Source organism: Ovis canadensis, chromosome 8 (assembly GCF_042477335.2).
Source record: "Ovis canadensis isolate MfBH-ARS-UI-01 breed Bighorn chromosome 8, ARS-UI_OviCan_v2, whole genome shotgun sequence".
NCBI lineage: Eukaryota > Metazoa > Chordata > Mammalia > Artiodactyla > Bovidae > Ovis > Ovis canadensis.
The window spans coordinates 48,837,524-48,981,702 of NC_091252.1; the positions used below are offsets into that span (position 1 = coordinate 48,837,524).

Sequence of the window (144,179 nt, forward strand, 5' to 3'; positions counted from 1 at the left end):
ATGGGGTCGCAAGAGTTGGACGCAACTTGGTGACTAAACAACCATCACCATTACATTTGTAATACAACCATCACCATTACATTTGTAATCAGAAAAAAACACTCTGCATAGTATGTATGCTTTTAATCTCACTGCCGTAGCACCAATCCTCAATGATCTGACCATGTGCAGCACAAAGGCAGGTCCTGGAATGCCTCTGAGCAATATATGCACAGCACAGTAAGGATCAGAGATTTGCTGAACTTCCCAGGGAGCCCGTAAAAGGTAATACAAAGACAAAGCTTTCATGGGATTTCAAGAAACAGCTACTTCTCCAGGAGAGCCTTATTATAAATGGGATTTTCGAAGACTATGAAAGCCAAATAAGAATAACTAATGCTAGAGGGGCACTTTTAACTTTTCCAAAGCACACTCACGTTTATTAATTCATTTGATCTTCATAACAACTATGCAGGCAGGGCAGCTATTAGTATTCCTTTTTTAACAATGAAGACAGAAAGGTAGAGAGCAATTAAGAGGCAAACCCAGATCACATAATCAGCAGAGCAGAGCTGCACATTGGACCCAAGTCTCTGGTTCTGGGTCCAGAGTTCCTTCTGCCGGTACCCTCTCGCTCACAGGACTCTTTCCATGGTAGAGCCTCATGGTAAATCTAGGATCTTTTCAGTTCCTATTAAAACAAAATCCCTCAGGTTTCTTGTGGAAAGAATGATGCCAAGTAGGGCTCTAAAAACTAATACAATTCAAAAGGCAAAATACAGCTTCCTTTCACCCAGACTGGAGGCTTTGCACCTATAATGTGTTAAATATATGATAGTTTCTGGGTTTTAGAAGGTGTCATCTTTTTCCACTAAGTATATGGTGTTGCTCATTTGCTTTAAGACCTGGATAGGTAACAACTCTTTAGGAGTGAAGTGCAGTGAATGTTCCCCTGGTAAAGTGCTTAGGGACAATGCTCATTTAATTCTAGGTTGAATAACTAAATGTGCAATGTAAGATTACACAGTCCTAACCTCTATCTTAATTAAGGAAGGGTTTCCTATCTAAGGACATTGTTTTGTACACTAGGTGACTTCACAGTTCTACCCAACTGCAGTATAAAAATATGAATTAATCATTTTTGCTTTAAATGCTCAAATATGGCAGTTTGGGAGATAGTTTAAAACTCTATTTTTAATGAACTGATTTAACTATAGATATTATAACTGCAAATAAAGCACATTTACAAAAAGCTGTTGTCTTTAGAATTGTAAATCTGGCAAGGTTTTTAGCAGTAGAGTCTTAGATAAATAAAAAGTTGCATCTTTTTAAACTGCGGGTGTTAATTGGGCTTTTCTTATCATCAAAAGGAGTTAAAAGCAGATGTTGATTTGAAATAACCACTCATTGTGGTCCGAAGAGATGGCATTTTTTTGATGCTTTTATTTGTTCTGATTTATTATCAACCAGATTTACCTCCTGGTCACATACTTATTCTGACTTGGAAATATCAACCAACAATAAGTAATTCAGGAGATAACTATTCGTAGAGAGGAAGGGGCCAACAAGAATGTCACCAACGTGTTTTGTCAGTGGACTCTAGTCGTGTCAAGGTGAGATAAACTAATCGTTTCACCTTGATGTGCTAAATTAAGTAGTGTGAAGAAATCAGAAGACAATGGTGAATAAAATGAGCTGAGTGAATAACTTGCTATTTCCTTGCATAAATACATTTTTTGTGATGATTAAAGCTTAGTGAATAAGTTCAGGGGTGGGGGCGGAGGAGGCAATTATTCCGCACACAACAGGAGAAAGCATCTGTAATTATTTCATGATAACTATTTAGAGTCAAACAGGGAAACTTATCAGAGGTTTGTGGCTGAATCCAGTAAGCCAGGAAAGGCAGAATTTGTCATTCTGGCTCAGAAAACTTGAGTTCAAATCCATCACTTTCAGAATGACCAAAAAACAGAAACATGGTCATTGAATAGAAGCTCACGTATAAAAAGAATAAATGGAAACACTGACGGTGGTAGGGTTTGAGGCAAGCTGCTGAGGAATAAGTAAGAAAGCTTGCTCTCTGCTTCCTCTTGTGCTTCACTCTTTCCCCTTAGTTCTTTCCACTTTGAGAACAACATTTATTGGACATTAGACTAAGTTCAGGTACTGTGCCCATGGGCCTCGAGGCTGCTAATGGAGAATTCCTGCTCTCAGGGAATTTCAGGGAAGAAGATAATCTCATTAGGTGAATTCCTCTTTTAAAAAATTAATTAATTAGTTTTTGGCTGCACTGGGTCTTTGTTGCTGCCTGCAGGCTTTCTCTAATTACTGTGAGCAAGGGCTACTCTCTAGTTGCAGTACTCAGCCTTCTTACTGCGATGATTACGTGAAACAGTGGGAGATTTTGTTTTCTTGGGCTCCAAAATCACTGCAGATGGTGACTACAGGCACAAACTTAAAAGATGCTTGCTTCTTGGAAGGAAAGTTATGACAAACCTAGATAGCATATGAAAAAGCAGAGACATCACTTTGCCAACAAATGTCCATTTGGTAAAAGCTATGGTTTTTCCAGTAGTCATGTAGGGATATGAGAGTTGGACCATAAAGAAGGCTGTGTGTGTAGAGCTGATGCTTTTGAATTGTAGTGCTGGAGAAGACTCGAGAGTTCCTTGGACAGCAAGGAGATCAACCAATCAATCCTGAAGAAAGTCAGTCCTGAATATTCATTGAAAGGACTAATCCTGAAGCTACAGCTCTAATACTTTGGCCACTGATGCAAAGAGCCAACTTGTTGGAAAAGACCCTGATGCTAGGAAAGATTGAGTGCAGGAGAAGAGGGTGACAGAAGATGAGATGATTGGATGGCATCACTACCTCAATAGACATGATTTAGAGCAAGCTCTGGGAGACAGTGAAAGACAGGGAGGCCTGGTGTGCTGCAGTCTATGGGGGTAGCAAAGAGTCAAACATGACTTAGTGACTGAACAAGAACAACAAGGTGAATTCTTGCTTTAGTTAAGTGTTGCCCAATCAGAAGAGTTTCCACAACAGACTGGATATTAAAAGCCATACTCAGAGGAAAAAAATACACATTGTTAATTAAAGTGCTACTGAGTGACAGCTCTCTTCTGGGATCGTCTGATTTGTTGTTGTTCAGTCACTCAGTGGTGTCCAGTCCTTTGCAACTCCATGGACTGCAGCATGCCAGGCTCCCTTGTCCTTCACTATCTCCGGAAGTTTGCTCAAACTCATGTCCATTGAGTTGGTGATACCATCCAACAATCTCATCCTCTGTCACCCCCTTCTCCTCCTGCCTTCAATCTTTCCCAGCATCAGGGTCTTTGCCAATGAGTCAGCTTTTTGCATCAGGTAACCAAAGTATTGTAACTGTAGGTTCAGCATCTGTCCTTCCAATGAATATTCAGGATTTATTTCCTTTACAATTGACTGCTTTGATCTCCTTGCTGTCCAAGGGACTCTCAAGAGTCTCCTCCAACACTACAGTTTTAAAGCACTTTGGCACTTGCCTTCTTTATGGTCCGACACTCACATCCATACATGACTACTGGAAAAACCATAGCTCTGACCAAACAGACTTTGTTGGCAAAGTGATTTCTCTTCTTTTTAATATGCTGTCTAACTTTGTCATAGCTTTCCTTCCAAGGATGAAGCGTCTTTTAATTCCATGGCAGCAGTCACTGTCTACAGTGATTTTGGAGCCTAAGAAAATAAAATCTGTCACTGCTTCCACTTTTTCCCCTTCTATTTGCCATGAAGTGATGGGACCAGATGTCATGATCTTAGTTTTTGAATGCTGAGTTTTAACCCAAACGTTTTCTGTCTCCTCTTTTACCCCCATCAAGAGGATCTTTAATCCCTCTTCACTTTCTGCTATTACAGTGGTATCATTTGCATATCTGAGGCTGTTGATATTTCTCCCAGAAATTTTTATTCCAGGTTGTGATTCATCCAGCCAGACATTTAGCATGATGAACTCTGCATAGATGGGGAAACAGTGGAAACATTGTCAGAATTTATTTTTTTGGGCTCCAAAATCACTGCAGATGGTGATTGCAGCCATGAAATTAAAAGATACTTACTCCTTGGAAAGAAAGTTATGACCATCCTAGATAGCATATTCAAAAGCAGAGACATTACTTTGCCAACAAAGGTCCATCTATGGTTTTTCCAGTGGTCATGTATGGATGTGAGCATTGGACTGTGAAGAAGGCTGAGTGCTGAAGAATTGATGCTTTTGAAGTGTGGTGTTGGAGAAGACTCTTGAGAGTCCCTTGAGATCCAACCAGTCCATTCTAAAGGAGATCAGTCCTGGGTGTTCTTTGGAAGGAATGATGCTAAAGTTGAAACTCCAGTACTTTGGCCACCTCATGCGAAGAGTTGACTCATTGGAAAAGACTCTGATGCTGGGAGGGATTGGGGGCAGGAGGAGAAGGGGACGACCGAGGATGAGATGGCTGGATCGCATCACTGACTTGATGGACGTGAGTTTGAGTGCACTCCGGGATTTGGTGATGGACAGGGAGGCCTGCTGTGCTGCAATTCATGTGGTCGCAAAGAGTCAGACATGACTGAGCAACTGAACTGAACTGAGCTCTGCATATGGGCTTCCCTGATAGCTAAATTGGTAAAGAATCTGTCTGCAATGCGGGAGACCCTGGTTTGATTTCTGGGTCAGGAAGATCCACTGGAGAATGGATAGGCTACCCACTCCAGTGTTCTTGGGCTTCCCTTGTGGCTCAGCTGGTAATGAATTCTCCTGCAAGGTCAGAGACCTGGGTTTGATCCCTTGGTTGGGAAAATCCCCTGGAGAAGAGAAAGGCTACCCAGTCCATTATTCTGGCCTGGGGAATTCCATGGACAGTCCATGGGGTCACAAAGAGCTGGACATGACTGAGCGACTTTCACTTCACTTCACTCTGCATATAGGGCTTCCCCAGTGGCTCAGTGGTTAAGAATCTGGCTGCTATGCAAGAGTCACAGGAGACACAAATATGATCTGTGGGTTGGGAAGATTCCCTGGAGGAGGGCATGGCAACTCCCGCCAGTGTTCTGGCCTGGAGAATCCCATGGACAGAGGAGACTGGCAGGCTACAGTCCTTAGGGTTGCAAAGAGTTGGACATGACTCAAGCGACTTAGACATGTGCACACTCTGCATATAAGTTAAATGAGCAGGGTGATGATATACAGCCTTGTCATACTCCTTTCCCAATTTTGGACTGGTCAGTTCCGTGCCTGGTTCTCACTGTTGCTTCTGGAGTCTCCTGAATGGCAGGCAGATTCTTTATCGTCTGAGCCAGCAGGGAAGCCCTGTCTAGTCTGTCTCTCCCTCAAATGCACATGTATGTGCATCTCCATGCACATGGGGACCCAGATGTGCAAGTATGAGCATGTGTGTGTGCACGCATGTCCATCTGTACATACATTTAGCACATCATGGAATATTGCAAGTCCCAGGGCCTATGTCCAGGACCTTAGCAATCCTGCCTTTGCACCACTCTTCTGTTTCTCAAGTTGGTGACTTTCCACTTGTAACGGAATGCATTTTCCCATTAAAATTGGGCAACGTAGATTTCAGTGTCAAACTGGTTAGCCCTTGGCTGTTGGCTGCAAGAGTTTGAACTCTGGTTTTCCCTTAGTGCCATCTGATGTGTCATGACTTCTGCAGCTGCTGCTGCTGCTAAGTCGTTTCAGTCGTGTCCGACTCTGTGCGACCCTATAGACGGCAGCCCACCAGGCTCCCTCGTCCCTGGGATTCTCCAGGCAAGAACACTGGAGTGGGTTGCCATTTCCTTCTCCAATGCATGAAAGTGAAAAGTGAAAATGAAGTCGCTCAGTCGTGTTTGACTCTTCGCGACCCCATGGACTGCAGCCCACCAGGCTCCTCCACCCATGGGATTTTCCAGGCAGGAGTACTGGAGTGGGGTGCCATTGCCTTCTCCAGTCATGACACTCTACTGAACCCAAAAGAGGGGTGTGGACCAGGGCTGCACAGAAGAAAGTCTTCCTAGAGAAGGTGTTGTCTAAGTCAAGAACTGAAGGATGAGTAGGAGTTTGGCTGGAAAAGACAGAGGGGAGGGAGTACTTTTCAGACAGAGGCCTTGGCAAGGGCTATTTTAGAGGTTAAAGAAAGGTATACATTTAAGGAACTTGTGTTAGTTGGCTAAGGCTGCCATAACAAAATACTGCAGACTGGGCGGATTCAACAATAGAAATTTATTTCCTCACAGTTCTGGAGGCTGGAAGTCCAAGATCAAAGGGCTGGGAAGGTTGACTTCCTCCGAGGCCTCTCTGACTTGCAGTTGGCAGCCCTCTTGATGCCTCTTCAAGTGGTCTTTTCTCTGTGTGGTAGCATCCCCGGTGTCTTTTTTTGTGTCTAAATTTTCCCTTCTTATAAGGACAATAGTCAGATTAGATTAGGACTATGCTGACTGTCTCATTTTAAGATAATCACATTTTTAAAGACCCTGTCTCCAAACACAATCACATCTGAGAAATGGGGAGTTATGGCTTCAACCTATGAATCTGAGGAGGGGAGACACAGTCCAACCTATAACAGAGCTTAAAGCAAAATTTAATATCATTTGACCATTTATGAAAAAGGAAGTACTTGCCTGAATTCTACAAGCAAACCACAATGTCAAACGCATCAGCAATTTGGGGAAACTCAAGAGAATGCATTGGTTCAAACGACCCTTTGAGGCTTTCTCTTCTTTTCCCTCCAAATGGAACTGAAGACAATAGTTTGCTCACATGACTTGAACAGCTGGGCTTAAAAAATCTCAGCAACTCAATAGAAGAAGTCTCAGGATTATTTTGTTAAACAAACAAGTGGAAATCCTTGCTATTTATTCATTTACCTTTTTGTATTTGTCTTAAAATGTTTTTATTGGAGTATAATTGCTTTCCAATGTTTTGTTAGATTCTGCTATACAAGAAAGTGAATCAGCTGTGTGTATACATATATCTCCTCCCTCTTGAACCTTCCAGCCACCTCTTTAGATCATCACAGCACACCAAGCTGAGCTTCCTGTGTTGTACAGCAGCTTCCCACTCTCTGTGAGATCAATACCAGACAATTCTTCCTGTCACTCAGGGTGAACTGACAACACTATGGTGAATGATTCTTGTCCCAGAATCTGGAGTGACATCAACACAAAAAGACCTGTTGAGCTAGGATGGCACTGTGTAGAATCACTGTTATTAACATGAAAGGAGGTTCATGCATGTTTAGGGCATGTGTCTGTGTAAATTTGTCATGAGAAAGGTTCTCACAGGTGAGGTTCAAGGCTTAGCAACAAATGATTATGGTTTAGCTCCAAGAGAATGACCTCTGCCTATGCTGTCAACAGCCTTGGATTCAAGAACAAGTTTTCCTGCTTTCTGTGATGCTTTCCAGGTGGCACTAGTGGTAAAAAAGCTGCCTGCCAATGCAGGAGACCCTGGAGAGGTAGGTTCCATCCTTGGGTCAGGAAGATCCCCTGGAGGAGAGGACATGACAATTCGCTCCAGTATCCTTGCCTGGAAAATCCCATGGACAGAGGAGCCTGCAGGCTATGAGGCATAGGGTCACAAAGAGTTGGACACAACTAACGTGACTCAGCATGCGCTTGATGCTGGTGTCATTCCTGATGCAGGCATTCTATGGTTCTATACCCCTCCTCCATCAAGTCATGTCTGAAAGGAATCACAGCTAAAGAGGTAAGGCTGCAATTACTCCTTGTCCACGTCGCCAATCATAAATGATGAGCCAGTGTCAGAAAGCCATCTTCCTGTGCCCTCAGCCCTGTGATCGTGAGGATGGAACTCTTAATGCGAGGACGCCTGCTTTTGTTTTCTGGGCCTCTAGGCACTAGGCAGTGAAACCGTGCAAAACTTGGAAAGCTCTCGTCTGCATGATTTATGGCTGGAGCCTGTTCTTTATTCCCTCACTTTTATAAGCACCAAATTCCGTTAGAAAACTGGGGGAAAATCTGCCAATCCTGGGCTATTTTGGGGTTTCTTCATCATCTCTTGACCTTTGATTTGACAAGCCAAATAACAAAATGAAAAATGGGCTCTGTAGTGTTGACCATGATTGCAACCAGAGCAGGCGGGGGAAACAAAAAGTCACACCATTTGGTGTAAAGGATTCCCAGCTAGTGGCAAAGGAGAAACTTGAGGATTTGTGCACAAAGTCCCAGTAAAGTAAATTATTTTAGGTATGACAAAGTATGCTTCTAATTTGCACCTATCTTTGTGGGATAGAAATGGAAGCTTAAGGAATTGTATGCCATTTTAAGTGGCCGTCTATATCAAGCACATCTCAAAGGGTAATTTTGATGTCCTTGGCTTCTATGAGAGCATGGCTATAATATAGCTGGTGTTACTAATATCCTTAAGCTAGTCCACAAAGCTAACATTTAAAAATTTTGCTTACCAATGATCCAGATGTTCTTTATTGAGTTGTAATTATGTATGAACATCAAGGTATTTCAGTATTGTTGACGGTTTTCCATTCTTGCTATATATAAAATGTCTAAATTTGAAAGGGAAAGCAAAGTAATGAGGAAATTTGCAAAGCACAGAAATACATTCCCCTCGTTCCCTTCCTGAATTTTTCTTGCAGGTAAAGAAGAAGGTGCAATGTGCAAGTTAATCTATTTAAATGAAACTGTAGCTTTTTAAGCTTTGAGGAAAACTATTTTTCAGACATTTACATGCATAAACAATTGCCCTATGAAAGCTAAACTTAGTCATACAATCTACCTAGATCTTGAGAACATGCGCATACATTAAACCAGCTCAAAATTAATAAAACTCTCTAAATTATGCATGGCGCAGAGGGTGAAAAAGTTGATAACAGGAACTGCTGTCTGCCTGGTGCTATGAACTTGGTAATGCACAGAGAGCAAGCCTATGGCTATGCACTAGAGAAGATCATAATAAGGTATAATTGTTGCTTGCTCATTTGTTTGAACTCCAAAACTATATCAAATAACACTTAATTATACACATAGAATACCATTACAGCAAAGAACTCGCACTTGAATTGCTCAGCATAAGTGAGGACATTTAATATTATTTGGCTCCAATAGGTGCAAAAAAAGATACAAAGTAACAGCTGCTAATTAATCTGGAGTTCTAGGTTTGCAACCTCAAAAGAAAATCTAAAGAATATTTCCTGGAGTTTGAATATGCAAAGTTTTAACAGCTCCATCTGGTGCCGTGCCCTCTGATTACCCAGAATGTTGGCTGGCAGTTTGAGGGACGCATTTGATAGCCAGCCAAGTTTAAAGGTCTATTGGAGGTAAAACAATGCCCACCCTTTAACAAGAGCGCCATTGTTCCTTAACCATGAAGCTCTCTGGCTTATTTGAATGTCAACAATTCAGAAAAGTTGATGTTTGGAGCCATCAAATAAAATGTTTTTGTGAAACAGTTTATTATTTCAGTGGTAATTATTTGAATCATTCATGGTAAAGGATGTTTGCTAATGAGAGCTTGGCACTGGAAATTCCAGAGAGACTGAATGCTCTTTGTGCTGACAAAAAGACCCAAATCACTGGAGAGCGACTGACTGGACAAATCATTCATCTATGCAAATGCCAGCCGAAATGGTCAGATGCATTTATTACCCTCCTCATTATAGTAAACAAGGCAGGAATCGTGACTGGCAGTTATCAACTTGCCCTGAAGTGTGATTTGTTCTCCTACCACTATTTAAATGAGAGGAAAAAAGGCATGCCACCAGGGGCTTCATTGGTTTATAAAAGAGTAAATGTCACATAGCCCAGTGCTTAAAGACTTTTGATTGACAAATGTTTTATTTGACATATCAAACAATGATGGTTTTCATATCAAATAGTCCATATTTGTTAGCAAAAATCTTAACCCCTTGAAGTTTGGCCAATGCTTTTAGCTCACTTCTGCCAAAGCTTAGAAACTAGAACACAGATGGCAAGTTACATTAAAGGCAATACCAAATATCTCTACACATAATGTGCAAAGACCTAAAAATACTCTGCATTGGGTGACAGAAATGACACAGTGTTTTATCACAACACATATAGTGTAAAATGTTCTTCTGAACTGATAATGCAAATTAAAGTGATGTTGACCTACTTGCACTTACTAAGTATTCTTCTGCTGTTTAGTGCAAGATAAGCTAAACATTAAAGAATTTATACAGCATATGTCACAGTGAAATCTAAATTGTCTGGTGTAACTCTTCTTAAATGTCACAACAATGTCACAACACACTCAAGGTTTCAGGGCTTATAGTTAAAGCCACAGTACCCTCATATAACCTCTAGTTCTCGTGTGCTCAAAACTTTTCCCTTCTTGTTTCCTGGGACTTAAGTCTTGTGTGCATTTCCACTCAGCGAATATTTACAAGTATACCTCAAAACACCTGAAACCTGCCAGGCGGATATGTGAGCTTATGGAATCTGTAAATCCAGGATGTGATTTGACAAACGCCACAGGACAGCCTGCTTTCGGGACTTTTAGGATGGTGTATTTTTCCATGTGCTTTCCTTCCTTTGTTGTTTTATTTTCAGCTGTCACCGCGGCTGGTAGTGAGTGTCTCCTCTTTCTTAGAACCAAGATGGAACTGTTCATCTTGAAAAGCTAGGAAATAACTGCAATCATGAGAAGAGGTTCTAAACACACCCCAAACTGTGGTATGCTTTCCTTGCACAGAAGACAACACTAAATTATCGTTTGAGGATCAACTACTGGTTAGCGGTTTTCATTCCATTGTTTTTCAGTTGGGTAAACTGACACATTTTTTGAGCTGTATATTATTACCTTAAACATAAAAATAAATTTAAGTCATTTTCATTGATATAATTTGAGCATCCTAATGAGCGTTTTATTTAAAGAAATAGTAATGTTCTTCCCTTTAAATATATGGTTGTAAAAACAGAGGTTCTCGAGTAAAATCATTCATGTCATCTTGGATCTAAACTTTCTCTACAGAAGAATTTCCACTTTTGTAAGATGCAATCGCAAAAAGTAAACATGATTATTAGGGGAGAACACTTTGTCCCCAAAGCTGCTCTTTCCTCCTATGTGGCGTGTGTGCTTGGTCATGTCCAACTCTTTGCTAACCCATGGACTGTAGCCCGCCAGACTTCTCTGTCCATGGAATTCCCCAGGCAAGAATACTGAAGTGGGTTGCCATCCCCTTCTCCAGGGGATCTTCCTGACTCAGGGATGGAACCCACATCTCCTGTGTCTCCTGCATTGCAGTCAGATCCTTTACCGCTGAGCCATTTGGGAAACTCTTGGCCTCTATCATCCGCATCACTCAGGGGCCTCTCTGGGTGATGCGCTTGGGAAAACACTGAGTTTCTGTCTCTGCCTATTGCTTTGGGGGTGAATCTCCTGGGGTGCATCTTCCTGGGCTGCCTGGAGAATGCGTGAGCTCTGATGTGCCTCTAGAGTGGGTGGGTTGGATCTCCAACCCCTCCTGAGATTGAGTAAATCTGCCTCATAATTCAGGCTGTAGCATGAGGAAGCCCACTGTTGAGTTCATACATGAATGTTGTCACCTTCAGTAGTTTTATCAGAAATGTTATCACCTTCCCCTGACTTCTTTTTTTCTTAATCAGTTTGGAACTGGAGTGAGGAGGGGAAATATGTTAATATTAAAGTGCAATAAGGGCCATTACATTAATACGATTGGGGGAACATATTTCTTCTCAATGCAAGTGTCCAAATGCGTTAGGAGAGCCTAGAATTCAGCTGACTCTATTCAGAGAGGTTGGGGTTGAACAAAGAAAGGACAGAACACAATAGGCCCACAGGAAGCTTTACTGAGGGGTGCTTGGGCAGGATGGCGAGACAGGGGAAGCCCCTCCCAGCAGGAAACTTTCCCAAGATAGCAGCACAGAGAGTCTACCACCTAAAGGGGACAAGGGCCAAAGGGGAAATCGGAGGGGTGCTTGGTGTCTAGTGATGTCCCTCAGCTTCTAGGCGGCAAGTTTCTGAGTCTGAGCTATGAAGGGCAACAGTGGTGTGACGTCTTTTCTAGTTACAGGTTTTGTCTTATTCATGGTTCACAGATCCTGTCTGCAGTTTTGTGGGGTGCGTAAAGTAGGTAGGCTCCAAATGGCTAAAAATACGGTTCTGTGGACTCTATTTAAAGCAACTGGATGTGTGAGAGTTTGAGTTTGGCGCCGGCTGGCTGATGGTCTGAGTCTGCAGTGAAGTCATAACTTTGGGGCCATTTTAGGTGAATGAGTAGGGGCTATATCTTGCTCATTGACATAACCCTGACTCCATCAGGTTTTGTTTCCTTTGGAGGTAAAAAAAATACCTCTTTAGGGCTAATGCACTAGCCTTTGCTCTCTAATCCCCAGGAATGTCTCTGGGGGTGGGAGTTTGGGGCTCAGGTGGGAGTGCCTATAAAAGACCCAGAGTGAAGGCACTTTTCTCTTCAAATGAAGACGACTCCTAAAATCACACTAAGTACATGGCTGTAATTTCCCTTTTCTTCTTTCTGACTGGGAAGCTTCCTGAGGACAGGGACAGTTAAACAGATAACCCTTTTCAAGCTATGATTTTTGCTTGGCTTCAGTTAATGACTGCAGTTCTTTGACACAGAGATTTACATGTGTGAATCTGTCTAATCAAACTTGAGTTAGTCAAACCCTGCCTTTTGGGTTGGAGCTATCATAGCAATTTCTTGTTTGCAAGAAATAATTATAATCTTTGCCAAAGGGCTTTCACCAAAGAAATGGTTTCATTTTGTCTGACAATCACTGCTGATTGCTTGATGCTATGTATTATATGATGTTGCTGTTCTGGTTTGCTCCCTAAATACAACCCTCATTTTCCAACTACAAGTTTGTCTTCATCCAGCTGACTCTGCCTTTTGAAATTCTGCCTTCTGAAATGTTAGCATGGTCATCTCTACAGGATAAGGTTATGGGCAGCCTCGTTTATGTTGTCTTTATGCTTCGCCATGTTTGTTTTATAATTAGGAAAAGACTGTATATGAACACATAGAAAATATGCAGATTCAAATGATCTCATCAGTTGCTTTCTGGTTTCCCTCTTTTTACTACTGAACTAGTAAAGAGAGAGAGGGAGGTATAATTTCTATACAATGTTGTGTTATTTTCTGTTGTACAATGAAGTGAATCAGCTATGTGTATACACATACCCCTTCCCTCTCAGACTCCCTCACCAGCATTCTACCTATCTTAAGTCATCACAGGACACTGAGCTGAGCTCCCTGTGCTATGCAGCAGGTTCCCACTAGCTGTCTATTTTATACATGGTCGTGGATTTCTAGAGAAGGCAATGGCAACCCACTCCGGTACTCTTGCCTGGAAAATCCCATGGGCGGAGGAGCCTGGTGGGCTGCAGTCCGTGGAGTCGCTAAGAGTCGGGCACGACTGAGCAACTTCACTTTCACTTTTTACTTTCATGCATTGGAGAAGGAAACGGCAACCCACTCCAGTGTTCTTGCCTGGAGAATCCCAGGGATGGGGGAGCCTGGTGGGCTGCCTTCGATGGAGTCGCACAGAGTCAGACACAACTGAAGCGACTTAGCAGCAGCAGTGGATTTCTGTGAAACCTAATCTCCCAATTCATCTTACCCTCTCCTTACCCCACTGTGTCCACATGTTCATTCTTTACATTTGCCTCTCTACTACTGCCCTGGAACTAAGTTCATCTATACCATATATGTTATCTCTGTTGATTTTACTTTCAAACTTGTGACTCTTCTTGTCAGTGCAAGATGGTTGCCAAATGCCCTTGGCTGCAAGATTTCTGGCTCATGCCTACTCAGGAAAGTGTGGGAGTATTTGTTCCAACACTCTCCTTTAAACTCCTGACATTTATTTTGATTAGACCAGTTTATATTATGAGCTTGCCTTTGAACCAATCACAGTGATTATGAAATTTGCCATTTTGATTGGATTATACCTGGGTCTACCCCTTAGGAGCCTTCTCTAACCTGTGACTGTGAGAGCTAAGTGTGGAGAAGAGGTGCATCACTAATCAAAAATTATCCAGGCAGGGTAACAACAAATGTCCACTCTGTCTTTCTGGCCATCTTCATGGGAAGTGACCAAAAGAAGAGTTACTAAAGTCATAATGTTGATAGTAGTCTTAGGACTCTCTCAGTGAATATCTGAAACACCTTTGTTGTATTGGCTACATAGGTTTTCATCATGGAGAATTTTGAAAATGAACTTCATATTGTTTAACATAGAGCACCCTTGAGTTCACGACAGTTTATTTCCTTTTAGCCTTTGAAGTATATGAATACATATGTGATCAGCCTAACTTACCTTTGGAGGGCTAATTAACAATGATAACAATGGTAATTATCAATGGCAGTAAACTCTTCAGACTCCAGCAATGATTTTTCCATCCTACTTATGTTTTTGTTGGAGTGTGGTTGCTTTACAGTGTTGTGTTGGTTTATACAGTGAAGTGAATCAGTCAAATGTATACCTATACCTCCTCTTCCTTGTACTTCCTTCTCATTTAGACCACCACAGAGCATTGCGTAGAGCTCCCCATGCCATACACTTCCCACCTTGCTTATATTGTCCAGTAAATTATGATAGAAATTTTATGTCACATTTGGAATATTTAGCTAAGATTTTTGACAAGAGAAGGAAATACTTAAATTATTAATATATTACATTTAATGAGATTAATGCTTAGAAAATGTGGTGTATGTAATCTAGATGGCTCTGGGACTAAATTAAAAAGTAATAATTTATTAAAACACATATAAAGTTCTATAAATCATAGACACCTGCTAAATCAAGTATTGATAGACCTATAGTAAGAGAGAGACTGACTATCCAAAAAGATAATGGCCAGGTTATAAATACCAATAAAACTCAGACCCCAAAATCTGCAGCAACCAGAGCAGGAAACCAATACATTATCTGCGATAACTAATCTATTAAACCAACATGCTGTAAGTTAGCCTTGTACTCAGACCACTACCTCCAGTAACCAACCCAGAAAGCCAAACGCTAACCTCTGTAACAAAACAGCTAGGGCATGACTAATAACTGACTTCCCCAATAGCTTCCCCAATTGTTGTCCCTACTGTCAAATGAAGATCGACCAGAGAAATATATACTCTTAACCAATCTCAAGGGTTTTAAAGCCCCACTGAGGTTTCCCATGCCAACAGTCTTCAGTCAAGGCATACCTGAAAGTTCTTTCTTTTTCTGTTATAAAGTTTTCCCACTCCTCTGCCTGCCTTTGCCTCTCTGCCAGAATGTAAATAATGGTGGCTGACTCTCTTGGTATATAACAAGTTTTTGCATAATTATCCTCTGTTCTCATTTGAATGGTCTTAGTTTTTTCCCACAACAGTTATCTGAGATGTCACACAATTAACTAATGCATGTATCCTATAGTGTTTGTTAAGCATGCAAGGAAAACTGTAATGCTGCCCACTTAATATTTATTAGTTGCATAGTATCAGTTATTTAAAAAATATTTATTACTTCTATCAGGGTCTTCATCTTGGTATCTCTATTTTATAAACGGAACAACCTAAAACTGCTATACTGAGTAACCTATAATAACTAAAAGGCAGACTTAGAATTCGAACTTGACATTTTCGTTTCACAACTTATCTTTAAACAAACATATAATAGGGATTGTAAGATAAAAATATAGCTAGAACTAGATTTCATTTTTTTTTAAAATCAAAATCCGAGGAGAGACAAGATTGAAGTTTATAAAATAAAGAGAAGTATGTTTACCAGGGGCATCCTTTGATATTTGAAAGACAACATAAGGCAAATGAAAGAAATCGTTATTTTATTTGGCTGGTATGAAGTGTATTTCTTAGTTGCTGTGTTCTTTGCACTGGGAAAGGATAAAGGTAAGTAGAAGAATTGTGTACTTAAATGAAAACCAAAGGCCCAGTTCCTGTCCCAGGACTGATCTTATCTACCTGAGTAACCATGGTCAAGAAACTTCACCTCTCTGGACCTCAATTTCCTCATCTTCTAAAATGAAGTTTCTAACCTCCATCTGCCAGTCTATCGTGAGGATTAAATGAGATAACATGTGGCATCTGACCCATATTGTTTTCTTTTTTCCTCTCTGCTCATAGTGCTGTCACTCTCAGAATCATAGCTGTACATTGATTGTATAGAATCATCTTTATTTACTTGCCAGTCATCCTTTCCAGATTGTACTCCTCTAAGATAAGCATGGAGTCTTACTCGTCATCTCTGTACAACCAGTGCCTGATGTGATACAAACACTCTGCTAGTCAAGGGCTAGTCAGATACAGATGAATGTGTGATGTGTGATCTGGGACTTCAGGAAGCATATACTATATAGTATATAGCATGTACAATCCCTACTATATAGTATAGCTTCCTGAAACCCCATATCTTTATATATATATATATATATATAGAGAGAGAGAGAGAGAGAGAGAGAGAGTAGCATGCATGATCGAATGACTAGAAGAATCACACAAGATAACAAATACTTAAGGGATAAAATGTGTGGCACTGAGTAGATTAAAAAAAAAAAGATAAGTGAAGTTAGGGAACACATAATTGAGGATGAATGAACCATGAGGTAGATCTTGGCAAAGAAGAGGAATTGTGGGGCCAGTTTCTTAAAAAATTGAAGTACAATTGTACAATGTTACAGGGGTACAATATAGTGATTCACTGTTTTAAAGGTTACACTCCATTTATAGTTTTATAAAATATTGGCTATATTCCCTATGTTGTATAATATGTCCTTGTAGCTTATTTTATACCTAGTACTTTGTACCTCTCAGTCCTCCACTCTTATCTGGCCCCTCCTTGCTTCTTTCTCCCCACTGATAGCTAGTAGTTTATTCTCTGTATCTGCTTATGTTTTGTTATAGTCACTAGTTTGTTGTATTTTTTATATTCCACATATAAGTGATATCATATAGCGGTTGTCTCTCTCTGAGGGCATAATGTCCTCCAAGTTCATCCATGTTGGTGTGCAAAGAAGAGGATTTTACTACTAAAAGGAAGGTGCAAAATGTAATGCAAGAGCAAATGCCCATGCATAGAGGTAAAAAAAGACAAAATGTCTTGGAGGAATGGTGAAATGTGATATTAACAAGCAGAATAGCCATTAGGGACTGCAAAAAAAGATTGCATGGTTATAGCCAGATCACATGGGGCCTTCAGTTTGTCAACAGGTATATTTCTGAGTACCTATCCATGCCTATGGTAGCAACAGCCTACATACTCTGCTAAACCCCCTACACCCCAATCCTTGCTGTTTCTTGAACATTATAAGCACCATCCTGTCTTAAGGCCTTTGCTTTTGTTGTTTCCTCTGCCTGAAATATTCTTTCCCTAGATATCTTTTTGCCTCTTTCCCTCACATCCTTCAGGTTTATGCTATGTCACCTCCTCCATGAGGCCCACCTTGATCTCCATATTTAATATAGCAACTCCTCCACCCTGCTCCTTTTCCTAAATCCTCCAGAGCCTCCTCTGCACTTCCTTATTCTCAAAGCTCTAATGACCTCCTCACATATCATAGATTGATTTATTTATTATGCTTGTTGTTTTATATCCTTTCTCAAGTGTAAACTTTATGAGTAAAAGGTCTTTGTTTTGTTCACAGACGTAGGCCAAGTGTCTGGCACACAGTATCCCCTCAATAAGGACTCACTGAATGAATAAATGAAGAAGTGGACAATATCCAATTTTACTACAATGAAAACAAGATTGCGGATTCAAATTGAAGTAAATCCTTTGCCAACCAATGTTAGGAATATTGATGTTTTAGCTTCCCAGTTTAGTATTCTGACCACTTTGGTAATACATTCTCAAACCTAAACAGAATTTACGTATTTACTCTACTGAAAGTCACTTGAACTCTATAGAGGTAAGGGTAAAAAGAGAAGGTAATGGTGGCTCAGTGGTAAAGGATCTGCCTGCCACTGCAGGAGACGAGGGTTCAATCCCTGGGTTGGGAAGATCCCCTGGAGAAGGAAACAGGTACCCAATGCAATATTCTCACCTGGGAAATCCCATGGACAGATGAGCTTGGTGGGCTACAATTCATGGGGTTGCAAAGAGTCGGACATGACTTAGTGACTAAACAATAATGGGTGTGAAGATCCCAAGACTTCACACTGACATTAGTTGATGCCAAGGAGACAAAGGCAGAACAGAAAACTTTGCATCAATGAACTTTGTTTCAAGTATGTTTTAAGAAAGCCTGAAGTCTTAATTCCGTTCCTCAGAAACATAGAAAGGTCAGGAAACTGTGACAGAATTTTTTGATCTCCCAGCTGAAGTTTCCAAATGTTTTTCAGATATTTAAATGTGGATAAAAGGTCAAACTTCTTGAACAATAAGTTACAATCGGGTTTTAAAACTTGGTGCATCGAACAGTTATACAAACTAAATCACCATTCATCAGGGAGCAAGAGTAATGAAGAAACAAAAACTATGGCACTTAAACCTTGTTGGCACAAATGGCAATTTGGCAGTCAGCTCAATTCTGGACAAGAAAACTTATTTTCCCAATGATAATGGTTGTTGCAAGTATAATGAGACTTTTGTGCCAAATGGAAAAATAATTTAGTCATACAATAAAAATTCAAATTGAAGTTTCTTATTAAAATTAATAATACTATTTATCCATGGTATTCCTGTCATATGACACTGGTACTTTAGCTGGAATTAAAGTTGGAAGACAGGAGTCATCTTAGCTATTTCCCACCTCCCCCCATCATACATTGTATTCTATTAACCAATCAACAGAGTTCATAAGTTTTTCTTTTATTTTAGATTCCACATATAAGTGAGATAACACAGTATTTCTTTTCTGTCTGACTTATTTCATTTAGCATGATGCCCTCAAAGTCCACTCAGTTCAGTTCAGTTCAGTCACTCAGTCGTGTCCGACTCTTTGCCACCCCATAAATCGCAGCACGCCAGACCTCCCTGTCCATCACCATCTCCCAGAGTTCACTCAGACTCACGTCCATCAAGTCCGTGATGCCATCCAGCCATCTCATCTTGGGTCGTCCCCTTCTCCTCCTGCCCCCAATTCCTCCCAGCATCAGAGTTTTTCCAATGAGTCACCTCTTCTCATGAGGTGGCCAAAGTACTGGAGCTTCAGCTTTAGCATCATTCCTTCCAAAGAAATCCCAGGGTTGATCTCCTTCAGAATGGACTGGTTGGATCTCCTTGCAGTCCAAGGGACTCTCAAGAGTCTTCTCCAACACCACAGTTCAAAAGCATCAATTCTTCGGTGCTCAGCCTTCTTCACAGTCCAACACTCACATCCATACATGACCACAGGAAAAACCATAGCCTTGGCTAGATGGACCTTTGTTGGCAAAGTAATGTCTCTGCTTTTGAATGTACTATCTAGGTTGGTCATAATTTTTCTTCCAAGGAGTAAACGTCTTTCAATTTCATGGCTGTAGTCACCATCTGCAGTGATTTTGGAGCCCCCCAAAATAAAGTCTGACACTGTTTCCACTGTTTCCCCATCTATTTGCCATGAAGTGATGGGACCGGATGCCATGATCTTCATTTTCTGAATGTTGAGCTTTAAGCCAACTTTTTCGCTCTCCTCTTTCACTTTCATCAAGAGGCTTTGTAGTTCCTCTTCACTTTCTGCCATAAGGGTGGTGTCATCTGCATATCTGAGGTTACTGATATTTCTCCCGGCAATCTTGATTCCAGCTTGTGTTTCTTCCAGTCCAGCATTTCTCATGATGTACCTTGCATAGAAGTTAAATAAGCAGGGTGACAATATATAGCCTTGACGCACTCTTTTTCCTATTTGGAACCAGTCTGTTGTTCCATGTCCAGTTCTAACTGTTGCTTCCTGACCTGCATACAGATTTCCCAAGAGGCAGGTTAGGTGGTCTGGTATTCCCATCGCTTTCAGAACCTTCCACAGTTTATTGTTATCCACGCAGTCAAAGGCTTTGGCATAGTCAATAAAGCAGAAATAGATGTTTTTCTGGAACTCTCTTGCTTTTTCCATGATTCAGCGGATGTTGCCAATTTGATCTCTGGTTCCTCTGCCTTTTCTGAAACCAGCTTGAACATCAGGGAGTTCACGGTTCACATATTGCTGAAGCCTGGCTTGGAGAATTTTGAGCATTACTTTATTAGCATGTGAGACGAGTGCAACTGTGTGGTAGTTTGTGCATTCTTTTGCATTTTCTTTCTTTGGGATTGGAGTGAGAACGGATCTTTTCCCGTCCTGTGGCCACTGTTGAGTTTTCCAAATTTGCTGGCATATTGAGTGCAGCACTTTCACAGCATCATCTTTCAGGATTTGAAACAGCTCTACTGGAATTCCATCACCTCCACTAGCTTTGTTCGTAGTGATGCTTTCTAAGGCCCACTTGACTTCACTTTCCAAGATGTCTGGCTCTAGATTAGTGATCACATCATCATGATTATCTGGGTCGTGAAGATCTTTTTTGTACAGTTCCTCTGTGTATTCTTGCCACCTCTTCTTAGTATCTTCTGCTTCTGTTAGGTCCATACCATTTCTGTCCTTTATCGAGCCCATTCTTGCATGAAATGTTCCCTTGGTATCTCTAATTTTCTTGAAGAGATCTCTAGTCTTTCCCATTCTGTTTTTGTTGTTGCAAATGGCAAGATTTCATCCTTTTTTACTGCTGAATTTTGATGGTGACTGCAGCCATGAAATTAAAAGATGGTTGCTCCTTGGAAGGAAAGCTATGACAAACCTAGACAGAGTATTAAAAAGCAAAGACATCACTTTACCAAGAAAGGTCTGTATAGTCAAAGCTATGGTTTTTCTGGTAGTCATGTATGGATGTGAGAGTTAGACTGTAAAGAAGGCTGAATGCCAAAGAATTGATGCTGTCAAAATATGGTGCTAGAGAAGACTCTTGAGAGGCTCTTAGACTGCAAGGAGATAAAATCAGTCAATCCTAAAAGAAATCACCCTGAATATTCATTGGAAGGACTGTTGCTAAAGCTGAAGCTCCAATACTTTGGCCACCTGATGTGAAGAACCAATTCATTGGAAAATTCCCTTATGCTGGAAAAGACTGAAAGCAAAAGGAGAAGGGGGCGACAGAGTATAGGATGGTTAGATAACATCATGGACTCAATGGACATGAATTTGAGCAAATCCTGAGAGATAGTGGAGGGCAGAGGTGCCTGGTGCGCTACAGTCCATGGGGTCACAAAGAGTCGGACATGACTTAGTGACTAAGCAACAGTAACAACAATATATGTATATGTAAGTATACATTATATTATCAACCATATATGTATGTATACATTATATTATATACTATAATGATTATGTGTGTGTGTGTGTGTGTGTGTGTGTTTGTGTGTATGTGTATAAACTTTCCTGGTGGCTCAGTGGTAAAGGGTCTGCCTGCCAATGCAGGAGATACAAGAGATGTGGGTTTGATCCTTGGGTTGGAAAGATCCCCTTGGGAAGGACATGGCAACCCATTCCAGTATTCTTGCCTGGAGAATCCCATGGACAGTGGTCACAAAGAGACATGACTGAGCACATTCACTATATGTATGTGTGTGTGTGTGTGTGTGTGTGTGTATATATATATATATATATATATATAAAATATGTATATATATGTATGTATATATATTATATGTATATATATATATGTATGTATACATACATATATATATATAATCACATTTTCTCTATCCATTCATTCATAGATAATGAACACTTAGGTTACTTCCATGCCTTGGCTATTGTAAATAATGTTGCAATAAACATGAGGATGCACGTATTTTTTCAAGTTAGTGTTTTCTTTACTTCAGACAGATACCCAGAAGTGGAGTTGCTAGATGACATGGTAGTTCTATTTTAAATTTTTGAGGAATCTCCATACTGTTTTCCATAGTGGCTGCACCAATTTACACTTCCATCTACAGTGCACCAGAGTTCTCTTTTCTCCATATTCTCCCCAACATTTGTTCTTTGTTGAATTTTTGATAATATTCAAAGAGAAGGGGGTGACAGAGGATGAGGTTGTTAGATAACAGCATGGACTCAATGGACACGAATTTGAGCAAACCCTGGGAGATAGTGGAGGACAGAGGAGACAATTGCATAGGCAATATCTCATTGTTCTTTTGATTTGCATTTCCTGATGCCTCGTGATGTTGGGCAGGGTTTCACAGGTGGCTCAGTGGTAAGGAATCTGCCTGCCAAGCAGTAGACATAGGTTCGATCCCTGGGTTGGGAAGATCCCCTGGAGAAGGGAATGGCTACCCACCTCAGTATTCTTGCCTGGAGAATTGCATGGACATAGGAGCCTGGCAGGCTATGGTCCATGGGGTTGTAGTGAGTCAGACATGACTGAGTGACTATACAACAGGAGCGGCAGGAATGTTTGAAAACAGCCCATGTTTTCTTCTAGGAGTTGTTCTGGTTTCAAGTTAGTGATTTTTCTTTCCTTTCCTTTTATCACTGCTACACCTTAATTGGGGTCTCTAGCTTTTGTTTCTTGTTTAACTGGGGCCTGTGACTTGTGGCTTTCAGAATAATCTTAAAATTCCTATTCCAACATTCAACTTAATAAAGATGTATTAGCCCCTCCTAAGTGTAGTCCACCATGCTAGGTGTTACTCTTTTGTATTTCCTACTAGCAGATTTCAGACTAACAGATTCTCTCTCCTTCTCTCATCCAGCATGGAATATGGGCATCTTATCAGCTTCTTTCTAGCACATGTCAGTTTTGTCTGAATATCTCTTACCCCAAAGCCTCTCCATTCCCACTGATACTATCTTAATCCATCCAGTTTTGCCTTAATTAATGCACTAATCTCCTAAATTGGCATGCATTTTTGTTTCCCTCAGTCCTCATTGTGTGCAGAGCAATATTTTAAAAATATAAATATTAGTCTGCCATGGCCCTTGTAAATTCCTTCAATAGCTTTCCATTACCTCTAGGATAAATCCAGCCTTCTTAACATGCTTGGATTATTTTTCTTGCACTGGCCTTGTCTAACTTTATACGTTGGGAGTGGATGCTTAGGTGTTTTTATGAGGGGCATCATTCTCATCTCCTCCCTGTGTCCCAGACTCAAACATTCTGGCTAAGAGAGAGATGGAGCATTGCTAGCCCAGAGCACATGCTTCTTTCTATAGCATCACATCCTGGCCTTGCAAAGAATTGTCACTTTTCTAAAGCAGTCTGGTTAAAGATTAATATTTTACTGAATTCTAGAGTAGGAACTGAGAGCAGGTTCTTTTCCTCTAACCAAATGGATTCTCTAAGAACTGCAACTCACTAACGCCAGAGCAAACTCAGGCAAGCTTCAGTGCTTCTTTCCAGCCTCCCTCAGACCCCATGGGTAGGGAAAGGCTGCATTTCCAGCCCAGAGAACAGTAGAGGGTTTTATTTCTCATGTCTCCAAGCAAGATGCAGTACTAGCTAGATGTGATGGTAAGAAAAGAGATTGAAGTAGCATCAACCCAGGAAAGATGAAAATGCCCCTTCTGAGCAGAGAAGAATCAGCATTTCAGCCAGTGGGCATTGCCTGTTACTTAAAGATGTCTGGATGAAAATCATAGTGTTTACACTCTTCTCATGCTAATTGGGTATAGAACATGTTCTTTTTTTTTTTTTTTTTTAAGTCAATCTGTATGATTGGTATCCGTTATAAACCCTAAACACCAAGATTCAGTAGACATGCCTTTTTGGGAAACATTTTGTGTGTGTTGTCAAATATCATTGCTGGGAAAGTTAAGTGTGTCCTTGTGCAATTCCACTGGAATGAGGCATTTAGAAAATTGTGCCTGGTGTTTCCTGGACTTCACCCTATGCACCTTTACCTTTTTCCTGTCTTCTTCTTTATATTTTCTGTGTAATAAATCATAAGCATGAGTGCAATGCTTTCTTGAGTCTTTCAGCAGGACATTCACCCTGGTAGTAGTCTTGGAACTTGTGACATGGCTGCCTAGGCATAGAAACCACCAAAGGGTATTTTAAAAAAGTAATCACATGTATATTGTTACCCTGCTTATTTAACTTATGTGCAGAGTACATCATGAGAAATGCTGGACTGGATGAAGCATAAGCTGGAGTTAAGATTTCCGGGAGAAATATCAATAACCTCAGATATGCAGATGACACCACCCTTATGGCAGAAAGCGAAGAACTAAAGAGCCTCTTAATGAAAGTGAAAGAGGAGAGTGAAAAAACTGGCTTAAAACTCAACATTCAGAAAACTTAAATCATGGCATTGGGTCCTATCACCTCATGAAAAATAGATGGGGGAACAATGGAAACAGACTTTATTTTGGGGGGCTCCAAAATCACTGCAGATGGTGACTGCAGCCATGAAATTAAAAATTGCTTGCTCCTTGGAAGAAAAATTATGACCAACCTAGACAGCATATTAAAAAGCAAAGACAGACACCTTTGCTAACAAAGGTCCATCTAGTCAAAGCTTTCGTTTTTCCAGTAGTCATGTATGGATGTGAGAGTTGAAGTATAAAGAAAGCTGAGTGCCAAAGAATTGATGCTTTTGAACTGTGTTGGAGAAGACTCCTGAGAGTCCCTTGGACTGCAAGGAGATCCAACCAGTCTATCCTAAAGGAAATCAGTCTTGAATATTCACTGGAAGGACTGATGCTGAAGCTGAAACTCCAATAGTTTGGCCACCTGATGCAAAGAACTGACTCATTTGAAAAGACCCTGATGCTGAGAAAGATTGAAGACTGGAGGAGAAGGGGACGACAGAGGATGAGATGGTTGGGTGGTATCACCTACTCAATGGACATGAATTTGAGTAAGCTCCAGGAGTTGGTAATGGACAGGGAAGCCTGGTGTCCTGCAGGGAAGCCCTGCAGTCCATGGGGTAGCAAAGAGTCAGACATGACTGAGTGACTGAACTGAACTGAATCATAAGTTTAGTTCAAGCATCAGCTTTTCATTGAAATTTATTACATATGTAACCAATTTTCATCACCTCTTATAGTTTAATGCCTGGTTCATGGGTCTACCTCTAAGGCTGTCTGCTTCACATAGTCTTTTCCCCAATTAGCGGTGGCCACAGTGAAAGGTTGTTTTCACGTGAAGTTGAAGCACATCTCATCCCAGCTTTTAAAGGGAGAAAAACACAAAGCAAGACAAAGCAGTTCAGGAGACATTTTTTTAGAAGCGGGCAAAGTACACCGCAGACCCTGCAGTCTTTATGGGCTTGTGAAGCATGATCAGTACCTCCCTCTTCCTTCATCCTATGAATTGTATGATGAACTCAGCTATAAATAAATATCCCAGACTAGAGCACATCCTCAGTGTGGTTCCAGGTATGAGGAAGGTAACATATTTCTGTCCTGCCCCAGTTTGGATGCTCTTTTTATATTGAGCTGGATCACTGAATTTTTTTTCCTCTGTCCCCCACTGATCAGGTCTTCAGTCATCTATGTTCAATGAGCACTTCTCTACACCAGATCTGTGATGCCAGTTCCAGAGAATGAATGGACTGCATTAGCAGTTGCTTGATCAACTGTATTTTTTCCTGACGTCATGCCTTGAAATGCCTGCTGTGGCTGCCTGCTTTCCCAGGAGTGGGGCTCTCATACCTGAGCAGTGCTCTTGCTCCCTGCCTTGCCTCCCTGTGGTCTGTCTATACCTACTCTGGTCCAGGGCAGTTACATGGGAAGCGCTTTACATCTCACGCTACATTTCTGGGGGGAGGGAGTAGACAGAATTGACTGAAAAAGGCTCTGCACAAAATGTATGGCATTTATGATACCTTGTGGCATCTCAGGGATTTATTGTTTAACCATTTCACTAAATATGGATTGTCTGCATTTTCCTAGTTTAAGTGTATCAAAATAAATGCTCTTTTTTCATTACAGGACTGTAATATGATTTTCCTCTTTTGATCTATTAATGCATTTTCTACTATCGAACTATCCTTGCATTTTTAAAATTAACTTTGCTAGGTCATTCTGTAACATTTAAAAATATTCAAAGTAAACGGGCTTATCTTTTGCTTAAGAGTTTTGTGTCAGTTCTTTTAAGGGCATTTGGTTTGAAGTTTGTATTCTCCTTGTTAGAATGGATGCTAACTTCATATGAGGGAGAGAAACAGTTTCTTTCTTTATCTATGTTCTGGACCAGTTTATATAACATGGAAAAAATTTGTTCCTGGAAAGTTTGAAATAATTCATCTGTAAAACCATCTGCGTCCTGCACATTTTTGAGGAGTAGTTCTGTGACAACTTTATTTTTTCCATGAAAATTGATTTATTTAGATTTTCTACCTCGTCAAGGGCCAATTTTGGTAATTTATATTTTCTTAGACTACTGTTCATTTCTTTCTGATTTTATTATTATAGAGATGTGCAAAGCATTTTCTTGGAGTTCTTTTAATATCCTTTCTGTTCTCTTTTTCATTTCTATCTTTGTGTAGGGGCATTTCTGGCAGCATAATTGCTTCTTGTATGATTGTTACGAGTCAAGTCATTTTTAGATAAATTCTTTAGATAAAGTCCTATAGAGAACAGTGTTAAGAATTAGAGCTCTGGCCCTAATTGTACTATCAAAACACAATGTTAATCATAAAAGTATATGCAAGGAAATTACAAAATATAGGTAATTAGAAGCAAATATTTATAACTCCATAAAACAAATATTTAGAATAAAACATATATTGCAAATACTCCTTTTTTGAGTTTTTTCTCTGTGGAATTACACTAGGTAAGTGTTCTTAAAATGAATTCAGAAAGTTTGGATTGAGATTGCTTTTCTCTGTTTCTTGAAAGTTTTCTTGAAGCAAAATACAGGTGCTTTTTGTTGATCAGGGTAAGATCTTCTGCCTTGAGAATTCCATTGTGCAGAGTTTTTTGAATAGGAAATTCTGGACATTAGAGTTATTTTCATGATAATTCTATATGACTGATCATAGGGTACAAAGGGTAGAGATGAATCTGGAGAGAGAGGCAGAGAGCTTATTATGATGTGTCCTGTATGTTATGTACCATCTACAAAAATTTGGGGCTAGATGCTTATAGACAATGGAGAGCCATTGAAAAGTTTTAACCATTAGTGTAAATGATCATATTGCATTTTATAAATGTAAGTCAATGTGAGGCGTGGATTAGAAGGAAGAAAACATGAAGGCAGAGGTACCAGTTACAAAGTCAGTTAGAAGGCAGAAGGGATAGATTCAAATAATATTTAAAAGATGAAATGGCAAGTCTTAAAGACCAACTGAATGTGAAGAGTAGAGTAAAGGGAGATATTTTTATATTGGTTTCCAGATCACCCATAGCATGAATGATTGGGTAAATGATGGCATCATTTGTTAAGGTAATTTGGAAAAGGAACAGATGTTAGTGGGAAGATAATAAATCACTTTGCACATATTGAACGTTCAGTGAATGTTCTATGGAACCTTCAAGAAGAGCTATGTGTGGGAGCCAGCTGTATAAACTAGTCTAAAATTCAGCAGAGAGGTTTGAGTTGGATCGTGAATTTTGGCACAACCATAATACACTAACCAAAGGTATGAGATGAGTTTGCCTAAGGAGTGTTTTGTGGAAGAATGAAGAGGACCCAGAACCAAACCTTGGGAAATACCAAATTTAAAAACAGTTATATTCAAATATAATGTTTCTCCACTCCCTTCCCACGTTAGGTCCTCTCTTCTGATGAATATATTTTCAAATGCTGGGGCTCAAAACTTCGAGTCATATTCCCCCCTCTCCTCTTGAGTCCCCTCTCATTAAGTGTCTCCTCTCTGTCCCTTACTGTCCATTCTCTCTGCCCCTTCCCTAGGGCCCTAGCATCAGCCACCTGGCAAGAGCCCTCCAGATACCAAAAGCTCTTTTACCTGAAATCGTTTGGGTCAATGGCTTGTCAACGTTGTTTTTAAGTCTGTTTAAGCAAGGAATTATAAAAATACAAACATTCATATACCTTCAGTTCAGTTCAGTTGCTAAGTCGTGTCTGACTCTTTGCGACCCCATGAATCACAGTATGCCAGGCCTCCCTGTCCATTACCACTCCCAGAGTTCACTCAAACTCATGTCCATCGAGTCTGTGATGTCATCCAGCCATCTCATCCTCTGTTGTCCCCTTTTCCTCCTGCCCCCAATCCCTCCCAGCATCAGGGTCTTTTCCAATGAGTCAGCTCTTCGCATCAGGTGGCCAAAGTATTGGGGTTTCAGCTTCAGCATCAGCCCTTCCAATGAACACCCAGGACTGATCTCCTTTAGGATGGACTGGTTGGATCTCCTTGCAGTCCAAGGGACTCTCAAGAGTCTTCTCCAACACCACAGTTCAAAAGCATCAATTCTTTGGCACTCAGCTTTCTTTATAGTCCAACTCTCACATCCATACATGACCACTGGAAAAACTATAACCTTGACTAGACGGACCTTTGTTGGCAAAGTAATATCTCTGCTTTTGAATATGCTGTCTAGGTTGGTCATAACTTTCCTTCCAAGGAGTAAGCGTCTTTTAATTTCATGGCTGCAGCCACCATCTGCAGTGATTTTGGAGCCCCAAAAAATAAAGTCTGACACTGTTTCCACCATTTCCCCATCTATCTGCCATGAAGTGATGGGACCAGATGCCATGATCTTTGTTTTCTGAATGTTGAGCTTTAAGCCAGCTTTTTCACTCTCCTCTTTCACTTTCATAAGAGGCTTTTTAGTTCCTCTTCACTTTCTGCCATAAGGGTGGTGTCATCTGCATATCTGAGGTGATTGATATTTCTCCCGGCAATCTTGATTCCAGCTTGTGCTTCTTCCAGTCCAGCGTTTCTCATGATGTACTCTGCATAGAAGTTAAATAAGCAGGGTGACAATATATAGCCTTGACGTACTCCTTTTCCTATTTGGAACCAGTCTGTTGTTCCATGTCCAGTTCTAACTGTTGCTTTCTGACTTGCATATAGGTTTCTCAAGAGGCAGGTCAGGTGGTCTGGTATTCCCATCTCTTTCAGAATTTTCCACATATAGCTTAAGAACCTATATATTTACACTCATTCATCTTTTGATGTAGCCATGATATTTTCCTGACTCTTGATCCATTTATTGCTGTTCTTTATTATCCTCTTGAAGCCATATCCATAATGAATACTAATAACAGTAATAATAAGTCTTTTTGTAATACTTTCAATGTAGCCGAATCTTTTGTATATCCTTTTAACTCAATCCTTACTGCAGTCTATGAGGTAGGTACTATTATAACCCTATTTACAGATAAGGAAATTGAGGCACATAAAGCTTATGTAAATTACCCAAAGTCATAGATAACAAATGGTAGAATTGGAATTGGATTGATTAAGTTTAGCTCTGTAGATGCTTGATTATTGTGCTGTACTCTGAAAGTGGAAAACTCTTACAAAGTAACTTGACTATAGAATCTTTCTTGTTGTTCATTTCCACGTCCCTGCCCAATCTTTTGCCTGTCTCAGCCACCCTTAATCCTACAGTGTTTATTACACTCTTAGTCTTTCCCAAAGCAGGTAGTTTGGTTTTCAAAGAAACAACCACTCTCTTTCATTTTACACTCAGTTAACTTTGTCTTAAAGCATTTAATTAAATAATGCGATAGCAATTAAAGTTCACACACATTTGGTAGCAAACATCCTGACTCTTGGTCAGCAGGCAACTTATCTGGAAGGAGGAGGAGGAATACAAGGGCATGTTAGAATATGTCTTCCTGGCCTCAGCATCCAGAGATTTGAGAAGCAGCATTGACAGCAGGGCCTAATGAGGTATTTCAGTTAACAGGGGTCAGTTAAGAGAACTTCTACTTTCTCTCAGTTTCCAGTCTCTTGCCATTCTGATCCATTTTGCTCAGGGCTTTCAGACTGAGTCGTTTTTCTGAATGGTTATGTTGCTTGCTCGATCAGAAACATGCAGCCATTTCTCCAACGCCATGGAACAAAGTCCTGAGTCCATTAGAAAATCTAAATTCTTAGCATGGCATTTAAAATCTTCAATGATTTATCCCAAACCATCTCTCTAAATACATTTGCCTTTTCCATGCTCCAGAAATACTAACCTTTATTGAGCTTTGGTTTTGGAAACTCATGATCAACTTTATTAATAATTCCCCTAAGCAGAGTCAAGGCTTCCCCAGTGGCTCGGTGGTAAAGAATCAACCTGCAATGCAGGAGATGCAGATTTGATCCCTGGATTGGAAAGATCTCTTGGAGGAGGGCATGGCAACCCATTCCCGTATTCTTGCCTGGAGAATCCCATGGACAGAGGAGCCTGGAGGGCTATGGCCCATTGAGTTGCGAAGAATCGAACACCACTGTAGCGACTGAGCATACACCCACGCAAGCAGACTCCAGATTTCTGTTAAGTCCTCTGCCCCTCTGTAAATTCTAGAAACTGCATAAGGGGTATAAGAAAGGGTCAGAGAAAGGCAGAAACAAAGCATGCAGGATCTGTTGGTTCTGTGATCTCTCCAAGGCTTAGGGGCAGATCTTCCTGATATGACTAACGTAAAAATTTCTGGTTCAAAGATGCCCTTCAGAACTTTGCCATTCTTCCCTCCAAGAGGTAGGATCTCTGTTTTCTGGTCATAATTTTGAGCAGGAGCTTGTTAACTACTTCGGCAAATAGTATATGATAGAACTGATGTTATATAACTTCCAAAACCAGGGAATAGAAAGGATATAGTCTCCATTTGACTCTCTCCCTTAGGATGGTTGCCCTTTGAACTCTACCACCATATTTTAATGAACTCAAACTAGCTTTTTTTGGCTAAGAGACCACATGGAGAAGCCCAAGTGGAGAGGAATTCCAGCCCCAGTTGACAGTCAGTATTAACTGCATGACATGTGAGCAAATGAGCCTCCAGAAAATTTCAGACCTCAGCTTTGAAGTCTTTCAGCTGAGACCCAGAAAGTATAGGATACAGGCAATCTGACTCCACTATACTCTGTCCAAAAGCCCAACCCACAGAATCTGTGAGCATGATTAATTGTTGTTTTTCTCCATCAAATTTTGGAGTAATCTGTTGTGCAGTCACAGTAACTGAAATAGGCCTTTTGTACAAATAAAGTAAATAGTATGTTTAGGGATCCTTGTCCCAGAATTTTAACTTAGGAACGGTTGAAGAAGTCCCTTCATTTGAGGACTACTTGCTCAATGCTCTTATCCCCAGCTCCTACTCTCATTTACTACTGGGTTGCACTGGACTATGAAGTGGTACCTGGGGCCAGGACTGGCAGTCTCAGTTGACAGCCCGTCACCCCAGGGCCCTCCTGTGACCCCCTTGCCATCTTCCCTTTGCTCTAAGCTTGTCAGCTTGCTGCCAGGTCAGTATTGCCAGATACTTCTTCTTCCCTCTTGGGCACTCCTTAGGCTCCCAGTCAACAATGACAATGTCAGTTACTACCAACCTCGGTCATCTTGGGCCATTTGAAGCTCTGAAATTATTGTGTATGTGCTTCCTAGAAAACGACTCCTGCTTTAGAATTTCTTCACATACTAATCTGCATTCAAAAACAATATTTTCACCTCATGGATAAAAAGGAGGTAAAATGATCACAATATGCTGTAAACAAAAAGGTAAAAAAAGGATTGGAGATATTTTGCTTCTCTTGGCAGCTCTCTCCCATCACCAGTGCCAAAATTCTTCCTGCCTCTTTTTGCCTCTGCAGGCTTTTCTTCATGTCCTTGCCTTTGCCTGGAAATCCCCAGAATTGTGAGTGAGTGAGTGAGTGAGTCGCTCAGTCGTGTCTGACTCTTTGCGACCCCGTAGACTATACAGTCCATGGAATTCTCCAGGCCAGAATACTGGAGTGGGTAGCCTTTTCCTTCTCCAGGGGATCTTCCCAACCCAGGGATCGAACCCAGGTCTCCCGCATTGCAGGCGGGTTCTTTACCAGCTGAGCTATCAGGGAAGCTCCAGAATTGTACCTATCTTTTTAGCTCAGTTAAAAACTTGTTGTTGTTTATTCACTAAGTCATGTCCAACTCTTTTGTGACCTCATGGACTTCACAAGACTCCTCTGTGCATGGAATTCTCCAGGCAAGAATACTGGAATGGGGAGCTATTTCCTTCTCCAGGGGATTCTCCTGACCCCAGGGACTGAACCCACAGCTCCTGCTTTGCAGAGCATTTCTTTACTGCTGAGCCACCTGGGAAGCTGACCAGCTCCTTTAAGTAGTCATGCTTGGTTTCATCTTATCCAACTTTATGCTCCCTCAGAATTTTGTTTATAATACTTTAAAATCCTCTTCTTGTGGTTAAGATATCTGCACACAGGGATTATGTCCTTGACTAGATAGTGAGTCTCTGTTAGTGTTTATTTCCTTAGCATTTAGCAGAATGCCTTTCACATAAGAGATCCTCAATACAAGCTCATTGAGTTAAATTTATAAATGACAAGGAACAGTGAAATAATATGATAAGGTTATCATATTGTAATAAAGTTTATATGATATGTATGTATTTCTTATATATTATAATAAGCTTCAGAAATTTAAAACTTATCAGATCCTTGACTTGAGTTTGGTGTATATGTGTACTGAAGTATAAATATATATATATATTTACATATATAAATCAGTATCTCATTTCCTTCACATTTCTGTAAATTATTGTTCTTACTATGGGGGCTTAACTTTGCATTTAATTTCAGAAATGACTTCAAGGAACTTACCTGGGAGAAACAAGGAATTTTAGTGATGGCAAATTATCACACACACCTAGTGTTTAATTTGGATAGCTGGTAGAAGTGTACCCTCATTATTTGGTTCTGATCAAGAATTAATAAACCCTTACAGCAGCTAAATGTGAAATCATCAAAAAAAAAAAAGAAAGTGATAGAAAATATGACAAGAAGAAGCAAGAAAAAATTTTCTATGTTTTAACATAATTTTACTTAAAGTTAAAAAGTGTTATTAGCATATTTCTATTTCAAAATATTTGCTAGATATATTGAATAGCTTCTATTTTGGGAGTGAGATAAACTACACAAAATAATTGCTTAGAACAAGTACACATGAATGAATTGTTCCTTACTAACAATATGATATACATCTTCCATTCAAAGATATTAATATCAATCCTTTCATTATGCAAAATTTTTTCCAGCCACAGCATTTCAATTAACATACCCATCTATTTCCATATGAACATGGATCTGTGCTAATTTTACACTAATTCCTAAGATGAATAATTGAGATATTGGATGCAATGTCTCAAAAAACTGAATCTTGTTTGGTGCTTGAAGTAACAAGTCCTGAGCCATGAGTTAATCAAGAAAACTATACATAGGTCTTCATTAACATATCAAGAATCAGCCCACCAATAACAAAATCACTGAACATGCACATTTAATGGTGCAAAATTCAATCACACTTAACTCAGCCTGAAAATATCAGTATCTTAATAATTCCTTGTGTTTATATAGACTAGAAACTTCCTGTGGAGAGAGTGAAGTTCTTTTGCATATCTTTGATTAACCACATTTAAGAGCAGATGCCATTATCCACACTTGACAAAATATTAAAAAGGTGAAGTAACTTAGCCAAGGTCATAGTGCCAGAAAGAGATCTAAATCAGCTCTAGACGTCTTGGCTGCAATTAACACTCTTCTGAAATCAGAAGTAAACAGGACAAAATATATTTCTACATGTGGATGTTTCCAGGATATTATAAGGTCTCAAATGGTGCTGTCACCAACCTCTGCCTCCCTCCCAGTACTATAGGCAATGAATGAGGACGTGTGAAAAGGGAAGGGGGCACGCAACAGCAGTTTTGAAGCCTTAATTCTGGAAAAGGATATAAATGGAAACCAGAGAAGTTTCTATGTATCCAACTACTGTGAACTGTGGCTTGGTCATAAACATTCCATAGTATGATTCAAGGACTGCTGTAACATGAACATCTGTGATCATGGAATCAGGCACAAAGCACCCAGTTATAACACAGACCCCTTTAAAAATGCTAGAGGATGAAGGTTGCGATGTATGTGGTTCTGGGGAGCCCCAGATGCTGGTCAGTCATTGGGATAAAGGGTAGAGAAAGTGTGAAGGGGAGATGAAATTGGCAGAGTTGTCCTAGGCTCTTGGTAAGCCCACAGTCTTTCCTCAGATGTAACTTTGAGGCCTGGTTAATATTTGTACCTGGAAAGAGAAATAAAAAAAGAGAGAGAGAGAGAGAAAGAAGGAAAAAGAAAGATTCAAGTTAGGGTCATGCTGTTGTATGGCAGAAACCAATACAACATTGTAGAGCAATTAGCCTCCAATTAAAAATAAATTTTAAAAAAGTTAGGGTTGATACCAGATCTGGATTGGAAAATGAAAGGCATATCTGCCCTCACTCCTCTGTCCTGTGACACTGGAAGTGAAACTTGTTTGTCACCCTGGATTAGATGCTCTTTATAAATCCTTCTAGTTCTATCATAATTGTATCTTGCTTAAGTAAAGAGGTGGGAGGGGGGTTTAGGATTGGGAACACGTGTATACCCGTAGCGGATTCATGTTGATGTATGGCAAAACCAATACAATATTGTAAAGTAAAATAAAATAAAATCTGAAAAAAATAGTTTTTGACAATTATAGAACAATAAAATTTATTCCCCAATGCTCTAGTCTGTTAAATGCCCTCCCTGAATATGTGAAAGTATGGTTGTTCTCTTAAAGGGATAGCTTAAGGCACATAAAGTGCTACAAGGTCATCTCAACAGCAACACGTAAAAGAGCAAGATGTGCTCTGTTTAGATATGTCAACAGCAAAGCTCACAGAGAACGTGAACTGACTTCATTCAACCCATTTCCAGAAGACGAAGGTATATTAGAATCCTGAAGGGAATAAGGCAGAGAAAACTTTGCCCATAAATCAGCAATTACTGGTAGTTGGTCAATATCAAGGTTTGATGAAATGCCAGAGCCCACTAATGATATGAGACCATTAAGTCTTTGGTCCCAAAGTCACTTGCTCAGATTTACCCTGAAGCTTTCTGGGCTTCGAGCTGTTGCTGTGAATAACAAATCTTTTTCTTCTGCTCTCATTTCTGTGCTGCACTTGGGCTTGGTGAAAACAAAAGCAGGCCAGAGAACAGCCCCTAGAGACTGACATTACTGGTTGAGAACTTTGACACATAGAAAGCTAAACTCATCCAGTTCATGCAGTCTTGGCCCATGCCAGAATTATAGCTACAATACTCTGCTAATACTGACTGCTGGCTTCCTCAGTTACCTTGCAAGATGAATCAGAGACAGTGTTCTGAGACTGTAGGGATGCCCACTTGTGGCATCACTTATAGATTTTTCTCTTGCACTGGCTCTTTCAGTAAAATGAAAATAGAATCTGGACTTGGCTGTTATTGTTTAGTTGTTAAGTCATGTCTCGAATCTTTTGTGACCCCATGGACTATAGTCCACCAGGCTCCCCTGTCCATGGGATTCTCCAGGCAAGAATACTGGAGTGGATTGACATCTCCTTCTTCAGGGGGTCTTCCAGACCTAATGATCGAACCTGCAGCTCCTGCATTGCAGGCAGATTCTTTAACACTGAGCTGCCACTACTTGGCCTATTCCTAAAGAAATTTAAAACCATCTAAAGGTTTCACACACATGTTTAACAAGATTCTATCCATTCAATACCTTGTTTAAGACTTCAGTCAAAGTTGAAATACTGTTCTGTAATATTGGTACTTGGTCTTGCCAAATCCTCATCATTCAGATACAATATTCACAAGTGAAATGGCCTAAAGCGTTCTCTTCAAAGTGTAGGTCAAGGCTCAGTAGCATCCACATTGCCTGGAAGCTTGTTACAAGTTCAGAACTCAGGATCCACCCAAAATCAGAATCTATACTTTAATATGATTTCCAGGAGATTCAAATGCTCATTAAAGTTTGGGAAGTACTGGCATATATGACTTTTACTATTTTTACTACAAATGGTATTTGTCAAGCATTCCCTGAAAAGAATGCCTACTTAGATTCCTACTTACAGTAAGAGGCACAGACAGAACTGAAATAGAATAAACCACCAAACACAATTTGTATGTGAGGTCCAACTCTCAGTCTAAATGAACATAAATGCTTATTAGTGAGAGAATAAAAATACTGATATTGTCCTCCCCCCCAAATGGCCCCTCCCATCCTCAAAATATGACCTTCACAAAAAGTAGCTCAAAACCCCACTCTTTTGAATTTCAAATACTTGTGTTGTTTCCCTAAAGAAGTACTTTTGAGTGATTGCATTAAGTTTGTTTTCTTGCTGCACTAAAGACTATGAAAAAATATTCATTATTAGGGAAAGAGAACATCCAAATATGAAATTAGCTCAAGACCTCTCATCCTACAAAATAGTCCAACACTATATGAATAGCAGTCTACTTAGGAAACAGTAAATAAAGTGCTTGGTTCCATAACAGATCGATCCCACTGACCATTGTTAAATCTTGCTTGGCCCATCTCCAAGATGTTTGTGCTGTCCTGGCAGCCGCAGGCATTCTCAGGGGGCAGGAGGCCAAGAGGCAGGCGGAAGGGGGACTGCTGCCAGCAAACCATCCTGGCTTTTCACCTCTTCTTTTAATGACTTGCTTTGTCAGTTATTTGATTTGGAGGAAAGACCCCCTACTCTAAAGCAATCAGATCTGTCACCATTAAAGGGTGAAATGATAAACAAAACAAAAAAAATAGCAAAAGGATAGTGTATAATAGGGAACTTTATCCTTGGTAACATTTTGAGAAACCCTTATAAGAGGAAAGTCAATTTCTCCTCAAAACTTGGAAAACTTCTACAATTTATAATCAGAAGAAAGAGAAAGAAGGGAAGCTATTTTTTAAATTTGTTCTCCTATATTTCTTTGACATGGAGGATTTTTTCCCCGTAAGGTACTGAGGATTCTAGTCAAAAAATCCCAAACATTTATAGCATTATAAAGAGTGATACTTAAAAATGCACTTTTAGGGAGCTTCTTGTCAGACGACGTTTGTCCCTTTACACACTATCCAAAAAAGAAACATAATCTGTTGCCTCTATTTGATTACATCATAGCAAATGGGCTTCCTAGGCGGCTCAGATGGTAACGAATCCACCTGCAATGCAGGAGACCTGGGTTCAATCCCTGGGTTGGGACGATCCCCTGGAGGAGGGCAAGGCAACGTACTCCAGTATTCTTGCCTGGAGAATCCCCATGGGCAGAGGAGCCTGGGGTCTACAGTCCATAGCGTCGCAAAGAGTTGGACATGACTGAGCAGCTAAGCAGAGCAGAGAGGTGAGAAATACTGCTGGATGAAGGAAATGCATCATCAAAGGGTACTGAGTTTGGGAGAAGCTTTGTAATAAAGATTCATCAATTATTGTAAAGATTTCCTTTTAAATTATGCAGAATAAATTATTCTTGGGGCATGTATACTCACTATATAGACGATATTATTTAACTTATTTAACTTGATGGGGAAAATATGTAAGAATCATTGGTAAAAATAAGATACACTTCTTTATGTTCCAATGGATATAACCTAGGAAAAAATACTTCCGTATTTTTCTTTTAAATAAATACACACTTTATGTTACAGGGGGGCCAGGATATCCACACTTGTGCCAGGGCACAAATAAAGGAATGGATACTGAGTGTTTATCTGGATAGTTCAGTCCCCCCAAGTCTTCTACTGAGGACAAAACAATTGTGAAGGATTAAAAACGTTGAATTATATGGAACATTACTACTGAAACTCTCAGAAAGTCACATGTTACTTTTGCTCTATCTGTATGGCAGAGAAACTGATTTTTTTCTATTGATTACTATGTCACCCTGTGAATAGACCACAGGGATCTGCCTAATGCAGACACAAAAGAACTCTTTCAAAAGCATCTCCACTTAAAACAGGAATAAGTTGAAAGGAGAGAGATTGTAGCTTCATTTGGGCTTCGTGGAGGTCCTGACCACAATCTTCATTTTCAAGCTGTGTGTTCCATCTATCACAGAACCATAGGTGTGAAGTTACCTCAGGAAGAGATCTATTCTGTCCACTGCTTCCAGGTGGAGTTTCTCTTTTATCCTCCACCACTGACAATCTTCTATTAATGCTAAAAATTTTAAGTCAATGATCCAAGCTACAGAAGAAAGAACAGTACATGTGAAAACATTAAAAAAAATTTTTTTTGGCTGCACTGAGTCTTTGCTGTGACTTTCTTTAGCTGTGGTGTGCAGGCTTAGATGCCACGTTGCATGTCACTAGACCTTAGGGAAGTCCCCTAAAATATATTTTTTAAGTATTTCAACATATCCCTTCTAGGCCTATGTAAATTGTCTAAAGGTTTATCTGGTTATTTTAAACCATGTTACTGGTTTGTAATTAGTATTCACTTATTATTGGGCTTCCCTTCTTGCTCAGATGGTAAAGAATCTGCCTGTGATGTGGGAGACCTGGATTCAGTCCCTGGGTTGGGAAGATCCCCTGGAGAAGGGAACAGCTACCCACTCCAGTATTCTTGTCTGGAGAATTTCATGGACAGAGGGTCCTGGCAGGCTACAGTCCATGAGGTCACAAAGAGTTGGACACAACTGAGCAGTTTTCACTCCACTATCAAAGACATCAGCAGTTGTAAGTTAGGAGACTTATATTCAAGTATTGGCTTTGCCAGAAATTTACCATAAGCCTTTGATTAATTATTCACTTTTTCTAGGCTTTTCTCTCTTCTGATGACAATGGGAAGGGTTAGACTAATGTGAATTTGAAGGTTCTATTCTGACATTTTGTGCTGAAAAGACTCAATTTCTGATCTTCAACACATTTTAATAAATATTAATAATATTCATATATTTGCATACTACTTTATAGCTCACAAAGTGCTTTCACATGTATGAGTTCTTTTAAACCTCCCCACTGCCTGTGAGTTAGGCATATTTCATAGACCCGAGGACAAGCTCAGATAAGTTGTAGCTTACCCAAGATCACAGAGTTACTTACATAGAGGAGCAGGATAGACAGGTCTTCCTACTCCCAAGTTCAATTTTCTTTCTATTGTATTCAGCTCCTTCAAGGTTATGACAGAAAGACAGAAGCATAGTAAAGGTTTTGTTAAATCATAAAATAATAACATGGTATCATTAAAAAAAAAAAAAGACTGGATTTAAAGTCGCAGAAGTAGGTTTCATGGACAGTTCTGACACTTTGATTTGGGGAAGTCACCCAACCTCTCTGAGTCCCAGTTTCCTTATCTGTAAAAAGGGGATTTGGACATGACTTTGGGGCTTCTTGCTTAAAATTAGTATTTTCTTTTTAATATCTGTGACTATATCTAGGGAGAAGACTATATCTAGACTAATTTTGTGACACATTAATGTTAAATTGAAGCTTTTTACTAGATTGTAAGAAGTTAAAGAATAGTACACGGAGAGACCACTTCTACTGCTGATTATTCATGCTTTTTCACCAGCTGCATATTAAAAATCTTGGACTAATATTAGAGTGAAAGTCATTTTCCAACAAACTAGTTAACTTAAAATTTCACAGAGGGGTAAATTATTTTGGCTGAGTTATGTAAGAAATGTATAGGATTGCATTTTCTGAGAGGTCTTGACAGAAGAGCTTGTTTAGGAACCAGTAACAGAAAACCTAAGGGTTTTCTCTTCACCTGCCTGTGAAGACATTTTGGGTCCCCTGGGAAGAATGATGAATGAGATTTCTGCCCCTCTGGTATATTATCTCATTGCCATGCTTACTCCTTGCCATGAAAGCTTATTACAACTGGTAGACATTTCTTTCTAAGAGGAAGAAAAATCACTTGAAAATAGAGGTTATGATGGTGAGTGCTTCAAGAGTTAGAGACAAAGAAGAGTTTTGAACCTGCTGCTTCTTTGCCCGCCTCCCCATCTGAGTAGAACATTGTAACTTTTGAAGCTAACATAGAATAGATCATAACCAGCTTGCTGAGCTGGTGACTTTAAGCACAATTAAGCTTTGTTGGGACTTTCTTTATTTGTAATAGCACAGTTACGGCGTGGGATGCTATTCAGTTGCAAACAACAGTCCATTTAATAACCAGGCATTAGTTCATCTATCAAATCAGCGCCATCATGAACTGATAAGTATCACCCTTTTCCTTGGCCTCACTTGGCTCTTCTGCCCAGCAAACAAAGCATACAATGGCAAGGCCCATGAGATGAGAAGGTTGGAGGGAGAACAGATTGAACAATGATGATCAAAATTCCATTTACTCACAGAAATGGAACTTTGCCCTAGTCTTTTCCTTTCTTTAAATATAACCTTGTATACATTCCAAGTAGGACTTCAAATGCCTTTAGAAACAAAACTAAACCAAAATACTACATGAAACAACAGCACCAACTACTACATTTCTTACACACCGAAAGAAGAGAAATGTATGGGAGGGCAAACAGAAGAAAGGCACTGAAAGATATGAGGAAGAATTCCATGGCATCATCCCTTCTAATAATCAAAGCTAAAAACAACTCACTGTTGATCACGAGTAGAATAGGTAAATAAATTATGGCATATTTGGGCAACAGAAACTCAATAAACTCCTACACTTAACAACATAAATAACTCTCCCAAATCTAATGTTGAGAGAAAGAAGCCAGATTCAGAAGAGTGTATCATGTATGAACCCAACTATATAAAGGCAAAAGTTAGCAAAATGCCTCTCTGGTGTTAGAAGTCAGGATAATAGTTACCTTTGAGGAAGTATAAACAGTACAGATAGGGTTCTGAGTGCTAGTAATTAATTTTTTTATCTGAGTGGTGAATATATGAGTATGCTCACTTTTTATTAAACTCGACTTATATTTTGTGCCTTTTCTGAATATATTTTAATACTTCAATGGAAAGTTTATTTAGAAATTAAATGAGAACCTGTTTTAGGAAGACTGAGTCTGAGTATTTTATGGACATCAGCTCAAGTCTCGCTGGCAACCATGAAAGGGTCAGTTTCATTTACTTGTAATTAATTTATTATTTGCAAGCCACTCTTTATTTTAGAATAGATCTAGATTTACAGAAAAGCTCCAGTGATGGTACAGAGAGTTCCCTTATATCACTCATCCATTTTCCCTTTATTGTTAACATTGTTTGTTAAATAGTATGTTTGTTACATCTAAGAAACTAACACTGGTACATCACTATTAACTAAATTTCATTCATTACTCTACTACAATTAGTTTTCCCACTAATGTTCTTTCCATGTTCCAGGATCACATTAAAAAATACCATGTTACATGTAGTGGCCCCGTTTCCTAAGGGAGAGAGCTCTGGTCTGTGAAAATTTCTCAGTTTTTTTTTTCCCACGAAAAAAATTTGGCATTGTGTTCAGGTTTTTTATTAGGATACCTGGACTTTTTGATGCTTTCTCAAGGTTAGACAGGGTTTATGGGTTTTGAGGAAGACTATCACATAGATGAAGTATCCTTTTCATCACACCATGTCAAGGTACATGCTACCAACTTGGCTTATTGCTAACAGTGTTAACTTCCATCTGACCAAGATAGTGTTTCCCAGATTTCTCCACAGTATAGCTACTTTTCTCTCCTTTTTATATTCTTTGGAAGCAAGTCACCAGATGCTGGCTACACTCAAGGAGAGTTGAGGGTACAATGGGGATTAAACTTCAATTTATTTAAAAATTTTCCAGTTTTGTATACAATTTATACTGTACATCATATATTAGTTCCGTTCAGGTATATAATTTAAGAATAAATATACTTACTATTTTGCCTCTTTAGGAGTAATTTCTAATAGCAAGTAATGTGTAGTTTTACTTCTAATAGCAAGTAATGTGTAGTTTTACCTTTTTTCATTATTAAATGTTTTCCATCTTAATGGAAACCGTGCAATATGCAAGGTAAATATGCAAACTAAAAAAAGGGTAGTATTGTATCTATTGAAAATACATTAAAATGATTAAGGGAGACCATGAGAGCATTTTCTTCAACAGAGGTAATAATCACAGGCTTTGGAATGTTGGGAGGGAGATGAGCCTGCAAAAAGGATTTGTATCTGGGACAGAAGAGTTTTGCAAACTTGGTGAAGTATGCCTTTAGAGCACCTATTATTTTTGTTCCCCTTTTCTTCTGAGAACATTAACACCCATAATCCTTGTGCATCCTCTCACCCAACAACTCTAGACTGAAGAAGCCCTAGCTCTACTACACTACTGATGGCAGGCCGATTAGAGGAAGAGATTATTTCCACAGCACATGTGCAACCACTGCCCCTTGAGGAGTAACTGGCAATTCGTAGGGTACCACTCAGGCCAGGACTGCACTAGGAAGCTCCTCCCCTCAGCCTGGGAGGGGGCGGTCCAGACGCCGACGTGGCCCCGCCCCGTCCCTGGCTCCGCCCCTCAGCGCGGCCCGAGCGTCTTCCTTCCGGGTCGCCCTGGGCCGGGCTCGCCGCGGTCTCGCCGCAGCGCGGGAGCCTGGGAGCCGCCCCCGCGCCCCGGCCTTCCCGCGCCGTCTGGTCGCTGGTGAAGCCCACGGCGCGCGCCTCTCCCGGACCCTACAGGGTACGGCCCTTCCTTTACTTCTCCCTCCTGGGGGTCTCCGTCTTCTTTCGGCGCTGGGGCTGGGCCGGGCCCGGGCGGAGCCGCTCTTTGGGGAGCCGGGGCGCCCGGCAGAGGTCCCTGCTCCGGCTTTCCGCTCCCCCGCCGCCAGCTTGCGTTTGCTGGGCTTGCTGGGGACCCTGCAAGCATCTAACTTGCCTCCGGCGCCGCTTCTCTGCACGACTGTCTGCTAGGCGTGAGGCGTCGCCCAGTGCGGACGGCGCAGGGTTGTTTACACTGCGGGGTTGGCAGGTAGCGCTGACCCTGCAACCCTGAGTTGGCCACCCTCCCGCCTGGGTACTTGTTGCTCCTGCGCGTGCTACTTTGATTTCTCTTTGGCACCCGATGGTTTTCGCCTAGTCAGGCCCGTGTCTTAATTCAGAACTGCCACGAGATGCCCGGCAGCAGCCCTGTTTCTGTGTTTAGAGCTATCATTAGAATGCAGTGAGATGATGAGCATTCACTTGGCCTCATTGTCAGCCTGTTTGCAGTGGGAGCGGTTTTGGATTTCCTTGATGGTTTCCCAAATACGTTCGTTGCCACAAAGCCTCTCATGTAGTCACTAGTTAAAATATACAAGTAATTAGAAAGTCAAGATGCTATAAACCTGTGATCAGGTAGTTGAGGGGGCGTCTGGCTTTATGCCCTGGAGGACTCCCTAAGTGCGGGGATCTTGCTTGCTTTGATGTGTTAGAGGACACAGGCTGCCTTTACTGCTTCTTGGCATGCAGTCTTTGGTGTCTTAAGTTCAGAATATAAGTACATTTCCCCCCCTTAAAGCTCACTTCATGCTTGTGTTGTCCTGTATTACATATCGTACCTGTTGGCTGAATAGAGGGAGATTTTCCTGAGACACCAAGGCTTCTCTAGTCCTTTATTAGATACTAAGCTCTTGGGGGAAAGGGACAGTTATATTTAATCTTTCTAGTGGTACTGTGCATCACCCCATAGTAGACACTCTACTTGTTCATTGAATTGGATCCTTCTTTCCGCACTTCCTTTCAGAGTACCATTTTTTTTCTTCCCTTGCTCCCTTTTTACTACTCCCCCAAAATTTGCTTTTTCTGGGCCCTGCATTTTCATACTCTTCCTTTTTATTATGGACATAAAAATCAAAGAGGTCAAATCAGTATAAGATAATTATATCCATTTTACCAGCACCCATGATCTAATCCTGTGTATGAGGCATCTTAAAATGTTGCTATTTATCTTTTACTTCTAACCATGGCCAGTAAAGGGAAAACTCCCTCTTATTTCTTTACTGTGTTAGTTTCATTGCCACATCCTCTTTAACTTTTGCTGTGAGGAATGTAATCAGTTTTAACTTCATGGGTCTAACTCTGGTATCCTCTTAAGAATGGTGTTTTGCCACATGAATTGTGTATAAATATACTCCTTTATTTTCTTCTAGTACTTTTAATAGTCTTATTCTTCATATTTGGGCTTCCCAGGTGGCTCAGTGGTAAAGTATCTGTCTGCCAATGCAGGAGATGCCGGAGTTACAGGTTTGATCCCTGGGACGGGAGGATCCCCTGGAGAGGGAAATGGCAACCCATTCCAGTATTCTTGCCTGGAAAATCCCATGGAAAGAGAAGCCTGGTGGGCTAATCCATGGGGTTGCAAAGAGTTGGACATGACTTGGCAACCGAGCATTCTTCATACTTAAGTCTTTACCTCAGTTATATTTAATATAAGCAAGGAAATAAAGCACCCCTTTTTCTCTCATAGTTGTTAGCCATTGTCCCCACCAGCAATTGTAGAATTCCATTTTCCCCTACTGATAGCAAATACTGTTTTATCTGAGGCCCTAATTCTAGTATATTCTTGAAACTTTTACTGAATTAATGTTTTAGCAATCTCTGGCTTCCTGTGCTGATACCATGCTGCTCTTATTACTTTAGTTTTATAATGTGTTTTAATGTCTAGTGCTTCAAACAGTGCCTGGCATATTGTAGACATCTCTAAACATTTTTGAAATGAACTCATTTAGAGAGGGTAACTTGACTCCCTTTTTACCCCTTCCTCTCTACCCTACCTCTTCCTTAAAGTGTCTTGCCTCTTGAAATTATTTAGTTCCTTAGTGTGAATGCTTATACACGGTATTGCTGGGTCAAAAGTTATATACCTTTTTTAAAAAATAAAAAGTTACATATGTTTTAAATTATGATAGATCGTTCCATATTTCTCTTCAAAAGGTTGTTGTCAGAGTCAGTTTACACAGTTTCTGAAAATGTTGCCTGCTGTTGCTGTATCATTGCCAGGAATTGTCAAGATTGAATTTTACCCTATTTGTAAGCTCACAGTTTCATGGATGCTGGTAGAAGACAGGAGCCAGCAATAACAGTAGCCAGAGATTATTTAAACTAATAATTATTTAAATTAGATAAGTTTAGATAATTTTATCTAAGTATCTAAACTTTAGAAAGTTTAGATAATTATTTTAACTTACTTTATATTGGAGTATAGCAGATTAACAATTTTGTTGTAGTTTCAGGTGGACAGCAAAGGAACTCAGCCATACATATACATGTATCCACTCTCCCCTAAACTCCCCTTCCATCCAGGCTGCCACATAACATTGAGAGAATTTCCTGTGCTATACAGTTCTTATTGTTTTTTAGTTGCTAAAGTCTTTGTTGGTTATCCATTTTAGATATAGCAGTATGTACATGTCAGTCCCAAACTCCCTAACTATCCCTTTCCCCAGCAACCATAAATTCATTCTCTAAGTCTGTGAATCTGTATCTGTTTTGTAAATAAGTTCATTTGTGTATTTTTTGAGGCTTCCCTAGTGGCTCAGTGGTAAAGAATCTGCCTGCAATGTAGGAGATGTGGGTTTGATCCCTGGGTACAGAAGATCCCCTGGAGAAGCAAGTGGCAGCCCACTCCAGTATTCTTGCCTGGGAAATCCCGTGGACAGAGGAGCCTGGAGGGCTACGGTCCATGGGGTCCCAGTCCATAGGATTTCAAAAGAGTCAGACACAACTCAGTGACTAAATGACAACAAATAATTCTTTTAATATTTTGCATATAAAAAATGTCCTATGATATTTCTCCTTCTCTGAGTTTACAATCTCTAGGTCCATCCATGATGCCGCAAATGGCGTCATTTCTTTATTTTTAATGGCTGAGTAATATTCCACTGTATATATTTACCACGTCTTCTGTATCCATTCCTCTGTCGATGGACATTTAGGTTCCTTCCATGTCTTGGCTATCGTACACAGTACTGCAGTGAACGTTGAGGTGCGTGTATCCTTTCAGACCATGTTTTCCTCTGGATATATAATTTCCCTGGTGGCTCAGGTGGTAAAGAGTCTGCCTGCAGTGTGGGAGACGTGGGTGCTATGCCTGGGTTGGGAAGATCCCTTGGAGAAGGGAATGGCAACCCATTCTAGTATTCTTGCCTGGAGAATCCCATGGACAGAGGCATCTGGTGGGGTTCAGTCCATGGGGTCACAAAGACTTGGACATGACTGAAGCGACCAGCACTTCCACTTCACTTTCATATGCCCAGGAGTGGGATTCTGGGGTGATATACTAGCTTTATTTTTAGATTTTTGAGGAACTTCCATACTGGTCTCCATAGTGGCAGTACCAATTTACATTCCCACCAACAGTGTAGGAGGGTCCCCTTTTCTCCACACCCTCTCTAGCATTTATTGTTTGTGGATTTTTTGATGATGACCATTTTGACTCGTGTGAGGTGATAACTCAATGCAGTTTTGATTTGCATTTCTCTAATAATTAGTAATGCTGAATATTTTTTCATGTGCCTTTAGGCCACTTGTGTGTCTACTTTGGAGAAATGTCTGTTTAGATCTTTCACCTATTTTTTTGTTGGGTTGTCTGTTTTGATGATACTAAGCCTCATGAGGCTGTCTAAAAGGGTTGTGCAAGCTTCCTGATGAGAAGGACTGGCAGTGAGAAGAACTGGTTCTTGCTCTGGGGGTTAGGGCCTTGCTCACTCAGTTCAGTTCAGTCGCTGAGTCATGGCCGACTCTTTGCGACCCCATGAATCGTAGCACGCCAGGCCTCCCTGTCCGTCACCAACTCCCGGAGTTCACTCAGACTCACGTCCATCGAGTCAGTGATGCCATCCAGCCATCTCATCCTCTGTCATCCCCTTCTCCTCCTGCCCCCAGTCCCTCCAGCATCAGGGTCTTTTCCAGTGAGTCAACTCTTTGCATGAGGTGGCCAAAGTACTGGAGTTTCAGCTTCAGCATCATTCCTTCCAAAGAAATCCCAGGACTGATCTCCTTCAGAATCTGATCTCCTTGCAGTCCAAGGGACTCTCAAGAGTCTTCTCCAACACTACAGTTCAAAAGCATCAATTCTTCAGCACTCAGCTTTCTTCACAGTCCAACTCTCACATCCATACGTGACCACTGGAAAAACCATAGCCTTGACTAGATGGACCTTTGTTGGCATAGTAATGTCTCTGCTTTTCAACATGCTATCTAGGTTGGTCTTAACTTTTCTTCCAAGGAGTAAGCGTTTTTTAATTTCATGGCTGTAGTCACCATCTGCAGTGATTTTGGAGCCCCCCAAAATAAAGTCTGCCATTGTTTCCACAGTTTCCCCATCTATTTCCCATGGAGTGATGGGACCAGATGCCATGATCTTCGTTTTCTGAATGTTGAGCTTTAAGCCAACTTTTTCACTCTCCACTTTTACTTTCATCTGGCTTTTTAGTTCCTCTTCACTGTCTGCCATAAGGGTGGTGTCATCTGCATATCGGAGGTTATTGATATTTCTCCCGGCAATCTTGATTCCAGCTTGTACTTCTTCCAGCCCAGCGTTTCTCATGATGTACTCTGCATATAAGTTAAATAAGCAGGGTGACAATATATAGCCTTGACGTACTCCTTTTCCTATTTGGAACCAGTCTGTTGTTCCATGTCCAGTTCTAACTGTTGCCTCCTGACCTGCATACAGGTTTCTCAAGAGGCAGGTCAGGTGGTCTGGTATTCCCATCTCTTTCAGAATTTTCCAGTTTATTGTGATCCACACAGTCAAAGGCTTTGGCATAGTCAATAAAGCAGAAATCGATGTTTTTCTAGAACTCTCTTGTTTTTTCCATGATCCAGTGGATGTTGGCAATTTGATCTCTGGTTCGTCTGCCTTTTCTAAAACCAGCTTGGACATCAGGAAGTTCACGGTTCATGTATTACTGAAGCTTGGCTTGGAGAATTTTGAGCATTACTTTACTAGCGTGTGAGATGAGTGCAATTGTACAGTAGTTTGAGCATTCTTTGGCATTGCCTTTCTTTGGGATTGGAATGAAAACTGACCTTTTCCAGTCCTGTGGCCACTGCTGAGTTTTCCAAATTTGCTGGCATATTGAGTGCAGCACTTTCACAGCATCATCTTCCAGGATTTGAAATAGCTTCACTGGAATTCCATCACCTCCACTAGCTTTGTTTGTAGTGATGCTTTCTAAGGCCCACTTGACTTCACATTCCAGGATGTCTGGCTCTAGATGAGTGATCACACCATTGTGATTATCCGGGTCATGAAGATCCTTTTTGTACGGTTCTTTTGTGTATTCTTGGCACCTCTTCTTAGTATCTTCTGCTTCTGTTAGGTCCATGCCATTTCTGTCCTTTATCGAGCCCATCTTTGCATGAAATGTTCCCTTGGTATCTCTAATTTTCTTGAAGAGATCTCTAGTCTTTCCCATTCTGTTGTTTTCCTCTATTTCTTTGCATTGATCGCTGAAGAAGGCTTTCTTATCTCTTCTTGCTATTCTTTGGAACTCTGCATTCAGATGCTTATATCTTTCCTTTTCTCCTTTGCTTTTTGCTTCCCTTTTCACAGCTATTTGTAAGGCCTCCCCAGACAGCCATTTTGCTTTTTTGCATTTCTTTTCCATAGGGATGGTCTTGATCCCTATCTCCTGTACAATGTCACCAACCTCAGTGCATAGTTCATCAGGCCCTCTATCTATCAGATCTAGTCCCTTAAATCTATTTCTCACTTCCGCTGTATAATCATAAGGGATTTGATTTAGGTCCTACCTGAATGGTCTAGTGGCTTTCCCTGCTTTCTTCGATTTAAGTCTGAGTTTGGCAATAAGGAGTTCATGATCTGAGCCACAGTCAGCTCCTGGTCTTGTTTTTGTTGACCGTATAGAGCTTCTCCATCTTTGGCTGCAAAGTATATAATCAGTCTGATTTCCGTGTTTACTATCTGGTGATGTCTATGTGTAGAGTCTTCTCTTGTGTTGTTGGAAGAGGGTGTTTGCTATGACCAGTGCATTTTCTTGGCAGAGCTCTATTGGTCTTTGCCCTGCTTCATTCCGTATTCCAAGGCCAAATTTGCCTGTTACTCCAGGTGTTTCTTGACTTCCTACTTTTGCATTCCAGTCCCCTAGAATGAAAAGGACATCTTTTTTGGGTGTTAGTTCTAAAAGGTCTTGTAGGTCTTCATAGACCTGTTCAACTTCAGCTTCTTCAGCATTACTGATTGGGGCATAGACTTGGATTACTGTGATGTTGAATGGTTTGCCTTGGAAACAGAGATCATTCTGTCGTTTTTGAGATTGCATCCACGTACTGTATTTCTGGCTCTTTTGTTGACCATGATGGCTACTCCATTTCTTCTGAGGGATTCCTGCCCGCAGTAGTAGATATAATGGTCATCTGAGTTAAATTCACCCATTCCAGTCCATTTTAGTTCACTGATTCCTAGAATGTCGACATTCACTCTTGCTATCTCCTGTTTGACCACTTCCAATTTGCCTTGATTCATGGACCTGACATTCCAGGTTCCTATGCAATATTGCTCTTTACAGCATTGGACCTTGCTTCTATCACCAGTCACATCCACAACTGGGTATTGTTTTTGCTTTGGCTCCATCCCTTCATTCTTTCTGGAGTTATTTCTCCACTGATCTCCAGTAGCATATTGGGCACCTACTGACCTGGGGAGTTCCTCTTTCAGTATCCTATCATTTTGCCTTTTCATACTGTTCATGGGGTTCTCAAGGCAAGAATACTGAAGTGGTTTGCCATTCCCTTCTGCAGTGGACCACATTCTGTCAGACCTCTCCACCATGACCCACCCCTCTTGGGTGGCCCCACGGGCATGGCTTAGTTTCATTGAGTTAGACAAGGCTGTGGTCCTAGTGTGATTAGATTGACTAGTTTTCTGTGAGTATGGTTTCAGTGTGACTGCCCTCTGATGCCCTCTTGAAACACCTGCCGTCTTACTTGGGTTTCTCTTACCTTGGATGTGGGGTATCTCTTCACGACTGCTCCAGCAAAGTGCAGCTGCTGCTCCTTACCTTGGACGAGAAGTATCTCCTCACCGCACCCCTCCTGACCTTGAACATGGAATAGCTCCTCTAGGCCCTCCTGCGCCCACGCAGCCCAGCCACCGCTCCTTGGACTGGGGTGGCTCCTCCCGGCCGCCACCCCTGACCTCGGACACGGGGTAGCTCCTCTCGGCCGTTTTTGCGCCGTCGCAGCCTGGCACTCTCGGCCGCTGCCCCTGACCTCGAATGTGGGATAACTCCTCTTGGCCACTGCCCCTCGGGCATGGGGTCCTCCCGGCTTCTGCCCCTGACCTCGGACTTGGAGTAGCTCCTCTCAGTAAAACTTTAATCTGCTTGTCTGCTGCTGGGTGGGGCTGTGATCCCTCTCTATTAGTGGTTTGGCCTAAGGACCCAGCCCTGGAGTCTACAGACTCTATGGTCCGGCCTGTGGTGGCCTTCATGAGAGCTCACACCAGTTGGTACTCCTAGAACTGCTGCTGCCAGTCCCCTTGTCCTTGAGGTGAACCACTGCCACCCCACACCTCTGCAGACACCCTCCAACACTATAGGTAGGCTTGGTTCAGTCTCGTGTGGGGTCACAGCTCCTTCCCACTGCGTCCTGCTGTGCACAAGGTTTTGTGTGTACCCTCCAAGAGTGGAGTCTCTGTTTCCCCCAGTTCCATGGAAGTCCTGCAGTCGAATCCCACTGGCCTTCAAAGTCAGATTCCTTGGGGATTCCTAGTCCCTTTGCTGGACCTGCAGGCTGGGAATCCTGATGTGGGGCTCAGAACCTTCAATTCACAATAGTGGGAGAGCTTCTGTGGTTTAATTGTTCTCCAGTTTGTGGGCCACCCACCTGGCAGGTGTGGGATTTGATTTTATCCTAATTGCACCCCTTCTGCGGTCTCATTGACTCTTCTTTGTCTTTTAATGTGGGGTATCTTTTTTGTCAGTTTCAGCATCTGTGTGTTGCTGGTTGTTCAGCAGTTAGTTGTGGTTCAGTGCTTTCCCAGGAGGAGGTGAGCACAGTCCTTCTGCCATTCTTTTCTTCTGTCACTTCCTTTATCCCTGATTTCCGCAGGGTGATGTGATGAGGGCCAGGGAGTTCAAGCATATGCAGTAGATTAGATTATAGGAGTGAAACCCTGAGTTTAGGGAACCTGACTGTTCATAATAGGCTGCAAGCAAGTCTGCCTAACCTTTACCCTAGAGAGAGACATTATCTTTATTATGCTGGATAATAAAAAAAAAAATCTGTCCTGTACTCCAGAGGGAGACTTCTCTGTATCTGCCAAGAATGTTCACTGTATAAAGAACCTTTGAAAGGATAGTCTGGAACAGAGATTATCAGTGTCCCTGCTTATGAGATGTGCAGAAATGTGAGAGACCTGTGAAGAATTGTTCTGAAACAGTCACTGCTAAAATGATACCATTTTTTTACATTTTATGATTTTATGGATGAAAGGTACTTTTACTGTTTTAATTTTGCCTTTGTTTGCTTATTGATGGAGTTGAATATCCACTTGCCTGTTCATATTCTTTGCTTAATTTTGTGTCGATGTTCCTCTTTTTCATGTTAATTGGTAATAGCTCTTTATGTGTCATCTATCAGTGACTTGGTACACCATTGCTAGTATTTTTTCATAGTTTATTCTTTAAATGCTTTTTCTGGGAGCTTTTGCCATATTGTTTTTGTTGTCCAGTCACTAAGTGGTGCCTGACTCTGTGACCACATGGACTGCAGCACACCACGCTCCTCTGTCCTTCTCTGCCTCCCAGAGTTTGCTCAAACTCATGTCTGTTGAGTTGGTGATGCTATCTAATCATCCAGAAAGTTTTAATATGTATGTTGTCAGTTCTGTATTCTCTTCCTTTATGGCATCCTGAGTTTCTACCCCAAGGTTATTAAAATGCTCTTTGTACATATTCTCTGACTGGGTATTTTGTGTTACTTATTTAAATTTTAAAAAACTAGTTGCTTGAATAATACAGTTGACCCTTGAATAACATGGGTTTGACTTGCAGGAATCCATGTACGTGTGGATATTTTTCAGTAGTAAATGCTCAGTACTAAACAAGTCACTGTTGGATGAACCTAGGGATACAAAATTGTGGATAAGAAGGAACTGTGTATATACATGGCCAGTTGTAAGTTATACATGGGTTTTCAGCTGCACAGAAGGCTGGTACTCCTAACCCCTGCATTGTTCAAGGATCAACTGTGTTTTAAATTTACTTTTCTAAGTGTTTAGACATTTTCCCAAAATATTTTTGATAAGCTGTCATTTCCCTGTTTTTTGGCTTGACACATTCCTTGTACCATATCACTATTTACTGTTTTCTCAAAACTGATAAATCAGTAAGCAGAATATATTAGTCTCTTACTGTGACTATGAATTTGATTGGATTCATCTTTGTAGGTGTTTGTTCTTAGTGGATTTCAATCTTACAAAATATAAAATATTTTTTGCTCTGTTTGATGATTTCTGATATTACTATTGCCATCTCTGTCAGTTTTGTGTGTATTGGATAGATTTTTATTGCTCATATGTTTCTTTCAGTTACTTACATTGTTTTGTTTTACTCTCTCATAAATATCAAGCACCATTTAGTCAGACTTTTATTTTTCCTTCCAACCTTCGCCCTCCCAACCTGAGAGTTTGTGTTTATTATTTATTTTGTATTGTTAAAAAACTTTTTATAAAAGCTAATTATAGGTTCACATGCAATTGAAAGAAAGAATAAAGGAATATCTTATGTATACTTCATCCAGTTTCTTCCTGTGGCAACATCTTGCGTGACTATAACACTATAGGACACCTGCGAAATTGACATTGACCCAGTCTACACACTTTACTCAGATTTCCTCAGTTTTACATACCTTTGTGTGTGTGTTCTCTGACATTTTATGTAGATCTTGCCACCACTACCATAGTCAAAATATAGAATCACTCCATTACAAGGATCCCTTGTGCAAAAGGACTTACTTTTTCACAGGAAAATTTAACCTATTCGTATTTACTTTTTTTTTTTCTGCCATGAAAGTTTGGAAATTCTAAAATGATGTAGAACTGATTTTCTTTTGCCTTTATTCCTCCATTTAATGAGGCAAGACCTTGACCCTTTGCCTTCCCCACATTCTTGGTTCTATTATTTCCTTTTATATCACTTGTGTTTTTCCCTAACCATCCTTTTCAACTTTACTACTACTGCATCTAATGATTTAAATTTAACTATAAGGTCACTGGTCACTTGAATATTGTGTCTTCCTCTTTTAAAATTTCTTTAATTCATTTGTTTTTTGACTGGAATACTTTCTTGAGTAATGTTTTTAAGATGAGTTATGGGAGGAATACTTGCATGTCCAGAAATAGTTTCTGGCTTGTTGTTTGTTTTTCTATGTGAATAAAACTTTGAGTCAGTTCTTTTTCCTTTGTAATTTCTAAAATGTTCCATTATCTTTTAGCATTTTTTTGAACTTTCATCAATTTCAATCTCTTCTTGAATTCACTTTATATAGATGCTGGGTTTCTTGCATCTGTGTTCCTATTTTTTCATTTAAATCTTCAATTTATTTTGACTACAATGATTTTAATTTCTAAAAATTAAAAAAAGAATTAAATTAGCTTATACTTATTTTATGGAGCCTATGCCATGTGAATCCACACTAAAGATAATAGTTATTATTTAAAAACGCTTCTCCTATTTTTTGCATTAACTGTTGTTGGAGACCAGTTGCTCTAATTGGCCAAGTTGCTTTTTGGTCTTTAGGGTGGATGTCTACGGCCAGGTGAGTTGGCTGGGGCTCTGAGATCAGGCTTTGCCCTGAGCAAATGCATGGGCAGAACATGTCAACTCTTAGGTATTTTTCAGGGTGTGCTGGTCAAAAACTGACTAATAAGTTAGGATGCCCATAAACAGCCCAGTTCTGGGATACCAGACCTCTAACCTGTCTTGGTCCACAGCGAAGGAAAATAAAAGCATACAGAACAGTTTCATTGCCATAAGAATTCCTTTGTGTGGCCCCTTTGTAGTCATCAGACTCAATCCTGTCTTCTTCCCTAACTCCCCAGTAAACACTGATCTGCTTTCCTTCCCTATAATTTTACCTTTTCCAGAGTATCGTATACATGAAATTAAACAATTGTGTAGCCTTTGTGTGTGTCTTCTTGCACTTACAAAATGCATTTTAAGTCATCTTTGCTGTTACCTGAGTCAGTAACTCATTCTTTGTTATTACTGAATAGTATTTCACTGAATAGGTGTACCACTGTTTATCCATTTGCCTGTTGAAGGACATCTTGGACATCTCCAGATTAGAATGAGAATGAATAAATCTGCTCTAACATTTGTATACAGGTTTTTGTTTGAATAACGGAACTGATAGGTTTTAATACATTTGAGTAGATATCCTAGGAGTGGAATGCTAGATGGTTTGGTAAGGGTATATAACTTTATAAACTTTCAGACTTAACCAAAGTGGCTGTACCATTTTGTATTCCCACCAGAAGTGTTTGTAGCATCCAGTTTGATATCATCTTAGAATTGATTAATCTGTAACTGTTCTCAGATTTAAGATATTAAACACTATCTGTCTTAGGGTTGATTCTTTTGAAACTGCTCCCGAGTAAAACATTTGCCAGAACACACAAAAGTATGTCATAAAAGAAAAACAAATGATAAATTGGACTTAAAAATTGAAAACTTTTCTAAAGAGAAGCTATTTTCTAAAGATAAATCTATTATCAAGTAGATGAAAAAGCAAGCACAAATAGGGAGAGACTGGAAGAAGCTATTTGCGAAACATATTTAGAAAAGATTGTATCTAGAATGTATAAAGAACTCTTATAACTCAATAAATAATAAGAAAACAAAAAAATGAGTAATAAGACAATTAAAAAATGGGGAAAATACCCATTTCACTAAAGAAGATACATGTGGCAAATAAGGACATGAAAATAAGGACACATCATTACTAGTCAATTGAGAAATGCAAACTAAAACCATAAGGTATCATGACCCACCCACTGGATGGCTAAGGACTGACAATAATAACTGTTGGTGAAGATATGGAGCAACTAGAACTTTCATACATTGTTGGTGGGAATGTAAAATGTTACACTCATTTTGTAAACAGTTTGGTTCTAGAAACAACCCAAATGTCTATCAGCAGGTGAATGAATATGTCTGCTTATAGAGATGATTCAGCAATAAAGGAACTAATGACTGATAAACATAAGAGGGATAAATCTCAGTTATGCTGAGCCAAATAAATTAGACACAAAAGTACAGACATATTTCACTTTATGTAACTAGAATAAAAGGTAGTCTAATTTATAGTGACAACAAGCAGTATGTTTTTTTTTTCCTGGCACAGGGAGTAGATGGGTGATTCAGTTCGGTTCAGTTGCTCAGTCATGTCTGACTCTGCGACCCCATGAACCACAGCATGCCAGGCCTCCCTGCCCATCACCAACTCCCAGAGTCCACCCAAACCCATGTCCATTAAGTCAGTGATGCCATCCAACCATCTCATCCTCTGTCGTCCCCTTCTCCTCCTGCCCTCAGTCTTTCCCAGCATCAGGGTCTTTTCCAATGAGTCAGCTCTTCACATCAGGTGGCCAAAGTATCGGAGTTTCAGCTTCAACATCAGTCCTTCCAATGAACACCCAGGACTGATCTCCTTTAGGATGGACTGGTTGGCTCTCCTTGCAGTCCAAGGGACTCTCAAGAGTCTTCTCCAACACCACAGTTCAAAAGCATCAATTCTTCTGCGCTCAGCTTTCTTTATAGTCCAACTCTCATGTCCATACATGACCACTGGAAAAGCCATAGCCTTGACTAGACGGACCTTCGTTGGCAAAGTCATGTCTCTGCTCTTTAATATGCTGTCTAGGTTGGTCATGACTTTCCTTCTAAGGAGTAAGTGTCTTTTAATTTCATGGCTGCAGTCACCATCTGCAGTGATTATGGAGCCCAGAAAAATAAAGTCTGACACTGTTTCCACTGTTTTCCCATCTTATTTGCCATGAAGTGATGGGACCGGATGCCACGATCTTGTTTTCTGAATGTTGAGCTTTAAGCCAACTTTTTCACTCTCCTCTTTCACTTTCATCAAGAGGCTCTTTAGTTCTTTTTCACTTTCTGCCATAAGCATGTTGTCATTTGCATATGTGAGATTATTGATATTTCTCCTGGCAATGTTGATTCCAGCTTGTGCTTCCTCCAGCCCAGATGAGTGATTGGGAGAAGAGAAATTTTTTATTGGGTTGGTCAAAAAATTTGGGTTTTTCTGTAACATCTTATGGGAAGACCCAAACTAGCTTTTTGGCCAACCAATGTATCTTGGTCCTGGTGGTGGTTTGCATTGTTAAATGTCTTTGTCAAACCTATTGAACTGTACACTTAAAATGGAGTACATGTTTTAGAATGTAAATTATACTCCAAAATTAATTTAACAGTATTATGCCATTTAAATTAATTGTTCTTTTAGCCTGAATGGCTAGCAGTGACATACCTGTGGTTTTGTACTTGGATTTTTGTTAGGAAGGCTAACTAAATTCAGTTATTTTTTTATTAGGTAAAATACTTTTTATTTTAATGTACAAATATATCACTAGTATTTGGCTAAAATAAATTTACATTTACCTTACGGTTTTAAGAGCTAGAAAGGTTTTTTTTTTTCCGTTTTTCAGTGCATGCATTAAAATTATGTGCAACCAGATATTCTTAAATTTTAATACTCTAGGTTTTAGTTACATATATATCATGTGTTTGTTAAAGGTTTCGGGTTATTCTAATTTATAGTTCTTCCAACTCAGATGATTTATTCTTACTCATCATAAATAATTAAGAAAAATGTGAAACAGAGATAGCATTAGTGGCATTTGTAACTAAGGTACTTTATAGTATCATGCCTGTGTGACTAGAAACTTCCTTATTTGTCGCTTGTGAAATAGTATCTTTGGTAGGAAGATGGTTTCCATGTCTATTGTGTCAGAAAATTACAATTCACTTATCCTACCGCTATGTGGCTTTTTTTTTTTTTTAAACATTGACTCCTAAATTCCTTTTTCTTGCTACTAAAAGATTGCTTGTGAAATATTTCATAAATTTAGATTTGCTTGTTAAAGTCTAGGAAAGAAAGAAAAGAAATAAAGCATTGTACAGAACTAACCATTGTCAGTTGCTAGTTTAAGGTGGTTCTGAACCTCATCCTTTGTTTTCTGACAAGTTTATTCCTAGTTTCGCTTGTTAGGCATTTCCTGCTTCATCCTCACCATTTGCGCGTTAACTGAGCAGAAATTCTGAAGAGCCCATTGTGTTTCATACTTTTTGTATTTTCAAGGCCTACCTTGATTTCTGGGAGATTTTTGTTTATCTCTTTGGTTTTCAAGTATTTTCCCTGGCCTTCAGGTATTTCTTCCTGGTTGCTTCTCCTTTTGCTTTATTTGCCTGGGTTTTCAAATAGCCATAAAGCTGGATAGAAGGCTCTCTTTGTTCATCCACATGGTTCAGTTGAACTCTACTTGTTTATTCTGTGTTGGGACCTTGTTGATTAAAACCTATAGTCATAATAAAAATGTTTCAACTGGAGAAGAATTTACATAGAGGAAGAGAGAGGCACTTAATGTCATAATACTCCACCCGCAATAGTCTCCTTACTGACACTGCTGTATGTTTTCAATGTAGTTCATTGTGAATAATGATGGAGGAAGAGGGATGCTTTTGTAAGACTTGACCTTTGCCCCTCCCTAGTGTATCTAATAGCAGAAAAATATTAACCTGTCTTTTTTACCCTTACTGTTATATTACTGCCCTTTTTGGCTTATCTCTTCTCTTTCACTCTGAAGTTATCTCTCGCTTTTTAAAGAACTTTTTCATCCACAGTGTTTTCCAGTTCTCCGTAATCACCATATGGTCTTAACATAGATTTGGAGTGTTAAAAAAAATCATCATATTTGAGAAAATAGCTTCTTTTACCTCTCCAATCATGTCTTTCATGAATCTTTCCTTAATTTCAATCAGAGTTTCTTTGTGGCCAAGGTCAGGTCTCTTTTATGTATTCAAGGCTGCTTTTGTATTAACAGAAGTTACCACTTTTTTACATTCTCTTTGAATAGTAAAATTTCAATATATATATACTATTCCTTACTGGATGGCTTCAAGGAAGGTTATATATGTGATTCTTACCTATTGTGTTTCTGTTTTTATTATCCATTTTTCCCTTTTTCTCTGATTCAAGATATGGAACATTGTTTTTTGCTTCTTTTTTGGTGGAGGGGGGGTCCTGCTGCTGCTGCTGCTGCGTCACTTCAGTGGTGTCCGACTCTGTGCGACCCCATAGACGGCAGCCCACCAGGCTCCTCCACCCCTGGGATTCTCCAGGCAAGAACACTGGAGTGGGTTGCCATTTCCTTCTCCAATGCATGAAAGTGAAAAGTGAAAGGGAAGTCACTCAGTTGTGTCCAACCCTTAGCATGGACTGCAGCCTACCAGGCTTCTCCATCCATGGGATTTTCCAGGCAAGAGTACTGGAGTGGGGTGCCATTGCCTTCTCTACATGTGCCTTATCTTGAAGGGTCACTGGTTTATTTTTGTGTCTATTTGAAACTTATTTAATTCTCTTCTACCATCTACTCTGCTGGTCTCAAAAAAATGAATAAATGTTTACTGAGCATATATTGGCATGTGCTAAGCCATAAGGATATAGTTCTCATTAAGAAACATTCTTTTAACTTGAGGACTTTGTAGTCTATTATAGTAGAAAAAAAATATCTCAGCACGTAAGAAATGGTGGGCTTCCCAGGTGGCACAGTGGTAAAGAATCCGTTTGTCAGTGCAAGAAATGCAACAGATACGGGCTTGATCCCTAGGGGTTAGGAAGACCCTCTCCACCCCGCCCCCCCTCCTCCCCCCGCCCCGGGAATAGGAGGTGGCAACCAACTCCTGTATTTTTGTGTGGAAAATTCCATGGACAGAGGAGCCTGGTGGGCTACATACAATCCAGGGGGCCATAAAGAGTTGGACGTGACTGAGCATACACACGTAAGAAATGCACACAAAAAATAAGAGCAAGGAAAAAGTGAGTAGTGGATAAGGTCTGAACTTTATAGGTGAGTAAGAGGGTGTCAAACAGAGGAAGAGTAAGGGAATTTCAGAACCACATAGCCTCAGTGGGAGACCTGGAGATGCTGAGGTATGAAAGTACAGGTGCAGCTGAGCCGTGATAGGTGTTCTGGTAGGTCTGTAGGAAGGGTGGGTGTATGAAGTGGAAGACACAGGGAGAAGACTAGGCCAAGCTAAGTGGGAAGTTATTAAAAAGACAGCCTTCCTTTAATGGAACCTTTAAATATTTTAAAAGAATGAGGAGAGACGATCCTGAGGGAGGACACAGAAGTTACCAGAAAGGCAGGAGGAGATAGGAGAGCATGTGATGGCGTGGAAGCCTACAGAGGGCAGGCCAGGGGAAGAGGGTTGGTTGGGAGTGTCAGCTGCTATACCAAGTTCAAATATAACCCCTTTCTTTTCTTGACTGATATTTTCCTCCATTCCGCTATGTCTGGATTTCTAGACTCAACCTGAAAAGTCCTTTCCTCAAAGGAGTGTCTCTTGATCAGTTTCAGCAGGATTCAGAAATGACAGCATTTAAAGTTCAGCTTTTTTTCTGGATTTGTTACCACATTCCACCCTCTATGACATTTTGTAACATCCTGCAAGGCTGCCGAAACTCTCAGTTTTTTTTCTGTCACTTCGCTGATATGTCTCTGTGGGCTATTTTGCAAGTACTTATTGTTATGACTTGCCTTCAGTGTAGGACTGTGCCTTTTTGCCTAGCCTTTTTATCTTTTCCCATATCTTTTCACTTTAAAATAAGTTGAGAATCCTCTGCGGGGTTTTAAACTTGTTCTCCAGGTTCTTCCGCTGTACCATGAACCTAAGCTTTCCCGTTCATCGCAAGTTACCTCCTTTTGCTGATTTCATGAAAAGCCCCGTTTCCTTCCTCCTGGTTCCTCTGCCCTCTTCTCTGCAGCTCCTGCCATCCTGTTTCTCTCCGCCTCATCGGCTCCCCATCTCACTTCAAATCTCAGTAGTAAACATATGTTCTCCCTTGTCTATACCTCTTAATTTCTCTTTTCCGCTGTTATTGCTTTCTCTGTAATTGTATTATTTAACTTTGTTAAACATTTTATAATATGAAAGATGAGGTTAAAAATAAAGTTGTATTATAATAATAAAATGATGTCGCATAAAGCAAGTTGTTTCCCAAGGAGTATGAAAGTCTCCTGATACAGGTTAAAATGGCTGTTGTTTTGTATTCCTTGATTGTGCTAGTATAAGCGTTCAGTGTGTTGTGGGGAATTTCTTACTTTGTAATCATTGTTGACAAGTTATTGGATTAAATGAATAAAGATCATTGTATTTCTAATTCAGACATTTTTGTTAAATGGAAAATAGTGTTTTTATATGTTGTGTTTAATAGTAATGTAGTTTTTTGAATGAACTGGCAAAGAAAATGTCTCCCCAAAGGTGTATATTATAGTCACCCTCTTGGACAAATTTAGTGTACCAGACTAATATTTGTTTACTTGCATCTGGGGGGCGGAAATCATTTTGTCTCTGAATTCCATTCTCCTCCTAAAGAGGAGTTATTGTATCTTTCGCATTTGGTTCATTGCCCATTGGGATATTCATTGGTTATCACAAATTGCCTCAATGCCTTGGCAGAAGTCCAGACAGTACATGGACAATTTGAACTTGTGTATTGGTTGCTGCTGCCCACATGAGTCCTGAAACTGCGGCTCTATTCCCTTTTTCAGCTTCATTTCCCAGGGAAAAGTAGAGTGAGCTATCCTTTCTTCTCCATATGTTCGTCCTCACCCCCAGATACTGTTATGTGTCATCTTAGTTGACTGGGAAGGAGTTTAGAATCAGTGAAGGATGTTAACAATGGATTTGTACATTTTCCTTTTCTATTTCTATGCCATGTTTATTTAAAAAAAACAAACAGGTGTTAGCTGCATTATATTTCTCTAAATATTATGGCTGGTAAAAGAATAAATATATTAGGTTTTCTAGTGCCTTGCCTTCTTTTTGTCAGTATAGCTTTATCTCACAGAAAATTAAACCCTGTAGATTATTATTATCCATAGTTGAAAAAAATAAAGCATGTTTTCTACACCGAAGCTTGTTGAGCATACATATATTTATAGTACATATATAATACATGTATTTATAACTCTCACATATAATATGTATATTTATAACTCATCTTTATGTATGTTGCTGCAATGCAAAATTTTGCTTAACACCAGCTTAAAAATGATATTGCCCACATGACAGTCTTGCTGCTTTTGATATTATCCCATAAGCTGATGGTAAAAGCCAGCTGGGAAGCAGTTATAAAGTTTGTGGTTCAGTAGGTCAAATAGAATTTGTCTCAATCTTTTTGCCAAGAATGATTGTGCAAGTTCACATGAATGATGATATCTTGTTTTGCAGAGGTTTCTTTGGTTTTATAAAACTATTACTTTCTGATAAATACAGTTTTATAAAGAAAGTAAAAGGAGCTCCATTGCTTCAACTGATAGACTGTGGAGGGAGAAGTGATATCTGAAGATTATAGAGTCAAACCCATCCATCCACCCTGACAAATAGGTTTCTGTCCTTCCCTTGAAGATTTCCAGGAATAAAACACCCACAGTCTTCCCAAATTAGCTGAGATGTCAATCGAGTGGGATTTTCTGAATTTCACTTTTGCAATTTAATTTTATTGCATTAATTCTTTTTCTTTCAAGAAAGAGAGGGGCCAAGTAACTTCTTTGGGAAATTATGCTTCTTAATTTACCTAGGGGCCTATTTTGAAGTAAAATATAAGTGGTAAAAGAAAGAGCTATGTCATTTCAGGTTTTGGTGTTAAAGATTTGATTGATATTTGTGCATTGGTAAATTTTTTTCTTTGACAGATTTATCCTTGTGGTGGGTGGAATGTTTGAATAAAGAGGTGATATTCTAAATAATTATTTTCCCCACCTTTACAACCCATCCTATACTTCAGCACTCCGTGTTGTCTGTCCTGAGATGAATCTGATTCATTGACTCATGGTTTGTCAGGACGAGAACATGTAACATGTGTTGCAGAAGTACCTTATTTATTTCAATACATGCTTTTGTTCCTCTTTCCCCCCAAAATTCTCGTCCAGAGTGTTCTGTTGTGTCTTGCTCTTAGGGTGCAGGTTCTTCCATTTAGTGAGTCTGCCTACCGACCGTCATAGTGGTTCATTTTCTACTGTGGTCTGTAAGTTTGTGCTGTGATGCGTCTTTTGTAAGGCTTTATCTGCCTCTGCCAGTTCAGGACTACTGTTTCTTTTTAGATCTTTTGGCTTGGGGATGGTATAGCGATTCTCAACCGTGAAGGCAGTGTGAATCTAGGCCCATGCTCTGCGTGGAACTTGCCTAACAGGGTTCTGACTTCCCTCCGCTGACTTTCTCCCCACTGCCCACATTGATGTCAAGTATCCTTTGGCTTCCTGGCCAGTGAGCTAAGCTTTCATGTTCCTGGTTTCACAGATAGGGTGATTTCTCCTGAATTTTGGCTTTAGGAAGATTCTTCCAAATGGGACCTGTGGCTTGAAGTCACCTCTCTGCATGGGTGTTGAAAGTCCTCTTACTACAACCACTGAGACCTATAATGGGTTCCCGGAGTCATAGCTTCAGTTCCTATTGTCTGCTCTTTGATTTTCCTCTTTGTTTCTCACAACTGTAGGTTTTCCTCACTTGTTTCTAACTCAGCCCTTTATTTCCTGTTTTACTGGTTATATTTTGTCAAGCATTTCAGTGTGTTTGGATCTGGCCAGGACTGAGAGGCAGAAGGTGCCATTGTATGTGCTGTGCTAAGTCACTTCAGTCGTATCTGACTCCTTGTGACCGTACGGACTGCAGCCTGCCAGACTCCTCTGTTCATGGGATTCTCCAGGCCAGAATACTGGAGTGGGTTGCCATTTCTTCCTCCAGGGAATCTCCCAACCCCGGGATCCAGCCTGTCTCCTGCATCTCTTGCATTGCAGTGGGGTCATTTACCGCTAGCATCACCTGTGAAGATGCTGGTATCTCATCATCTTTATGTCAACATGTGTCATATTTTGTGTACTGAGTGCTTTGATAAATGAAGTCTTTGGCTATATTCCTTCCTCCAAGAAACTTTGTCCTAATGTAGGCCCTTGTGGAAACGAGTACATAGCTGATACAAAGGTGGTGCCAGATAATAAGCCTACTTACGGAATAAAGAGGTGGGGAAGGAATGGTAGAATCAGGGAGATTAAAGTACAATATGAAGGACGTTTAGCAGGTGACAGAGTTGACTGCATTAGATGTAAAGAAACGGGTCTAGCTTGAGGAGAGCCTTGAAATGTCAAACCAAGAGGTTTAGATTGTATCTGGTATGTAAGAACAAAAAGCCGTGAGAGGTTTTGGGTAGGAGAGATGTCTAATGTTTTATAATCTTTGTGTACTGTTTTGAAAGGCTGGCACATTGCTCTACTAAAGAAAAATTGCTGTATTTTCCTTCTTTTACTTAGGAGAGGTTAAACTCAAGGCTTCATAAGTAGAAAAATGAGTATGCTTGATTGCCTTGTTTGTGTAGCCAAGAGGTTAGCTGGTCAGTCCAGACAGGGGCCAGGTCTGTCGTGAACTAGGAGAGCTGGCTGAGAACAGGAGTGGCCACCAGGGAAGCCCAGGCCTCTTCTCACAGGGTCTTCTTGACTATTAAAAGTTACAAACTTCTTCAATTTTACAAATCACTATTTGGTCCTATTAAGGTATATCCACCCAGGGACACGTCTTACCCTTGGGCTTCCCTGGTGGCTCAGATGGTAAAGAATCTGCCTGCAGTGCAGGAGATTCAGGTTCAATCCCTAGGTTGGGAAGATCCCCTGGAGAAGGAAATGACAACCCACTCCAGTAGTCTTGCCTGGGAAGTCCCATGGACAGAGGAGCCTGGTGGGCTACAGTCCATGGGGTCACAAAGAGTCAGACATGACTGAGCAGCTAAGCACTTAGCATGAGCATATCTGCTGGCATGGTTTGACCCATAAGCTATGGGTTTGTAAACTTCATATAGAAAGAGTTCATTTATAATATTTGTGTTATATTCTATCATAAAATTTTAAAAATATATTAATTATTCAAAATTGTCCATGCAATTCAGAAAAACGTGACTGTTCTATTTGAGTGTTCTGTATCTAGTAAGTAGCTGTTTCTCTGTGATAATAATCTTGTTGGGATATTTGGCTTCCTAAGTTAGAAATAAAACATATTTTCTAAAACTCTTGTCTTACAGGTAAAAGAATGTCATATTTCAATATTTGCACCTGAAATCAGGGTGTACCTGTTAGGCCACATGGATGCGTGCCAACCTTTGCGTTTCCGATGTGTATCCTGTGACCGATCTGTCTAGGGTGAGTGATTTCTAAGAGGAGCTGGCAACCAACCAGATGCTAGCCAGCCATGGACTGCCCTCACAAATAATGCTGGGAGTTATAATAAATTAAACGCTGTCTGGTGATCTGTGATGTGTAAGGCAGTTAATTTAGTTGGTCTGGATTAACTGTCAGCTCTAGAAAACTATATTCCCATAATGTGAAATCTGTACTTAGCATGTTCAGAAGTGAGTCATAATTAACAATAGGGAATCATTTGTTAAAATGTGAAGTTATAAAATGCCTAAGATCCTTTTGGATTTACAGCAGTATTTTAGTGGCTTGCCATATATTTTAAATAATTTTAATTTTAAAAGTTCAAGGACTTAGTATTTCTTGAAGGATAGTTATAATTTTGTACAAAATAGGGTTTTTGGGGTTGTATGTCTTCCATTGCCTTATAATATCAGTTTTGCTTCCCATATAGCATAAAATTATATACATTTTCAATATTCAGGTTTCTTAAAAGTACATTAGATAGATAATTTAGAGGTTCACATTTACAGTGAATTTTTTGTTTTTTTGTTTCATTCTGGGAAATTACATTGGGTAAAAAGCCTGTTTGTTACCTTATCCATGCATTTCTCTACTTATTTAAATTATTTTTTTTTCACCAAGCCATTCATTTTTTTAGAACATCCTTCAAAGATTTCATGCGTCTTACTGAGGACACCTGACCTTTTGAAGCTTCATAATTCACACCTAGATGTCACCAGTCTTTCCCATGTTAACAGTTCTGACTATGTTTTATTATATGTGCCTTCGGCGCCGAGCCAGGACGGCTACAAGAGGAGAAATAATGAACAGCCATAGAACTGTAGAATCAAACAGCCGGACCTCCCCTCTAAATGCAGAGGTGGTCCAGTATGCCAAAGAGGTAGTGGATTTCAGCTCCCATTATGGGAGTGAGAATAGCATGTCCTATACCATGTGGAACTTAGCAGGTGTCCCAAATGTATTTCCGAGTTCCGGTGACTTTACTCAGACAGCTGTGTTTCGAACTTACGGAACATGGTGGGATCAGTGTCCCAGTGCTCCTGTGCCATTCAAGAGGACACCGGCAAATTTCCAGAGCCAAGACTATGTGGAACTTGCTTTTGAACAACAGGTGTATCCTACAGCTGTTCACGTTCTGGAAACCTATCATCCTGGAGCAGTCATTAGAATTCTAGCTTGTTCTGCAAACCCCTATTCCCCAGGTCCACCGGCTGAAGTCAGGTAAGACTCATTTTTTTTTAATGACCACATTTTATCGCTGAAAGATGGTGGTGGTTTCAATACTGGAGGTCTTTTTTCATTGAAAGCATTCTCTTAGGTAATTTAAACAAATTCAAATTTTAAAATTTTCCCTTACTTTTCTGATAGGGAAAGAAGGGTCAGATAAATTTAATGCATTCTTTATACCTATAATACCTCACCCCATAATAATCATGGATTGTGAGATTTATGTGTGAGTTTACTATAAATGAAGAGCATGGTTTGAACTAACTGGAACATGAGCCAATTTGAGAAGTTAGTTGGAAATATGATTTCTAACATATTTTCAAACAGGCATCATGTTATTGCTTTTAAACACTTTGGTTAACTCAAAGTCAGCCTACAGAGTAATACTTTAGAGGAGGTCCTTCGGGGATTAGCTTTAATGTTAAATGGATGTTTTTGTAACAAGTATATTCATTTAAAAATAAATGCTGCCTTAAGTGTTCATGCATTCTCCCTAAAAACCTATTTATTTACATCATTGATTTGCATCATGGTGCCTCTCTCTTCCTCTGTTGTTTCTGTAATTCAACCTCCTGATTTTTTAGAATCTAATTATTTGACTAGGTAATTATATTCAGTAATCTAAAAAGTACATAATGCATTCTTACACCCTGTTCTCCATGTGCCTAGGATCCACCCTGTACTCAAAGAAACCACTTTTATCCATTTCCTTTGCATTGTTCCAAAGTTTTGTTATGCAGATATAAACAAATACAAATATATTCATTTTACTTTTCTTTATACACAAAAATAAACACACTGTTTGCATTGTTCTACACCTGATTTGTTTCATTTAGTGGTATATATTGGATCTTTTCATATAAATGCAAAGAGAGCTTCCTTATTCTTTTCTACAGTTGCAAATAATGGACAGTATATGTATATGCCAACTTATTAACCACTCCCCTATTGATGGCTTCTCAGTCGTTTCCATACTTTGCTATTATTAGTGTTAATGCAGTGAATAACCTTGCTCTTGAGTCACTTTGCATGTGTACAAGCATGCATGTAGGTAACTTGCGAGAAATTCTGCTGGGCCAAGGGTCTGTGTATTTGTAGTGTTCAAATGTGCCAGACTTCCCTTCAAGGAGGCTCTACCTATTTGTATTCTCACCAGCAGTGTACGTGCATGTGTGTTTTACCAAAGCCTCACCTGTAGAGTGTTTTAAGAAATTTCAGCATTTTTGTTAATTTGGTAGGTGAAAAATGTTATCTCATGTTAACTTTAAGTTAAAATTCTTGTATCATCTCTGAGGTTGAATGTTTTCTCATGTTTAAGAGCCATTTATATTTCCTTCTCCTTGAACTATCATGTTATTAATATTTGTCCATTTTCTATTACTGTTGATCTTACCAATTTTAAATCTTTATATTGTTTCATTTATTCATTCATTAAATATTTGAGTGTCTACCATGTACTAAGCATTGTTCTCTGTTGCGGTACGTTAATGAACAATGAACAAAATAGACAAAAATCTCTGCCCTTATAAGCTTATTCTAGGCCAAGAGCAGTTTGTGGGCACCTATAAAACTATAGGAGCTCAACTGCCCATGGAGGAGGAGTAGGCACAGATCTGGTGTGGTTTAACACACTCCTCCCTTTGAGTTGAGAAGAGGTCCTTGTCTCCTCAGCTCCAAGGAACACCTCCCAGGCTACCAGGAAGCAAATACAGAATACAGCTCAGCTCAAGCTGGACACTGCTGGTATAATCTTTATTCATTCTTATAAGAACAAGTTTGATAATTCATTGTCAACAATGTTATTAATGAATCAGTTTTTTAAAACACAGAAAACCAGTATCCTTTATTATACAGACTTTTTTCTTTTTTCTGAAAGGGGATGCTTTGAATTTCTTTGAATAGGATGCTTGCTTATGTGAAAACTGTTTTGTTGGATTCTTTCATCCTCTGCCTCTTTCCTACAAAGCTATCTAGTTTTTCCTTGAAAAGATGAATCAGTATCTGGATAAGATATAACACTTAATTTCTGCATGACTGATGATGACTATAAATCATGCTCTTGGGTTCCTAGCTGAGAGTTGTAGTGTGTGATTGTGATGAAAATGACAACTTTATATTTACAGATATAAGTCTACTTTGCTTAACTGATTTTTAGCCTTATTCCACAGAAAACACCATTCATTTTTGAGGAAAAGAATATAACTAATATATATTACTGCAGGATAAAAAAGGGCCTAAAATTTTTACTGATTATGAAGTCAGTTTCATTGTTTAAAAAACTTGTTAGAAAATACCCCACAATTTGTATTAAAAAAACCCAATTCTTCTGCCCAGATTTAGTAAATGTTAGCATTCTGGTGAATCTTTAGACAGTCAAGAAACATTGATTGAACACCTTCTCTGCCCACTCACTGCTGGGAACAAAACAGAGGGCTGGACTGATGTGAGTCTTGTTCTTTGGGTTTTACAGGCCAGCCTGGAAAAGGGCTGGGGTACTGCTGGGTGCCTGTGCTGACAGAGGAAAGTCTGTGGGGCTCAGAGAAGTCCTCCCAGAGGAAGTGACTTCCTTGGGACTGAGGGTTGAGTAAGGCTTTAATTTGGATAGAAAAGGTGAAGTGAGAACAGCATGTGCAGAAGCGGAATCATGAGGTGAAATCCTGGTGTTCCAAGAAGTGAGACAAGTCCCAGAGTGGAGAGAACAAGCTGTCGAGGGGTCACAAGCTCTGGGAATTCATAGAGCTCTTGGATCCAGTTTCCCAGAAGCAGACCTGAGAAGACTGTTCCTCAGCCAAGGGTTTGTTAGGAAAGTGCTCCTGGAGAAACCAGGAAGGGAGCAGGGAAAGTGCTGTAAGGAAGGGAAGAAGGCAAGGATGCAGTGTCCTGTGAAGTCCCAGTCAGCCTGGGGCTGAGTTGCCAGGGAGCTGGACTCGGACACCCCTGCTGGTCTGTCTTGGGCTGTGAGCTGGGGGAATGGGAGGGGGATGGAAGTCTTCCAGAGACCTGCCACTCTGATGAAGAGGCTCTGGGAGCCCATGCGGTTCTCTATAGAAGGTTGCAGATCTGGGGTATGAGCATGGAACTACCAGGAAATAAGCTGAGCGTAAGAAGAGAAAGTCAGCTTTAGTCCACTGGTAGACATAATATATTGATAATAAAAGAGAACTGGTACAGTGTTGCCAGATTATTTACTTTGCTACCAATGTAGTTTTCATCACTGTCATTTCATAAAAGAAACCCAAGTTTATACTGAGAAATTAGCATGCTCAGAATCTCAAATAAAGAGCATTTGGCAGCTTTACATGTGTATGTGTGCGTGTATGTGTGTGTTCAGTCTCTCGCTCATGCCTGATTCTGACTCTTTGTGACCCTGTGGACTGGGGCCCACTAGGCTCCTCTGTCCATGGGATTTTCCTGGCAGGATTACTGGAGTGGATTGCCATTTCCTTCTCCAGGGGATCTTCGCGACCTAGGGATCAAATCTGAGTCTCTTGCACTGCAGGCAGTTTCTTAACCACTGAGCCACCTGGGAAGCCCTTATTTCCACCTTAGGGCTTAGCAAGTAAGAGAGTGTGTTGGAGTAGTTCAAGAATTTGTTAATGGGAAATGAATGTGTCCCAGAAAATTGAAAAGCAATCTTTCCCCATTTTGTCTGATTACATTTCTTATATTCGGTGAGTGAAGTGGGAAAGTTACAAGTAGTCCTGTAAGATCTCAGAGTCTTTTGACTTCTTGCCTAGTGTTCTACCAAGAGAAAAGAAAATCGTATAGAGTGTCCTGGTCCTGAGGATAAGATCTTAATAGATGCTTATGTAAGAGTCAGAAAAAAGGCAAGTGCAGGGTTACACATTGGAAGAGAGAGAGACAGGAAAAAGAGAAGAGAAATTGAGGTCATATTTAAAAAACTGATTGGAATAAAGCTATTTGGGGTTAAAATTTAGTGGTACTCTTGAGTGTTGAAAGCATTTTCACTATATAGTTTTGAAGTTTAAAGACAGCAGGGAGAAAGAAAATGGCTGTTACAGGATTTGCTGCCAAAGGAAGTTGCTTAAGCAGAGATTTCACGAATTGGTCATGATCTAGTCCCCTTGACTTTGTGAAGCATGATTTTGTCATTTAAGTCCGAAATAATCAGACCCTCTACTGGTTCTTTTTTAAGCAGATGCCAGTTTGTTAGTGCCCAGTAGTGGCGGGCTGAGAAACACAGGGTGAGTTAAGTATACCTCTTAGAATACTTTACTTTTATTCTTGTTTTCTTATTCTCTCCTTTCACTTTCAGCTGGTAAAATGAAACAGTGTTGGCAAGAGATCTTTCTTTGTGCTACTACTAGATGTACTTAGTAACCAGGAAAAATTTTGGATACAGGGAAGTAATTTGCATCTATGTGCCTAGCTTCCAACCTGAATATGTTAGAAAACTTGCTTTCTCCACTTTCTGTTGATAAACATCTCTCTTCCTCTCTTGTCCAGCTGCTGCTTCCTGGGAGCCCTAGAGAGACTTTCTCAGTGGGTAACAGCAGGTCAGCAGTTACAGAGACAGAGTGTCTGGTGTCCAAGCACTGGACACATAGTAGGCATTCAGTACAATCAAGAGAAGGAAAAATAAGTGGACTGGTGAAGAGAATGCTGATACCACCCCGGAATTAAGTGCTTCAAGTGCAGATGAAGCACAGTCTGATGGGGATTCCACAGTAAATTCTGTACATGCGACTGTAGATTTAAAATAATTGTTTGTCAGATTTGTCTAGTAGAGAAATATACTGTATGGGCAGATAAAGTTAGCATATAAATGTGCAGACTACAGAAGCCATGACTTAGAGCAGTTTAATCTCATCAGTGCAGCTCTGGGTCTAAAGGATTAAGAGAGTCAGGGCTGTCTCATGGAAAATTATGTGTAAGTGTGTATGTTTGTGTGTATTACGTGTACACGGGCATGCACATGTGCGTTTATTTGTATCTGCTTGCTTGCTTTCACTCACTAGTTTTTAAAGTTCAGGCTTTAGTTTTCTAAACAGAAAGATTTTGGCATAGGAAATACAACCAATATTTTAGAATAGTCATTATTTTGTAATAATATTTTATAGCCTATGAAAGTATTGAATCATTGTGTTGTACGCCTGAAACTAATGTTATAAATCAATTATACTACAATTTAAAAAATATATTGATATATTCTCTTATTGGATAGATATTTTTCTAACTTTAAAATAATATGGTCTAGTTCTGGTAGAATTTTAAACAAAAATTCACTTTAGTGCAGATACCCCTAAATCAATTATATTGGTCTCATAGTTAATGTTAATTTAAATGGCCACAGACCTATAAAATAATTTTTCATCTTTTTAGCACTTTTCTTAGTTACTTTTTAGGTTATCAAGAAAAATCAAAATAAAATATAATTAATGATACCTGAATTTTTTTATGTTTAGACATTTAAAAATATTTCTAAAAACTGATGATTTGATATTATTCTACTTTAAGTATGCTATCATATTTAAACTTATGATTTATGTATAACTATACAATATTTACACTATCTAAAGTCAGAAGCAAAAGTGATACTAAAATAGCATTAATGCTTACATGTTTAAACATGCTAGAAATGTTAAGGAAGTCATTTTAAAGTATCATCTTAACCTTGTCCATTTTGCAAAGTAGAGAGAGGGGGGGGAGACTTTAGTAGATTAATACATTATTTCAATAGAATATTTCTGCTCTAATCAATGCTTGTCTTCAAGCTTATATTTGTAATTTTATAATGTAATTTGCATTATAATACAGGTCCAGCTCTGCATAAAGAACATGTTTTGTCTGTGTCTTTATTTATTGCAAAGGACCTGGCAGAGGTGATTTCTATATTACATTTTCAGTGTTTCTGTTAAGCTTCATAAAAACTTCTCATTGAAGCTAAACAATAAAATAGGCTGGTTTTGTCCACATGTGCTATGAACCAGAGCAGGCAGTTATTTCACAGGGTCCTGAGTGGTCCTTGCTTCTTGGACATGAGAAAAACCTCCAACATCACTTGATGTCATTTTCCAGCAGCAACAAAAGGATGAGCAAAACCGAAGTCTGAGTTTTCTCATACTTTCTGCCATGTACCCCAGGATTCTTGGAAACAATCTGTCCAAAGTTAGGAAAGCGTTTCCCTACAAACATGGTTTTAAATGTTTCATACTTCTGTTCCTGTACAGCTAGCTCTGTTGAACTGCCTGGATCTTCAGTAGAGTGTTCAGATCAATACCATTGTTAGAAACCCTCAAGATTTTTGCATTTAGACTTTAGGAGCACTTCTTAATCTAGGCGGGCATTTCAAATTTGCTCTTCTGCCTTGTCACAGAGAGTGAGAATGCTCATCCTGCTCTCGTTTCCTCCTCAAATCTGCCACACCCTGCTGTGTTCTTGAACTCTTTCCCTGCCTCCCAAGGCTGGTTATACAGCGGGGCCAGTCTCTCTATTCCTACTTTCAGGTTGTCGCTAGATACAAATACTCAGAGTCTCTTTATATGTTTGATGGGTTTTATTCCTAGTGTTCAGGAGAGAAGTAGCAAATCTCGCAAATATGGGGTGATTGTAAGGGTTTTGTTAACTGTAAAAGTTCCTGCTGTTATTGTCAGTGATATGTTTACTGGAATCCCCACTGAGTTTCTGCCTTATGCTTTTATTCCTAAAAGTAGAAATTGCCAAAATTCCCTTCTCCTGAAATTGGTGCTGTATGCCTATCTTGCTCCCATCTTGGCTTAAAGACCATCATGGTACTTGTATGTCGATGACTTCTATAGTCTTGGCTCAGATTTCTTCCCTGAGTTTCACAGTCTTTTGTATATTTCAGTTTCCTAAATGCTTTGCTGTAGTCAACTTTTACATAGGTATCAATAAGTCATTGGGGCAAGGACATGAACTGACAATATACTAGAAGGAAGAAACTTTGATATGATCAATAAGCATATATATGAAAACATTTTAAGTATTATTAACAGTGAATTATAAATTATGTCACAGAGATATGGGTCACTATGAATTTAGAGATTATTATTTTTTTAAACAGAGAATACTGGGAACTCCCTGGTGGTCCAGTGGTTAAGACTCCAGGCTCCCAAGGAAGGGCCTGGGTTCAATCCCTGGTCAGGGAATACCACAACCAAAGATCCTGAATGCTGTAACTGAGACCTGGTACAGCCAAATAAATAAATATATACATAAAAATAGAGGATGCTTTCAGTGGCTATTCTTATATGCTGTTGGCATAAGCTCCTTTGAAAATAGTTTGCAGTATTTATTGGGAGACTTAAAAGTGTACTTAGACCTTGACATAAAATCTTTATTTAAAAGTTCTGCCAGTTAAAGTAAATTTAAACAGCAAAAGAAGTATTTGTTGAAGTATTTCTGTCTGTGTTTTTAATTTTCTCTGATATATTAGAAACAAGTATTAGAAATGGTTATTTATGCTAAATATGTGAGAGTATATATATTTAATGATGCTATATTATGAAGAATCTTTAAATAATTTTGGAAAATAATTTTATAAGAATATCTATGTAAAGACATGGAGTATGAGTTAGTCCTTGAAGAAAAGATGGGCTGATGATTGTAATTTAGACGTTTCATTGTGTGAAGAGGCAACATGAGCAAATACCTTTCTGTGAAAATAAATTTATTATCTGGAAAGTAATGATTAACCTGGCTGAATGGTAAAAGTTCATTTTGAAGAAATAAGAGAAAATGTTACTTACCTGTTAACATGTTAGCTAGTTGCCAGGTATGGAGGATACAAAGATGACTCAAAGATGACAATAATGGAAATTTAGGAGAAGGGCATATATGAGACAGTTTCATGAAAACTCTGATAAAACGTAAATGGCACCCCACTCCAGTACTCTTGCCTGGAAAATCCCATGGATGGAGGAGCCTGGTAGGCTGCAGTCCATGGGGTCACCGAAGAGTCAGACACGACTGAGCGACTTCACTTTCACTTTTCACTTTGATGCATTGGAGAAGGAAATGGCAACCCACTCCAGTGTTCTTGCCTGGAGAATCCCAGAGACGGCGGAGCCTGGTGGGCTGCCGTCTATGGGATCGCACAGAGTTGGACATGACTGAAGCAGCAGCAGCAGCAGCAGCAGCAGCAATGACTGGGTAAAAGAAAATCAAGGATAATGAAAACTTTGAATTTGTATGATGCCAGTAACAGACATGGGAAAGGAGACTTTACGAGGCAAGGTGGTCAGTTTAGTTTCCACAGTTGGTTTAGGGCACACACACACTTTCTTTTTTTTAAAGTTAATTAATTTATTTATGGCTGCAGTGGGTCTTCGTTGCTCCACAGGCTTTCTCTAGTTGCGGCAGATGGGGGCTTCTCTGTTGCAATGCTCGGCTTTCTTATGGCGGTGCCTTCTCTTGGTGCGGATCACAGGCTCTAGGCATGTGGGCTAGATAGTTGCAGTACATGGGCTTATTTGCTTCATGGTATGTGGGATCTTCCCAGACCAGGGATTGAACCTATGTCCCTTGCATTGGCAGGCAGAATCTTATCCACTGCGCTGTCAGGGAAGTCCAGGAGTGCTTGCTTTCATGTGCTTTAATACTTGGAGTTTACTTTTTCTGTAAAACTGAATGTTGTTTATGTACCTCTGACTAGTGATTCCAGTTTTTAACTGTGAAATCTGCCTAAAATTACTTTCTAAGGAGTTGTAAAAATAATTCAAGTAGTAAAAATATTTTAAGTATAAGGTCTATGGCATTTAGATTTAAAATTTTTTCATGTCCTGGTAATAATTATTGGTTCTATCTGCCTTGTTTAATGGCTTTGCTTCATACTGGAACATATTGGGCATGGGGCCCTAACTTTACAGTAACAGAAATGTCATTCTAAATGGTATTATAGAGGAATTTCTTTCTTTGGCAGATGGGAGACTCTTTGGTCAGAGAAACCTACAAAGGTGAATGCTTCCCAAGCTCGCCAGTTTAAACCTTGTATTAAGCAGATAAATTTTCCTACAAATCTTATACGCCTGGAAATAAATAGTTCTCTTCTGGATTACTACACTGAATTAGATGCAGTTGTATTACATGGTATGAAGGACAAGCCCATGCTTTCTCTCAAGACTTCACTTATTGACATGAATGATCTAGAAGATGATGACTATGAAGAAAAGGATGATTGTGAAATCGACAATCTGAACAAAAAGTTTAGCAGTACTGCTCTCAGGGAAGGGCCAAGCAATGGATATTTTGATAGACTACCCTATGAGGTAAGCCAAAGATATTCAGTAGCAATATTGGACATACTATCATTTTAAAAATATTTAGACATTAATGTTTATTTTGCTGAATTTCAGAGAAATTGGAGCATTAGTGAAGTATACATAATCTGATGTATTGTGTGTTTTGACTTTGGAAAAACTAGACAACATTGTATTCAGTAACTTCACCCCCTTTGTTTTGGATTGACTCTAGTGATTCTGGACAAATTCTTAGATATATGTTGTTTTATCACTGATTAATAATAACCAAAATACACAAAGCAGTAATAAATTACACTCTACTTTAATTCACAGTTACACAGTGTAAGCATGGGCAATATGTATTTAACGGGATACCAGTTATTTTAAAGATGATTTGTTGTGAAAATAGTATTAATATGGTTGTGAGAGGAATCCTCATTCTGTTTAATAGTGCACAGTTTCTCCAAGTGTAACTTACTCTTCTCTACTAACTCTATTCTGTGTTATTCTAACCAGATATAATTTTTGGTCTAGGCAGGTTCAGGGAGGCTTTACCTAAAGTCTTGTTTTCGGTGTGTCTCCACAGGGTTGTTTCTAGGGTATATTTAGCACTCCTGGCTCCCAGACATCAGATGCCATTAGCACATCTCCTGGAATGGGGGTGGGGCCAGGCATTTCTGGCCCGCACTGAGAAGAGCTGTGTGTGGTTTAAAATATCAATAATATAATCAGATCTTTTCAAGAAAATTTTCTAAACTCAAACTACCATGGAGAGGGCTGTCATGTAGATGAAACTGACCAGGAAATCTCTGAGGATATTCATACTCTGAGGGTATAAATAAAGGGTCAAGAACAGAATTCTAGAATTACTAACATCCAAGAGTCAAATACAGGCGGCCAAGTCAGAAAAGGCACTTGGGACAAAGATGAGAGTGTCTTAAAAGCAGCGATAGGGAGCTAAAGAGGTATAGAGAATGTAAAATGGGTGTGGTCAGCCACACTACTGCAGAGCTCACTGACAGTGGCCCCTGCTTTTGGTCATTGGGAGAGCTTTGGTAATCCTTTACCATTATCAGTTCAATGGAACTATGACCATAGGTAAGAGATGGGAAAAACTTTACCACATCTGGTTAAGCCATCAAGGAGAGGGGAAGAAGCAGAGACAAAAATATTTGGTGTCTGAGCATAAGCAGAAAAAAAAACTTCTGTTAATATACTCTAATTATGGGCTATAATGTGGATAACACTGTTCACCAGTAATGAATAATGCTTGGCATCCTGACTAACACTCCAGTCCTTCATGTCATATTCAGAGAAGGGCATATCAAAATGAGGGAGAGTATGACATTTTTATAGATATTATTTGCTCTAATTTATCATTTAAAAGGAGAAAAGATGGGTGGCAGAAGATGCAACAGAGTAGGAAGGTTGCTGTTGTAACACAGGTTGGGAGAGATTTCAGCATGTTTTTATGCTGTAGGGAAGGAGACCGTAGAGAGTTAAAGCTTCTGGTACATGCAGGGGGTTTAGTCAATACAACAAAGTCATGTGGAAGAACTGGGAGATAGAATCAGTCGTCTTGAAGGACATTAAATAGCCATGATGAAAGCAGTGCAATGTATAGAGGGCTAATGCTCCAAAACACCAAGTGATTTCACAGTGAGTAAAAGGAGAAACTGTTTTTTAAAGTTACCCAAATTATAGGTACTTCAAGTCATTTTAAGGGGGAAAAAAACCTCCACATTTAAATAAATAAGCCAAGTGATATCATCTTTTCATTGTTGAAAATAATTGTATTATGAGTGGAATGAATTTTGAGGGCAGATCAACTTTTCTGAGAGTCCTTTTCTACACTGCATGGTGTCAAATGGTACTTTAGGATGTTTTTGTTGTTTAGTCGCTAAGTCATGTCTGACTCTTTTGTGACTCCATGGACTGTAGCCCGCCAGGCTCCTCTGTACGTGGGATTTCCTAGACAAGAATACTGGAGTGGGTTGCCATTTCCTTCTCTAGGAGATCTTCCTGACCCAAGGATTGAACCCATGTCTCCTGCATTGGCAGATGGATTCTTTACCACTGAGTCACCTGGAAAGTCTTAGGCTAGGATGCTGCTGCTGCTAAGTCGCTTCAGTCGTGTCCAACTCTGTGTGACCCCATAGATGGCAGCCCACCAGACTCCTCCATCCCTGGGATTCTCAGGCAAGAATTGGAGTGGGTTGCCATTTCCTTCTCCAGTGCATGAAAGTAGAAAGTGAAAGTGAAGTCACTCAGTCGTGTCCAACCCTTAGCGACCTCATGGACTGCAGCCTATCAGGCTCCTCCGTCCATGGGATTTTCCAGGCAAGAGTACTGGAGTGGGGTGCCATTGCCTTCTCTGTAGGCTAGGATACCCGGATATAAAAACATGGTTGACAGACACTAGCTACTGGATGAGTAATGATTAACAGGTATTGTGGGCCTAAAGCCTGTTATTTTTCACTTAATCAAAATCCAAAAGTGCTTTTTCACATGCCAATGTCATGGTCTCAGTAATTTCATTATTCTTTTTTAATTTTGATATTTGCTTAAAATATAACATTAGGGGGCTTCCATGGTGTCTCAGATGGTAAAGAATCTACTTGCAATGTGGGAGTCCCAGGTTTAACCCCTGGGGTTGGTAAGATCCCTTAGAGAAGGGAATGGCAACTCACTCCAGTATTGTTGCCTGGAGAATATTAAGGATCAGGAAATGTTTTCACACAGTACACATCTTTTAATATTGGTGACTTTTGTTTGGAATGATGCCAGCAATTGCTGGGAGTTATTTAAATTACAAATCATCTGGAAAAAAATAAATTATTTATCCTCTGGTAAAGGGATATATTTAAGTTTTAATGCTTCTTTGTACTAACTGCTTTAAAATTTTACTGAAATGACTTTTAATATTGTAGTTAAAACAACAAATATTTAAGGTCTTACTGTTGCCAAGCCTGGATGGATCATAGGTTCCTTCAAACGTTTAAGAAGTGATCACAGTCTGTGTTATTTAAACTCTTTCTTAGAATAAAGAAAAAGGAAAGTTTTTAACTTCTTAATGAAGCTGATATAACACTATAGCACATAAAAATGAACTTACAGACTGATTTTACTTCTGCATCAAAATATAGTGAATAGAATTACTTAAAAATAAAAAAAATCATTCAGGGTGTATTCCTGGAATTAAGGGTATTTAGGTATTAGATAATATATATGATAATGTACAGTACTATAAAATGGTAACATAGTCAAAGGAGAAAAATTCTACGGTCATCTCAGTAGGTGTGCAAAATTGGTTGACAAATGGCAGCTGGATAGAAATCCAAATTTTTATCAATGTCAGTTTAAAAGTAAATATTAAGCTAGCCATGAATTGTCTGCTACCAAGTATTAGTAACCGAGAGCTAACGTCATATTTAATTATCAAACACTAGAAATGTTCAGTATGGTTGTCACTAGCCACATGTACTGTTGAGTACTTTATGTCTAATCTGAAGTGAAATAAGCTGAAAATATACGCATAAGATTTCAAAGACTTAATATGACAAAAAAAGATTTAGTTTCTCTAATAATTTTTATGTTGAACACGTTGAAATAATCATTTTAATACCTCTCATCAAATAAAATACATTAAAATTAGTATCACCTATTTTTGAATTTATCTTATTTTTTAATTTCATTGAGGAATAATGACAAATATAATTGTTTGTATTTAAAGTGTACAACATGGCTTGATATACACTGTGTAGTGATTACCAAGATCAAGATAACAGACACATATATCACCTCCCGTTTTTAACTCTTTTGTGTGAGTGTTTGTGGTGAGAATGCTTAAGATCTACTCTAAGCAACTTTCAAGTATACAGTACTATATTATTAACTAGAGTCTTTTGACTTCTAACAACTTGTAGTTACTAAAAAAGTTTTAAATTACATATGTGCCTCACATTTTTGGCTCACATACAAATTAGAGTCAGGAACAAGACAACAATTTTACTTAACATTGTTCCAGATATACTATCCAGTGCTGGAAGATGGGAGAAAGAAATAAGAGGCGTGATTTTTGAAAAGAAGGCTGTAAAATTATTGTCATTTGCAGACAATATGATTATGTATTAGAACACTCAGGAGAATAGACCAAAAACTATTCAGAACAATAAGTAAGTTGGCAGGTTACAAAATTAATAGATAAAAAAAATCAATAGATTTAAGAACTCTAGGATCAAAAAAAATAGTTAAATGATAAATTATGCCATGCTCTTGAGTAGGAAGACACAACAAAGAGATCAGTTTTCTTTAATAAAATCTATGTGTTCAATGAAGTTCCAGGTAAAATGCAAACATAATTTGTTTACTTTTTAATATAAAAGTTCACCTAAAGACTATGAAAATACTCAGGAAAATTTTGGAAAAGAAGAGTGATGGAGGGAGCCCTAGTCCCACTAGAGAATAAAACAGATTACGAAGCCATAGTACCGATATTTGTGGGTCAGCAATGAAGGTAGATTTTCATTTGCAACCAAATAATCCAGTACATTCCCACACATAAACTTTTTTTCAATATATTTATTTTAATTGGAGGCTAATTGCAGTACTGTGGTGGTGTTTGCCATACATATGAGATGAATCAGCCACAGGTGTACGTGTGTCCCTTCATCCCGAACCCCCCCCCTCCCCATCCCACCCCTCTGGTTGTCCCAGTGCGCTGGCTTTGAGTGTGCAGTTTCATGCTGTGAACTTGGACTGGTCATCTGCTTCACATATGGTAATATACATGCTTCAGTGCTATTCCAGCAAATCATCCCACCTCTCCCTGTCCCACAGAATCCAAAAGTCTGTTCTTTACATCTGTGTCTCTTTTGCTGTCTTGCATATAGGGTCATCGTTACCATCTTTCTAAATTCCATTATGTATGCGTTAATATACTGTGTTGGTGTTTTTCTTTCTGACTTACTTCACTCTGTATAATAGGCTCCAGTTTCATCCACCTCATTAGAACCGACTCAAATGTGTTCTTTTTTATAGCTGAATAATTTCCCATTGTGTATATGTACCACAACTTTCTTATCCATTCGTCTGCTGATAGACATCTTGGTTGCTTCCCTGTCCTGGCTATTATAAACAGCGCCGCAGTGAACATTGGGGAACACGTGTCTCTTTCAGTTCTGGTTTTCTCAGTGTATATGCCCAGAAGTGGGATTGCTGGGTCATAGGGCAGTTCTATTTCCAGTTTTTTAAGGACTCCCCACGCTGTTCTCCATAGTGACTGTACTAGTTTGCATTCCCACCAATAGAGTAAGAGGGTTCCCTTTTCTCCACACCCTCTCCAGCATTTATTGTTTGTAGACTTTTTGATGGCAGCCATTCTGACTGGCGTGAGATGGTACTCATTGTGGTTTTGATTTGCATTTCTCTGATAATGAGTGATGTTGAGCATCTTTTCATGCCACATGTAAACTTTTAAAAAGACAGAACAGAACTTATTTGACCCAGTGGGCTATTGCTATGGGAGAAATAAATGGAATAGAATAGAGACCAACAAGAAAGAAAGAAACATTGGAAACTCCCTTGGCAAGAGTTACATTTCTGTAGTTAAAAGCAAAACAAACAAAACTCTAACATGACAGTGCCCTGCTATTTTTGTGCTGTTTTTTTTTTTGTTTTGTTTTTGTTTTTCCTTTTCCTGCCTTTCAGGATGGCAACATTAAAAGTATTGATACTAGTCTGGATAGGTTATGAGTGAATGGGTACTTTTATACACTGTTTGTATAAATTGATGCAAACATTCTGAAGGGCAATTTTGTGTTTGTATCAAAACTTTTAAATGCATGAAATTTATCCCATGATATATTTGCAAAATTTACCAAGATATGCATACATACACACAATGATATTGCAGTGTTATTTACAGTAGGGAACAAACCAGGAAATACATCAATGAGAAATTAGTCGAATTAGTGGGTCACATCTACAAAGTGGCATGGGGTGGATTTGTGTGTGCAAATGTAGAAATATCTACATCATTCAATGAGAAAAGCAAGGGGAAGAACAGTGTTTAAAGTATCATTCTTTTGGTGCAAATCCAGGAATAGAATTTCATACATATTTATCTGGAAAAGAGCAGAAAAACTGTTAGCAGTGTTTACCAAGGGGTTGAGGGATTATTAGATTTGAGGGTAGAGAGGGAAAATCTTATCATTTTCTACCTGCCTTCAGTGTTTGGGTTTTCTAATATTTTACGTGAATTTTCTCTTGTTATTTGTTTAATATTTTGCATATCGACAGTTTGCATGTCATCTGGATGGTGAGAGTTTAGACTAATTTTTAATTTCCCTGTATTTCCCTGTTTTTATAACACAAACACCCACACCCCTTAATGTTATTTTCAAAAGTCAAGTTCACATGTTAAAAATAAATAATAAAAACACCCCAAGCCTTCTTATACTTAATATGTGTATAATCAATGTGCATTTTTATATGTACTTTTTAAGCTTATTTTAAATATATTGTTGTCACTCTTTGTTATACTTTGGCCTCAAACAGGGTTATTCTGACCTGAAAATAATACCAGGCTTACATAGTTAAATAAATTGATGAAGAACATTTAGGTTAAAGGGCATAATCACAAATCAAAAAGTATAGCTAGATAAATGCACGCGTTAAGTGAAAAAGTCATCCTTCTCTCTCATCTAGAGGTTTCTTTTTTTACCATTCAGCAAATATTCGATTTTTTTTCTTTGTGTTTCTTGGTTCAGGATAGGCTCCTTAGCTCTGATTATTTGAAAATTAGTTTAGAAGCTCCCAACTGTTCACCATTAAGAAAAAACAAATCTTGAACTACTAACAGTTCAAAGAAACTATTAGAATTAGAGATAAATATCTTTTTGTTTCCTCCTCCTTAATACTCTTTTGGTATCTGTTAGCTACCCCATCATCACTGCCAGTGGCTTTAAGCAGGCTTCGGATTCCTGGAATTCTGCAGTTTCCCTTCCTGCCTCCAGGAGTACCCCCTGCAGTGATCCTTCTAAAACACAAATCTGACTCTGTCACTCTGCAGCTCAAATCCCTTAGAGACTCCTCATTGCTTTTGGCGTAAATCCAGTCTCCTCTGTGAGACTCTCGTCTTTCCTCTCCCCAGTTTTGCCTCCCACTCTTTAGAGTTGAGCCTTCGTGGTCCAAGTCTCCTTTTACTGTGGTTAAGCCTGTGTCTTGTCAGGCTGTAGTGGCAGCCTATGCTCCTAGCAAAGTTATTAAAACAGTCATTGTCCTTATCAACATCCCACTGAACTCTGAAAACCCTGAAAGGGGGAGCTCTTCTCTCACCAGTGATAGATGTGTAATCGATGTTCAGTAAAGGTTAAGTCTGTGACAAATTGTATTATTCAATAGATTACCAATACATACTTTTTGCACTGTTAAAAAAAAAAAAAGAGTAACTAACGTGAATTGAGTATCCAGTGAACACTCTTGAAATGTAATATATATAGCCTTATGTATGTATGGGTACTACTGATGTGGATAATTCTGTTGAATATTGATTTATTTAGTATGTGAAAATACTATTACAAAATGTATGATACTGTTGTTCTTTATTAGATCATATCATATGCTTCATAAAGTGATACCGTTTTTTCAGTCTGGGTGAACTTGGTTTCTCTGTTTTATGTAGCTCATTCAACTGATTCTGAATCATCTTACGCTACCAGACCTGTGTAGATTAGCACAGACTTGCAAACTACTGAACCAACATTGCTGTGATCCTCTGCAGTACATCCACCTCAATCTGCAACCGTACTGGGCGAAACTAAATGACACCTCTCTAGAATTTCTGCAGGCTCGCTGCACTCTTGTGCAGTGGCTTAATTTATCTTGGACCGGCAATAGGGGATTCATCTCTGTTGCGGGATTTAGCAGGTTAGTGCCAAACCTCGTTGAGGTTATTTCACCAGCAGACTGTACTTGCTATATAGTAGTTAACATAATAGAAGTTTGAAATTATATACCAGGTACTTTATAGAAATCAAGAGAAATACATTTGTGTATCCTGTTCAGAATGCTTCTGGTTACAAAAGTGGATGAGTTCATTTCACCATCCTCTTACATCTCAGCTTCATAAGATGGAGGGGAAATTATGTCCTTTACCTCAAATTTTTCAAAATCCCAAGTAACTTTCAACAGAGGTCCTTTTTTTTTCTTTCTCATATTTTCAGCACAGATGATTAACACATTTTAAGAACTATTTCCAAATCAAAATCTACCTCTCTAATGTGATTTGTCAGAAATGGAAAACAATTTATTATAGAACATTTTTAATTAAATCTTAATTACATGTGCAATACATCACCCAAATTTAGAAGCTCATTTAAACTAATTATGTTGAAAATGCAATTGCATGTTAAATAGGCGACCACACTTGCAGACCTGCCCAGGTGTTTCTGCTCCTTTCTATTTAAGCATTTAGTTTCCTTACTATTAAATGTCACCTGTTAAACATTTGAAAGCCTGCACGCGTGCATATTCATTTAGCAACGCCATAGTCATTTTTTCTTGTGATACAAACAGGTGTTTTTCTCTTAACCTTGATGATGGTTATTCTCATTGTAAGTTACAGTATAATCCATTTCATTAAGTTAAATAATGAAGAAATAGACACTTTGGGGAAATTACCTGTTATTTTTGATTAACGAATAATCGCCTATCATGTTTTTAGAAGTTAGAATGAACTACAGCTTTCCCTACACACATCCCCAGTGGATGCATTCCTACACAGTGGCTTATGAATTAGAAATTTGTATTTTGAGCTTTGTTTCCCCTTGACTTAGAGTATAAAATTAAAGATGCAGTTCCAGAAATAAATATTTGATACCCTTAGATTCAGATGAAATCATGTTTGAAATAGCACCAATGTGTTCAAAATGCTAATATTAATAGTTTGTGCATCAAAATAAAAAAACACAAGCAATAATAGCTTACAGCACATGTTGAAACCATGGACGCACTGGGTTTCTTTCTTTTCTGCCGGAAACAGAACTAGAGGAAGGGGTTCTTAGATAAAGTGTTCTGGGATTTGAGGGTCAGAATCTAAAGATTCTGTAACATGCTATGTATACAAAATTCTTTTTATTATGTAAATTTGCTTAAGGGGGGATATATATATATATATATATATATAAAATAGTAGGTATTATATATATGTAAGAAAATGAGTTTCTTTTTGGCAGTGTAATTTTGGTGAATTTTGATAGAATCCACATTTTGAAAATTGCTGAATTTTTGACAGCTCTCCATTGCAACACAGCTTAGTCCTTTCTGATTCCCTTTCTCCAAACACACCCTTCATTGGCAAATTGTCCTCACTGCTAATGGGACCAAGAAGAACTGAAGCTAATGATGACTGTGGGTATTCAGAGAGTGCACTATGGATCATAAACCAAGACTAACCGAGAGCAGGTAGAACCATTGGTATCAGTAAGCATTATTTTACATTCTAAGGGCTTTGGAGTATTTCAGTTCCCCTCATAGCTCTTTCTTCAATGTTTCCCACTATTTGGGACTTATTATTTGTTTGTTTTCACTGTTGGTGTGTAGTGTGTAAAGCATTATGGTGAGTATTGTGGACCACGTGAAGAGGTAGATGATATAGTTCCTACAACAAAAACGATACAGATATAAAGATAAACATTTAAACATGTCATTCCTATATTTTTATAAATAAAATAGCAGGGAGGCAGCTAATGAGTAAAGACATTAAAGAAAACATTGGTAATGAATGACCAAGTCCAACTTCCTAGGCAAAATGTGGCATATACCCATAGTATAATGAGTAAAATATAAAGATAATATTAAATCAGTTTTTAGAAACTCTCTTTTTGTAGCTTCTTCTGGCGCATGAGCAGAAACATAAGTTGTTAGAAGAAAACTTCACAATGCTATTTTAAGAATTTTAGACTTGCAATGGATAAGGTTAAAGCTCCAATCTACTTTCTCAACAGCAATTTCTCTTCCATTTTCAATTCGCCCCTTTAGTTGCTGTGGAGCTGTTTGAATAATCACAAAAGTACATACATAAATTTAAGTTTTCTGTATTTCACAGGAGTATTTCAGCCTATAAAACCATGTATCTTGATAGCATTCCTTTGAGCATAGTCATTGTTCCCATTAAGAAAAGAAAAAGTTGAAATAACAGAGAGAGAGTCTTTTTGGGGATGGGAGATACTGGAGCTTTGCCTACTGATTACTGTTGGCCCCCTTGACTTGACTGCTGAATTGATAGTCATTATGGCTTGTAGGCAGCATTCCCAGAATAAACAATAAATATTCATGGCTTGATTATTAATGAATAATCTATGAGTAAGTGTGGTCTATTTATGCTCATTACTGTGAAGAAGGCTTATTTATAATACTTTAAAGGGAAAAAAAGTACATTTTTGAACTAGAAACTGATGATGATGAGTTGCCTTTTGAGCAAGTCTTTGGGAAAAGTTTGATATAGGTAATTTTTGTTGCCTAAAAACCTTATCCTCACAAAACTGAAACTGTTTCACTGTACTTTAAAGAAGTTAGGAATTTATTTTATTCAAAATAGCAGGGGAAGTGGAATCCTGAGAACTTAAAACTTTTAATCAGTTATTAAAATCCTATTCTATCTACAGATTTGTGATTGGTAACTTCAAGTCCTGCTCATGTATATCATTATTCATTAAGATCACATCTATTATAACCACACTTTCCTCTTAGAATACACTCCCTAAAGTCTTGGATATTCCTTTGCCACCCTGTTTGTGCTCTGAGGCTTAATTATACCATTTTGATATTCAAAAAGCCTTAGATTCCATTTTTTCTGCTATAGTCTTTCTTCAGATAGTTGCTCAAACTAATCAGCTTGAGCTCCACCTCAGTTATGTAGAGATTTCTACCCCTAACCCATCTACTTGTTCTCTTCAGAAAACACTGTTGGATGCTTTTTAGGTTTAAGGACTTGATGTTTTGACACAAAACTGCAGTTTTATGCAATAGAGAGCTTTTTGCATATTCATATATTTGTTTTAGAGAAGGCAATGGCACCCCACTCCAGTACTCTTGCCTGGAAAATCCCGTGGATGGAGGAGCCTGATAGGCTGCAGTCTATGGGGTTGCTAAGAGTCACACGTGACTGAGTGACTTCACTTTCACTTTTCACTTTCATGCATTGGAGAAGGAAATGGCAATCCACTCCAGTGTTCTCGCCTGGAGAATCTCAGGGACAGAGGAGCCTAGGAGGAGGCCGTCTATGGGGTCGCACAGAGTTGGACACGACTGCAGCGACTTAGCAGCAGCAGCATATTTGTCTATTCAGCTGCCTGCCAATGCTTTTACACTGTTGCATCTTCTAGATGGTCAGCTCCTAGAGATTAAAGACAACTGACGACAGTTCCATGTCCTACCATTGCTGGATGGTGCCGTACACAGTTAAGCAAGAAGTTTTGTTTTTCATAACTTTATTTTGGATCTGATATAGTAAATAATGCTCCAGCTATTTGGAATTAACAATATCTTAAATATACTGTTTTATAAAATTCAGTGAGGGCCAGCTATAAAACATGAGATTAGGATTCAGAGCCATGGATATTTATACCTAATTCTCCTCTTTACCTTGAAACTTCAGGCAGGTTGTAAGGATTGGTGCCTTTTATTTTGTGATGAATAAACTCAGATTAAATCATTCATTCACATAATGTTAATTATTTTAGGGTACAAATTACCATTTAGTAAATTACTTCTTATGTACCTGTATTTCTCTGGACAAATTAATTCACCTTATAAGGATAGGCAATTTATTTATCTCTCCAGAGACTCCTTTTCTCATAGCAGGAGACCTAGTTTGGGATTGTTTATCTGAACTTAGGTTTTCTCATAATACCCTCAATATCAAGAAATACTTGATGAGAATTCATAAGATGGAATGAACAGGCTTCAAGAAATAAACAAGCTATAGTTCTCTTTTCAGGTGACCAGTATTACAATTGAGATGAATAAACAGATGACTAAGATCTGTAATTATGTGTTAAAACTTTATGAGGAACATTAAGGAAGGAAATGAGTTGTATTCAGCTAATAATTGATTCTGCTATGTCTGCCTTCTTGTAGTGGAAATATGAAAAAGCCGGTGGTGTAGATCTCATAAGTTTAGGAAGAGTTAACTATGGGGATATTGACTAAATAACCTACTCAGTAAAAATATAGAATATAGAAAAAGGGAGAGAGTCATAAAGGTAGTATAAGCATGATCATTGTCATTATTGTGCTTCCAAATTCTATCATTCATTACATCAATTTGGGAAGTTTTCTAGTCTATTAACAGCTTTCTAATGATTGGCTTGCTATCTTTCGAAGGGAAAAGTTCATTAATAAGAGAAAAGAGAAAAGGGGTATCAAAGCATTCCAAGTCTACTACTAAAAAGAACTGTAGAACAAAGTGCTTTGCCAAATAATGAAGACCTTCCGTAGATAAGATGCCTAAAGATTTTAATTTTAAGAGTTAATATACTCATTTACTCATTTATATTAACTTAAAATCTTTAGGCATCTTATATCTGCAAATAATTTTAGAAGCATCAAATCAAAATAGGATGCCCTACATTCATTTCTAGATTGCTAGCTTATAAATGATGATGAACTAGCCATAACTACAATGTATGTTCAAAATAATGTAAAAAGGTTCATTTTGTTATATTTCCTAGTTTGACCCTCTTAAAGGAAAAAACTGAGTCCATAGAACCTAGTCTGCTCCAGAGCAGAGGAAATTTAAATTCCTCAAATGCATTTTCATAATTGGAAGAGTTATTCAGCAAATTCATCAAGTGTTTTTATGCACCTGACATCATGCTAAGTACTAAGTATACCAAGGATAGACTCAATATAAACAAATCAGTAAATAAGGGAATTATGGTTAACAGAAAAATGAATTTTGGTTGAGAAATAGAGAAGCTGAGTTCATTCAGTTCAGTATGTAGAAGATACGTTGTTAACTGAGTACCCATTGCTTCCCTTTGAAATAGATCCCCAGTCTGAATATTGAGCACCACAATCGGTGCCGCCACCTCCATCCAGTGCACCATCCCCTCTTCCCTGAATATGGTTATGGTGTCCTGATGATCTCCCAGTTTTCACGCCTGTTCCCCTTCAGTTTATTCTCCACACAGAAACCAGAGTGATCCTGTTAACACACAAGCAAGTGGTGCCACACCTCTGCTCAAAAACCCTCTGATGTCTGAGAAGCCCGTCTCCCTCAAAATAAAAGCCAGAGTCTTTGGAGGGTACACACTCCATGACCTGTCCCTTACCACTCTGATCTGCTCCCATCTGCTCTCACTTTGTGCCTGCTTGCAGTTCCCAACTCGAGGCGTTGTCTGAGGTGTCCTGCCTCTGAGCTGCCATCCTTGCTGCTGCCTGCTTGCCACTTCTCTAGGGAACTCCTTTGCTCATCCTCTTGTTTCCTTTGGGTCTTGACTCACCTTCTTAGTGAGGCTTCCCTGCCTACTCTTCACACTTTCTGTTGTCCTCTGCTTTTTTTTTTCCTTCTTGGCACTCTTCACTCTCTAATATACTATTAATTTTACTCATTTATTTGTTCATGGTCTGCCTCTCCTACTGAAATGTAAGTAAGCTCCATGAGAGCAGGGACTTTGCCCATAAAGTCCCAACTTCTCAGTGTCTAGAGTAACGCAGGGTCATAGTAGGAGCTCAGTTAATATTTGTTGAGTGAATCCCTGAAGGTGCTTGATGTAAACTGTCAATGTAGCCAGTGCAGTAGCAGAGAACAGTAGTGAAACGTGGGAGGAAATCAAGGTGAGGGGATAGCTTGAAGAGTGCCCGAGAATTTGAAGGAAGGAGAGGGTGTGTGAAATGCCCCAGTAAATCAAGTAATACAAGGGCTGGAAAGAAAGGCCCTTTAACTTGGCATTTAAAAGGAAAGGATGAATTTAGGGAAAGCAGAACATAGACTGCAATGGATTAAGAATAACCGGATGTTCTTGGATGTTTGGGTGTAAATAAGCTGTGTGGGCTACTGACTTATTTGCAATATTTAAATGTTTGTAGCAATTAACATTTTTATTGTTTGTGTGTTGGCTAAGATTTCACTTTTAATATTTGTGGCGCACTGTGGCCTTTGCAGACTTCTTTCACATCATTGTAGAATGTTCAAAACCACAAGCAGTGTGGTGAGTGCTGTTTCATGTTTCTAGTCTGCCTTTTACTGCTGAGGGAGTGCTGTGTGTGTGTGCGTGCGCACGCGCGCGTGTGTGCATGCCCTTAGTCATATCCGCCTCTGTGACCATATGACTAGAGGAATCCACCACAGTTCTCTGTCCCTGGAGAATCCCTTGGACTGTGGAGCCTGGTGGGCTGCCGTCTGTGGGGTTGCACAGAGTCGGACACAACTGACATGGCTTAGCAGTAGCAGCAGCAGCAGCAGCAGCTAGGTATTAAATAATAGCAGTCAAGAAACATATCTCACCAGTATGGTTAAACCAACCCAGAAATTTTCTGAGTTGAGAGGAGGCTAGTCTGGTCTGTTTTGAGGTCATTTAGTTAGAGCTGTCTCTATGTGTGCCATGTTCAAAATAAATTATCCAGTACCAGATGGGTACTGTTTAGAAAGAAATATCTTCCAGAAGTTGAGAGTTTTGTTATATTTTATTTGTTGGCTCTATCAGCTCAGGTGTGAATTACAGGTAAGTAGAAGAAAAGAGAAATTAAGAAAGCAGAAATTAAGAAAGAGAAATTAAGAAAGCACCCTCTTGCTTTCTTAATTTCCCACTTAGCAGTAGCTGACTTCCTATGTGATGTGAATCCATTTAATCTTCTCAGGTTGATTTATTGTAGCCTAACCATGCCTGTTTCGGCAGGCAGTAAATGAGAATTTAAGTGAAACAAGTTTTTTTATTTTCCCTGATAGAAATATGTTCTTCTGAAGGTGTCTGCTTAGAGTCGATATAATTCCAAAGTGCTTGCAAAAAATATGTTTTAGTTTTATGAAATTCACACGGAGCATTGTATTTACAGGTTTCTGAAGGTCTGCGGATCTGAATTAGTGCGCCTTGAATTATCCTGCAGCCACTTCCTTAATGAAACTTGCTTGGAGATTATTTCTGAGATGTGCCCAAATCTACAGGACTTGAATCTCTCCTCCTGTGATAAACTACCACCTCAGGCTTTCAGCCACATCGCCAAGTTGTGTGGCCTGAAACGACTTGTTCTCTATCGAACAAAAGTAGAGGTAAGATTTATACTTTTAGTAATATAATGACCAGCAGAATGATCAGTTGCCTGTAATTGCTCATAATAATATGATTTATGATTTTTAAATAAATTAAGTTTATGATACCACCTGACTATCCTAAAACAATTAGAGCTGATTCAGTCATTTTATGATTAGTCTGTTGTATTTTTTTTGTTTCTTTGTTTTTCAATTTAGGAAAATGTTACCCTCTGTGCTCTTAAAATTTTTGTAATGCTGTTCATGTTTCTAGGTAAAGAAGCAAGCAATAAGCTGAGGTGAGCTGAAATGCTGGCAGGGAATTAGTTCGTGAAAGTGGTGGGAGGAAAATGTGTAGGAGGACGTTTGCTTGGAGTGAGAGGAAGCAAAGTGGAATTCATCCAGGAGCTAACTTCAGAGTTAAAATTCCTAATACATAGTTTAGAAGTCTCATTAAAGAACAATGGAGTCATGTAATATTTATTGATCTCCTTGCTTTTTTTCCACTTAGCTCTAGGACATCTTACCAGATCATTATATATATTACCACTTGACTCTTTTCATAACTGTGTAGTTTATGTTTTACCATGATCAACTCAATTGTTCCCCGAATGGTCAACATTTCAGTTTTTCCAGCTGTTTTTCTTTTACAAACCATCTAGCATTAGCATTATTTTGCAGTTTTCTGTGTACTGGCTATTGTTGCTATAGGATAGAGTTCTGTAAGTAGTACTGCTGGTCAGAATACGTGCCTGGACCCTTATAATAAACATCCACTTATTGCTGTATATCTGTTTCCTCTACTCTGGTCATGTTGGCCTTCCTTCTGTCCCTTGAACATTCCAGTCCAGTCCCAGCTCATGGTTTTTGTCCTATGCCAGTCTGAAATATCCTTCCAGCTTGTTATATGGCTGCCCTCTTCTCAACTCAGTGACCTACTTAAATATTTTTTTTCAGAGATGGTTTCTTAGACGTTGATAAAAGGTAGTCTCCTCACCCCCTTCTGGTTGGCTCCTGTCATTTCATATCACCTAGTGTATTTTCTTTCTAACAGTTTTATCACTGGGAAATTATCATGTTGGTTTTCTTATGATCATCTGTCTCCTTATACTAGGACATATGTTTCATGACGGTAGGAGCCTTATCTGTATTTTTCATTGCCATGTTCCTGATATCTAGTATAGTACCTGGTAAAGAGTGGCCATTCAGTAAATATTCAGTAAATATTTAAAAGACAAATTACTTTTCCAAAATGACATACCAGTTGCCTCTCCACTCTAGTGAACCCTTGCCTGCCTTAAATGTTGCCTTGGCCAGGTATTTTGAGAATCATTTACATGTAATGTACTTAGAGGGTGCCAAACACATAATAAACTCTCAATAAATATTATCTGCTAAAACAGTAGTTAGAGTAATAATAATTATTATGGCAATTCTGTATATGTTTTGCTGTGTGGTAGGAAAGGTCTCCTCTCTCTATTCTTTTTTAAACTTAAATCCTTGTGTATTATTACTCTTTCAGGTATATCTTTCAGCAAAGATTTTGTTGGGAGTGCCTTTATTATATTTCATTTTGTTCTTTAATAAGACTTCATATCTGTTCATAAATGTCTTGTTTTACATTCAAGAGCAGGTTATAGTTTTCTTCATTTAGATTTTATATCCTTCTGGTTAAATTTATCCCTTGTCTTTTATAGTCTCAGACACTATTTTATTTCTTTTTAATTGGTTATTTTTAATATAAAGAAAAATTGAGTTTTGCATATTTATCTTGTATCTGCTCCCCTTACTGAATGCTTATAATTGTTCTAATAACTTATATCTTTTGAGTTTTCTAATGATGTAATTGTGTAACCTGAAAATTAATATACTTTTTCTTTCTGTTCCAATGTTTAAAGTATTGCTACGATAAGTAGAACTTCATAAATAATGTAGAATAATACAGTCACAATAGGTATACCAATCTTATTTCTAATATAGAGGGAATTTTTTCTTTTTTAAATATTTATATGACAAATATGTGCCAGGTACTAGTGTAGGCACTGAGACTTCATTAGTGAGCTAAATAGACAACGCCTCATGTAACTTACTAATTTTATCTATTGTTTGATGTTCTTTCTGATAAATATCATATGAGTAAGACTATTTTTATCAAAAATGTGTATTGTATTAAAAATTTTTAAAGCCTCCATTACCACACTGATCTTTTTTCTTCTTTTATTTGTTAATATAATGACTTATGCTGGACAGTCCTTACATTCCTGGGATAATTCCTACATGTTTTAGCTTAATACATAGCTAGACTATTTTCCTAATATTTTTGAGCCAAATTGCCTGGATTTGGATTCTACTTTGGATATCACTTACTAATTATATTACCTTGAGGAAGTTTCTTGATGCCTTGTTTCCTTCTATATAAGTGGATATAATGATAATATACCTTTCAAATGGTTGTTGTGAGAATTAACATGATTTAATATACATGAAGAGTTTACAACAGTACCTGTTTCACAGTAAACTTTCTTTAAGAGTTAAGACTGATTTATCAATACTTTTTACGTCTACTTTCTTAAATGAAATTGAGCTGTGTTTTTCCTTTTCACGCCATTTTATCATGTTTGGAGCTTGGATATCTTGGCAAAAAGTATTTGTGACATTGACATCTTTTGCTTGGGTATTTGTTATCAGTTGCTAAGTTGTGTCTGATTCTTTGCAACCCAAGGGACTGCAACATGCCAGGCTTCCCTGTCTTGCACTGTCTTCTGGAGTTTGCTCAAACACATCCTTTGAGTCGGTGATGCCATCCAATTGTCTCATCCTCTGTTGCCCCTTTCTCCTGCCCTCAATCTTTCTCATTCCAATGAGTCAACTCTTCACATCAGGTGGCCAAAGTATTGGAGCTTCACCTTCAGCATCAGTCCTTCATGAATATTCAGTGTTGATTTCCTTTAGGATTTACTGATTTGATCTCCTTGCTGTACAAGGGACTCTCAAGAGTCTTCTCCAGTACCACAGTTCCAAGCATCAATTCGTCGGCACTCAGCCTTCTTAATGTAACTCTCACATCCATACATGACTACTGAGAAAACCATAGCTTTGACTTTGTTGGCAAAGTGGTGTCTCTGCTTTTTAATACACTTTCTAGGTTTGTTATAGCTTTTCTTCAGGCAGTAAGCATCTTTCAGTTTCATGGCTGCAGTTACCATCTGCAGTGATTTTGGAGTCCAAGAAAATAAGATCTGCCACTGTTCCACTTTTTCCCCATCTATTAGCCATGAAGTAATAGGACTGGAATGCCATGATTTTAGTTTTATGAATGTCAAGTTTTAAGTCGGCTTTTTCACTCTCCTCTTTCACCCTGAAGAGGCTCTTTAGTTTCCCTTTGCTTTCTGCCATTCGAGTGGTGGAATAACTTTAATAAATGAGAATTATCTGTTAGGTAGAATTTATCTATAAAACTATCTGGGTGTATAGCTTTTTTATTGCTAGATCAGAGTAGATATCTTTAGCTTGACATAGTTTTTAAACTAATCCGTGGAAACGTGAATATAGTATTCCTGACTTGGGACAGAGTTTTAGCCAGAGTTCAGCTGGTGACTTGGTGGAAAGAAGACTTTGATGCTAGTTCTTGCCCCACCAGTAACAAGCTTAGTGACTTCTTAGTGATCTCTTTCACATCCTAGACTCTCAAGTTCCAGGGTTCTTTATCTGTAGAATGAGAAGACTTTTGTCCCTGAATGCCTGTTTAAAGATAGTGTTAGTCCATGTCTTCATTAGTCCATGGTGAAGTGACTCATGATTTATGAGGGTGTAAAATTGTCAGCTAACTTTGCTTGAGTAGATTTTGCATTCTGAAATTATGCCACACCTGTGTTTTACTGGTATATTTACTGTTATATATTGCCTTGTGTGCTGTAAAGTTTGATACCCTCTGAGCAAGATAACACCCCATTTAAAAAAATCTTCTGATTAAATTTAACTTTAAGAAGAAATGTAGCTTAGTTCATTATTAAGTAAACCTTCAGAAAGAAAAATAGGGTAAAAACGAAGAAATTATATAACTTGCTAGGCATCTTACATCTGGGTTGATTTGTAAAAATCTTTCCCATGATATGCTTTTGAAATGTTATAAATTCACATCATCTAAGTGTGAGGGAATCATTAAATAGTCTACAATTTTCTTCAATTTACCTCCAGAAGCTGATAGTATATGATTACATATATTTTAAAAAGTTTGATTTTATAGGGATTAAGAAGATTTCATAGCTCAAGACTGGAGACCTTATACATATGTATCCAAGTCTAAATAGCATCAACTGTGCTTCCCCCAGTCACTTAAACATAGATGTGAAATCATTGTATGATTTCATTAAGTAAAATTTGGTTTGTACCATATGTTACTACCTATTAAAGTTTGTTTTTATTAATCCAGCTGCTAAAAGACCATAAAATCATTTTTAAATTTATTCTAGATGATTTTTCTGACATTTAGTACATAAAAAAAATTATAAAATTGATTTTCATTGATCTGCATTGGACTTACAATAAAATAAAAAATAATCTCATTTTAGTGATACAAATGGCAAAATTCAAAATGGAGAAAAACTTACCTAGGCAGTGTTGACTTTTAACAGCTTCCCAGCTCTGTATTCAGTGCTCTCTGCCTATACTTTATTTACATCTGTTATCTTGTTATTCTCATCATAGGGGAGATCTGCATCAGACTCCCCTATAGGCACTAAGTGACTCAGAGGAATAAAGGGAAAAGACAGCACAATCAACTGGTCTCTTTTAAAACACACCGAAGTGACACACTGGTAATCGTATCAATCTGTAAGCACCTCCCTTGTTACCTAGGCAGAGAACATCGTGGGCTTCCCTGGTAGCTCAGGTGGTTAAGAATCTGCCTGCAATTTGGGAGACTTGGGTTTGATCCCTGGGTCAGGAAGATCCCCTGGAGAAGGGAATGCAGCCCACTCCAATTTTCTTGTCTGGTGGGCTACAGTCATGGGGTCACAAAGAGCTGGACATGACTGAGCGAAAAACACTGTGTCAACCCTTTTTCCCTTCCATAAGTGCACTGTTTCAGTCCTGCGCTGGTTGTTGGTGGATGAGAAAACTGAGTGAGAAGACAAGATGTAGGGGATTGGCTTCCCTCTAAATCTTCACGTGATCGTTGGCAGGACATTCAGATGTTTTAAACTGTTCTGAAAAGAAAAAAACAGCAATTGATTTCAGATGCCTCTGATGGCTCTAAGGAAATATATGAGGAGAAAAAGAAGATATGAATTTGAACTTCTTGGGAGAGGTTTTTTTTTTTTTTTCTTTTAAGGAATACAGATTATCCAGTGCTAGCCACTTTTACCTTTTTTTTCCCCTGAACTCTATGTAATTCTAAAATAAGCAAAAATTAGTATTACAAAATATTGATACCATGATAGCATATTATGTTCAGAGAGACCAATTTATGATATAGTAGACTTATATTTTATATATCTATATATAATCTACATTAGTAAGTGAAATACATTTATGCCATTTTTTAGGATTTAAGCAAGTGTGTGTGCATGGTGAATGTAGCTTTAGAGGATATTGGAACCTGGGGCTTTTGTCCCAAAGTTTGAGAAAACTCACTGGGTGTATTTTGTTTGCTGTCCTAGACATTTTGCATATTATTTAATCCTTTAGTCCAGTGAGAGTAAGTGTTATTCTTACGTTCAGTTCAGTCGCTCAGTCCAGCTCTTTGTGACCCCATGGACTGCAGCACGCCAGGCTTCCCTGTCCATCACCAACTCCTAAAGCTTGCTCAAACTCATGTCCATAGAGTCGGTGATGCCATCCAACTATCTCATCCTCTGTTGTCCCCTTCTCCTCCCACCTTCAATCTTTCCCAGCATCATGGTCTTTTCCAATGAGTCAGTTCTTTGCATCAGGTGGCCAAAGTGTTGGAGCTTCAGCTTTAGCATCAGTCTTTCCAATGAATATTCAGGACTGGTTTCCTTTAGGATTGCCTGGTTTGATCTCCTTGCAGTCCAAGGGTCTCTCAAGAGGCTTCTCTAACACCACAGTTCAAAAGCATCGATTCTTTGCTGCTTGGCTTTCTTTACGTTACATATGTTGAAATGCTGCTGCTGCTAAGTCACTTCAGTCGTGTCTGACTCTGTGTGACCCCATAGACAGCAGCCCACCAGGCTCCCCTGTCCCTGCAGTTCTCCAGGCAAGAACACTGGAGTAGGTTGCCATTTCCTTCTCCAATGCATGAAAGTGAAAAGTGAAAGGGAACTCCCTCAGTCGTGTCCGACTTTTCGCTACCCCACGGACTGCAGCCTGCCAGGCTCCTCTGTCCATGGGATTTTCCAGGCAAAAGTACTGGAGTGATGTTGAAATGAAAGCCCCCCAAAAGTTAATGTTTCCCAGTGACACAGAGCAACAAATTAGAATTAAGATTTGATCCCAGATTTGGTGGCCTCAGTGTTACAGTGAAAATTGTAAGATACATAAGAACATAGGATAGTAGTTCTTTTAATAGCTTGGCTACCTCTATATAATGGAGAAGGAAATGGTAGCCCACTCCAGTATTCTTGCCTGGAGAATTTCATGGACAGAGGAACCTGGTAGGCTACAGTCCATGGGATCACAAAGAGTTGAAAATGACTCAGCAAATAAAATAGAGCTTTTTCTTTACCACTTAATCCTTTTCTAATCTTCAATTGGTAAGGAAATAAAACATTGTAACTAAGATATACAACATTTTGATCTGGTGTAAAATACAAACTATGAAGTTATATTCTGTAAATACTTTCCAGTCTAAATTGCTATAGGAAAATGGACTTTGATTTTTATTATGAGCAAACTTATTTTGAAGTCTTAGTTCTGAATTTGTAATACCAGTTATTCAAATCACATTTAGAAACATTTAAGTAATAGTTTGTATAATCAATGCATAATAAACTACCTCAAGCAAATGGTTTATATATACGGGCCAACTCTCAATATTGTATCATAGTGGGGAGCAGCACTGGGACATATAATCCCCCAAATATTTTAGCATGTAAAGTAATGCATAGCTGATGTCTAGGTGGTGTGATCTTAAGTGGTTAGGTATAGCCAAGCATGTTTCTGGCCTGGGTACTGAATTAGAATGAGAACCCAGGAGAATGAAACTTGAGTAGGGGAGAAGGCAGTGGCACCCCACTCCAGTACTCTTGCCTGGAAAATCCCATGGATGGAGGAGCCTGATGGGCTGCAGTCCATGGGGTTGCTAAGAGTCGGATACGACTGAGCGACTTCACTTTCACTTTTCACTTTGATGCATTGGAGAAGGAAATGGCAACCCACTCCAGTGTTCTTGCCTGGGGAATCCCAGGGATGGGGGAGCCTGGTGGGCTGCCGGCTATGGGGTCGCACAGAGTCAAACATGACTGAAGCGACTTAGCAGCAGCAGCAGGGTCAGAATTGCCCTATATGCTGGTAGGTAGAGCCTGGTATGCTGATGTGGCACCTCCCTGAGCCAATGGTGAAACAGTGGGTCCAGAGCACTATACTTCTCTCTACCTGATAGATTTTACCGACAAGGCCTGCTGCAGTGACCACTGAGCCTCATGTATAACCTTGTTAGAAACTGAGGTTGTATCATAATGCATTTTGTGTATACTGTCTGATTGCTGCTTTGGTAGTCAATTAAAATGAAAGCAACCTTAAAACAAGCCCCAAGTGTCATTTTGAAACCCAGCCTTTTATGCCCTGGCCTAGTTCATTAAGATTTTTCTCCTCAGCTCCACTGCTTTGGATTATACCATAGCTAGTACCCTACTGTGAGAAGAAGCAGCAGTAGGATCTTTATCACACTTTAACTATGGTTAAAACTGCTCAGCAGCAAGTTCTGGGTATCTGATTCAGACATTATTTTATAGTGTAAAAACTGGGAAGATATTTGTTTTTTAGTCTGTATCAGAGACCCACATCATAAAACAGTTTTCTTGGTTTTCCCACTTGAAAGATTTATGTGCTTGAGAAAGTCACTTATACTAAGCTGAAAGTTTACCTGTTAAAAAATTTACCCAATCACATAGGCTATTGAGAAGACCAAATTAGATCGTACTTGTAAATAACATCACACTGTAAATTAGATAGACTTGTGTACATGTGAAAACGATAGTATAGATTTTTTCAGTATGATCCTACAAGTTACTCCCAACTTTGTGAAGTATTCTTATAGATCCTCCTAAATAGGAATATCTTTTCCATCATGTGCTATGGGAGAAGGCAATGGCACCCCACTCCAGTACTCTTGCCTGGAAAATCCCATGGATGGAGGAGCCTGGTAGGCTGCAGTCCATGGGATCGCTGAGGGTCAGACACAACTGAAGTGACTTAGCAGCAGCAGCAGCAGCATCATGTGCTATGAGGGACTTAGGTTAAATTACTGCCTTCATGCTTCTGATCTGTTTCTGGTAAAAGGAAAGTACATTCCTAACTTATAAACTCCATAATGAGAGGGATCATGTTTGACTCTTTTTATCTTTACAGCTAGTATGTAGAACATTGTCGGGTATTCACTATAGTGAATATATATAGTAGATACGTGGTAAACCTGTGTTGAATGAATGAGTGATAGCTCTCGCTTGTCAATTTATCTTTTCTTTGTTCGATAAGTTAGTAAGCATCAGATAAGTTTGTCTTTCTACAGAATAAGCACATCAGCTAAGCAGATGGATGGGAGATCTACAACTTGGAAAACTTGTAAAAAAATATTTTGAACTTGTATTTGTCCAGAATTTTTAGCTCTAAAAGATAGTGAAATACATTTCTATTTGTTTTGTTAGTTTATTTCATGAGATCTTTTTCTTTCTTTAGATATGTTTAGGATTGTGATGAAAAATTGCTTCATCAGAGATACAGCAAATGTCTTCGTAAAACATCAAAAAAAAAAGAGAGAGAGAAAATCATTAGATAACCTCTTTTCAGAGTTAGGGATATATATACATTGATTGGATTTCAGTAGATGCAGGGCTGTAACTGTATGCCTGATGAAAAGATAGTGCAAAGGGATGGAAAACAGAAATGACCCATATGCTGAGGTTAAGACCCTGTTTAATGCGTGATCTCAGAATAACTAGTGAAACGAATGGTTAAATGCAGTAATTTTCTTTTTACTGAATTTGGTGGGTCCTTGAAGATTGTATAGGCAAGACTTAAGGCAAAAGGTGGGGACAAACATGAAGAAGACTTTAATTGTAGTTAGTTTCTTCTACCATTAATGACAAGGAAGTTATTATAGTAGAGTGAGATATGTAATGATTGGAAAGACTTCAAGTTCTTTTAGTCCTTTTTATCTCTATTCACAAGATTCTTATTACTTATGATAAACATTAATTACAGGTCCTTCTTTAGCCATACGTGATGATGTGTTTTTGTGAGAGAGCTATAGAAATTTAACTCATGAAATAGACTCTTAAATACTTGAAAGAGCTTTTATTTTGAAATAATTTTAGACTTATGAAAAGTTGCATACAAAGTAGATTGCTCTCCTTTATGCATATTTTTTCCTGAACCATTTGAAAGTAATAAAGATATAACTCTCCTTTACCCCTAAAGGGGCATATATCTGCAACTATTCTTAAATACTTGTTCCATGGGCTGAATTGTGTCTCCCCAAAATTTATGTGTTGGAGTCCTGACCCCTAGTACCTCATAATGTGAGGTATTTGGAGATAGGGACTTTCAAGAGAAGATTAAGTTAAATGAGGTCATTAGGGCGGGGTCTAATCCAATATGAGTGGTCTCCTTATGAGAAGAGACTAGGACACAGATACACAGAGGGAAGACTATATGAAAGCACCGAAAGTAAATGGCAGGTTTCAAGCCAAGAGGAGAGGCCGGAGAAGAAATTAACCCTGCTAACACCTCGATCTCGGCTAGCCTCCAGAATTGTGAAAAAATTAATCTCTGTTGTTTAAGTTACCCAGTCTACAGTATTTTGTCATGGCAGTTCTAGCAAACTAATACAACTTGTACAGGATGGCATAGGATAGTTTTTTAACATATTGCACAAAAAGTGACTTCAAAAGAAGGCCTTCACATTGTCTAAAGCAATATGGGTTAGTGTTAGGAGTTTCAACCTGTTTACCTTTTCTTTGTTTTGGGGAAAAAAATGTCTGGAGTTGGGGGTGAGTTGGGGTGTGTAGGTTGCTCAGTAAGAATGTCTTTCTGTTGCTTAGCAGCAGACAAGAGAACCAAGAGTGTTTTTTTTTTTTAAGTTGGAGTTATAAATGGAACACCTGCATCCAGTTTTGATTGCCTCACTTCAAGAATGATAGAGCATAAATTGAAAGAATCTGAAGAAGTGAAAAAACTGACTGTAGGTATTGTAGGGGACTAGCATATGACAGTAATCGTAAGTGTGGTACAGCAAGTGTTTACCGGGCTCACTGTGCTGGGACAAGTTTCAAGGGCCCCACTGCCTTCATCTTAATGGACTAGAAGACAAACAAAAGCAATTGATCTTTACTTCTGTTGAATATCAAAACTCACTTCCTATTTTCTTTTTTCTGTGCTGGTTTATATATAAGTAAAATGTGTACCACTCCCATCTGTTGATGAGAGCACCTGAGCTTTCCTACAGAAGATGCATGTCTTTTGAAAACAGTATGATTTGATTTAGTGCCATGAATTTGCTTTCTGACACATAGATAATGATGTTCTTCTGGCTGCATTCTTACTTGATTTAAAGAACATATTTATGTATATTGGTAAGTAGAGCACAGATGGCCTCTATTTTGTTTATTTATTTTTAAAAGCTTTTGGCCAAGTCACGGGACTGTGGGATCTTAGCTGCCTGACCAGGGATTGAACCTAGACCCCCAGCAGTGGACGTGTGCAGAGCCTTAACCACTGGACAGCATGGGAAGCCCCTGACCTTTCTTTAGTAGAGTGAGTGCAGCTAACAAACTCAGGAGGACGAATGGCCTCTCACCAAAACCAGTGCTGCTTACTAACTGAGATCAAGATCGAGAGGAACACTTGAAGTAGGAAGAACCTACTTTGGTCACCTCTGTTGACTAATGCAGACTGTTGTTAGCTGTACCTAAAATGCAGTCCATTTTAGAGAGCTTCATTTAGCTAGGTAACATGTAAACAGTGGAAACAGTGTTAGGCTTTATTTTTTTTTGGCTCCAAAATCACTGTAGATGGTGATTGTAGCCATGAACTGGCTTACTCCTTGGAAGGAAAGTTATGACCAACCTAGATAGCATATTCAAAAGCAGAGACATTACTTTACTAACAAAGGTCTGTCTAGTCAAGGCTATGGTTTTTCCAGTGGTCATGTATGGATGTGCAAGTTGGACTGTGAAGAAAGCTGAGCACCAAAGAATTGATGCTTTTGAACTGTTGTGTTGGAGAAGACTCCTGAGAGTCTCTTGGACTGCAAGGAGATCCAACCAGTCCATCCTAAAGGAGACCAGTCCTGGGTGTTCTTTGGAAGGACTGATGTTGAAGCTGAAACTCCAGCTGAAACTCTACTTTGGCCTGATGCAAAGAGTTGACTCATTGGAAAAGACCCTGATGCTGGGAGGGATTGGGGGCAGGAGGAAAAGGGGACGACAGAGGATGGGATGGCTGGATGGCATCACTGACTCGATGGACAATGAGTTTGGGTAAACTCCAGGAGTTGGTGATGGACAGGGAGGCCTGGTGTGCTGCGATTCATGGGGTTGCAAAGAGTTGAACACGACTGAGCAACTGAACTGAACTGAAAACAAAAGATATTAATAATTATTTGTTTTTAAACAGAATCAAGAATTGATTGTAATAACTTTTCATATATTCTAAAACTAACAAACTTTTAAAAGTCCTTAATATAGGTCTCCAGGAAAGACTATGTCTATACTTCTTTTCTATCTTGGATGAGTTTATAGAAGTGCCAGTGGAAATGAGGCTTTTGGTGGAGGTGAGTGTGTGTGACCTGTGTGATTGGCCATGATTCAGCTACAGTGACAAGCCTGTTGGCTTCTTGGGCGTCAGATTCATTATCATCCACAATCATGACAGTAAGCAATATACCAGGTATAAGCAATCTACCTGGTAAGGACACATTCATTAAAAACAGCTGATTAGCACATTCTTTCATTATTGGCACATCACAGGGGAAACCAGATTACAGTTATGAGACCTGTATAGTGAGTTTAGAATGAGAACCGTGAGCGTTACTTATGTGACTTAAATGCTTCAAGACTTCAGCACAAAACAGATTGATAACTCCCTCTTAGCAGGAAGGAAAGGTATGCTTTTGGAAGCAGATAGTCTTTGGACATGTACATCCTCTTCACCTGAGCATAATTCAGATGAACAGTGTCAACCAAGTGTGCTTCAGACTTGTCTTCTGTGCTCTCTAAACAGTCCAACCCTTAACCCTCAGATCAGAGCATTCTTTCTGTTAATGTAGGCAGTAGGGTTATAGCCCAGTTCAGCTGGTATGCAAAGTGCCACGACTTTTTGACTGCGCATCTCTGCCATCATCCATCATGGGCTGATATGGAAAATGATTGGTTTAGTCATCTGTGACCAAAGATGTGTTCAACTGTATTATTATAGGAGAGATCCACTACCATGGTAGAAATAAACTCTGAAATGAGACCATAGAGCAAGGCATATGTGTGTGATTTGGTCTTAGGTTTTATTGTTTCATACACATTGGTTTTTGGAATTTGGCGCTGGAAAAGGTCAGTTTTCATTCCAACCCCAAAGAAGGGCAGTGCCAAAGAATGTTCAAACTACCACATAATTGCACTCATGCTAGCAAGGTAATGCTCAAAATCCTTCAAGCTAACCTTCAGCAGAATGTGAACCAAGAAATTCCAGATGTACAAGCTGGATTTAAAAAATGCAGAGGAACCAGAGATCAAATTGCCAACATTCATTGGATTATACATGTGCTTCATTGACTGTGTGGATCACAACAAACTGGAAAACTCTTAAAGAGATGGGAATACCAGACCACCTTAACTCTCCTAAGAAACCTGTATGAAGGTCAAGAAGAAACAGACATGGAACGATGGACTGGTTCAAAATTGGAAAGGAGTATGACAAGACTTACATTGTCACTCTGCTTATTTGACTCACCCAAGATAGTTTCTTGGGCAAACTCTGGGAGATGGTGAGGGACAGGGAAGCCTGGTGTCCATGAGGTTGCAAAGAATCAGACTCGACTGAGCGACTGAATAATGACATGATCTTGAACATTCTCTTTTTAGAGCTCAATCAGAAGTCTAACTTTTCTACCACAATGTTGATCTTCAGGTTTAACCTGTTAAAGACAATACTACTTTCAAGTTGTGGTTATGTATCAGGATCTAAACTGTATCATATTGTGTATTTAAACAGTATAAAAGAAACAGTTTATAGTAAAGATTTATATAAACATCTATAAAGTAATTGAATTTAAATATCCTAAATATAGTTAGTTTCAAGTATTTTAAATAGTTCTTAAAATACTTCAACTTTTAGTCTATATTTCCCTTACCTAAATTTATTGATATTAGAATTCTGGGCCCCAAAAATATTAGAGAAAGAGAAATTCATACATGTATGTGTATCTTAAATTTCAATAATTGAGTTATTGTGTTCTTAGGATTTCTTTGGTGGTATTTATGTAAATTTATAAATATTCATTAGTGAATATACTTTTCTAACATCTCATCTCATTACTTGTAGTTACTGCTCTGACAGTGAAAGCACATTTGTGATAAGGTGATGTCACTAGTCTATTTTATTTAATGTATGTTTGTGATATATAGACCTGTTATCTGTTTCATTAATATGCTGTCTAGGAATCATGTTTTAGAGTAGAAAATACTGATTTAAAAAATTCTACCATCCTATATTAAGAGTGTTGTAAGTAATGTTGTATTTGTTATTAAAGATAAGCAACAATTTTTAACTGTAAAAAATTTTAATTGTAAAACTTATTAACTAGTTACAATAACTATAAACCTATATTAATGTAAGATAGTGACCATAATATTGCATATGTGGATTATATAAGGTCTCATTATATTATACAATATGCATGATACATGAATATATATAATTGTTATTCTACTAAGCTATAAATCAGGACTATCTAAAACTTATATGTGAGTATAATAAGCATCAGTTATCATTTTTATTTTTGCTTAGCCCTTTAGAAGTCTGGAAGAAAGGAGATTATGATAGATTACTTTATGGATAGCATCTCTTCAAAAAACTGTCAATGAAAATTTGAATTTCTATCTTCTTTCATCTTTTACATATGCTTTAAAAATATTTATTTATTTATTATTGGCTGTGCTGGGTCTTCATTGCTGTAGAGGCTCTGTCTAGTTTCAGTGAGCAGAGGCTCTTCTTTAGGGTGATATGCAGGCTTCTCACTGCAGTGGTTTCTCTTGTTGCAGATCAGGCTCTAGAGTGCTACTGAGGCTTTGGTAGTTGTGGCATGTGGGCTCAGTATTTGGGACTCCTGGCTTCTAGAGCAGAGGCTTGATAGTTGTGCAAGGGCTTAGTTGCTCCACGGCATGTGGGATCTTCCTGGACCAGGCAGTGTACCAGTGTCTTCACTGGCAGGTGGCTTCTTTCCCATAAGCCACCAGGGAATCCCTCCTTTATTTCTTAATAAATTTCCTTGTAACAAGTAGTGGCAATAATAATTGTCTGTAACCTATAGTTATCCATTGGATTTTATCAAGGCCAGTAGGTAGATTTCAGGTAGAATGCGAAAGGATTCTTTCTTTATGAGTGAAAATCCTACTCATCAGGTGCCAGCATTCATCTAGAGCAGGGGTCCCTAACCTCTGGGATCTAATGCCTGATGATCTGAGGTAGAGCTGATGTAATAATAGAAATGAAGTGCACAATAAATATAGTGCACTTTAACCATCCCCAAACTGGTCCCCCCAACCCTGGTCCGTGGAAAAATTATCTTCCAGGAAACCTGTCACTGGTGCCTAAGAGGCTGGGGACTACTGACCTAGAGTATGTTTTGAAAATTCTGCAGAAGGAATTAACATGAATCCAGTCACTTCTTAGTGACTCCCCTTCCACAGTGATTTAAATAACGTTGACCTTTGTTTAAAAATTGCAAACTCATTTGAAAATGAATCTGCTACTTTGCATTATTAAAGCTTCTAACTATTTAAATTGTATTTTAATTTTATAGAGCTACTCTTATGCTTATATTGAATTTTACAGGACTAACCAGCAGAATTTGTCAATTTGGGGACCTTAAAGGTATCTTAAATCTTTTAAATGAGAGGTTCATAAAATTGGTCAGTTTTTATTTGTGAATACCTTTTTTGCAGTACCCTTAATGTAGCTTTAATCCATCTGTTTGTGTGTTCTAGAAGTGTAGAAGTGCTTCAAGTAGTCATTAAGGTAGAATTGTTTTCTTAAGTTGGAGGTGGGCCTGTTCATTCTGAGGATAATAAATATTTTCGACCTTGCAGGCCATATGGTCTCTGTCGTAACTACTCAGCCCTGCTGCTGTAGAATGAAAAGTTATAAACAATACAGAAAGAAATGGGTGTGCCTTGTTTCAACAAAACTTTATTTACAAAAACAGACGATAGTCCAATGAGCAGTGTTTCATCAGCTCCTGCTCTAAATCATTGAGTCTGTAGTTTTTCTAAAATCAGGTCATTTTATGCCTGGAAGTGAAGAGGCAGTTTCTGCTTTTTGCTTTATCATCAATAGTAGTACTTTCATTCTGAATACTAATAGAATAGAGAAAAGAAAAGATACTAAAGATACCCTAGAAGGAGACTGGTTAACTGGATTTGGAGAGATTGCAGGCTGATCTATAGACTTGTACTCTATACCTGGGAAAGATTGAAAGCAGGAAGAGAAGGGGACAACATAGGATGAGACGGTTGGATGGCATCACTGACTCGATGGACATGAGTTTGAGCACGCTCTGGGCGTTGGTTATGGACAGGGATGCCTGGTGTGCTGCAGTCTGTGGGGTTGCAGAGTTGGACACAACTGAGTGACCAACCTGAACTGGTATCTGGGTATTCCTACAGTCTCTGGCTTATCATGAGCTCTGCTGGAGAAAGTCAGGAAACGGTTAACTTGTGCTGGCTCACCTCAGTGCTCCCAATCAACCCTTTTATTTATCTCTATTTGACTCCTTGTTACATTCCTCACAGCATCTCTTCCAAGGTCATTCTTATCCCCTCATAGCTTGGTATCAGCATTTGATCTCTCATCTCTTATTTAGGAAAGATGTGTGATATCATTCAATATGAATCTCTTATGTTCTATGTTAGTTCCTTTTTTAAGGTAGGAATGAAAAGTTATCATTTTTATGTATAATTAAATGAATTTTTAATTCTCAATTTAATATGCAGACTGTGTAAGTTATTGTAAAATATTTGCCTAAACAAGTATAATTAGCTGTGAACAGTGAAGGAACTCAGCCATACATATACATGTATCCATTCTCCCCCAAACACCCCTCCCATCCAGGCTGCCACATAACATTGAGCAGAGTTCCATTTACTATTCAGTAGGTCCTTGTTGGTAATCCATTTTAAATACAGCACTAACTGCTATTTTTTTTTTTGGTTTTATAACACACTTGAAATAGATTAAACAGAGGTTGTATACTATCATTTTAATTTTTTTAGATGGTATTTAGCTCAAATATTTAGAAAGTTTGCCACATGTTTGAGTAGTAATTTTTTTTGTAGTTTATAAAAGAAAAACTAGTAATCTGGATGTTTTGCATTGTTTGTTTTAAAATTTGTCACAGTGGGCATGTAATCAAGTGAAATTTTGATTGTTTAGAGATGTTTCAGGAACCATGATTATGTAGCAGTCTCGCACACCTTTGGGTTTCTTTAGTGGTGAGACCCTTTTCACTGCCCAGGGTGGATGGGCTGAAATGGCAGGAACATGACTAGAAAGCACACAGTATATACGTTTCAGTGAGCATGTTGCTAGTGACAGGTGCTCGATGGTTGTTGGGATCCTTGTCAACAGAGAGAATCCTTTGACATTAAAGTCACCGGCTCCATCCTGATTTGGGGTGGCTATTGGCAGTTCCATCAGGCTGCAGCTGATCAGTGAATGTCAAAGCTGTGCTGTTCTACAGTCACCAGCTCTCGTGTGTGTGTGTGTGTGTTTTAGGGAGGGATGGTTTGGCTTATCTTGTTATTTCGTCTTCACCAGGCTTTCAAATTGCTTACCTTTGGGAAATGCACTGAGAGGTCATAGGGAATATAGGTGTCTTTAGGACATGCAAAATCATATACAGAGTGATGACTTATGTGGAGACGAGTAATGATTACTTTGACTCCAAGCCAATCAATGGTGTGAACACCTGGGGACTCATTAAATGGGATTTGTGGTGTCTGTAACTGAGGTTTTGAGCTCTATTTCAGGAAAAGCAGTGACAGCCCTTAATGTCTAATTGACCTCTTTGTTTCACTTTCTTTCTTTTTCCTTATTTGCGTCTGATGTGGGTCCCAATGCAGCAAACAGCCCTGCTCAGCATTTTGAACTTCTGTTCAGACCTCCAGCACCTCAGTTTGGGTAGTTGTGTCATGGTAAGTATTGGAAAATTACTTTTTCTTCCCATGGGTGAATTTTATCCCGACTCAACCCACACCCACTCGCAGCTTTTCAGATTTATGGTTAGCAACTGTGCACCCCACTTTCAAACATTTTTCTTAAATCGAAGAGTTTGTCTTTGAAACATGGACATTACTTATCTGTGAGAACAAGGAGAGAAGTATAGTGTGGTATAAAGTGGGTGGTTCTGCCTCAAGTAAGATGCTATCTCAGACAAGCTATTTACCTCTCTGGGCTTCTTTACAAAATAGTAAATCAATCATACCTAAATGCCAGTAGTTTGGTAACTTTTTCACAAGGCTAAGTTTAGTTTTTGAGATCTGAGATTATTTCCTGGAAATGTTGATGATAGTAGATAAATTTATTTTGTTTGCTTTTGCATTTGTTTTACTGCCCTTATTGAGTAAGATAAAATGATGGACACCAGCCTATGTTGATGCTCACATATTTTTGAAGCAGTGGTCACTGGTCTGTGAAATCCAAAAGTCTAGGGACTCTTGGAATAATCTTGAGATTTAAAATTGTAGTTTACATGTCATTAAAAGAGTTCATGCCATGAATTAAATGTTTTTCAACTAAATGGCATGGTTAATAGATAGTACTGACACTTAAGGGACAGCAGAGCCCTTGGTGTGTTTATGTGTGTGTGTTCTGTGTATGTGTATGTGTGCATACACACTCAAAGGAAATGCATCTCCCAGTGTAACTGACTGTAGAGCAATCTATTCCTTTTAATTTTATCTGTCCCCCCCAACCCCAACGCACACATTCAAAGCAGACTTGGGAAACCCTAAATCATTCCAGTTTTGCATCCACTTATTAGGAAGACCTTAATAAGCAGGATGGTTGCAAGATCAAAGTTTCTTAGGCTTTGTTAAACCACATGTATAGACTCCAGCGGGCTTCTTTGGTGGCTCCGACCATAAAGAATCTGCTTGTGGTGCAGGAGACCTGGGTTTGATCCCTGGGTTAGGAAGATGTCCTGGAGAAGGGAAAGGCTACCCACTCCGATAGTCTTGTCTGGAAAATTCAATGAACAGAAGAGCCTATCAGTCTACAGTCCATGGAGCTGCAAAGAGTCAGACATGACTGAGGTGCTGACACTTTCACTTTCATAGGCTTAGGCTCATCTTGGTCTCTGGAGACAGTCTTGGGAGCCTACTCACTCAGTATTAAGTTTGGCTTACTTCTGGTCAACTTTTTACCTTAGTAAGCCATTTCATGGGCTTCTGTTGGGTCCTTCTAGTTTCTCTTGTAGATGAGCTCAGTGACATTCCGTGGCACTTTCTGTGACAACACACCAGCCAGTTACTGTCACTTGGATCTTTGCCTATTGTTAGCCCGCCTTCTTTAGATTGGTAAGGACCCTGTTTTAACTTTGGCTAAAGGTTTCTGCCTGTTAATTACCTCCCCATAAAGTAGAGCAGCATTTTCTAGAAAAACAGGCCTCTGATCACAGGCACTTTAGAGTTGGAATTATGTATGTTTATAGTTGGAATTAGGTGTAGTAGCAGGCAATATTTTCCAAAGTTGACCTATGGAATGTTAGTCCTAAAAGATATTCAATTTAGAAAGTTGTGTATTTATGGGAAAGAGTAGGGCAAATAGGAATTCTGGGTCAAAATTAGGAAACGATGCTCCTGTATCTTCCTCCTGACATTTTCAATAGTATGTCCTACAATAAAGAGAGTTTGCCTTTGCTTAAGCCAATATTTTCTAGCTTTACCTGACACTGAACCTGTTTCTCCATATCACATCTATGAACGTGTCCCACTCGTTCCCAGAGACCCTGGCAGCTGCTACTCCCTCCTTCAACCCCTGCCACTGTAATCACTCTCGCAGCACCTTGTTTTATTATTTTACTTATCACTCTCTGAATTTATTTTGCTCACTTATCTGTCTGTATGTCTTTCCGAGAAATGTGAACACAGTATTTTTTGTTGTTGTTGGTTCACTGTTGTTCCAGATGTCTGGAGTAGTGCTGGCAAATTGTAGATGAAAATATGAATAAAGAAATAAACAAAAGGAAGTAATCATTGACAATGTTTGCGGTTTCATTTCCTTTTGATGTCTGGTGATAATGCCAATACCTGATTATAACAAAAGGAAATAAAACTCTTAAAAAGAATCTGTTTAAAGAAACATCATTAAAACAGTCAAAGTCCATGAACAATGTTTAATTCTTGATTAGTAGAAGCTTATCCCATAATCATAAGTTAAATCACTTGACACCTCTGATAACTGACAACAGCTAATGTATCACGATATAAATTATTTTCCGGTTGCATTTTCAGTCTCCAGGGACCTCCTTCAACCAAAACTAGTATCCTTATTAATACTATCAACATATTCACTTACTATTTTAATGCCTAGCAAAGTACAGACCTTTCCCAGGGAGATCTTACATACCTATCAAAGTGGCAACAGCACTGTCAAAATGGGAGGCATACACTAAATAATCCTCAGATTCTTCAAGAGGGCCTGAGGATTTCAGGCTGCCTTTGGATTTAATTCATTAACATCCTGTCTGGAACTCTTGTAAGTGGCTTTTTAAGGACGTGATCACTCTTGCTGTTTCATGAAACAGCGGCCGCTCTGGGAGATGAGTGAGCAGATCTGTATTAACTGCAATGTGGGCGTGTTTGCGTGGAAGCAAGCAACAGGAGGTGATTAAGGGTGTTTGAGCATGCTCCAGAGAGTGTCTGTTTCTGAGCATTGTGTGGGAAAGACTGAAATTACTTGGTTTTCAGATTGAAGACTATGATGTGACAGCTAGCATGATAGGAGCCAAGTGTAAAAAACTCCGGACTCTGGACCTGTGGAGATGTAAGAACATCACTGAGAGTGGGATAGCCGAACTGGCTTCAGGGTGTCCGCTTCTGGAGGAACTTGACCTCGGCTGGTGCCCTACTCTGCAGAGCAGCACCGGGTGCTTTGCCAGACTGGCACGCCAGCTTCCAAACTTGCAGAAACTCTTTCTAACGGCTAACAGGTCGGTGTGTGATACAGACATCGAAGAGCTGGCGTGTAATTGTACCAGATTACGCCAATTGGACATATTAGGTAAGGTGCAGTCTGTAAGTTTTGTTTTAAAGCCTTGACATAAAAGCTAATCTCAGACATTTTATAAAGAAAAAAAAAATCTTGGATGCAATCAAAATGTTGTCTTGACAATTATAACTGTCCTTAAGTAGGAGAGGGAGGGCAATAACAGAATTTTATCATTGAATTTATCAGAAAGCTCTGAATAATCCTTAGTTCTTGGTCTAGTGAGAAGAATGAGAGTTTGGATGAGCTGTGTTCTCCATTTTTATTGACAGATAAGAAATAATTCGTTTGTATAATGAATTCAAGACACATACATGGCTTCTTGATGTTAAATTCTTGATTAAAGAATACTGTAAGTCTCTATCCCTGATGATTGTGCTTTTAGGAGTAGTTCTACCCTAAGGCAGAGCTATTGAAAATGCTTCCCAGTTCTGGGATTCCTTGTGTCTTTATTGCAATTTACAGCCAGAAACTGTGTGATATTTTGTTACTTCTGATGTTGGCCAGAATTGCTAGAATGCCATGGTTATAATTGTCCACACAGTTATGAACCCAAAACACTTGCCCTGTGTTTCTGGTAATCTGTTAATACTAATAGATTAGTCCTTGAAGTGCTAGTTATATCTTTTCCTGTTTATTCAACATTTAGCCAAAGGGAAACCTGAAGATTTTCAGCACTGGTGTTTCTGGTTTCACTTAAAATCTCTCCACAGTCCAGGCTTATGGTACATTTGTAGGTGTTGCTTATATAGTCACGTGTTACTTATCAGAGTTACTTATAGGCAGAAATTGTTTCTTAAAAACTTAGGAATGGAAAATTAAGCATATGGGGTTAATAGTTACAAAGTAAGTAACAAAGATATATATATGCTAGAATTATATTCAGTATCTTATAATAACTTATAATGGAATATAATCTTCAAAAATTACTGAATTCATTGTACCATATACCTGAAACTAATACAATATTATAAATCAACTCTACTTCAGTAAAAGTAAATACATTTTAGAAAATCAATTAAAAAGTTGATTTAAAAAATTTAGGAAGAACTTCTTGTTTATTATATACACACTTTGGGCTAGATACTTCATCTGTGTTATATTCTCCTTTATCTTCATAGCTCAGAAATCTGGATATCATTTGTCTTTTCATAGTTGAGGGTGCTGGAGCCAGCAGTTAACATGTAGCAGAGCAAGGGTCAAGTACAAGGATTTTGAGCCCAGGATCAGTACTGTCTTTTCAAAACACCACATCTACTTAACTTGCTTATTTCTTTTCCTGCCTATTCACGTTCTCCCTTGAATTAGCCTAGACTTTTTTTTTATAAGATAAATATTTTGAAATGTTCAAAAAGAAGTCAAAGTCACAGGGACGATGAGAAAAAGCAGCCAGAGGCCTTTAAAAATAATCATGCCGTGGTGGATTCATGTTGATGTATGGCAAAACCAATACAATATTGTAAAGTAATTAGCCTCCAATTAAAATAAATAAATTTGTATTAAAAAAATAATAATCATGAATTCCATCAGGCTTCACTTCAGAGGATGGTGCCAGTGTTGTTTAAAATCTATTTTACAGTTCCCCCTCCAAAAAAACCCTCAAATAAACCCAGAAACATACTAGAATGGAAAGTAGCCAGTATCTGAAAGAGATGCCACGAAACTCCAAACACATAAGTAACACTGATCCCAAAACAAAGCACAGGTGTTATGGACCATGGGTTTTGTTGTCAGGTAGCCTAAGTTTGGTCTATGAATGTATGAATTACTTGACAGAGACATAAAAGAAATATAGGTAAGAAGTATCATGACTTCTTTTGAAATATTTGTGACTTGCATGAGGAAGGGAGTATCATTATTTATTTTGCTGAGTATAGTTATATAATTTTCAATGGAAGATGACCATCATGCAAATATATTGGAGCATCTTATTTCAAATATAAAGAGCACAGTAAAATGTCACTAATAATAATTCATAATGTTAACACCAAAGTGACTATATGCTTTATACTGTTCTGAGCATATTTTAACTTATTTAATCATCACTGTAACCTCATGAGGTATTAATAGATATATTAGCCACAGAAGAGAAAACAGGTAGAAATAAGTTAAATGATTTGTCCAGGGCTCCTGACTAGTAAGGAATCTGAACTTGAACCAGAGTCTCTGCTTCTAACCACTCTGCTGTATTTTTATTGTTTTTTCATTTCTTTTCACCATTTAGTGTTAGAATCCTTATTGTTTTCTTTTAAAAGGGATTCTTAGTTAAACCATGCTGATATTCATTATTTTATTTGTCATTTTGTGATTAGCACATATGAATGTTAAGTGGCATAACTTCTTCATACTGAACGTACGTATCTATCAGTACAAAGCTGAATAAGATAGAGTACCTGTCTTCAGAGAGTTGATAACCTAGCAAGAAGAAATAAAACAAGCATATAAATAACTGTAATGCAAGGTAGAAGCAAGTCCATCGTGATGAGGCTCAAAGCAAAGAGAAATATATATATGATGAGAGAAATAAAGAAAGGCTTAATTCAAAAGGCTAATAGGGGACTGCCCTGGTGGTCCAGTGGTTGAGAATCTGTGTGTCAGTGTAGGGGACACTGGTTCAATCCCTGGTCCAGGAAGATCCCACATGCTGTGGGGCAACTGAGCCCATGTGCTACAGCTACTGAAGCCCAGCTGTCTTAGAGCCCACGCTCTGCAAGAAGGGAAGCCCTGCAGGGAGAAACCCACGTGCTACAGCTAGAGACGAGCCCCTGCTTGCCGCAACTAGAGAAAACCCGTGCTGAGCAACGGAGATCCAGCACAGCCCCAAATAAATAAATATGTAAAATAATTTTTTTTAAAAAAAGGCTAATAGGTATTTGAAAGATAGACTTAAAAAATGAGCAGGAAATTGGGGGAGGAGGGCATTTTAGGCAGAAAGAATAGCATGAAGCAAAAGCAGAGGAGTTGAAATCACAGGATATCTTTAGAGAATAGGCAGTCTTATTTGATCTAAAATGTTGGTATAATGGAGGGTAACATGGGGAGTTTTAAACACCCGGATGAGGAATCTGCACAAAATTAAGGAAGAGCTCTTACTGGGCTTCAGTTAGGGGTATGAATGATATATTTAGAGCTATATTTTAGGAATCCTTACCTGGAAATCAGTAGTAGGTGACTTGGAGAAGGAAGAGATCAAAACCAGAGATTGGCTGCAATAATCCATCTAATGCGGGTCTACACCAGGGTAATGGCATTGGGAAATTAGCCACCATCCCTTCATCCTTTTGTTGATTACACACCTATTGAGCATATACTGTGTTTGGCCTTGTTTTCAACACTGGAGATACTCAGTGCCCTGAAAGAGCAAGCTGACTGAAAACAGGACTGTGTCCTAAGTAGACGACAAAACCACAGCACAGAGTGCCCTGGAAGAATACGACAGGGGACACTAGCCCAGTTAAATGTTCAGTCTCTGACTTCCTTCCCTGAAATTCTCTTGGGCTTTAGGAGCTCCGGATTTATCAGGAAAGACTTCCCTAGTGGCTCAGTGGTAAAGAATCCAAGCTGCAATGCAGGAAACACAGGTTTGATCCTTGAGTCCAGAAGATCCTCTGGAGGAGGAAATGGCAACTCACTCCAGTATTCTTGCCTGGGGAAACCGATGGACAGAGGAGTCTGGCGGGCTACAGTCCATGGGGTCACAAAAGATTTGGACACGACTTAGCAACTGAACAACAACAGTTTATCAGGAAACTCAGATTCAAATGACCAAGACTGGCAAATAGACAATGGTCACAACCCTAGGTGGAAAACTTCACAGGCTTTGGTGAAGTTTTCTGATCTTATATAACAAAATCCCCATCAGGATAGCTTACAGTGTAGTGTTAGTCTCTCAGTCGTGTCTGACTCTTTGTGACCCCTTGGACTGTAGCCCACCAGACTCTTCTGTCCATGTAATTCTCCAGGCGTGAATACCGGAGTGGGTAGCCATTCCCTTCTCCAGGGAATCTCCCACATTGCAGGCAGATTCTTTACCGTCTGAGCCACCAACTAAAGCATACAAAAAAGACAATTATCATGAAGATACAGGTGTCCATCTCAGATCCCATGGGTAGAAGCTGCCTGTGGTCAGACCTCAGGAGGGACCGAAAACCATCAAAAGGCGAGGGAGCTTTTTCTCATTTTCCTTCCTTCTCCTGTCTTGCCTGCTGAGGCCCCCATCCCCGATGCCCTCCCTGTGCTTCCGTAGGCTTTGTGTCTGCATCTCCCTCTGGTGTTGCTTTGTTCTTCTCTTGTCATGCTCTCCATCTCTGCTTCTCTGGGTACACATGGCCAAATATCACAATCCTGACCCAATTTTCCATGTCTTTAGTTCAAGAGATTGAGTGGGCACTGGAGACTTTACTGAATCCCAATTCTGAATTCCCAGGAGGATCTGCATTTTTTTGTCACAGGGCTGGTCACAGTCAGGATAGCAGTATAGTCACAGCTTCAAGAGTCTGCGGCAGGGAGGGGAGGAGATAGGATTTCTCAGAGCAAAAGGCATAGACGACTGTTTCAGAAACTTTAATTCCCATCCCACGAATGTATACGCAATACCATTGTGGGGTTTGTTTTTTTTTTTTCCCTCCCTAGAAAATCTGTAGTTACAACACATGACATCTTAGAGCCTAGTCATATTTGGTATGTTTTGAGTACCTGCCATGTATCAGGTGCTTTACTTAATTTATATGATTTATAGTCCATCCGAATACCCCATACTCACTTCAGATTTATTATGAGCTAAATAGTACTCATCAGCCATCATTTGTCTTCCAGTCATGCCATTTTATACTTACTGTAAAACTTATCAAGTTGTATTGTACTTATTTGCTTTCAACTCTGGTCAATGAGTTCTTTAAGGCAGGCACATGTCTTACTAATCTTTGTATCTCCAGTGCCCTGAGACAGAAGTTTCTACAGGGCAGTTGTTCAGTAATTGCACTGCATGGAATTAGAGGTTGAATAATTGTAAGTATTGAGGCCCGATTTGACCCACGGGTTCAGGAAAATGAGATGTGCAAACAGTTTTGAACTGGGACGAACAGAAATAGGAAAGTCTGGAGGAGCTGACTGGAAAGGGTAGGAGGTAGGAATGAAAATCAAATGGGTAGGTCGTTGATGAAATTCAGGTCCTAGATTCACCAGCTTGGCTGGAAAACTATTTTTTACAGGACAGTTTCAATATTAAATCTTTTAAGAAATGTTCTCAATTTTTAAAAGGCTATTTTAAATGTGTTTTAAATAATTAACAAAAGGACCTTTTCATCAGGATATTATATAAAAGTTGTATAATATTTTGTTTTGTATTGTTTTTAAACAGGAACAAGAATGGTAAGTCCGGCCTCCTTAAGAAAACTCCTGGAATCTTGCAAAGATCTCTCCTTACTTGATGTGTCCTTCTGTTCTCAGATTGATAATAGAGCTGTGCTGGAACTAAGTGCGAGCTTTCCGAAAGTGTTCATAAAAAAGAGCTTTACCCAGTGACTTCATATATATCCTGTAATAAAATGAATGTGCTTTTTTAGGGTTTTATTTTGGGGTTGGTTTTGTTTAGTTTTTATAATGGTGGGCATGTCTTAATGTCCCATTAAGACGTTTGTGGATTTTAAAGAAAAATGTGGAATTGTCCCTTAAATCACTGCATCGATGATTTAAACAGATGTTTTCACAAAATAATGTAAGCACTTTCCTTCAAGAATATTTGAGTGGCTCATATTGTTTTTATCTTTGGTTAATCAGTGGTATGATGCTTTAGTCAGTAACTATATGTTTGATAAAAGTAATATGGAAACATTTTAACTTATTTTGAAAGGAGCACTTTGGACAATAAAGTATCATGATATTTATGCAAAAATAAATTTAATTTTTCACACCTCCATGTAAGGATGCCTTATTAATATTAAACCTTATGACCTGGCCAGTATTCTGTTTGGTATGTACAAAATTGTCAGAGTTGTGTGAAGGAAGAATCTTATTTTTCATCTGTTAAGGTTATTTTTTAAGTTGATATACTAAATTATTCAAGTTGAAACTTTTTAGTTTCTCTACTTTTCTGATATATTTATCTATTTTACTGTTGGATAATAACAGTATAAAAAGATGGGCAAAGATAAGAACAAGAGGTCCTAAATGAAATAATTTTACAATTGCTCAGCAGATGCCTTAAAAATTTGCCAGAGGGAAAGGTTTAAGTCATCTGAATTATATGTGGATTTTATTTATTTGTTTTTTTTGTGCCCCAGCACCTTTAATAATCAGAAACCAGCTATAGTGGAGGAAACAAAGAAAAGAAACATTGTTTTGTTAATTGTAAATTGATTTAGTTCTGCTGCTAAGAAAGTAGACAGAAAATATTTTGTGGAATGAAAAAGCAGGGCTGTTCCAAATACCAAACTAATGTTAAATGTTTACTGTAACAAAATTTATTTTCCCACACAGGGCAAAGTGTAAATTTCCAATATCCACACATCCTAAAGTGATCCTGTAGAACTCTGCTGTTCAACACAGCAGCCACTAGCCACATGTGGCTGTTTTATTTAACTTGGATTTAATTAAAAATTCCATTCCTAGGTTGTACTAGCCACATTTCAAGTGTTCAGTAGTTCCCTGAGGCTAGTGGTTATCATATTGGACAGCGCTACTCTATAATTTCTTGTTATAAGATGTAGTCATTTAAGAAGAAGCATATTTGGGTTAAAAATTAGCATAGGTAACATATATCTCTGGGAAATTTTTGAAGATACTCTCAATAGTATGTACAGGAAAGCATTTTTACCCCTACCAAAGTTCTTAAGCTAGTGAATTTATACATGTGGGAAGTAGTAGGCATTCAGTAAATAGTTGTTGAATGAATAAGAATATATTATTGAATTCAGCCATATGTCAAATTTTAAAATTATAAATTACAAGTAGTACTGTGCCTATTCTTTTGTAGAATATAAAGAATGTAGTATGTGACATTTAAAATATTAAAATAGTAATCCAGTCTCCTCCACATAAGAAACCATTGTATGAGAGTTGCTGTCCTTTTGATACGCCCCACATCTTCTGTTTGATGGCAGAAGCAAAGGGCAGTAAGAAAAGGGCTTGCTTAGTCTCCATTACTATCTTCAAGCCCTCGCTTTTCACTCGGGAATATATGTAAGCATCATCTTAAATGTCCTTTTCAGTGGAGGATGGCATTTATAATTTGGCTACCAACTAGGTGAAGTAGTGCTTTTCTCTTAAGCTAACAGCTATCATTGAATTAATACTTCCTGTGAGGCACTGTTTCCTGTGGAATCCATTTATAACTCATTTAGTCTTCATAACAACCCTGTATGATAGATATCATTGGTTACTCCCATTTACAGGTGAGGAAACTAAGACAAAGAAAGATCAAAGAACTTATCTCATGACCATAGCTGCTACTAGCAGAGCCAAGCATACACACCCAAGCCATCTGGCCTTCGATGCTGTACGATCAGTCTGTGCTTTAAAAGTGTCCAGGTGAGGCACCTGGTTCTAGGGCAGAGGTTGGCAAACATTTTCTGTAAAGACCTGGATACTGAATATTTCAGGCAGACCTAATACTGAATACTGTGGGCTAAGAGGCAAAAAATTGAGATTATTTTGTAAGTATATATATAACTCAAGAGAAAATGAATTTCCACAAAATTTTTATTGACAGAATTCGAAACAGAAATAATTGAAGTTTTCTGTATTGCAGTTCTACTAACTGAAAGAAATAGTTTGGAGGAGGGTAACATTTCAGTTAGTTTGGAGTCAGTGTTAATATTTCCTGTCATCAAAATAGAAAAAAATTGATTGTACATATTCATCTGTTAATGTTCATCTGTAGTAAGATTTTACATATTTTGTCTTTGAAAATATCTTTTCATACATAAGGATTGCCAAATACATTAATCCATGAGAATATGATTTTCATGGAGCAGATTTATCACTTGGAAGGCATTAATAGAATTTCATTAGGTTCTTTCTTCCCTTGATATTTTCCTTTCAGGATATTACATTGCAAATATTCACTTCCCGACTCACTTCCTGATTGAAGTTTAGGTGGAAGTTCCTCAATTGCACAATAGAATAGATTTTGACAAGTAGGTATTTTCTTTATACTTACATTCAGAGATCCAGAAAACACTGCCAGACCTGTTGTTGGAACTCAGAAAATACATCTGCTGCAAATTCATGTGAGAATGGAGCTCCTGTCATTTGTCTTACCTTTCCATAGCTCAGGAAGTAATAAAGCAGCTCTGTGTTAACGTTATGATGCACTGTTAGTTGTCATCAATATTACTTTGTTGTATTAAGTTTCACATGGAAGCACTCTTTTGCTGGCTTCACCTCCAGAGCTTCTAATTCAGTTGTTGTTGTTTAGTCACTAAGTTGTGTCTGACTCTCTGTGACCCCATGGACTGTAGCCTGCCAGGCTTCTCTGTCCATGGGATTTCTCAGGCAAGAATACTGGAGTGTGTTGCCATTTCCTTCTCCAGGAATCTTCCTGACCCAGGGATGAAACCCACATCTGCATTGTCTGGCAGATTAACACTGAGCCACCTGGGAAGCCTTCTGATTCGGTAGAATTTGCGTTTCTAGCACTAGTTAGGCATTCCTGCTCCTGCTGCTCTGAGGGCCACCCTTTGAGAAACACTGCTCTACAGTTCTCCTTAGGTCTGAATCTTTCCCTTAATCCCAGTGAATCCACATATAGTGGGAATAACTATTGTCATATTGTTGTGCACTGTTTCAATTTTTGGTTGAATTCATTATAAAACATTATCGAGCCTGCAACAAAAGCTAAATTCCAGAGCCATTCAATATTTTGTAATAGTGGCTGAGGGCATTTCTTCTAGTTCAGAAAAATCTCAATATCAGCTCTGACCTCAAAAACTCACAATAAAACGACCACTGTTTAGCTAACTGTTGTGTGAGAGGACCAATAAGGATATTCAGCTTCTTTATCTGATGAGAAATAGCAGAACTCATGATGGTTAGATGAAGTTCTCCACTGACATTGCTTTTCCAGTAGCACAATAACACAATATTAAATCATATATATTTCATGAAGTACTTGTTGATGAATAATACAGTAAACAAGTATAGGTTTTAAACTGCATTTTCACAAGCTTTGTAAATTTGACCAACTAAACCTTTTGTTTTCTGCTCCACACATATTTTTACCACCAATGATTGTAACACATCTTAGCAGATTCTACTTTAGGTTATACTGAATTCATATTTTCTTAACTTACTAGAAAATATTCTTGTCTATAATTGTTCCATGCAGACCACTCATAGAAACCAACTCTTCAGTCACTTCATCCTTGGAATGATAACTTGGCAGTATCAGTAACATCTGTTGACACATCAAGAGCCAAGGAGAACCACTCAGAATCATTTGCTTTGGTTTTGTATTGACTAATGATGTTGTTCCCAGTGTTCTCAATTCTTTGGGCCAAAAGGCTAATTTATTAGTCTTAAGCAGGTTTACTTTGGACACATTTCTTCAGCTGATGAATCAAAAACAATTTAATTAACTTACCATTGGTAAAAGGCTTTCCTTGCTTGGCTAACAAATGAGCCACTTACAAACTTACTTTACAGCTTTATTTTCATTTTTTAATGTTTGCAAAGACATTCTGATGTGATAAGATACCTTGTTTTAAATTTTCTAATTTTTCTGGCCATTGCATTCCTATGAACTGAGAATATTGTGGTGAGTGCTTAGTATGGTAATTCCCATGTAATAGTCTTTCAGAGTGGCTACAGTGTCACTGCATTTTAAGCACAATGCTTTGCCATCTAATTTGGTAACAAAATAATCCATACTCTTCTGTGCCTTAAATACATGACACTTGAATTTACTTTTCTCTTTTGTTGTTCCAACTTTATGGGTATGCACTGGTAATAAAAACTGTAAAAATATTGTGGAATGACAGTACGTGTGGCATTCAGAATGTTGGTAGTAATAGCTGTATCACTACGATTTGTAATGTGCCAAGCAGCAGTGCAAAATGATGAGAGCATCAGGTCGGTCTCTGTTGCTGCTACTCAGCTCTGCCATTGTAGTCTGGAAGCCACCATTGACAAAAAGTGAATACGTGTAGTAACATTCCAATAAAACTGTATTTCTGGACACTTAAAGTTGAATTTCATATAATTTTCATGTGTCACAAAATATAATTCTTCTTTTGATATGTTTATTATTAGCTTTTTTCTAATGGAAGTGGTAGAAAACATTTTTAAGTTGCAGTCTGAATTTGGCTTGTGGGCCTAATTTTTGACCCCTTTAGGAGGAGATTCTGAAATCAGTTAATGTACCTTTGCCCATTCCTAATTTTATACATCAGAATCAAACCTCTTCTCAGCTTTTATCTTTTTCATTTTACCATTTAGATTTTAGAATTAAGAACAGTATTTTGATAACTTAAGCTAAACTAAGCTAAGTGAAAGTAGCTCAGTTGTCTGATTCTTTGTGACCTCATTGACTATACAATCCATGGAATTCTCCGTGCCAGAATACTGGGGTGGGTAGCCATTCCGTTCTCCAGGGTATCTTCCTGACCCAGGAATCAAACCAGGGTTTCCTTTGTTGCAGGCAGATTCTTTACCAGCTGAGTGACCAGGAAAGCCATTTTGCTGACTTAGAGAAAATAAAACTTCTACCATGACAAGAATTTTGGTTGAGATATTTTTTGTTGAGGTATATTTGACAATTAAGAATGGTATACATTTTAAGGTATACAATTCATTAATTTTATATACATTGTGCAAAAAAATCACCACATTCAAGCTAATTAATATATCCGCCTATTCAGATAGTTAACACTTTTTTTTGGTGGTGACAATAAGATCCACCCTATTAGCGAATTTTAAGTATAGAGTGAAGTATTGGTAACTCTAGTCATATTGTATATTAAGTCTTCAGAACTTACTATGTTTAACTGAAACTTTGTACTTTTTCACCAACATCTCCCCATTTCTCCCTCCTAAGTCCCTGGTAACCACCATTATATTCTCTGTTTCTATGAATTTGACTGTTTTTGATTTCACATAGAAGTGAGATCATGTAGTATTTTTTTCTCTCTGTCTTGTTTCACTTAGCACAGAGTCCTCCAGTTTCATCCATGTTGTAGATAGCAGGATTTCTTTTTTAAGGCTGAATAATATTCTGTCTTACACTTTTTTTTTATTTGCACCACATTTTTTTATTTGTTCCTCTCTTGACAGACATTTAGGTGGTTTCCCTATCTTGGCTTCTGTGAATGTGTGAATAATGCTGAAATGAGTGTGGTAGTACAGATTCTCAGAAATGGGATTGCTGGATGCTGTGGTATTTCTGGTTTTAGTTTTTTGAGGAACCTCCATATTGTTTTCATAAAGGCCATACCAATTTATATTCCTACCAACAATGTACAAGGGTTCCCTTAATAAAAGTGAATATGTAGATTATCCATTAAAGTTTAAGGCCTGATGACTCATTATTGCTAGCATTGTCAACTGACTTAAAATTTTTTATTATTATCTATCTTAGAATTTTGGTAAGACAAATGACCTTCCTGGTGGCCCTTAATAGACAAAGATATCTCCCCGAGTCTGGGAGCATAATTAAAGGATCCTCTCAATTTAAATTGCTTGTATAAAAATACACAATATGTAGCAAAATGTTTAGGCAGTTGAAATTCTTCCCTTCCTTTCAAGTGATTAATTTTGAGCCAATATGTAGCAAAGCAAAGCTGATTTCTTGGCAGAATTATTTTTATTTTTTAGTGTTTCCCTAGGAATTAACTTAGAAACTGAAAACTCATATTTGCAAGTGTAAAAATACTAACCAAGAAAGTCAGTAAAAATTATGTGCCATGTATATTATTAGTGAATTTTCTGGATTTTCATTTTTTACTTTAAGGTATTAAAGGATGCCTATTACTGACAGAGTAATTTTCAAAGCCATTTATCAGTATTGCATCTTAGTTCTCTTCCATTCAGCACATTTAATAATAACATAATTAAATAATAAGTTATTTCAGAATAACTCTTTTTTTTTTAAGTTACTCCAAAAATTATGTCAGTGACCCCTAACAGATAATGTTAATAAGGATTAATGTCAATAAGCAAATGAGGTGATTGGCACCTATAGCTGCAAGTCAAAAGGGAAGAGATAAATTACTTTAATCAGAGATGATTTATTATGTATATTTTATATATTGCTTTATAAATGTGGATAGAGGCCAAGATTTTTCCTTTGGCAGAGCAGAGTGTCTTTAATATTTTTGCTTATAAGTCTAAATTTTTGGCTTAAATTTTTGTGCATATGAATACAATTAATGGTTTATTTGATTTTGAAAGAAAAAAGGCTGTTATGTTCAGATGAAGGAAGATTTTTATCAATGTATTTGGTAAAATAAATTAGTGCAATCTTAGCTGTAAAATTTTTAACGAAAAGTTTTAAAGCAAAACAGTCATATGATCAGATAAGTTATATAGATTACACCAAAGGAAAAAAAATGCTTTGTTACAAATGAGAGTCTGTATAGACAAATGACTGAGATGTTTAAAATTTTATTTGTATAAAAATGCTGTTCAATGCCTAATGATTTTTATTGTTCATATTATTCTGTACTTTAGAATAATAAGATAAGCTTGAGTATCTCATTAGCTCACTTTCAAAACTGATCATTTCAGGACACTGCTGAATATAATGGAAGGTTTGGGTAAATAGGTTTGTGTCACAGTCTCTATGAAATTAGACGAGAATAAGCCTGGAAGATAAGCTATCATCTATGTGCTGAACAGTAGCAATCCATGCTTATGCTATGAAATGCCATCGGCCCGGGGGTATTTTGTAACCTGTAAAATTACATGAGTCTGCGATTAAACTGCAAACTGCAGTTACACTGTTATTTACTTTTCCTTTATATTTTCTCAGTAGTTAACCCCAAATAAGATTTATTCACTTGCAGTTTGTTTAATTTGTTACTAGTTTTGTATTGTTTGGTATTGTTATTAGTTTAATATAGTATTTTCCTACTTTTAGTTATTAAGTATCTTGTACTGTGGTACATGCTTTTTGTAGAACCCAATTAATTCACTACCAGTTAGCTCCTAAGTTGTTCCACAGTTTTTAGTTACACCCAAACTACTTCTAGTGAGCTAGACTGGAATAAATGACAAGATAAAACACATTCATCCATCCATTTAGTCAACAGTATGTATTGACACTGATAGCTCAGTTGGTAAAGAATTCACCTGCAATGCAGGAGACCCTGGTTCAGTTCCTGGGTCAGGAAGATCTGCTGGAGAAGGGATAGGCTACCCATTCCGGTATTCTTGGGCTTCCCTTGTGGCTTCACTGGTAAAGAATTTGCCTGCAATGCAGGAGACCTGGGTTTGATCCCTGGGTTGGGAAGATCCCCTAAAGAAGGGAAAGGCTACCCACTCCAGTATTCTGGCCTAGAGAACTCCATGGATGTATAGTTAGCTCCTAAGTTGTTCCACAGTCTTTAGTCACACCCAAACTACTTCTAGTGAGCTAGACTGGAATAAATGTCATAAGATAAAACACATTCATCCATCCATTTAGTCAACAGTATATATTGACAACAAAACTATTTTGATATGTGTGCTAGGCAAAGATTAGGGGTGGGGCAGGTTTGCAGAATGTGTATAAATAACAACAAAGTAATTTTCAAAAATGGCTATGTGCCAAGAAGAAATTTTATGGTGAATAAGTAGGGGATGCAATGAATTCAACAAAATTAGATTTCTTTACTGCTGAACTTTAGAATCTCTTCTATCTAATGGACATGATAAAGGTGAGAAAGAGTGAAGATTTGTAGTGATTGCCAGTTTTCCAGGGAATACCTGTAAACATCTCTTGGAAACTTTAGTTTCTTGAAGCACAGTTTGGAAAATGCTGCTAAGCAGCATAATATAGTATAGTATCAAAAGTATTCACTACAGTAATTTTTCATTATTTGCTAAAGATTGTGCATTTTAATTTGTTTCTATGAAAAATATTTTTATTTAAGAAGATTAGGAAGTTGACTAATACTTTGATGATATAAATTTTTAAAAAAATTTCTGAGCATGATTGCTTTATATTTTGGCCCATAATTTGTAACTCAATTTTTATTCATATATTAGATTTTTAGAATATGTGTTTACCATTGGTATCCTAAAATTCTGTGAAATATGAATCATGGTCTACCCATTAGAAATGCATAAAGGAACTGCTGCAGCATCTGATTATTTTTAATATTTATTTCAGTACTAATAACATTGAATGGCAATAGAATTTCACTGTCAAGTTAATTTGTATGTTATACTATACCATAAACTATTCTAATAATCAACTGTGTAGTAACAGAAAAAAGTAGAAATTTTAGGTTAACTTTATCAGTGACCATTTTTAAAATATTTATATATTTTTAAAGGTATAGTGACAGCATCTACTTCTGTCATCTGTTTTGCTAAAGTCTTCAAATAAAGGAAGGTAGTAATTTATTATGAGAATCATTTCTTCCCTAATAGATACTTTTACATGAACCCATTACATGTTAATCACCTATATATACATTTATTTATTTCAATCTCACAAATAAATGTGCGTTTAATTTCTCTTATAAACCTTTTTAAAGTAGGAAGTTATATTTCAGCAATGTGTTCTATAGAATATTTATAAATTGATGCTAAGATTACAACAACAAAAGCTAGAAAACTGTTAATACTAACAGACATTCTGGCATACAGTTGTTCTTATTTGAGAGATTTTTTGCTGACAGACACCTCATATAAAGAACTGGGAATGTTGAAGCCCTGCTAACTTGTTTAAAAGTCTTAAAAATAATCGTACCCAATAAAATCTAAAATAGGTATACATTTTTATAATCAGAAATATTTCTAAAGTTGAAAGACCTTTAAATGTGTTTTTAGCATACGTTACTCTTACTATTTGTCAGCAGTATCTGGCCCTGTGTATCTGCCCAGAAAGTAGAAACACTTTTAGACTATTGAACTTCAGTCTTTGAGAATATCTTCTGACTTCCCATCTATGGGCACTTCTTGTCAAAATCAAGGGTCCCGGGTCTTACACTGAGTGCACCGGTTTTATCAGTCTCGAGTCCGTGGAGTGGCGCTCCTGGTTGCTCTCTCCTCACTGCCTTCTGTTCTTCTCAACCTCTGTACCAAGTCACTGGTGGTGGCGGTGGTGGCGGTGGTGTTCAGTCACTAAGTCGTGTCTGACTCTCTGTGACCCTGTGGACTGTAGCCATGCTCCTCTTTCTATGAAATTCCCCAGGCAAGAATACTGGAGTGGGTTGCCATTGCCTTCTCCAGGGTGTCTTCCTGACCCTGGGATTCAGCCCACATCTCCTGCGGTGGCAGGCAGATTCTTTACCACTGAGGCCAGCAGGGAAGACTGTAAAACACCACTAGCTTCCATTGTAATTCTGTAGCTTCAGATCCTTCCCCCATAAATCAAATTAGAATATCTATTTTATTAATGCTTTGAACATTAAACTATGAAATGTTAAAGAAGTTGAATTTATAACCCTATTGGTACACTGATAAGTGTTTAGACACCAACTTTCTGGTGGAGGGGGTTAAAGCCCTGATTTGTAGTGTTTTCCAGTTTTTGTCTTCTAAATTCTCCCACTGTGACTGATTTCAGGCTATCAATGTGAAGCCCTTCAAGGCTGAGGTGGGATGCGATGCAGACACTGAACTGGCTCCAATTCACACCACCACTGGATGATACTATTAAACACTGATAGGCAAAATACACCTATTGCTAGTTTTCTCCCAGAGGTGATATTAATATTATCTGTAATCAAGCGGTCCTTCAAACTCTATGAAAATTTTCCTTGCCATTGAATACACTGAAAGAATAAAATTTTAAAATATTTTGTCTAAGCTGATATTCAGTAATCAGTAGGAGAATTAATATAAGAAGAAAAACTGAAAAAAACTCAAGGAGAAGCAAGTTGTTTCTGCTAATGTGAAACCAACACTGGTCATGGGATTACAATTTTAAAAAACATTTCCCTATATTTCCATGGACTCTGAAAGTTATGTCCCCAGATAAATTGTGACATTTCCTCTCTGCATGTTGGTGCAATTTTATATTACAAAATTGTCATGTAGATTCATTACACCTATTTTCTAGACACAAATGACCATAACTGAAATATGTACCTATCCATATACTGACAGCTAAACTACATAAGATCATTCTATCACATATATATCCAGGCACGTAGATAAGATATTTATCTATTTTTTATAATAAAGATTTTAGGCTTGAGAACCTCAAAACTTCTGATATTTTTCTGCTTCAGGTACCAGATTTTTGCTCTGGATATGGAAGCATTTGTGTGCTAGCTTTATCAGGTTACAATGAATAACAATCTCAAAATGTCAGTGGCTTTCAATAACATCTAGTTCTCACTCATGTGACAAGTTGGCTTCTCTGGATTGGTTGCTGTGGCTGTCCTTCAAGATGTGGTTCCGGCTCAGGTCTGCCTCACCAGGATCCAGGCTGAAAGAGAAGGGCTCATTTGGGATATACCCTTGCAGTGGCAGGGGCCACTGATGCAGGAGAATTGGCAGCAACAAGAAATGCATACAAAAGTGTTTAAGTGTGTATGTGTGTGTGTGTGCGAAATAGTTTTGGCCATGTCCGACTCTGTGACTCAACGGACTGTAGCCACCAGGCTCCTCTGTCCATGGGATTCTCCAGGCAAGAATACTGAAGTGGGTTGCCATGCCCTTCTCCAGGGGATCTTCTAGACCCAGGGATCAAACCCACATTTTTTATGTCTCCTGCATTGGCAGGTGGGTTCTTTACTACTAGTGCCACCTGGGAAATCCCTTAAGTGTGAATACTACTCATCAAGTCTGTTCATACTGTGTTGGTCAAAGAAAGTCATGTGACCCAGCCCAGTCACTGGGCAAGAAGGCTACTCATCCTATTGGAACCTGGTGAGTCATCACCAGTCATCACCATTGGGAACAGGTAATTCTGAACAGTGATACCACCTGCATGCACGTGGGTGCTCAGTAACTAGGTCATGTTGGACTCTTTGCAACCCCATGGGCCAGACTCCTCTGTCCATGGGATTTTCCAAGCAAGAATACTGGAGTGGGTTGCCATTTCCTCCTCCAAGGGATCTTTACAACCCAGGGATTGAACCCAGGTCTCCTGCATTTCCTGCATTGGCAGGCGGATTCTTTACCACTGAGCCACCAGGGAAGCCTCCGTATACCACAAATATTTGTGGTCACTATGAGTAGCCCAAGTATGTCAAAGTAATATGAAAGAAAATAATATGTTAATGTTTTTAAAGAAGAAATAGATTACTGATTACATTGGTGTAGGTTCAGGATTTCTGGAAGGATCCTCACTCTTTGTATTTTCTATTTCATTTTTTAGAAAATAAAAAGATTCCCAAATATTACCATCACTTAAGCCTGTATGAAATTAAAAATATGATAAAAATCACAGAAATATTCCTAGATAAGTGATGGTGTAGTGGTGGAAACAGCAGGGGCGAAATGGGAGCCATGTATCCAGTCTGGACTGTTTGGCCGTTCATTCAATTTTTCTGAGTCTCAATTTTCTCATTTGTAAGAAAGTTGTTCTATAAGTTTCTTATGGTCATTCTTACTGTATAGCTCTCATTCCAATGTTTTCTTATTGTCATCTAATCAACAAAGCATATCCTTCTACAATTTTTTATTATAGTTTAACTCACTTTTTCTTAGAATTAAGAGAGTTCCAGAAAAACATCTATTTCTGCTTTATTGACTATGCCAAAGCCTTTGACTGTGTGGATCACAATAAACTGTGGAAAATTCTGAAAGGATGGGAATACCAGACCACCTGACCTGCCTCTTGAGAAACCTGTATGCAGGTCAGGAGGCAACAGTTAGAACTGGACATGGAACAACAGACTGGTTCCAAATAGGAAAAGGAGTACGTCAAGGCTGTATATTGTCACTCTGCTTCAGTTCAGTTCAGTCGCTCAGTCGTGTCCAACTCTTTGCGACCCCATGAATCCCAGCACGCCAGGCCTCCCTGTCCATCACCAACTCTCGGAGTTCACTCAGACTCACATCCATCGAGTCAGTGATGCCATCCAGCCATCTCATCCTCTGTCGTCCCCTTCTCCTCCTGCCCCCAATCACTCCCTGCATCAGAGTCTTTTCCAGTGAGTCAACTCTTTGCATGAGGTGCTTTAGCATCATTCCTTCCAAAGAAATCCCAGGGCTGATCTCCTTCAGAATGGACTAGTTGGATCTCCTTGCAGTCCAAGGGACTCTAAAGAGTCTTCTCCAACACCACAGTTCAAAAGCATCAATTCTTTGGCACTCTACCTTCTTCACAGTCCAACTCTCACATCCATATATGACCACTGGAAAAACTATAGCCTTGACTAGAAGGACCTCAGTCGGCAAAGTAATGTCTCTGCTTTTGAATATGCTATCTAGGTTGGTCATAACTTTCCTTCCAAACAGTAAGCGTCTTTTAATTTCATGGCTGCAGTCACCACCTCCAGTGATTTTGGAGCCCCCCAAAATAAAGTCTGACACTGTTTCCACTGTTTCCCCATCTATTTCCCATGAAGTGATGGGACCAGATGCCATGATCTTCATTTTCTGAATGTTGAGCTTTAAGCCAACTTTTTCACTCTCCACTTTTACTTTCTTCAAGAGGCTTTTTAGTTCCTCTTCACATTCTGCCATAAGGCTGGTGTCATCTGCATATCTGAGGTTATTGATATTTCTCCTGGCAATCCTGATTCCAGCTTGTGTTTCTTCCAGTCGAGCGTTTCTTATGATGTACTCTGCATAGAAGTTAAATAAGCAGGATGACAATATACAGCCTTGACGTACTCCTTTTCCTATTTGGAACCAGTCTGTTGTTCCATGTCCAGTTCTAACTGTTGCCTCCTGGCCTGCATACAGATTTCTCAAGAGGCAGGTCAGGTGGTCTGCTATTCCCATCTCTTTCAGAATTTTCCACAGTTTATTGTGATCCACACAGTCAAAGGCTTTGGCATAATCAATAAAGCAGAAACAGATGTTTTTGTGGAACTCTCTTGCTTTTTCAGTGATCCAGCGGATGTTGGCAATTTGATCTCTGGTTCGTCTGCCTTTTCTAAAACCAGCTTGAACATCAGGGAGTTCACGGTTCACGTATTGCTGAAGCATGGCTTGGAGAATTTTGAGCATTACTTTACTAGCATGTGAGATGAGTGCAATTGTGTGGTAGTTTGAGCATTCTTTGGCATTGCCTTTCTTTGGGATTAGAATGAAAACTGACGTTTTCAAGTCCTGTGGCCACTGCTGAGTTTTCCAAATTTGCTGGCATATTGAGTGCAGCGCTTTCACAGAATCATCTTTCAGGATTTGAAATAGCTCAACTGGAATTCCATCACCTCCTTATATGTAGAGTACATCATGAGAAACGCTGGGTTGGATGAAGCACAAAAGCTGGAGTCAAGATTGCCGGGAGAAATAACAACCTCAGATATGCAGCCCTTCTGGCAGAAAGTGAAGAACTAAAAAGCCTCTTGAAGAAAGTGAAAGAGGAGAGTGAAAAACCTGGCTTAAAGCTCAACATTCAGAAAATGAAGATCATGGCATCTGGTCCCATCACTTCATGGCAAATAGATGGGAAACTGTCAGACTTTATTTTGGGGGGCTCCAAAATCACTGCAGATGGAGACTGCAGCCATGAAATTAAAAGACACTTACTCCTTGGAAAGAAAGATATGACCAACCTGCTGCTGCTGCTGCTGCTAAGTCACTTCAGTCGTGTCTGACTCTGTGTGACCCCATAGACGGCAGCCCACTAGGCTCCCCTGTCCCTGGGATTCTCCCGGCAAGAACACTGGAGTGGGTTGCCATTTCCTTCTCCAATGCATGAAAGTGAAAAGTGAAAGTGAAGTCGCTCAGTCATGTCCAACTCCTAGCAACTCCATGGACTGCGGCCTACCAGGCTCCTCTGTCCATGGGTTTTCCAGGCAACAGTACTGGGGTGGGGTGCCATTGCCTTCTCCTAGATAGCATATTAAAAAGTAGAGACATTACTTTGCCAACAAAGGTCCATCTAGTCAAGGCTATGGTTTTTCCAGTGGTCATGTATGGATGTGAGATTTGGACTGTAAAGAAAGCTGAGGACCAAAGAATTGATGCTTTTGAACTGTGGTGTTGGAGAACACGCTCAAGAGTCCCTTGGATTGCAAGGAGAGCCAACCAGTCCATCCTAAAGGAGATCAATCCTGGGTGTTCTTTGGAAGAACTGATGCTGAAGCTGAAACTCCAATACTTTGGCCACCTGATGCAAAGAGTTGACTCATTGGAAAAGATTCTGATGCTGGGAGGGATTGGGAGCAGGAGGAGAAGGAGGATGAGATGGCTGGATGGCATCACTGACTTGATGGACATGAGTTTGGGTAAACTCCAGGAGTTGGTGATGGACAGGGATGCCTGGCGTGCTGTGATTCATAGGGTCGCAGAGTTGGACATGACTGAGCGACTGAACTGAACTGAATGTCTTTGCTATTCTTTAATATTCTTTAATATTAATGTCTTTAATATTCTTTTATTCATCTTGTGCCCAATTAAAAAATAGATTTGAGATGAGCTTTTATCTTAATATTTAAACTACTACTCTTCTGTTACTCTGAGATTTGCTGGTTTAAACATCACTGTATATAAGAATCATCTGGAAACTTGTTTAAAATGTAAATTTCCAGTCCTCAAACCCCTGGAGACTTTGAGACTAGCTAGAATCTAGAAAACAATATATTTAGCAAGCATCCCAGGTGTCCAAACTAGTCGAAGCAGTACAAATCCTATAAATTATTTTGGTAATAATAATTTTTTTAGACCCACATACTGGGATACTATATACTTAGCATAATAATTTAAGATTAGTTAATACCATGCTTCTCAATTTTACATTCATTATTTGGTTTTTGTATTTTGTCTTTGTGAATTTAGTTTTTCTATTAACACATTTAGTGTATGGGACCTCTGTAACTAGTATAATTATGTTCGTATATAAGTTTTAGAGATGTGGAAACCAAAATATCTTAATATTCCTTTGAAGTAAAAGTGCTTTGGTTAGTATTAGCCTTCTCCAAATGCATACAGGGCAGATCCATCTCAGGATAAATAGTGCCACAAAATGAAATATTGAATACTACAAAGTTAGTACTGCTGCTGGATTATTACATCCAGTCCTCTGGTTCTTCCCTTGTTTTCTTTCAGTCTAATCTCGACATCCATATACTTCTTGTAACTTGGACTCATGTCATTTCTCTGCTTAAAATTCTCCAGAATAACCGCCAAAGCCTGTATTCTATCAGATCTTCGCTCCTCAATGCCCCCCTTTGCCTTCAACTTGCTGTTTGATGAAATGCTCTTCCCAATATACCTTCTCCATGCCAGTTCTGACTTTACTTATATTTCTGCTCAAATATTGCCTACAAAATCAGACCCTTATTGATAATCCAAGATAAAATAATATGGGCTCTTCCATCCATCAATCACTAGCCTCTATACCTTGCTATATTGTTTATAAAAGCACTATTATGACTATAACACTTATGACTATTTGACAAACTGTGGATTGATTTATATTTACCCCCTACCATTTTAGCTCAATAAGCACAAAGAGTGCTTTGTTCACAGCCCAGTCTTCAGAGTTTAGAATAATACCTGAAACATAGTGGGTACTCAGTAAATATTTGTTGAAAAAAATTTTGGAGATGATCCACAGCTTAGTCTGTCTCTAGTAAAAGGCACAGCTATTAAGATCCAAGTTTTATAAAATAGGCAATGTTTTAAGAGGCAGTTATATTTTCTCTTAATGTCCCATCTATTTTGAGTCATTTTAATTTATTACCTTCAGATTTATCATCTCTTTTGCAAACTCTCTACTTTCCATCTTTTTCTAGTCTATTGTTTAATTATACGTGATACTTTATTTTGAATGGTGGCAATTTAAAGTTGATTTTTCATTTCAACAAGTTTTAATTACTTAATTGAAATATGAAACTTCAACTATGAATTCAGTGTTGGTGAGAGGCACGAGATTTACATTCCCATAAAACCGTGCACTTACCTTCATATGAAACATATATGCGATAGTACATGAATGGGTAATAGCGTTCAGGATTTCTTTTGAAAACTAGAAAACTTCCTGATTAAAAAAAAGAAGATAATTTATTCCTCAGCATCCTCTGATACATGGCCTCTAAAACCAGCACATATACTGGTAGAGGTTTTTCTACCATAAAAATAAGCTGATTGGAAGAGAAATGAGATTATTCAGACAATAGGTCTAATGCACTTAGAAAACTGAAGGAAAAAAGTAGTTGTTGAAATGTTTACAGCACTTTTAGTAGAATAAGATTAAAATGCATTAAAACAGTCTGCTTATTTGGGCATTTCCCCTGTCCTCACCTGGCTTTCCTGCTTGCCGCTTACTGCCTGGTCTTCTAGATATGCCCTATGTGCTAGTATATTGTCAGGTATTAAGGTCTGGGTCACCTCACCAGGTAGAGAACCAGAACCAGCAGAGATGCTTGCCAAAAGCAAAGAGAACACGGTAGTGTAAGGAAGCAGTCATGAATACCAGCCAGGACCACGTGACCAGTTACAGCAACAAGGACTAAAATTGCCCTATTTCCTCCTTATTTTGCTATGAAAATGTCTCTGTGTCTATTTGTATAGCAAATAGCTTGGTTGTTCCTTATTCAATCTCCTTATCAGGCAGTATAAGATATATGATCTTTATATCATGATATTTAAGTATTGTTAACTTTCCACCATAGTATTTAAGTTAGAGGATATCAAGGAGAGTAAACATCTAAGGACTCTGTATCCTCTTCTGGGGAAAGGGCTAGTGCATTTCTGGCTGTATGAAGACAACCTTGTATACAACAAGGTACAGTTGTACCATGTTAGGCAGAATTATGACCTTCTAATTGTCTTTAATAGGGGCTTCCCAGGTGACTAAGTGATGAAGAATTCACCCACAATGCAGGAGACCTGGGTTCGATCCCTGGGTCAGGAAGATCCTCTGGAGAAGGAAATGGCAACCCACTCCAGTGTTCTTGCCTGGAAAATCCCATGGACAGAGGAGCCTAGTGGGCTACAGTTCATGGGGTCACAAGAGTTGGACACAACTTATGGTTTCAGAAGTTATGTATGGATGCCAAGTTGACCAAGAGTGCATTTGTGATGGTTAATTTTACATGTCAACTTGGCACTATGGAATACCCAGATTTTGGGGTCAAACATTATTCTGGATGTACTCTTCGTGTTTGGGTGAGATTAACATTTAAATCAATGTATTTCAAGTAAAGCATAATGCCTTTCTAATGTAGGTGGGCCTTATACAATCAGCTAAAGGTCTGAATAGAACAAAACGCTTAGCCTCTTCCAAGCGAGAGAGAATTTCTCAAGCATACTGCCTTCAGACTTCATCAGTAGCACTGGCTCTTCCTCTTTCTCTAGTAGACTGCCTTTGGACTTGAACTAAAACACTGGTTCTCATGAGTATCCAGTCTATCAGTCCACCCTACAGATTTTGGACTCACCAGCATCCATAATCCTTGACCCAATTCCTTAAAATACTGTGTAAACATATGCACATGCATGAAGTGCAAGTGAAAGTGTTAGTTGCTCAGTCGTGTCCGACTGCACCACCCCAGGAACTGACGCCCGCCAGGCTGCTCTGTCCGTGGGATTCTCCAGGCAACGCCCACCAGGCTCCTTTGTCTGTGGGATTCTCCAGGCAAGAGTACTGGAGTGGGTTGCCATGCCCTTCTCCAGGGGATCTTTCTGACCCAGGGATCAAACCTGAGTCTCCTGCATTGCAGGTGAATTCTTTACCACTGAGCCATCTGAGAAGCCCATGTACACGCATACATATCTACCTGCACATATACCCTTTCTCCAGAGAACACTGACTAATCCAAAAAAAGCTTATGACCTATATACAACAAAGACATTTTAATAACTACATTCAAAACATTGCATAGTATCAATGACATGTTATATGACCACTCAAAGCTAGTAGAAGTTTCCATTACATATAATTTGTATCATCATGCTCTTGCCTACTTTACAACACCTTTACTTTGTTTTTAATGAACATCATTTTTGTAGGACATTTGGTCTTTTATAAACTTGAGATCCACCATATATGTTTATTTATCACTAAAGACATTTTTTGTAAATTCTATAAATTAATAGAACGCTGATGCACAATGAAATACATTTTAAACTTTATGTATTACCAATAATGGTAACAATTTATTTCCTATAAAATAGTAGAAAATGTTTTTGTTGTGTATAGTGCCAATATCTCTAGGCTGAATACTAGATAGGAAGGGAAATAAAAATCAGATTTAAATATGCTGGTGAGTACAGATGTTAAATCAATTACGGATAAAACTGAGCCACAGAAAAAAATATGAAGTTATGAAATATATTTTCAGAATCATTTCAGAAACTTCTATGAGTTATCAGGGCTGTGTAGAACATGTTACAAAACAACATATAAGACATTAGACTATAGCATCGGTAGGCTTCCTACAAGAAAAAAAGCAATTTTTTGAAGTTCCTTCAAGGACGAAAGATAATGGATGTTTTTATAGTTTGCATCTGGGCTAGCTCTATTAGCATCATTAGTGGTAATGTATTCCAGAAGCCATTTAATGTAATTATGCAGATAATATTTTTTCGTTAAGAATGTTGTGGAATTTCAAATAAGTACATTTTTTAGATGAAATCTTCTAATCTTCTAAGAGTAGTTTCCTAGAAAGGTCTATTACCTCTACAGTAAGAAATAGGGAAACTGTAGGTTAAGAGATAAATAACCTTTGTTTTTGTAACTCACTTAAATATTGATACAACCTATTTGAAGTTGTTAAGTCAGGATAGAAGAGAAAAAGAGCTTTCCAAGCATACTTACTCCAAGTCATAACCAAGAGATGATAAAAATGCAAGTGTTACTGTATTAAACGTACATTGATTATAGTAGACATTATTTAATTTATTTATTTTGCTTGTTCAAGCCAAATTTAACCCTTCTTGAACCACCACCCTGATTTTCTTTGGGAAAATTAGACTCTCAGACTCTTAGAACATATAATTAGAAAGCAGCTGATTCTTTGGTTTTAGAAGTTAGCATGTGAACTCAGGACTGACCAGAGCATTGCAACCCTCCTTACACACACCTGTACACACACACACACACACACACACACACAGATTGTTTAAAAAAGATGGGCAATAAAACTAATTCTGGGCCTCAGGTAGAACTCTTCAAGCTGTGGCTCCTCGTTGTACTGAATACAAACTTACACCATCTTCTGACCAGCAGTTCCGGTCACCAGAATGCATTCAGTTGCCAGGAGATGAAATGAGCCAGACTCAGTCCTGCTGATGCCTTTTGTCCTCTAGGACTGAGTCATTGCAGAAGGGTTATGTTGTCTGACTGAATAAATTCCCTATTTTGTTTTCGGGTTTTGTTTTGCTCTTGAGGGTTTTAAAAGCTGGTTTGATTGAATTTCAGTTTAGTTGCAAACGGAAGCATCTTAACCATCAGATCCTACTATGCTGAAGAATGTTCTTATAGACAACTCTTCCTCCCACCCATTTCCTATAAAGGGCAAGTTCTCTTTGTCTTTTCCATTTGTTCCCTCTATAGAGTGCCATCCCACTTCCTGCCAGATCCCATTGCCAGGCTCCTCTGTCCATGGAATTTTCCAGGCAAGAACACTGGAGTGGGTTGTCATTTCTTACTCCAGAGGATCTTTCCAACCCAGAGATCAAACCTGAGTCTCTTGTGTCTCCTGCATTGCAGGCAGATTCTTTACCACTGTGCCACCTGAGAAGCCTCTCATTTTATTAAAACACTGCTAAATAATTTTCTTACCTTACTCTTCCCAGCTTTGAATTCTCCTCCAATGAAGATTTTTAATTGAGTCAGCTTATACATTATACCTACTGCTTCTGTTGTTCTATTTTTTTTAAAAAAAAATAGGACTTCCCTGGTGGCACAGACGGTAAAGCGTCTGTCTACAATGCGGGAGACCTGGGTTCGATCCCTGGGTTGGGCAGATTCCCTGGAGAAGGAAATGGCAACCCACTCCAATACTCTTGCCTGGAAAATCCCATGGATGGAGGAGCTTGGTGCAGGATACTGTCCATGGGGTCGCAAAGAGTTGGGCACGACTTCACTTTCACTTTCTGTTGTTCTGGAAATTGGTATATATTCATGTATTAGGATTATAAATTCCTTGTGTAAGTATAAATAATACTGATAACAGAGGAGTTCAGGGCTCCCACACATACTTACCAATAAGTACAGTCATATGAGTTGGTTGTGTGAAAAATTTCATCTAGTGTAAAGTTTCAGTTCATATTAGACATCCCTCAGAGGACTGTGAGTTGGGAAGGAATGATGCCCCAAGAATTTTAAAATATTTAATTGTACTGTGATGTTGAACTGGTAAGACTTCCCTTTGTGAACGTTTTCTTATGACTTCAGCTTACTGTCAAATGTGCCTGACAATTTGCCTGACCAGTACAAGCCCATTCTCATATTACTTTCTTTCAGTTGTTTATTACTGCATTGTAACCATCTGAGAATGTCTGGTTTAAGAGAATAATGATGCATTGTTTCTCCCAATTCTGTGGATTGTTTGGGCAGTTCGTCTGATCTTTAGTGAGCAGTCTTACGGCTACCTTCAGCTAGCTGATTGGCTGGGCTTGCATTCAGCCAGGTTGTTGGCTGAGGCACCTCACCTCTCCCCTCAGAGGTTCCAAGAGTGCAAAAATGGAAGTTACAAGGTCTTTTAAAGATTAGCCTGTAAGCCATGTAGAGTCAGGTCTATGGCTGTGTCTTAATAGAAGTGAGGACTAGCTCAGCTTAGGTCGAACAGTGGTAGAAGAATAACTCTATCACTTGATGGGAGGAAGAATGGCAAAATCTCATTGCAGAAAGGGATGCTGTATAGGGCCTCTTGTGTGACCATCTTCGGAAACAATCTACCTCACTCTTGTTTTTATTTATAATGGACGAAGAAACTAGGATACTTTTTATTTCCTAATCCTCTTGACACATACAGCAGAATCCTTCCAGAACCCTGTTGTATTTATAAAAGTACTCCAAATGAAAAGTAGTGATTTTTATTGGAAAGTGTTTCTGAAGGGGCAAGTATTAGAACATACAGTTATTTAAAAGTACACATACCACAAATGGCAACCCACTCCAGTGTTCTTGCCTGGAGAATCCCAGGGACAGGGGAGCCTGGTGGGCTGTCGTCTCTGGGGTCGCACAGAGACGGACACGACTGAAGCGACTTAGCAGCAGCAGCAGCATACCTGCTAGTCTATTTTTTTTTTTTTTGGCTTATATACACAACTAAGCCGATAGTTTGTAATATATATAGGTTTTGCTCTTATTGAAAAAGGCAAAACATACCGTAATCACTAATTCTGCCTCTTACTCTGCTTTGTAGAACTTCAATTTTTGAAAATATAACTGGTTTGGAAGAGCAATACAGGCCTTTGAACCAATATCTTGTATTATGTAAGCCTGAAAAGTGTAGCAGAATTTCTAAGATACTTTTTGCATTTGAAATATTTAATATATTTTCTATAAAATATGGTTTATTCAAAAGTTTTATATCAGTTACATAAGGTTTTAAAACATGAAAAATAAACTTACATGTGTAAAAATATCTAGAAAAATATTTTAAAATTCAAGTGGCAAAACTATATTCAGGATAGCAGTTCCTCTGGTAGGGAAGAGAGGAGAAGGCCATCAAGGAGCCATAACTGAGGGGTGAATAATATATTGTTTTATTTCTTAAATGGGGTAGTAGGTGTGTAGGTATTTGTTATATTTTCCCTAGACCTTTCTATATGAAACACTGCAAAATTATAAAAAGAATGTTATCCTTATAGTTATCATCTGATTGACAGTATTCAGATCTATGCTACCTGAAACTCTTTCAGAAATATTTTTATAATTGGTTTCTAAAATGTTGCCTCACTATACAGATTATTCTGCTAAGGCAGCCCCCGTGCACTGTCATTTCATAATACCCTTTTGTCTTCTTTTCAAATTAATTACGTAATGACAAGCAGAGAGACTCCACTGCATACATACATCTTCCAACTCAGAGCCGACAGCCTGGCCAGTTCACTTCGTTGCACCTGAGAGGTTTATTATATGGTATATTTTATAAAATACTGCACAGGATGGGCCAGGCTTGTAGTAGTATGTCTACACCTGAAAAAAGTGCTTTTGAAAGGACTCCAGAAAACTTTAATTCTCTTGATATATTGGGACTACATCTTATTCAGACAACTATTGCAGAAAATAGTTTCTCATTTTTCTTCCAATATCCTCCAAATATTAATTTCTAACAAACATTTCTGGGTGAAAAGTTCTTTTCTGAATACCACTTAGGAAGCTCCTAAGGAAAATAAATAAATAAATAAATAAAGGTCCTCTTTTCAGCTTAGTTTTAAACAGGAAATAGAGCCAGGAGGGAATTCCCTGGTGGTGCAGTGGTTTGGATTTGGTGCAGTGGCAACCCACTCCAGTGCTCTTGCCTGGAGAATCCCATGGACAGAGGAGCCTGGTAGGCTACAGTCCATGGGGTCGCTAAGAGTTGGACACGACTGAGCAACTTCACTTTCATTTTTCACTTTCATGCACTGGAGAAGGAAATGGCAACCCACTCCAGTATTCATGCCTGGAGAATCTCAGGGACAGAGGAGCCTGTTGGGCTGCTGTCTATGGGGTTGCACAGAGTCGGACACGACTGACGCAACTTAGCAGCAGCAGCAGCAGCAGCAACAGTGGTTTGGATTTGGTGCTTTCACTGCTGTGGCTCTGGGTTCAATCCCTGGTCTGGAAACTAAGACCATCCCAGAAGCTGTGGTGTGGCAAAACAAACAAACAAAAACAAACAAAAAACACTGTAGGTTGACTATCTGTGGCATGTAAAAGAGAAAGAGAAATGAATGATGTGGAAGGCAGTTTGTGCTCTGTTGTTTAAGCCAGGCAGTCTCAGTTCCTTTATACTATAATCAAGAGAATGTTGACATACTTGTATTCCACTGGCCTCTATTCAAATTGCCTGTTTCTCCTAACAAAAAGCCATCCAGTATACCATTCCTATCTTTTGATGGCTAGGAAATCTGAGAAAGGGGTTTCTGTACCTTAATTGGGAAGTAGTATTAAATGTATACAAATATCATGCTCAAATCTAACCCCTCTAGTTATAGATGACTTGACATGTTAAATAAGGAAAGTTTAATGTATGTCCAAGTTTCTTTAAAATAGACTCCTTTCTTTAACTCCCTTGGAAGCAAATAAAGATTTGGATGGAAATACATGGTAGAAGATACATGAAAAAAAAGAAGTGATATGGCTCACACAGGCTTCTGGCAAGTTACAGGAAGCCTGGCTGTGGTCCTTTTGTAAAGGTTTCTCAGTCTGTGGATCCCACCTACTGTGTATGAAAAACGTGTGGCCTCTGATATATGTTACTTTTCTCTTCCTTCCTATTCTCTTCAGCTCAGTTACAGAAGCACCATTTAGGAAAGAGCCTCACATATGTTAGGTGCTTAATGAAAATTTCCTAATTGAAATTAAGTTGATTTTACCAGGGTCTGCCTTAGAGACAGGTTCAATAAATAGGGAAATGTTGCTGAGAAACCTATCCTGATGGCATAATGTGTTTGTGTGTGTGTGTGTGTAAGACAGAGAGACAGAGAGAGAAGAAACTAGTGAAACCAGCACATCTGAAACAGAAGTTTTTTCTGCAACTCCCCTTGCTTCCATTTCTCAGTCCTTGTCCATCTAATTCCCCCCACCTCCCCCCCCCCCCCCCCACCTGTAATCATGGCCTGGCCATTCTCTCTCTCCTTTCCACCAGCTGCTGTCTCTTGCAGACTTCTTCGACCACTTGGAGTCAAGACTCCGGCAGGCCCCCCCAGCTCACCTCCTTGATTTCTGTTCTCCCCAACCTCCCCAGTGCACTGCCCCGCCTCTCTTCCTTCCTGAAGCGTGACTGTCATCGGATCACTCCTCTACAATGGCTCTTAATTGCCTTTCGAATCTAATTAAAACTTCTTCAAGACCCTCTTCTAATTAACTCCATAGGAGGCTCCCCTAGCGGCCATCTCAAGCCGGGTGCCTCCTGTGCTCTGGCCCAGCGACCAAACCAGCTACTTCCTTTTCCTGCTCCCGCTCCTCTCCTTGGGCCAATCTCCTCCTGCCTAGAGGGACCGCTTCTTTCTTTTTATCTGCCAAAGCACTGTGTTTTTTAAACAGCAAGAATGCTAAATTACCTTTCCCTCCCAACTTTGATTACTCCAACTAAGGATCCTAATCGGTGAAACGTGGGTGTGTCCTGTTGGAAATGCGTGTGTTTTCACGTCCAGGCGTTAGCAAAGCCTTGTTGCGGGGAGCAGCGCCCACACATTGGTTCAGGACTCCGCGCGTTTGGTAGAAGGCCTGCGGGCTTGCGGCTAGTGTTTTGGTTTTCCTTGCAAACAGTGACGGTTCATCTAGTGTGCAGTCCTTGGTTCCCACCCGGAGGCTTCCCGGTTCCGTCGTCTCTTCTCTTCCTCGCCCGCAAGGCGCGCTGCCCCTGGGGTTTTCAGCAACTTCCGCAGCCCCTCCGCCCGCTTCCTGGCGCGGCGGGGCCGGGGAAGCCCCGGGGCTTCCCAGGCGTTCAGAAGGAAACCATCCAGGCTACAGACCTTGGAGCGCGGCTGGGGTCCCCCGGGAGCGGACCGCGGGTCGCGCAGGTCATTTCCCGGCGGGAACACCTCCTCGTCTGAGCTGGGCGGCTTCTCCGGGTTCCCGGCTGCAGGATGCTGGGGCCCCCGCTGCTCCCCTCAGCGTGGCGGCTCCGGCCGCCAACCGATCGCCTCTTGCCTCCCCAACTTGAACTCCTGGGGAGACAAAGTGTTTGTAAAACTTGGCCCTGGCCCAGCCCCGGCCGCCCCGCTTTGCCAACAAGAAGAGGGAGGGCAGCTCTGAGCGGCCCCGGGCGAACCTCGCCCCGCCTGCGCTTCAGGCACCGCGCCCAGCCCGCGCCTTCGGGTCTCCAGCCGGGACAGGCGCGCAGACTCCGCTTCGCCAGCGTGCGACCTTCACCTGGGATTCCAGCTCTGGTGAGGCCCGGCGTCACCGGGAACCTCTGACTCTACCCGGCTGCGCGCCCCACGGGGGCCTTCTGGCGCTGGCACAGGGAGGGACTGGCCTGGCCACTCCCTAAGGTGGCGGAAGGGACCTGAGGGTGGTGGCAGGACTCTCTGAGTGGGATGGGACCCCCCCTGAATGGCGGAGTGGGAGATCGGCTTCCAACACAGCCTCTCCGGGCGACTCCGGAATGTCGCAGAGCTCCTGATGGACCCAAACTGTCTTTATTTGCAAGCCCAGTGACTGGATGTGGCCCTCAAGCTTTGGACCTCTCTACAGGTGGGAGGCCTGCATCGATTCAAGATGAGCTGCTAGTGGTTAGTGCTGTTGTTCCTGCTGCTACTTGGTGTGTGTGCCATTGGCTTTAAGTGTACCATCCCACTATTCCCTTCCTGACTAATGCGAGCTGCTATAAATGACACCCAGAGAAGGACGCAATAAATGCGAAGAGGTTGTAAGATGTTAAAGACATTGAGTGTTTTGCAGGCGTCCTGGGCTAGGCCTGCCATCACGGTGTGGCTAAAATCGTTGTGGTTACTAATATGTGGTGCCAGAGGTCCTCATGAGGGTTTTAGCTACCAGTGAGGGTCTGTGGCTAGGTGATCAAGAATCCGCCTGCCAATGCAGGAGACATAGGTTCCATCCCTGGGTGGGGAAGATCCCCTGGAATAGGAAGTGACAATCCACTCCAATATTCTTGCCTGTAAAATTTCATGGACAGAGGAGCCTGGCAGGCTACAGTCCATGGGACCACGGAGAGTCAGACACGATTGAGTGACTGAACACGAAGAGCCTGAATATCCTAAATACAAAAAATGGAGTGCAGCGGCAGCCCAGTTTTAAAGCTAACCAGAATTGGTGATGCCTTTTCTGGATAATGCAACTGAGATGGCCATGAATTTCTCTTTCCCCACACTGGTAGACATAAGGCTGCATCGTTATTTTTAAGTTAGAAACTTTTCTTGTTGGGTGGTCACAGCAGAGGCTCCACTGGAGTTGGCAACAGTAGCCCTTTCCAGTAGGGTTGCACTTTTATACGCATTCATGAACATTGTTTCATTTGAGCCTTACTTAAATCCTGTTGGAAGGAAAGAAGTGGTATTAACCACATTCTGCACAGGAAGAAACTGAGATTCAGAAGTATCCACTGACTCCCCTCAGGCTGCTCACACTGAAGTGCACAGTTGGTGCACAAATGCAGATGTTCTGACTGCAGGCCCAGTTCCAGCTCCATCAGTGCCGCCAGGCCTTGATTTCCTCTTTTGCCTCTTGTCATGTTACTTGGGAGAAGGCAGAGGGGAAAATCACCATATATGATGAACATGGCCTACACAGTGAGAGAGGAACTGTGGGCTCTGAAGGAAGCAAAGTTCAGCTCCAAATGCTAAGCTGGTATCTCGGGTTAGGTGTTGCGGGGAGGAGGAGATGTTTTCCCTATTCCGGGAAGTTCTTTCATGGATGGGTCTCTATTCAAGTTAAATATGGAAACTCTCTTTTGAAACTTAAAACTGAACAAACTTACTAGACAGGAAGAAATCACAAGTGAAACCTGAATTGAAATAACATTCACTGCCCTTTCTCCTGCGGTTAACCATTTCGTCTAGCCTGGCTTTCTGGTCTTGATGGCCCTGAAAAGCTGGGGCTTCTGTGAGACTGAAGACTTGCCCACCCCAGTCCAAACATGCAGGAACCAAGGACTGGGGGACCTGGTCTTTTATCTTTCTTTGGCAATTTTTCTGGTGTTGAATGTATGGTCTTTGCAGATAGTTTTTCAAACTCCTACTTAGGAACTAAGTGGTATACAAACTATCAATACTTTCTAGAACTGCATGTTTAGAAACCTCTGAATAAGTCAGATGCATAGAGTCACGTCACAAGTGTTTGGTTACAAGGAACTCAGGGAAGGAATGTAGACAGAGGAGGCAAAGGAGGACGATAGGGAAGGAGAATTGGATCTTCAACAAAATATTTGAATAGATTTAGGAGGCTGTAAAATTCAAAGTAATTCTGAGCCGGTGCCACTGTGGGGCGCCAAAGTTCTACTCGGCTAAGGCCTGCGGTCGTCTTGGGTGCGAGGACAGACGTCCTGGAGAACAGATGCACGGGGGAAGAAAGGGGGGAGGAAGGAGGGAAGGGAAAGGAGGGGTGGGGCTGGGGTGTCCTTTATTCTCCAGTTAAACTCGCCTGGGAGACTTTGTTACATAACAAGTCTGTGCGTGGAGGAAAAAAGACTTTGTTAGAAGGGAGGAAGGAAGGAGGGTGTGAGTGGGGGGAAGTTAGAAAAGATCTCGGACCACTGAGCTGACCAA

General features: G+C 39.1%; 1 protein-coding gene across 2 annotated transcripts; it reads left to right on the forward strand.

Annotated features, from left to right (window-relative positions):
* Positions 1 to 42,290: 42,290 nt before the first annotated feature.
* Positions 42,291 to 116,496, forward strand: FBXL4 (F-box and leucine rich repeat protein 4). Of its 2 annotated transcripts, none has more exons than XM_069599223.1 (9): positions 42,291 to 42,455; positions 64,088 to 64,205; positions 64,845 to 65,444; positions 74,353 to 74,698; positions 82,356 to 82,600; positions 89,732 to 89,945; positions 107,435 to 107,506; positions 110,282 to 110,594; positions 115,939 to 116,496. In XM_069599223.1, exons 3-9 carry the CDS (start codon positions 64,933 to 64,935, stop codon positions 116,100 to 116,102), a joined length of 1,866 nt encoding a protein of 621 aa, XP_069455324.1. In that variant the 5' UTR covers positions 42,291 to 42,455; positions 64,088 to 64,205; positions 64,845 to 64,932; the 3' UTR covers positions 116,103 to 116,496. The 2 variants fall into 2 exon arrangements, with proteins under 2 accessions (XP_069455324.1, XP_069455323.1); XM_069599222.1 differs by having other exon boundaries at positions 64,861 to 65,444.
* Positions 116,497 to 144,179: the final 27,683 nt, after the last annotated feature.

Bases quoted from the DNA above. Each gene is read 5' to 3' on its own strand.
- FBXL4 (XM_069599223.1), top strand. From the start codon at position 64,933: ATGTCACCAGTCTTTCCCATGTTAACAGTTCTGACTATGTTTTATTAT. The intron at 65,445-74,352 runs GTAAGACTCATT...TTTCTTTGGCAG, and splicing joins GGTCCACCGGCTGAAGTCAG to ATGGGAGACTCTTTGGTCAG. The intron at 82,601-89,731 runs GTTAGTGCCAAA...TTGTATTTACAG, and splicing joins TCTGTTGCGGGATTTAGCAG to GTTTCTGAAGGTCTGCGGAT.